General features: G+C 45.3%; 5 protein-coding genes, 1 non-coding gene and 4 pseudogenes across 10 annotated transcripts; 4 read left to right on the top strand and 6 right to left on the bottom strand.

Annotated features, from left to right (window-relative positions):
• The window catches only part of LOC141583852 (ras-related protein Rap-1A-like), a 3793-nt pseudogene extending 1714 nt beyond the window's left edge, over positions 1-2079 (bottom strand).
• A 232-nt stretch (positions 2080-2311) lies between these two features.
• LOC141583851 (C2 domain-containing protein 2 pseudogene) lies at positions 2312-4987 on the top strand (annotated as a pseudogene).
• A 2729-nt stretch (positions 4988-7716) lies between these two features.
• Positions 7717-19286, bottom strand: LOC141583927 (tripartite motif-containing protein 60-like). Of its 2 annotated transcripts, none has more exons than XM_074395720.1 (3): positions 19199-19286; positions 18007-18125; positions 7717-9736 (listed from the first exon to the last, which is right to left on the bottom strand). In XM_074395720.1, exon 3 carries the CDS (start codon positions 9728-9730, stop codon positions 8336-8338), a length of 1395 nt encoding a protein of 464 aa, XP_074251821.1. In that variant the 5' UTR covers positions 9731-9736; positions 18007-18125; positions 19199-19286; the 3' UTR covers positions 7717-8335. The 2 variants fall into 2 exon arrangements, with proteins under 2 accessions (XP_074251821.1, XP_074251822.1); XM_074395721.1 differs by lacking the exon at positions 19199-19286 and adding an exon at positions 19057-19186.
• A 39655-nt stretch (positions 19287-58941) lies between these two features.
• On the bottom strand, positions 58942-62076 carry LOC101031354 (NADH dehydrogenase [ubiquinone] 1 beta subcomplex subunit 9-like). Its single transcript, XM_039479018.2, has 2 exons — positions 61545-62076; positions 58942-59087 (listed from the first exon to the last, which is right to left on the bottom strand). The coding sequence occupies exons 1-2, from the start codon at positions 62074-62076 to the stop codon at positions 58942-58944; spliced, it is 678 nt and encodes a 225-aa protein (XP_039334952.2).
• Positions 62077-65084: 3008 nt separating this feature from the next.
• LOC101053729 (tripartite motif-containing protein 60) lies at positions 65085-66500 on the top strand. The gene has a single exon (XM_003944198.4). It carries the CDS (start codon positions 65085-65087, stop codon positions 66498-66500), a length of 1416 nt encoding a protein of 471 aa, XP_003944247.2.
• Positions 66501-79754: 13254 nt separating this feature from the next.
• Positions 79755-79895, bottom strand: LOC120367819 (U4 spliceosomal RNA). The gene has a single exon (XR_005582097.1). It is a non-coding gene; the product is annotated as a U4 spliceosomal RNA (small nuclear RNA).
• A 6012-nt stretch (positions 79896-85907) lies between these two features.
• Positions 85908-92267, top strand: LOC101031047 (tripartite motif-containing protein 75). Its single transcript, XM_003944204.3, has 2 exons — positions 85908-85990; positions 90532-92267. Exon 2 carries the CDS (start codon positions 90861-90863, stop codon positions 92265-92267), a length of 1407 nt encoding a protein of 468 aa, XP_003944253.2. The 5' UTR covers positions 85908-85990; positions 90532-90860.
• Positions 86917-87034, top strand: LOC120367834 (5S ribosomal RNA; annotated as a pseudogene).
• On the bottom strand, positions 87601-87822 carry LOC120367727 (guanine nucleotide-binding protein G(I)/G(S)/G(O) subunit gamma-5 pseudogene; annotated as a pseudogene).
• Positions 92268-103059: 10792 nt separating the features above from the next.
• TMEM192 (transmembrane protein 192) lies at positions 103060-141230 on the bottom strand. 4 transcript variants are annotated; one of them, XM_039479221.2, is made up of 6 exons: positions 141099-141230; positions 135381-135527; positions 131956-132220; positions 121286-121420; positions 112576-112678; positions 103060-106285 (listed from the first exon to the last, which is right to left on the bottom strand). In XM_039479221.2, exons 1-6 carry the CDS (start codon positions 141123-141125, stop codon positions 106147-106149), a joined length of 816 nt encoding a protein of 271 aa, XP_039335155.2. In that variant the 5' UTR covers positions 141126-141230; the 3' UTR covers positions 103060-106146. The 4 variants fall into 4 exon arrangements, 3 of the variants coding, with proteins under 3 accessions (XP_039335155.2, XP_039335154.2, XP_039335156.2); XM_039479220.2 differs by lacking the exon at positions 141099-141230 and adding an exon at positions 138477-139995; XR_012516958.1 differs by lacking the exons at positions 112576-112678; positions 141099-141230 and adding exons at positions 127981-128038; positions 138477-139995 and having other exon boundaries at positions 106113-106285.
• Positions 141231-142135: the final 905 nt, after the last annotated feature.

Below are 142135 nucleotides of genomic sequence, written 5' to 3'. Positions count from 1 at the left end.
TCCTGTGTTGGGGACGTATGTATTTAGGGTACTTAACTCTTCCTGTTGGATTGATTCTTTGACCATAATGTAGTGTCCTTCTTTGTCTCTTTTGATCTTTGTTGAAGTCCATTTTATCAGAGACTAGGATTACAACCCCTGCTTTTTTTTTGTTCTCCATTTGCTTCGTAAATCTTCTTCTATCCCTTTATTTTGAGTCTATGTGTGTCTTTGTATGTGAGATGGGTTTCCTGAATACAGCGCACCCATGGGTTCTGACTTTTTATCCAGTTTGCCAGTCTGTGTCTTTTGATTGGAGCATTTAGGCCATTTACTTTCAATGTTAATATTGCTATATGTGATTTGATGCTGCCATTTTGTTACTGACTGGTTTTCTTTCCCATTAGTTGCCTCATTTTCTTCATTGCATTTTTGGTCTTTGCCAACTGGTTTGCTTTTGCAGTGACTGGCACTTGTTCCTTTCCATGCTTAGTGTTTCTCTCAGGAGCTCTCGTAGGGCAGGTCTGGTGGTGACAAAATCTCTCAATAATTCCTTGTCCATAAAGGATTTTATTTCTCCTTCACTTACAAAGCTTAGTTTGGCTGGATATGAGATTCTGGGTTGAAAGTTCTTTTCTTTTAGGATGTTGAATATTGGCCTCCACTCTCTTCTGGCTTGTAGGGTTTCTGCAGAGAGATCTGCTGTGAGTCTGATGGGCTTCCCTCTGTGGGTGACCTGGCCTTTCTCTCTGGCTGCCCTTAGCATTTTTTCCTTCATTTCAACCCCGGTGAATCTGACGATTATGTGCCTTGGGGTTGCTCTTCTTGAGGAATATCTTTGGGGAGTTCTCTGTATTTCTTGAATTTGAAATTTGGACTGCCTTGCTAGACTTGGGAAGTTCTCCTGGATAATATCCTGGAACATGTTTTCCAGCTTGGATTCATTCTCCCCGTCATATTCAGGTATACCGATCGAGCGTAGATTAGGTCTTTTCACATAATCCCATATTACTTGGAGGCTTTGTTCATTTCTTTTCACTCTTTTTTCTCTTGTCTTGCCTTCTCTTTTTATTTCATTGAGTTGATCTTCAATCTCTGATATCCTTTCTTCCCCTTGATCGATCTGGCTATTAGAACTTGTGTTTACTTCACGTAGTTCTTGTGCTGTGTTTTTCAACTCCATCAAGTCGTCTCTGTTCTTCTCTATGCTGGTTATTCCAATTAGTATTTTGTCTAACTTTTTTTCAAGGTTTTTGATTGCTTTGCTTTGAGTTAGAACATGTTCCTTTAGCTCAGAAATGTTTCTCACTAGCCACCTTCTGAAGCCTTTTTCTGTCAATTTGTCGCACTCCTCGGTCAAGTTGTGGTTCTGCGCTGTTGAGGAGTTGTGATGCCTTGAAGGAGAAGAGGTGTTCTGGTCTTTGATGACGGTTTCATCTTTTTTGTGCTGGTTTTTTCCCCGTCTTTGTGGATTTACCTGGCTGTGGTGTCAGGGAGCTGCTTGATGAGGTTGCTTGTCTGCCCAGGAAGGCCAGGTTTCTGTAGTTCTCTAACATCACATTCCTAGATAAATTCCACTGTGCAGGGTCCAGGCATTGCCACTCCCCCAGAGAGAATTCTATGGCCACATCCCTAAATGTCAATGGTTCCATTTCTAGGCTTCTAGGGGATCCTGGCGTCGTAGCTGTAGATCTCCAATACCTGCAGGTCACAGGGCCACACAAGCCAGGCGTCTAGGCGAACAGGACACAGAGCAGTGGAAACGAGATCCGGAGCTGCGGCTACAGGGCCAACTTACATTCTTTAGGAAATTTCTATCATTGGGTCATATTTTTTTAAAAATGCCCTGAACAAACTGAACTGTCAGAGCAGACTTCCCAATGCCTCCTGAACTAAGTACTCACACAGGATGTGTTCTGTTTAAATACTGATGATCCCTTCTCTTTTCTCTGAGCTGCTGCTCCCCTTTCAATGCATCTCAGGGCTCTCAGATTCTGTCTCTTTTTTCTCTTCTCCCTTACAACTGTCCCTAATCTTAATGGACTTTCCTTCCTCTACCAATACTCTCTCCTTTCCTGTCACCACTCTTTTTAATCTCATAAATCTTCCAGATTAATTTAAATAGGGATTGAGGAAAGAGGAAGGCCAGGCATTGTGGTTCCGTCTGGGTGTATGACCTGTGTGTGGATCCCAGGCCTGCTCTCTGGGGCTGGTTCCTTGATTCCCCCCGCCCCCCACTCTTTCATGGTCACATGAAAACAAGAAAAATCAACCTCAATTTCTCTTTAAGTTCTGTGTAAAGATAAACACCAAAGGCCCGTCCCCCCGGCCCATGCCTCCTCAGGCCACCGCTGGGCCACAGGCCAGACTCCCAGGGCAGCGCGCACGGGAGGTAGGGCGCCCGGCCCCAGCCCCGGAACTTCCCAGACTCCGAGTCGGGAGCGCCGGCGGTTCGCGCCCCAATTCCGCAGGTGTGCGGGGGATTGTGCCCAGCCCTTGCCGCCGCGCGTTTCCGCCCAGCCCGGAGTCCCGTGGCGCGCTCCTCCCGGGGCTCTGGCCCAGCCGCTCCCCTTCCAAGTGCCCCGCGCGCGGCGGCCGCAGCCAGCGCGTATCCTAAGCTAGCTGCCCGCGTCCGGGGCTGCCGGGGAAGTTGGGGCGAGGCGGGCCGGGGATGCGCCAAAGCCTCGGCCTGGCTGGCCTCGTGGTTCGAGGAGGTGCAGTGGCTCGCGCTGGTGTCCCTCTTCGTCGCGGCCCTGGCCAAGGTGGGCCTGTGTCTGGCGCAGTGGGCGCTGGCCAGGGCGCGACCCCAGCCCCGGCGGGGGGCGCTGGAGCCTGGCGAGGGGCCGCGCGCTGCTCTCCTGGATCCTGACGCTGGGCAGCTGCAGGAGCCAGTGGTAGGCGGCCTGGGTGACTGCCCTGAACGACGAAGCCAGAGGAAATGGGGCCCACCTTTCCTGTCCTTCGAGGAGGACCCACGGCAGTAGCCCCTGGAGCTGGCGGTGGAGGCGGTCTCCAGTGTGCTCAGCTGGAGTTCCACCTGAAAGAGAAGAGAAAGATCCTCCAGATCAGCTGGTCCTTCATACGTGTGCCGGAAATGGCCATTACTGTCCAGCCCAAAGCACTGGGGGAGGACCAGGTGGCCGAGACGCGCACAGTGTCGGACACTCCCAAGGAGCTCTTGAAGCATTTGGTTGGTTCTGCCTCTCCATCCGTGCTTCTGATCACCAAGCCCACGAATGTACAGGAAGCTCAGAACTTAGAGTGTGCTCCGTCTACTGCTCAGGAATCCTGTCCTCCCAAACCTCCGAGGGCTCACGAGCTAAAGCTGCGGGTGAGGAGTATCCGCGCCTTCCTGCTCAGCGAGCCCGATGCTTCAGGCCACATTAACACAGTGTGCGCCGTGCAGCTGAACGATCCTCTTCAGAGGTTCTCCATCACCCTAACCAAAAACACTGCGAACCTCACGTGGAAGAGGAACTCACATTCAAGTTGAATGCCAAGTCAAAGGAGTCACACCTGCAGATTTCAGAGGCTGGGCGATTCTCAGAAGGTCTGCTGGCAACTGCGACAGTCCTTTTGGATTTATTAATCCTGCCCTTCAGGCAGGGCGCGGTGGCTCACGCCTGTAATCCCAGCACTTTGGGAGGCCGAGTCAGGTGGATCATGAGGTCAAGAGATCGAGACCATCCTGGTCGACATAGCGAAAACCCATCTCTACTAAAAATACAAAAAATTAGCTGGGCATGGTGGCGCGTGCCTGTAATCCCAGCTACTCAGGAGGCTGAGGCAGGAGAATTGCCTGAACCCAGGAGGCGGAGGTTGCGGCAAGCCAAGACCACGCCATTGCACTCCATCCTGGGTAACAAGAGCAAAACTCCGTCTCAAAACAAACAAACAAACAAACAACAACAACAGCAACAACAAAAAGAAGCAGCCTTCTGGACCACAGAGTTTCATGCTGACCAGCGGGTCCGCCTGCTGCTGCTCGGTGCTGAGTTCCGCCACGGCAGAGTTTACTTATGTGGAACCTGGTGAATTGAAGTCTTCGCCCATCCCTCCCTCTGTTCCTGCTGCAAAAATAGAAAAGGATCGCACGGTGATGCCCTGTGGGACTGTGGTCACTACTGTCACCGCTGTGAAGACCAAGCCTCGAGTCGACATGGGGAGGGCGTCCCCTCTGAGCTCTGAGCCTCTGATGAAGACTTCCGTCAAGGTGAAGGTGATCAAGAAGGATATCTCTGTCGAGGCCATCTCCTGCAGCAGTGCGCCCATCAACAAAACACTCTCTTCTTCAGACACAGAATTGTTGGTGTTGCATGGTTTAGATCCAGTGGCTGAAGTTGCCATTCGACAACTCAGGGAATCTTCAAAGCTGAAACTCAAGTCGCCACGGAAGAAAAGCACTATTATCATGTCAGGGATCTCCAAGACCTCACTAGCCCAGGACCACGATGCTGCCCTGATGCAAGACTATGCAGCCTCCATGAACAGTGCCCACCAGGAGGACGCCCCGTCTCATCCAGAGGTGGCCGCAGCCTCTGCCCCACCGGAGGAAGCCGAGTCAGCCCAGGCATTCTCTGCCCCTAATCCCCTGGAGGCCGAGCTAGACTCCTGGGACTTGGAAAAGGAGCCCCAGGCCATGGCCTGGAGCGGCCAGGCCCTGCTGGACCCCGATGAGCTGTCAGAGAGCTCCATAAGTGTCTCGGAGCCGGGTGCCGCCAAAAAGCATAAAGGAGGAATTCTAAGGAAAGGTGCAAAGCTGTTCTTCCGCCAGCGGCATCAACAGAAAGACCCGGGCATGAGTCAGTCACACAATGACCTCGTGTTCCTGGAGCAGCCAGAGGGTTCCCGGAGGAAAGGGGTCACCATCACCAAGATCCTGAACAAGAAGCTGCTCTCCAGGCACAGAAACAAGAACACCATGAATGGTGCCCCCGTGGAGCCTTGCAGGTAGGGGCTGAGGTCACCACCGCCAAGCCAGGAGACCTGCACCCGTGTTACCACCCTCACCAGGACACAGCGAGAGTCTCCGCCAGATGTCCAGATGCCCCGCTTCTCTTGCTGGGTTTCTTCCAACCATCTAGTCTTTTAAAGGGAAAACAAAATCTGAGTCTCCAGCCAGGAGGCTTTCCCCAAAGAGGGCGAAAAAGCCTAACTTGCCACCAGATGCCAAATGAGACTTGACAGCTCCAGAGCTTGGGCCGTGCTCAAAGCTAAGAGTCAGGGCTAAATATTAGAAGGAGATTAACATTATAAGAGAAATAATATACTCTAGTGGATTGTGGAGGGCAGTTTGAGGGACTCAGTTTACCTATTCTACACACTAACAAGTGTTGTTTTGGGCCCATGCCTGCATCATGTCACAAAAAGGAGGTGCCCTGCTGTGCCGTCACTGTGAATGGAATGCGTGGGTCACCTCTCCTCGTCTGCTGCTTGGACTAAAACACGCAGCTGGCCCTGAGTACAGGGAAGTGGAACATAGGCAGGATTTTTATAAATAGAGAAATTACGATGGGAATGGGAATGCAGTTGCAAATGTAGAAAGACATCTGCCTGCGGTATTAGCCATAGAACTTGAACTCTATATCCTATGCATAGTATGCTGGACACTTTTCTAAGTTTCCTTTAAGCCTACTTGCAAGTGGAAGATATATATATTCTCACATGGTTTTTACATTTTTCTCTATCGTGTTAAAAGCTCTAATAATACTAGTGGAGCAGTTGACAGCCAGGTTTTTGTTTTTGTTTTTTTTCCTCCCTGTTATACTTGCTAAATGAGTACAGCAGGTCTGTTGAATGAAGTCGGGAGCCGTACGTGACCGCTGGTAGAACATGGTAACCAAACAGAGACATGGATTTTGCCAAATGCTGCCAGTAGCCAAAACAAAGTCCTTTTAGGGCAGTAGAGAAAATCGTCTTGTGTCTCAGGTGTCAGTCTTAGGAATGGAAGTTGAAATAGGCCAAACTTGCAGGAATTTCCTTTTATGACCACTACAGAATTTCACTGTCAACAGCATTCTTGGACACAGTTTGGGGTGCCCTTGTTTGGGTTTGTTTTAGTGGAAAACGTGATGAACCTGGCACACCGTTTTAATATCCCTAAGTATCATTCCAGTCGCTTTCCTCATCAGCTGCCTTTCTACTTTAATTGATTCACAATTTTCACTTTGGTCTGCTCCTTCCGAATGTGCCAGTTCCAGTAGACATGCTGGTGAACGAGCAGTCATCACTGGCATGAAGTGTTTTTGACAGTTTAATGTGATTCACTTTTCTCCAAAGAGATGTAAAAGGCTGTTATGAACACTTGGCTTCAGTCCTGGAGATGGAGATGGGCGAGCTTCCTACCACAGGCATTCTTTAATCCTTAAATATTTCAGAGGTCATAGAGCCGCTGGTGAGTAGAAACCTATATAAAGGCCAAAATTACAGGATTTTTTCCTTGTTTTTTAGGGGGAGAGATTAAAACACTACCTTAGGAATTTCACTTTAAGATGCACATTACATACTTCTTAACTGTTCCAGGAATTATGGAATGACTTTATTTTTATTTTATTATTTTTTTTTTTGAAATGGAGTTTCGCTCTTGTTACCCAGGCTGGAGTGCAATGGTGCGATCTCGGCTCACCGCAACCTCCGCCTCCTGGGTTCAGGCAATTCTCCTGCCTCAGCCTCCTGAGTAGCTGGGATTACAGGCACACGCCACCATGCCCAGCTGATTTTTTGTATTTTTAGTAGAGACGGGGTTTCACCATGTTGACCAGGATGGTCTCGAACTCTCGACCTCGTGATCCACCCGCCTCAGCCTCCCAAAGTGCTGGGATTACAGGCTTGAGCCACTGCGCCCGGCATTGGAATGACTTTAAACTGACTTTTACAACCTGCTATGTTTTTAAAAATTATATTCCAAATTTAATCATTGCTTTTATTTTTTATTTTATTTTATTTTTGAGACAGAGTTTCCCTCTTGTTACCCAGGCTGGAGTGCAATGGCGCGATCTCGGCTCATGGCAACCCCCGCCTCCTGGGTTCAGGCAATTCTCCTGCCTCAGCCTCCTGAGTAGCTGGGATTACAGGCACGTGCCACCATGCCCAGCTAATTTTTTGTATTTTTAGTAGAGACGGGGTTTCACCATGTCGACCAGGATGGTCTCGATCTCTTGAGCTTGTGATCCACCCGCCTCAGCCCCCCAAAGTGCTGGAATTACAGGCGTGAGCCACCTTTCCTGGCTAATCATTGTTTTTAAAAGAAAGCACTTGGAGTTGCAAAATATATGAATACTACCCAGTTTCTGTCCCCAGAGTCAGGCACTGCAGCTAGTCTTTTGGGGCAGATGTTCACTTGAATGTTTTACTTGAGGTTTTACTGCTCTTGGCCATGTGGTAAAAAGAGCCTGAGACACAGAAGAATTCCAAGAGGATATTATGATTATGTGTCAGAATTTCAGACACTGATGAGAAGTTTTTAATTGTTCTTTTGTTTTATTTTGGAATTCAGGTACACTCTACTCAATTGTGAGGATATCAGAAGCTTTTAAAAAAAAAAAAAAAAAAAATTGGCCGTGCGTGGTGGCTCAAGCCTGTAATCCCAGCACTTTGGGAGGCCGAGGCGGGTGGATCACGATGTCAAGAGATCGAGACCATCCCGGTCAACATGGTGAAACCCCGTCTCTACTAAAACTACAAAAAAAAATCAGCTGGGCGTGGTGGCGCGTGCCTGTAATCCCAGCTACTCGGGAGGCTGAGGCAGGAGAATTGCCTGAACCCAAGAGGCGGAGGTTGCGGTGAGCCGAGATCGCGCCATTGCACTCCAGCCTGGGTAACAAGAGCGAAACTCCGTCTCAAAAAAAAAAAAAAAAATACAAAAATTAGCCAGGTGTGGTGGTGCGTGCCTGTAATCCCAGCTACTCAGGAGGCTCAGGCAGGAGACTCGTTGGAACCCAGGAGGCAGAGGTTGCAGTGAGCTGATATTGCGCCATTGCACTACAGCCTGGACGACACAATCATTAATAAAGACTTAATCATTCTTAAAGGAAAAAAAATAAGCAATACTGAAGAAACATTATAGGGCTTCTATTGGCAATAACTGGAGTAATAAATTTTTTTACATAATACATTACTTTAGTATATATTTTTAGTAATTTATTTTAGGATTTCTAAAGTAGTTTGTCCTTGACCCATAATTTGTTATAAAGTAGGTCCTATCATCACATTTGTTAGTGCTGAAACTGACATATAAACAATTCTGCGGTTTCTTTGGTGGGAAAAATAGGAGAAAATATAGAATTAGCAAAACTAGATTCACTGGCTCTATCATGTTTGCTAGGTGTAAAAAAAATGACAGTTTTCAAATAGTTATTTATTCACAATCTGTTATTCTAGAAATTTTAAGAGGTTTTGAGTCCATTCCAGTATAAAAATAAGGCCAAAGTGGCCCTGTAAAATCATCATTAAAAGTATACAGTACAGAGCTATCATTCACATTATAAAAGGAAACCTCACTCATTTCATAGTCTAAAAAAATGCCAATCTTACTAGGTGCTACTTTTGGCAGCAGATTAATTTCCTCATGACCCAATACAATATAATTATCCCGACCAGATCGCCGAATTCCCCACAATCCATTCTGTACTAATGTTGGTGAGCGCTTCCTCCTTCTGGGAAGAGAGTCATCACAGACACCAAGGATCCATTCAGGCTTGTCTTTCACTTCTACTTCCCAGTACTGCCGGCCACTACTATAGCCCTTAGAACCCACAACAGCTGGGAGGCGATAAAATCTTCTTGGGTTTGAAGGTAAGTTTTGCACTGTATTTCCATAGCGCACAGTTTTCTTATCTGCTGAGACTATAAGTTTATGATGTGCTGTTTCAGGATCTAGAATTACATCTACTTGAAATCGCTTGATAATTTTGTATAGGCCAGAATATTGTGGAGGCAGACGGTAACCGTATTCTTTTAATCTGAATGAAAAAGGTTCAGGGAATTTGAAATTTTTGTACCTGTGATAGATATCCTTAACATTTGCCAGTAATTCCAGTCCTGGCTTTACATATGTGCTCTCTATCTCCTTTAGTAGATATTTTAATGAGGAGGTATGATCTGAGAATTTTCTTAGGCTTTCATTTAGTTGTGCTAAAATATCCGTCTCTTCAGCTTGTAATTGCCCAAGAACAGTCTCTTGCTCCTTTTGGAGAAATAACCTAAGTTGCTCAAATTCAGACCTGACTTCTTCTTCCTTATGTTTTACCTTTTTCTTCAGTTCTAACGATTTTCTGGTTTGTACAGTTATGATTTTTTCAGTTAGTTCCACTCTCTCCTTCCATGCAGCATTGTATTCCTCCAATTTTTTCCTGTGATGGGAGGCAGCCTTCTTTATGGGCCGAACACAGTGAAGCTGGTGATCAGTGGAGAAACGGCACCTTGGACATAAAAGCTCTAGGTCTTCCCGACAGAAAAAGGTCAAAACCTGATTATGCTTCTTACATACATGCTTCTCTTCCTGCCGCTTTCTCTTGCTTCTTATCTGGAGTTGCTTAGCAATTTCAGTCAAACGACCCAGTTGAGGATTGCTTGTCAATTTCCTTTCGGGACAGCAAAAGTGGCAAAAAGGGCAAGGGAAACTATCATCTAGATCCTTCCAGGATATAATGATGCAGGAGAGACAGAAGTTATGCCCACAACTGATGGTCACTGGGTCTTTCAAGTAATCCAGACAGATGGGACAGCTAGCCACTGCTTGAAGGTCAGCCATTGAGCCCTGAACAAAGATGGTAGGTAAAGTAATTATTTTAATAAGGCCTAGCTCTCTAGACCTCAAGTCCCAGTAAGCAGTACATATCTTCCCCCAGACCTTGAAATTTGAATTGGCTTTCAGTTTTACTGCTTTGGCATATTGATGGCAGCTTATAGAGACTTCTCAGCTCCTTAGCTTCAGAGTCTACGGCCATGAATACTTCACAGCCTGCAGCCTATTGCACATTTCAACGTATTAGCTGGGTTACTGCTCTTCCCTCTTAATGAAATAAAGTCAAGTTTTCCTCAAGAAAGTAGACTCAAGTCTAAGATAAGGAATCCTTCCTATGAGTGAGAAAAGACACCACATTACAAATCTGATTACATAATCACAAATGTATTAAACATTCACACAGGAATCGTCAAAGAATGCTGAAATCACTGGGTGGATGTTCTTGGAAAAACAAGATATTAAGATTGCAGAGATTCGCACCATACATTACTTACACGCGCACACACACACACACACACACAATGTTAAAAATGTGGAACAAGGGCCGGGCGCGGTGGCTCAAGCCTGTAATCCCAGCACTTTGGGAGGCCGAGGCGGGTGGATCACGAGGTCGAGAGATCGAGACCAACCATGGTCAACATGGTGAAACCCCGTCTCTACTAAAAATACAAAAAATTAGCTGGGCATGGTGGTGCGTGCCTATAATCCCAGCTACTCAGGAGGCTGAGGCAGGAGAATTGCCTGAACCCAGGAGGCGGAGGTTGCGGTGAGCCGAGATCGCGCCATTGCACTCCAGCCTGGGTAACAAGAGCGAAACTCCGTCTCAAAAAAAAAAAAAAAAAAAAAAAAAAAAAAAAAAAATGTGGAACAAACTTACGTGCTTCCTGATAGAATGCAATGGCAACTTTACAGCATTGCTCATATCATATTCTTTCCAAAAATATTGACTTTCAAGCTAACCATGAGAAAATTAATTCAGATTGTGGAACATTCCTACTAGACACCTGGTATGTATTCTTCAAAATTGTCAATTATAGGAAAAACAATCATAAAAAAAGATTTCCAGATTTAGGGAGAGGAAAGAAACATGAAAAATACAACGTGATACCTGATTGGATCTGAAATCTTGAAATTTAACAGCAACAACAACAAAGAACTAAAAAAATGCTGGAAACAGGCCAGGTATGGTGGCCAACACCTGGAATCACAACACTGAGGGGCCAAGATGTATGACTCCCTTGCAGCCAGGGGTTCAAGACGAGCCTCATCAACATGGTGAAACCCCATCTCTACTAAAAATACAAAACATTAGCTGGGCAAGGTGGCATGTGCATGTAATCCCAGCTGCCTGAGAGGCTGAGGCAGGAGAATTTGCTGGACCATGGGAGATACAGGTTGCAGTGAGCAGAGATTGTAGGACAACACTAAACCGTGGGCACTAGAGTGAAACCATATATTAAAAAAAAGAAAGAGGCCGGGTGCGGTGGCTCAAGCCTATAATCCCAGCACTTTGGGAGGCCGAGGTGGGTGGATCACGAGGTCAAGAGATCGAGACCATCCTGGTCAACATGGTGAAACCCCGTCTCTACTAAAAATACAAAAAATTAGCTGGGCATGGTGGCACGTGCCTGTAATCCCAGCTACTCAGGAGGCTGAGGCAGGAGAATTGCTTGAATCCAGGAGGCGGAGGTTGCAGTGAGCCGAGATCGTGCCATTGCACTCCAGCCTGGGTAACAAGAGCGAAACTCTGTCTCCAAAAAAAAAAAAAAAAAAAAAAAAAAAAGAAAGAAAGAAAGAAGAGAAAGAAAAGAAAGAAAGAAGGAAAGAAGGAAAGAAAGATAAAGAGAGAATTGGGAAGAAATAAATGTGAGAATCTTAGTATGGACTCTAACTCACATAATGTTCTACCAGTGTTAAATTAGGTACAATAAAATTATAGTAAAAAATAAATGGCTTCGCCGGGCGCAGTGGCTCAAGCCTTTAATCCTGGCACTTTGGGAGGCTGAGGCGGGTGGATCATTAGGTCAAAAGATCGAGACCATCCTGGTCAACATGGTGAAACCCCGTCTCTACCAAAAATACAAAAAATTAGCTGGCCATGGTGGTGCATGCCTGTAATCCCAGCTACTCAGGAGGCTGAGGCAGGAGAATTGCCTGAACCCAGGAGGCGGAGGTTGCGGTGAGCCGAGATCGCGCTGTTGCACTCCAGCCTGGGTAACAAGAGCGACGCTCCATCTCAAAAAAAATAAAATAAAATAAATGGCTTCATTATTAGGAGATACATATTACTACACAGCAGGTAGCCATCTGGAAATCTGAAACGCTCAGAAATTTCCACAATTTAACAAAATATATAGCCAAGCATGGTAGCTCACACCTTTAATCCCAGCACTTTTTAAGGCTAAGGTGGACAGATCACCTGAGGTCGGGTGTTTGAGATCAGCCTGACAAACAGAGATGCCCCGTCTCCACTAAAAATAAAAAGTGAGCCAGGTGTGGTGGTGCATGCCTGTAATTCTAGCTACCCAAGAGGCTGAGGCAGGAGAATTGCTTGAACCTGGGAGGTGGAGGTTGCAGTGAGCTGAGATGACACCATTGCACTCCAGCCTGGGTGACACAGAGAGACTGTGTCTCAAACAAACAAAAACATATATAAACGAGAAAACATGAATGTAACAAAAAGTTAACAATGGGGTGAATCCAGGGAAAAAGTATAAGGATACCCACCCTTTCAAAGTTTCTGTAGGTCTGACGCTTTCAAAATAAAAGTGAGGGATCAAAACTTCCTGGTTTGCTTTCAAGACACCTACAGGTACCTGATTTTAAGCAAGTCAGATTCCTCCATCAAACCTTGCAAGCTACCTAACCCAGCCTGACTAACATGGAGAAACTCCATCTCCACTAAAAATACAAAATTAGCCCAGTGTGGTGGTGCATGCCTGTAATCCCAGCTACCCGAGACACTGAGGCAGAAGAATCACTTGAACCTAGGAGTCAGAGGTTTAGTGAGCTAAGATCATGCCATTGCACTCTAGCCTGGGCAACAAGGGTGAAACCCTGTCTCTCTCTCTGTCTCTCTGTCGCTTTGTCTCTCTCTCTCTCTCTCTCTCTCTATATATATATATATATATTTTATATATATATATATTATATATATAATATATATATAATATATATATATATATATGGCCAGGCTGGTCTTGAACTCCTGACCTCAGGTGATCCACCCACCTCGGTCTCCCAAAGTGCTAGGATTACAGGCATGAGCCACCGTGCCCGGCCGGCCAAAGGAACTTTCTGCTAGATCTCTTGTCATCTGAAACCAAACAAGAGCCATGAATTGCATTTGCTTATTAGTTCTTTTAAATCTTTTTCAATCTAGAAAAATGTTCCCTGCCTCCACCTATGTCCTAGACTACCCCACATTCAAGATTTGCCAATGGCTTTACTGGTTCTTCTTTTTTTTTTTTTTTTTTCACGAGGTAGAGCTTTGCTCTGTTGCCCAGTTGCAGGATCTTGGTTCACTGCAGTCTCTACCTCCTGGGTTCAAGTGATTCTCCTGCTTCAGCCTCCTGAGTAGCTGGGACAACAGGTATACACCACCACACCCAGTTAATTTTTGTATATTATGTGGAGATGGGTTTTCACCATGTTGTCCAGGCTGGTCTTGAACTCTGGACTGCAGGTGATCTGCATGCCTCGGCCTCCTAAAGTGCTGGGATTACAGACATGAGCCACTGCTCCCAACATGCCTATTGCTTGTTGTCATCAATTAATTTGTACCTCAGGCCTTCACTCTTTAAACAAATTACATGTTTCCCCTCTTTACAACCTGTTAATAACTCCCCATAAGTCACAACAAAGTTTTTCACCCTGAGCTCGCCATTCAGAACCCTCTGTATTTCATTATCTTCATCTGGCTACAGTGCCCTAAAGTACTTAACAAAAACAAATAAACATGGGTATCTTGCTTTCCCTCTTCTGCACAAACCACTTTCTGCTTAGATTACCCTACTCTCACTTCTTTCCTAGGACTGTTTTGCAACTAGAGACTCAGCACAAGTGACATGTCCTCAAGGATAATTTATTACACGTCAGGCACTATGCTAAGGATCTTCCATATAGACACAGGTTCAACCAAACCATCGGAATAACTCCATCAGTTAGGAGCTATCATCCTCACTTAGAGATGTAAAAGCCGAGTCCACACGAATTTGAACACGCTTACCCATCATTACGCTGATTGGCATAGCCACTGGCATGATAATCACTAAGTTGTAGCGCTCCTTCCTTACACTCCCAGAGCAGCCTATGCTTCTCTCTATATGAAACCACCTTACATCTTTCATATTTGATATGTTCAGTTGTTCACACTTAATAATGTCTCCCAAATATTTTAACAGGGAATAATGCACTTACTGGTCCAACATTACAATGGTGAAAACAGGGAACATAGAAATTGAAAGCTAACAATTCCTAACAGAATTGGGTTTTCATCCAACTCTAACACTTTGCTATCTACAGGTACTTGGTCAACTTGGTCAAGTTAAATTCTGAGTTTCACTTTTCAGAAAGTAGGAAATAATACTGTCTCAGGTTTTAAGCATAAATGAATAAATTACGTAAGTTTTAGAAGTGTGTTAATACAGCCAGGCGCGGTGGCTCAAGCCTGTAATCCCAGCACTTTGGGAGGCCGAGACGGGTGGGTCACGAGGGCAAGAGATCGAGACCATCCTGGCCAACATGGTGAAAGCCCTTCTCTAAAAAAGAAAAAGAAAAAAATTAGCTGGCAATGGCAGCACATGCCTGTATTTCCAGCTACTTGGAAGGCTGTGGCAGAAAAATCACTTGAACTTGGAAGACAGAGCTTGCAGTGAGTGGAGATCTTGCCACTGTACTCCAGCCTGGGCGACAGAGCAAGGCTCCGTCTCAGTAAAAAGCCACATTGACATTTCAACCTAAAAGCTGTTGTGTCTTAATAAGGTTGTTAATCCTAAATGATTAGTAAAGGTAGTAACTTCCAAAGGCTCACTGCAGTAACGGTGTGCTTCAGAAAATTGTCCTATACTAATTGTGGAATAAAACAGAAGTTTCCAAATTTTAAAATACATCATTTATTTTAAATAGCCCTCTGTATCTACAAGTTCAGCATCCACTAACACAATCAACTTTGGAAAGAATTGAAAATACATATTCCTGGGATGCAGAATCTCCATCCACTGGTCATGAGCATTCATATGGACTCATGGCCAGGAATGGTGGCTCAGGCCTGTAATCAAGAACTTGGGAGGCCAAGGTGGGCAGATCGCTTGAGCCCAGAAGTTCAAGACCAGCATGAGCAACATGGAAAAATCCCATCTCTACAAAATCCCATTTCTTTTTTTTTTTTTTTTTTTTTGAGGCAGAGTTTCGCTCTTGTTACCCAGGCTGGAGTGCAATGGTGAGATCTCGGCTCATAGCAACCTCCGCTTCCTGGGTTCAGGCAATTCTCCTGACTCAGCCTCCTGAGTGGCTGGGATTACAGGCGCGCACCACCATGCCCAGCTAATTTTTTGTATTTTTAGTAAAGACAGCTTTTCACCATGTTGGCCTGGATGGTCTTGATCTCTTGACCTCGTGATCCACCCGCCTCAGACTCCCAAAGTGCTGGGATTACAGGATTGAGCCACTGCGCCCGGCCCAAAATCCAATTTCTACAGAAGAAAAGAAAACAAATATAAAGAATGCTGTCTCTTACAAATCATTCTTCCCATCTGCCCACACAGTGTGGCTATGGTGACTCCCAATACTTGCTTAATACTTTCAAATGGGTACTTTCGAGCAGAATAAGGAAGTTCAAAAGTGCACGGTAATGGGATGAGGTTGCATAGGGCGCAAAGAGATTGGAAAATTTGAGGCTTTAGAAGTTTTAAGAATCCTGGCTGGGCGTGGTGGTTCAAGCCTGTAATCCCAGCACTTTGGGAGGCGGAGGCGGGTGTATCATGAGGTCGAGACCTTCCTGATCAACATGATGAAACCCCGTCTCTACTAAAAATACAAAAAATTAGCTGGGCATGGTGGCACGTGCCTGTAATCCCAGCTACTCAGGAGGCTGAGGCAGGAGAATTGCTTGAACCCAGGAGGCGGAGGTTGCGGTGAGCCGAGATCGTGCCATTGCACTCCAACCTGGGTAACAAGTGAAACTCCATCTCAAAAAAAAAAAAAAAAGAAGTTTTAAGAATCCCTCGGCCGGGCGCGGTGGCTCAAGCCTGTAATCCCAGCACTTTGGGAGGCCGAGGTGGGTGGATCACGAGGTCAAGAGATCGAGACCATCCTGGTCAACATGGTGAAACCCCGTCTCTACTAAAAATACAAAAAATTAGCTGGGCATGGTGGCGCGTGCCTGTAATCCCAGCTACTCAGGAGGCTGAGGCAGGAGAATTGCCTGAACCCAGGAGGTGGAGGTTGCGGTGAGCCAAGATCGCGCCATTGCACTCCTGCCTGGGTAACAAGAGCGACTCAAAAAAAAAAAAAAAAAGAGAAAAAAAAAAAAAAAAAAAAAAGAATCCCTCATTTCCAGGTGTGGTGGCTTATACTTGTAATCCCAGCACTTTCCGAGGACATGGCAGAGGGATTACCTGAGGTCATGTGTTCAAGACGAGCCTAGACAATATGGTGAAATCCTGTCTCTACTAAAAATACTAAAATTATTCAGGCATGGTGGCATGCCTGTAGTCCCTGGTACTTGGGAGGCTGAGTCAGGAGAATCACTGAAACCTGGGAGGTGGAGGTCTTAGTGTGCTGAAATCACACCATTGTACTCCAGCCTCGGTGACAAGAGCAAACTTTACAATCTTGCATGTTCTTCACATGTACCCCAAAACCTAAAATGCAATTTAAAAAAATTTAAAAATCACAAAAAAACTCAATATATATATATATATACACACACACACACACACACACACACATGCATGCACACATATATATGTGTATATATAATACCTATAATCCCAGAACTTTGGGAGGCAAAGGCAGGTGGATCATGAGGTCAGTAGGATCAGCCTGGCCAAGATGGTGAATCCCCATCTGTACCGAAAATACAAAAATTAGCTAGGTGCAGTGGCAGGCGTCAATATTCCCAGCTACCTGGGAGACTAAGGCAGGAGAATCGCTTGAGCCTGGGCTGCAGAGATTGCAGTGAGCCGAGATCTCACCACTGCACTCTAGCCTGGGCAACAGAGCAAGACTCTATCTTAAAAAAAAAAAAAAACTTGCCCAATGTCACATAGTAAACTGCAAGCATCACTGGAAACAATTATAAAATCAAAAGAAAATATACAGTTTTGAAAAAACGGCGGGGGAGCAGTAGCTCACTCCTGTAATCCCAGCACTTAGGGAGGCTGACGAGGTGGGCAGATCACCTGAGGTTAGGAGCTCGAGACCCGCCTGGATAACATAGTGAGACCCTTTTTTTTTTGAGACACAGTCGTGCTCTGTCGCCAGTCTGGGGTGCAGTGGCACAATCTCAGCGCACTGCAACCTCTAACTCCCGGATTCAAGCAATTATCCTTGCACAGCCTACAGAGTAGCTGGGACTATAGGCGCGCCACCACACCCTGCTAATTTTTGTATTTTTAGTAGAGACGCGGTTTCACCATGTTGGCCAAGATGGTTTCCATCCTCGTAATCCACTCACCTTGACCTCCCTAAGTACTGGCATTAGAGACGTGAGCAATCACGCCCGTCTGGTGAAACCCCATTTCTGTTAAAAATAGAAAAAAATTAGCCGGGCATGGTGACTGTAATCCCAGCTACTCCCGAGGCTGAGGCAGGAGAATCTCTTGAACCGGGGAGGCGGAGGTTGCAGTGAGCAGAGATGGCACCATTGCACTCCAGCTTGGGCAACAAGAGCGAAACTCTGTCTCAAAAAAAAAAAAAAAAAAAAGGAAAAAGGAAGAAAAGAAAACATACACAAAAAAAGGACACTCGCACAGTGTAAAGGACAGAAGAGGTACTCGCTCCAGGCTTCAGGTATCATTGTGCCCCCCTTCCCCCAAGCACACACACAAAGCAGTCTTCTCTACTATTTAAAATCAGGACATTAAACAGCTCTGTAGGCAGGATCATCATCCTAGTTTAAGCCACCTAGGTCTCTTTCCTACATACACAATGGTGCCTCCAATTTCCTAATTCTGTAGCTAAATTGATCTTTTCAAATACAAATATAATTCTTTCATCTTGCAACTGAAAACATTCCACTGATCTTTTACTACTTTACGGAAGCAGTTGGCAAACCTTACCTTGTATTGTAATCACCTGGAGGTGCTGGTAAAAGATTGCCTGGGCCACTTCCCCAGTTTCTGTTTCAGTAGATCTGTTTTTTTCCTTAAGTTTCCAGATGATGCTGCTGGCCGGTAGACTGTACGTTGTGAAGGAAAACAAAGCAAAAAGATCCTTTATGATCTAGTCCAAGTTTTTTGCCTAGCTCACCATCTCGTCACATATCACAATTATAATGTGATTTTACAGCTACTCTGCAATTCTTTACCTAACGTGCAAAATCCCTCACTAGGCAGCAAGCTTCTTGGTGGAAGTATGTATCTAGCTTGTCTGAGGAATAAATAAAACCTATAGCTGATTCCAATATGTCAGTTTCAACCACGGTCATACTGGATGCAGCTAACATGTTTAGGTGCATACTTAACGTGTCTTCAGCTAAAGCATGTTAGATGAAATGATAATTCATCATCTACAATGGTGAAATGATCATTCATACCCGTGTGACCCTTGTGAGGATTAAAGGATGCTTCCATAGGTCAGGGGTGCAGCTGATGTAGGCTGGTGGGTTCTCAACTGGCAGCTACCATTTCGCTCCCTTAACTACCCACCCCCACACACAAACACCGACATTAATTCTTTTTTTTTTTTTTTTTTTGAGACGGAGTTTCGCTCTTGTTACGGAGGCTGGAGTGCAATGGCGCGATCTCGGCTCACCGCAACCTCTGCCTCCTGGGTTCAAGCAATTCTCCTGCCTCAGCCTCCTGAGTAGCTGGGATTACAGGCACGTGCCACCATGCCTAGTTAATTTTTTGTATTTTTAGTAGAGATGGAGTTTCACTATGTTGACCAGGATGGTCTCGATCTCTTGACCTTGTGATCCACTCGCCTCGGCCTCCCAGAGTGCTGGGATTACAGGCGTGAGCCACCGCGCCCGGCGACATCAATTCTTTGAAAATAACATGGCCATTTCATAAACCCTAGTTCAGATCATAACATTTAAGGCTTAATTGACGCAGCCTCCCCACCACCCCCCGCCCTCTAACTCTACAATCTTGAATTTTTCACAAGACCTTTGCCGGAGACCGAGGCGATCCAGTTGTTGGCAGGCTGCCACTCGGAGGTTTAGGCACAGAGAATGATCCGGAAGCCCCGACCCTGTTGAGCCTCCTAGCGAGGCCCTCCTGGACCTTTCCCGCGGCCTTCCCAGCTCACCTGGAGCAGACGGATCGGGACCCTGCCCAGGGGGTTCGCAGGACTCACGAGCACCGGCGAGGAGGGACTCAGACCCCACCCCACCAAGTGCTCGGTTTCCTGCCTGGAGCTCAGCCTGTGCGGGGATTGGCGAGTCCTCCGGAAGTGGGCGGGGCGGGCCTGCGCATGCTCCGTGACCCTGGGTGCAGGGAGAGTGAAGCTTTGAGAGCTGCGGCGGCCTCCTCAATGATCAGGGCCCAGTTGGCCCCAAGTGGCGTTTAATTCCCCGGGGTACCTCTTTGGATTCTCACCATTTTTTATTTATATGAGCAAACTTGAGGGTCCAAGTGAGGCTGCAAGCTGGTTAAAAGCTTCACCAGCACAGCGTCCCCTCCCAGATGGTGAGGGAGGGGAGTGCTTTGCTGGGTCAAGTGCTTCCCATAGCCTGCGGCCGCAGCGTGGAGTCGTTGAGCTTCCTCCACCCGTGAAAGAGGAACAGACGTGCCTGTGGCTCAGTTTGCATCACAGTGGCTGACTGGGTGGATCTCTCACACCCTGTGGGATTGTGCTCCACCCTACCAACTCAGGTTCACCTCAGGAAGTGGCATTGGCGTTGGAATTTGAGGTATGAAGAGGCATTCGTTGGACAAATTCCATGGTCAAAGTCTTCAAGGCTGAAAGAAGAGCTAATGTGGAGACACTCCACATTAGAGAATTTAGTACAGAGCCGGGCGAGGTGGCTCACGCCTGTACTCCCAGCACTTTGGGAGGCTGAGGCAGCGGATCACCTGAGGTCAGGAGCTCCAGACCAGCCTGATTGATGTGGTGAAACCCTGCCTTTTTAGAAAAGTTTAGTACAGGCCGGGCATGGTAGTTCAGTAATCCAAGCCCCTTGAGAGGCAGAGGTGGGAGGATCGCTTGAGGCCAGGAATTCAGGATAAGCCTGGGTAACATAGCCAGACACTGCCTATACAAAAACATGCTTTTTTTTTTTTTTTTTTGAGACAGAGTGTGGCTCTGTTGCCCAGGCTGGTTGTAGTGGTGTGATCTCAGCTCACTGCAATCTCTGCTTCCCAGCTTCAAGCAATTTTCCTGCCTCAGCCTCCCAAGTAGCTGGGACTACAGGCGCATGCTGCCATGCCCAGCTATTTTTATTGATTGATTGATTGATTTTGTATTTAAGTAGAGATGGGGTTTTACCATGTTGCCCAGGTGGGTCTCAAACTCCTGAGCTCGGGCAATCCACCTGCCTCAGCCTCCCAAAGTGCTAGGATTACAGCTGTGAGCCATCCCGTCCAGCCAGAAATGGTAATTTTTTAAAAACTTGGTCGAAGAGGAACTGAACGAGGTCATTTGGCTGACACTAAAACGTGGCTGTTGCAAGAAGTAGAAAAGATGGAAAATGGCTTTTGTGAGGCTTATGAGATAGGCAAGTATCAATGTTACAAGGAACTTTAGGCAAAGTTGAGGATTTTGGTTTTTGTCAAATGCAAAGAAAAGCCAGTAAAGGATTTTAAACATGACGTAATAAGAATGGAATGGTGAAATAACGACTGTTTCCAATTCAGGAAGAAGACCTGTTGATGCTTTTAATAGATCCTAGAAAGGATGTGTGGTGGACAGTTGATTAGAGGTGTGACCCAGACAATCAACAGATAAAGAAAAGTCCTGGTTGGTCAACTTTTTGAAATTCCAGTGGCGGCTGACAAAGAAAAAGAGATACTAGGGGCAGCAGCTTCCCCCATATTACTTTGCGGTTAGTGAGTGCATCGTTTATTTATTTATTTGTAAATTTCCCCCAGGCTGGTGTGCAATGGCACCCTCCTGGATCACTGCAAAATCCACTTCCCAGGTTCAGCCTCCTGTGTTACAGTGATTCTCCCCCATTAGCCTACCGAGTGCCTGGGATTACAGATCTGCACCACTATGCCCAGATGTTTTTGTGGGGTTTTTTTTGTTTTGTTTTTTGTTTTTTTTTTAAATATGGGGTTTCACCATGTTGGTCAGGTTGGTCTTGAACTCCTGACCTCAGGTGATCTGCCCGCCTTGACCTCCAAAGTGTTTGGATTACAGGCGTGAGCCACCATGCCCGGCCTGTTTTTCTGTTTTTACTACAGACAGGAATTTCACTGTGTTGGCCAGACTGATCTCAAACTCCTGGGCTCAAGTGATCCACCTGCCTCAGGCTCCCAAAGTACTGGGATGACTTACAGACATGAGCCAGCATGCCCATCCTTTATATGATGTATTTTAAATTGAAACGATGCAGCCAGTCACAGTGGTTTCTTTACCTCTCACAGTATGTGACAGAAAAATTACTTAAGATACCCAAAGAATTATAAATATTTCTATTATAATGACACATACGTATGTATATCTAATGCAGCACTATTGACAATAACAAAGACTTGGAACCAACCCAAGTGCCCATCAGAGATAGACTGAAAAAAGAAAATGTGGAACATTTACACCATGGAATACTATGCAGTCATAAAAAAGAATGAGATCATGTCATTTTCAGGGACATGGAAGAAGATGGGAGCCATCATTCTCAGCAAACTAACACAGGAACAGAAAACCAAACACTGCATGTTCTCACTCATATTAGTGGGAGTTGAACAATGAGAATACAAGGACGCAGGGAGGAACAACACAGACGAGGGCCTGTTGGGGTTTGGGGGTGAGGGGATGGAGAGCATTAGGACAAATACTGAATACACGAGGGGCTTATAACCTAGATGATGGGTTGATAGGTGCCGGAAACCACCGTGGCACATATTTACCTATGTAACAAATTTGCACATTCTGTATATGTATCTCAGAACTTAAAAGAAAAAAAAAAAATTACTTAGGAGACCAGGCATGATGGCTACTGCCTGAAGTCCCAGCACTTTGGGAGGCCGAGGTGGGTGATCTCTGGAGGTCCCAAGTAAATAAATAAATAAATAAATACATAAATACTTAATATAGGAACCCCCTCAATATGACACTGAATCCTGCAGGGCTGACTATACCTCACTGGGTCCAGCATAATTTAACAGGATACGGTCCACTTGCTAGATGCTAATTAACCTGAAGAGATGTAATTTAATTATTTTTCTGGAGCAGTTGCTCTTAAGAATTTTCTTCTTCCCTGTAAGAAGAGTTCAGAAGCAATCTGGCTTTCAGCCATACTCATCCACTGAGACTGTGCCAAGTGTATCAATCATCAGCCAAGGAATATTTTTCATGCCTGTCACATTCTAAGATGCTTTGTAGCTGTGCTCTGTGTCTGTTCCATCTGGATTTAGCAGATCACTCTCCTTCCTGTCAATAAATGTATATACATAAAGGTCTGCAAGGACACGTGACAGACTTTTTGCAGGTAGTTTGAAATATGTGTGTATGTGAGGGCCGGGCGCGGTGGCTCACGCCTGTAATCCCAGCACTTTGGGAGGCCGAGGCGGGTGGATCACGAAGTCAAGAGATCGAGACCATCCTGGCCAACATGGTGAAACCCCGTCTCTACTAAAAATACAAAACAATTAGCTGGGCATGATGGCGCATTCCTGTCATCCCAGCTACTCAGGAGGCTTACGCAGGAGAATTGCCTGAACCCAGGAGGCGGAGGTTGCAGTGAGCCGAGGTCATGCCATTGCACTCCAGCCTGGGTAACAAGAGCGAAACTCTGTCTCAAAAAAAAAAAAAAAAAAGAAAAGAAAAGAAATATGTGTATATCTGTATATGTGTGTGTGTACCTGTGTGTGCCTGTGTACTTCTGCAGGTTAGAGAAAGAAAGTAAAGCGTGGTAGTGAACGCTTCACTTTAGAACCGGGCTTCCAGGAGTTCAAACCCATGCTCTGTCCTCTTCCATCTGTGTGACCTCAGCAGTTATCTTTTCTGCCTTTCTCATCTAGGTAAATAAAAGGAGGGATGAGGCAATAACAGTTTAACTTACGTTTTAGATGTATGAGGACTAAATGAGTTAAAGCACTTTGAATAGGGTCACACATGGTAAATGTAGTGTACAAAATAGATATATTTTGTTAATATATACCTGCTGATTATGTATAAATTCATTTGAAAAAGGTTTTTTTTTTGCAACAGCTGGGGTTGCAAAAAAAAAAAGTTTGTTTTTCTGTTTCTCTCTGAAGACAGGGTAGTGGTCAGGTGAGATGGCTCATGCGTATAATCCTAGCAATTTGGGAGGCGAAGGCAGACAGATCACTGGAGGTCAGGAGTTTGAGACCAGCCTGGCCAACATGGTGAAACCCCATCTCTTCTAAAAATACAAACATCAGTTAGGCATGGTGGCAGGTGCCTGTAATCACAGGTACTTTGGAGGCTGAGGCTGGAGAATCACTTCAGCCCAGAACGTGGAGGTTGCATTGAATGAAGATTAGGCCACTACACTCTAGCCTGGGCAACAAGAACGAAATTCTATCTCAATATTTATTATTAATAATGTTTTCAACTGTTATTTGTATATTTATCTCTTCTATTTTGTCAGTGTTCATCAATTTTGATGTTTTTTGTGTTTGAGACAGTTTCATTCTTGTTGCCAAGGCTGGAGTGAAATGGTATCAGCTCGTCTCACTGCAACCTCTACCTCCCGGGTTCAAGAGATTGTCCCACCTTGCCTTAGCCTCCCAAGTAGCTGGAGTTACAGGCGCCCACCACCACACCCAGTCAATTTTTGTATTTTTAGTGGAGATGGGATTTCTCCATGTTGGCCAAGCTGGTCTCAAACTCCTGACCTTGTGATCCACCCATCTCATCCTCCCAAGGGCTGAGATCAGAGGTGTGAGCCAATGCACCCAGCCCAGTCATTTGTTTCTTGGTATGTAAATGCCTTTTTGATGTAATGTGTATTTTGTCTGATGACAACTGCTCTCTTTTGGCTTCTGTTTCCATGGAATACCTTTTTCATTCATTCACTTTCTTTTTTTTTTTTTTTTGAGACAGAGTTTCCCTCTTGTTACCCAGGCTGGAGTGCAATGGCGCGATCTCGGCTCACCGCAACCTCCGCCTCCTGGGTTCAGGCAATTCTCCTGCCTCAGCCTCCTGAGTAGCTGGGATTACAGGCATGCGCCACCATGCCCAGCTAATTTTTTGTATTTTTAGTAGAGACGGGGTTTCACTATGTTGACCAGGACGGTCTCGATCTCTCGACCTCGTGATCCACCCGCCTCGGCCTCCCAAAGTGCTGGGATTACAGGCTTGAGCCACCGCGCCGGCAATTCATTCACTTTCAACCTGTTTGTGTCTTTGGATTTAAAGTGAATTTTTCTTTAGACCATATACATGAGAATCACTTTAGACTTAATTCTGCCAATCTGCCTTTGAAGAAAGAATTTAAGCCATTTACATTTAAAATAATAACTGATAAGAGGGAATTGACTTTTGTCATTTTACTGTTTGTTTTCTAAAGGCTGTGTAGCATTTTTGTTTCTCATTATTTCCATGCATAGCTGATGCTAAGATAAAAGCTAAAATTGACTGACCTTAGTGGCAATTTATCCTCTAAGACTTGCCCTGGAATTTGCAAGCCTTAAAAAGCCTGCAAAGGCAAGGCGTGGAGTCTCATGCCTGTAATGCCAGCACTTCGGGAGGCTGAAGCTGGAGGATCACAAGGTCAGGTGTTCAAGACAGTCCGAGTCAACATGGTGAAATCGTGTTTCTACTGAAAATACAAACAAAAATTAGCTGGGTGTGGTGGTGCATGCCTGTAAAACCAGCTACTCTGCAGGCTGAGGCAGGAGAATTGCTTGAATCTGGTAAGTGGAGGTAGCAATGAGCGGAGATAGGGCCACTGCACTCAATCTGGGTGACAGAGGGAGCCCCCATCTCACACACACAAAAAATACTCCGGAGTTCCAAAACAGTTTTATCAGTGAGATTTTGTTAGTGCAACTGATGTCTAAGTAGGGAAAAATGATTCTTGGTTTTCCTATTTCTCTATCTTCCAAGAATTCTTCCCTGTTGCTTATTTCAATGTGTTCTTTTCTTCTATTAAACTGTATTCATGAGTTGTTATGGTGAAATCCCATCTCTACTAAAAATACAAAAATTAGCCAGGCATGGTGACAGGCACCGAATATGTGTGTCACTCCAAAATTAATGTATTTTTGAAAATTCATATGGTTAAGGCCTAATTCTTAGGGCTTACATTCTTACATTCAAAAAAAATTTTTTTCATTCTATATTTTCTTAAATTCAAATTTTCTTTACATTCTTAAATACAAAATTCATGTGTTTAAGCCCTAATCTGAACTTAATGACTTCTAAACGGTGCCACCTTTATATTTTGCACAGTGAAAAAAATATGAAGGTGGTGCCTTTGTGGAGGTTGTTAGGTTTAGATGAGTTCATGAGGGTGGGGTCCCCATGATGGGATTAGTGGCCTTATCAGAAGAGGAAGAGAGACCTGAGCTCTTTCTGTGCACACAAGTAAGAGAGAAAAGGCATCAGAGTGAAACCTATCTTGCTGGCACTTTGATCTTGGACTTCCTAGTGTTCATAATATGGAGAAACAAATGTCTATTTTTTAGTCCACCCAATGATGGTGTCTTGTTATGGTAGCCAAAACAACTTAAATCATGATAAATTAAGTTTGCAGAATTTTGTAAGCTTTTATCGTGAATTATTAAACTGAAGGTGGTCTTGAGGACCTCCTGAACTTGTAGTGGTGATTAGAAAGATTTTGCTTCAGTTGGGTGTGGTGGCTCAGGCCTATAATCCCAGCACTTCGGGAAGTCAAGGCAGATGGATCACCTGAGGACAAGAGTTTGAGAGCAGCCTGACCAACATGGTGAGACCCTGTCTCTAATAAAAATACAAAAATTAGCCAGTCATTGTGGCAAGCACCTGTAATTTCAGCTACTCAGGAGGCTGAGGTGGGAGAATTACTTGAACCTGAGAGGCAGAGGTTGCAGTGAGCCGAGATCACACCACTTCACTCCAGCCAGGGCAACAGAGGGAGATTCTGTCTCAAAAAAAAAAAAAAAAAAAACAAAGATTTTGTTCTCTACAAAGCTAGTCTGAGAGTGTGCAGAAGAGATTATACAGTTTGTGTAATATTCTAAGTGTGGATGTACAGTGAATTACTTCAATTGTTGGACTTTTAAAAAATTTACAGGTTTTTTACTATTGTATGTAGTATTATGGTGAAATGTGACACATATGCATTTTTAAATTACATTTTTCATAACAACACTTATCATGAGACCTACCCACTCAACTAGGCTTCAAGTGTATAATATCCTATACTTGTTCATAGGTACAATGTTCTACAGCAGGTCTGTAGAGATTACTTATCTTGTTTATCTAAAATGGAATGCTTGTTGATTCCTAACTTTCTATTTCTACTACACCCAACCCTTGGCAAACACTGTTCCCCTCAGATTTTATGAATTTAACTCTTTTAGACATCCCATACAAGTGGAAACGTACAGTATTTCTTTTTTCTGTGACTGTCTTTATTGCTCTTATTGTAATGACCTTAAGGTTCCTCCATGTTCTCACATATTTCACAGTTTTCTTCTATTTTAAGGCTGAATCAGTAACATTTTCTTTATCCATTCATGTTCAATGGAGAATTAGATTGTTCGTACATCTTAGGTACTGTGCCGTGTTGCAATAAACATGAGAGTCCTAATATCTCTTCAAGATCATAAATTTAGTTCCTTTGAATAAATATTCAGAAGTGAGATTGCTAGATTATATGGTAATTGATAGCAGCTGGACCATTTTTCTTTCCTATTAGAAGTGTGCAAGGATTAAAATATTTTCATATTATTACCAACACTTGTTGTTTTATGTTTTTTATTTGATAGTAGCCATCCTGACAAGTGTGAGGTAGTATCTGACATTGTTTTGATACGCATGTTCCTGATGATTAGTGATTTTTAGCTTCTTTCATATGCCTGTTGGCCATGTGTATACTTTCGTTTGGTCAAAATGTCTATTAAAGTATTTTGCCCATTTGTAATTGTGATTTTAGGTTGTTGTTTTACTTAAACTACTGAGTTTTAGAAGTGTGTTAATACAGCCGGGCGCGGTGGCTCAAGCCTGTAATCCCAGCACTTTGGGAGGCCGAGGCGGGTGGGTCACGAGGTCGAGAGATGGAGACCATCCTGGTCAACATGGTGAAACCCCGTCTGTACTAAAAATACAAAAAATTAGCTGGGCATGGTGGCACGTGCCTGTAATCCCAGCTACTCAGGAGGCTGAGGCAGGAGAATTGCTTGAACCCAGGAGGCGGAGGTTGCGGTGAGCCGAGATCGCGCCATTGCCCTCCAGCCTGGGTAACAAGAGCGAAACTCCGTCTCAAAAAAAAAAAAAGAAGTGTGTTAATACATATTTTGGATATTACACGCTTTTTAAGACATATTCGTTTTCAAGTATTTTCTTTGAATTCATAGATTGAATTTTCGCTCTGCTCTTTTTTCCTTTGTTGTGTAGAAATGATTTAGTTTGAGGTAGTCCCAGTTGTTTATTTGTGTTTTCATTGCCTGTGTTTCCGCCCCCACCCCCACCCCCAGGCTCCGGAGACCGAATATGGCTATTGCTACCCAGGCAGGAGTGCAATGGACCGATCTTGGCTCACCGCAACCTCCGCCTCCTGGGTTCAGGCAATTCTGCTGCCTTGGCCTCCTGGGTAGCTGGGATTACAGGCATGTTCCACCATGCCCAGCTAATTTTTTGTATTTTTAGTAGAGACGGGGTTTCACCATGTTGACCAGGATGGTCTCAATCTCTTGACCTCGTGATCCACCCGCCTCGGCCTCCCAAAGTGCTGGGATTACAGGCGTGAGCCACCGCGCTCGGCTCATTGCCTTTGTTTTTATCATTAAAATTATTGTCAAAACCAATATCATGAAGCCTTTTACCTATTTTTTCTCTGGGAGGAGTTTTACAGTCTTGGGTCTTATATTTAAAGTGTTTAACCCATTTTGAATAAATGCGTATGTGGTATAAGACAAGGGCTCAATTTCAAGCTTTTGCATGTGGATATCCTGTTTTCTCAGCACCATTTATTGAAGACACAAACCTTTCCCAATTATGTAGTCACCACACCCTTGTCAAAAATCAGTTGAATATATGTGCATGAACTTATTTCTTCTAGGTTTACTATAATGTTTTATTGATCAACATGTCTGCCTGTATTCCAGTCCCATAATGTTTTGATTATTGTGGTTTTGTTTTATATTGTCATGTCTGGGATTGTGATACCTCCAGCTTTGTTTTTCTGTTTCAAGACTGACTTGGTTATTTACAGTTTTTGTGGTTAGTTCCATGTAAATTTTGAGGGTTTTTTCTATTTTTGTAAAACTGCTATTAGGATTTTGATAGAAATTACACTGAATCTGTAGATTACGTTGGGTAGTATGGACATTTTAGCAAGAGTATTTCTTCCAATCCATCAAGATGGAATGTCTTCGCACTTTTCTGTGTTCCTTGTGTAATTTTTTTTTTTTTTTTTTTTAGATGGAGTTTCGCTCTTGTTACCCAGGCTGGAGTGCAATGGCGGGATCTCGGCTCACTGCAACCTCCGCCTCCTGGGTCCAGGCAATTCTCCTGCCTCTGAGTAGCTGGGATTACAGGCATGCGCCACCATGCCCAGCTAATTTTTTGTATTTTTAGTAGAGACGGGTTTCACCATGTTGACCAGGATGGTCTCGATCTCCTGACCTTGTGATCCACCTGCCTCGGCCTCCCAAAGTGCTGGGATTACAGGCGTGAACCTCCGCACCCAGCCCTTGTGTAAGTTTTTTTAATCAGTATTTTGTGGTTTTCATTTTACAAATGTTTCACCTCCTTAAGTTTATTTCTAAATATTTTATTTGTTTTGATACTAATATAAATGGATTTGTTTTTCTAATTGTCTTTTCATATAGTTGTTGGTATATAGAAATGTAACTGGTTTTGTATGTTGATATTGTGTCCTCAACATGATTGAATTTATTTATTAGTTCTTTTTTTTTTTTTTTTTTTTTGAGACGGAGTTTCAAAACTTCTTGTTACCCAGGCTGGAGTGCAATGGCGGGATCTCAGCTCACCGCAACCTCCGCCTCCTCCTCCTGGGTTCAAGTAATTCTCCTTCCTCAGCCTCCTGAGTAGCTGGGATTACAGGCACGTGCCACCATGCCCAGCTAATTTTTTGTATCTTTAGTAGAGACGGTTTCACCATATTGACCAGGATGGTCTCGATCTCTTGACCTCGTGATTCACCCGCCTCAGCCTCCCAAAGTGCTGGAATTACAGGCTTGAGCCACCGCGCCCGGCCCTAATAGACTTCTTAAAGTATCTTTAGAGTTCTTTAATATATAATATAATCTTCAAACAAGGACAATTTTTCTGCTTTCTTTCTGATTTGCATGCCATTTGCTACTTTTGTCTTGCTTAATTGCACTGATTAGACCTTCCAGTGCTACACTGAACAGCAGTGGTGAATGGGCATTCTTGTCTTCTTTGGAGTCTTAGAGAAAAGTTTTCAATTTCCTATGAAAAGTGTGTTGAATTTTGTCAGATGATGATTCTTCATTAATTGAGATGATCTTTTTTTTTTTCAGTTTTTTACTCTATGAAAACAATGTATCACATGAGTTGTCATATGTTGAATTACCTTGGGAATAAATCCCACTTAATCACAGCAGATCGTCCTTTTTTTTTTTTTTTTTTGAGACGGAGTTTCGCTCTTGTTACCCAGGCTGGAGTGCAATGGTGCGATCTCCACTCACCGCAACCTCTGCCTCCTGGCTTCAGGCAATTCTCCTGCCTCAGCCTCCTGAGTAGCTGGCATTACAGGCACACGCCACCATGCCCAGCTAATTTTTTGTATTTTTAGTAGAGACAGGGTTTCACCATGTTTACCAGGATGGTCTTGATCTCTTAACCTGGTGATCCACCCGCCTCGGCCTCCCAAAGTGCTGGGATTACAGGCTTGAGCCACCACGCCCGGCAGCAGATGGTCCTTTTAATATGGTGTTAGATTTGATTCCATAGTAATTTGTTGAGGATTTTTGCATCTGTATGTTTCAGGAATATTGGCCTGTTTTTGATGCCTTTGTCTTGATTTGTTATAAGGGCAGCACTGACTTCATAAAAAGGAGTTTGAATGTGTTGCCGTCTCTTCAATTTTATTTTTTATTTTTTATTTTTTGTTATGGAGTCTGGCTCTGTCTCACAGGCTGGAGTGCAAAGGCACAATCTTTGCTCACTGCAACCTCCGCCTCCCGGGTTCAACCAATTCTCCTGCCTCAGCCTCCCGTGTAGCTGGGACTACAGACACCTGCCACTGCACCCAGCTAATTTTTTAAATTTTTAGTAGGGAAGCATGTTAACATACTGGCCAGACTGGTCTCAAACTCCTGACCTCATGAACCACCCGCCTCGGCCTCCCAAAGTGCTGGGAGTACAGGTGTCAGCCACTGTGCCTGACTTCTCTTAAATTTTTTTTTTTTTAGACGTAGTTTCTTTCTTGTGACCCAGGTTGGAGTGCAATGGCGCGATCTCGGCTCACCGCAACCTCCGCCTCCTGGGTTCAGGCAATTCTCCTGCCTCAGCCTCCTGATGAGCTGGGATTACAGGCACGCACCACCATGCCCAGCTATTTTTTTTTTTTTTTTTTTTTTTTTTTTGTATTTTCTTTAGTAGAGACGGGGTTTCACCATGTTGACCAGGATGGTCTCGATCTCTTGATCTCGTGATCTACCCACCTCGGCCTCCCAAAGTGCTGGGATTACAGGCTTGAGCCACCGCGCCCGGCCCTCTTAAATTTTTTTTTTTTTTTTTTTTTTTTTTGAGACGGAGTTTCCCCCTTGTTACCCAGGTTGGAGTGCAATGGCACAATCTCGGTTTACTGCAACCTCCGCCTCCTGGGTTCAGGCAATTCTCCTGCCTCAACCTCCTGAGTAGTTGGGATTACAGGCATGCGCCAAGATGTCCTGCTAATTTTTTTTTTTTTTTTTTTTTTTTTTTGTATTTTTAGTAGAGACGAGGTTTCATCATGTTGACCAGGTTGGTCTCGATCTCTCGACCTCGTGATGCACCCGCCTCGGCCTCCCAAAGTGCTGGGATTACAGGCTTGAGCCACCGCGCCCGGCCCTCTTAAATTTTTTTTTTTTTTTTTTTTTTTTTTTTTGAGACGGAGTTTTGCTCTTGTTACCCAGGCTGGAGTGCAATGGCGCGATCTCGGCTCACCGCAACCTCCGCCTCCTGGGTTCAAGCAATTCTCCTGCCTCAGCCTCCTGAGTAGCTAGGATTACAGGCACGTGCCACCATGCCCAGCTAATTTTTTTTTTTGTATCTTTAGTAGAGACGGGGTTTCACCGTGTTGACCAGGTTGGTCTCGATCTCTCGACCTCGTGATCCACCCGCCTCGGCCTCCCAAAGTGCTAGGATTACAGGCTTGAGCCACCGCGCCCGGCATCTCTTAAATTTTTTGAAAGATTGGCCGGGCGCGGTGGCTCAAGCCTGTAATCCCAGCACTTTGGGAGGCCGAGGCGGGTGGATCACGAGGTCGAGAGATCGAGACCAACCTGGTCAACATGGTGAAACCCCGTCTCTACTAAAAATACAAAAAATTAGCTGGGCATGGTGGCGCGTGCCTGTAATCCCAGCTACTCAGGAGGCTGAGGCAGGAGAATTGCCTGAACCCAGGAGGCGGAGGTTGCGGTGAGCCGAGATCACGCCATTGCACTCCAGCCTGGGTGACAAGAACAAAACTCAGTCTCAAAAAAAAAAAAAAAAAAAAAAAAAAATTTTTGAAAGATTGAGAAGGTTCCTGCTGACAAGTGGAGGTTAAAAACAAAAAAGTTAAGAAATAAAAACATTTTTCAGGGGACTCCTTCATAACAATAAAAAAAGAAAAAATAATAAAAATTGTAAAAGGTTGAGAAAGATTGCAATTGATGGTTCTTTAAATGTTAGGCAAAATTCATCAGTGAAGACTTCTTTCTGTCTTTGTGGGGTGTAATTTTGAGTACAGATTTCATTTCCGTCCTAGTTTTATAACTGTTCAGACCTATTTCTTTATGATTTTGTCTCAGTAAGGTGTATGTTTATAGGACCTTACCTATTTTGCTTGTCCAGTTTCCTTGGAGTATAATTTTATACGAGTTTCTTATAATCCATTTTATTTATAGTTTATAAGAAACGTATAAAATTATGAGTATTAAACGACATCAGCTGTAATATCGTCTATTATTTATTTGCATGCTTTCTTTTTTCTTCGTTAGTCAAACTGTTTTTATCAATTTTGTCTTTTCAAAAATCCAAATCTTAGTTTCTTTTTTTCTCTATTCCTTTTCTGTTTCCTACTTTATTTGTTTCTCTTGTAGTGTGTTATTTTCCCCCTTCTGTTAACTTTGAGCTTAGTTGCTTTTTTCTAGTTCCTTACCATATATAGTTGCTTACTTAAAACCTTTGTGGTTTTTCTTTTTCTTTTTTTTTTTCTTTTCTTTTTTTTGAGACGGAGTTTCGCTCTTGTTACCCAGGCTGGAGTGCAATGGCGTGATCTCGGCTCACCGCAACCTCCGCCTCCTGGGTTCAGGCAATTCTCCTGCCTCAGCCTCCTGAGTAGCTGGGATTACAGGCACGTGCCACCATGCCCAGCTAATTTCTTGTATTTTTAGTAGAGACGGGGTTTCACCATGTTGACCGGGATGGTCTCGATCTCTCGACCTCGTGATCCACCCGCCTCGGCCTCCCAAAGTGCTGGGATTACAGGCTTGAGCCACCGTGCCCGGCCTGTTTTTCTTTTTTTTGACACCGGGTTTCGCCCTGTTGGCCAGGATGGTCTCAGTCTCTTGACCTCTTGATTCACCCGCCTCCGTTTCCCAAAGTGTTGGGATTACAGGCGTGAGCCACCGCGCCAGGCCTGTCGTTGTTTTTTTTTCTTGAGACAGAGTTTCGCTCTTGCTGCCCAGGCTGGAGTGCAATGGCGTGATCTCGGCTCACCGCAGCCTCCGCCTCCTGGGTTCAGGCAATTCTCCTGCCTCAGCCTCCTGAGTAGCTGGGATTACAGGCACACGCCACCATGCCCAGCTAATTTTTAGTATCTTTAGTAGAGACCCGTCTTTCACCATGTTGACCAGGATGGTCTCGATCTCTCGACCTCGTGATCCACCCGCCTCGGCCTCCCAAAGTGTTGGGATTACAGGCGTGAGCCACCGCGCCCGGCCTGTTGTTGTTTTTAATGTAGATGTTATCGCTGTCAACATCCCTCTTATAATGCAGGTCACCTGTGCGGAGCAATCCCAGCTCCCCGTGGAGAACTCAAAGGCAGCTTCTTGGCCACCGCGACTCTGACTGCATTCCCATTTTCCGGGGTACTCGGAGGACTCCATCCTGAGCCCGTGGGGCGGCGCCGTCGCCAGGTTCCCCCAATCCCAGCCGGGGCTGGAGCTGTCGCCTTTTGGAGTCCACCTGCGCTCCCCTTCTCCCGGGTGCTCAGGAGCCTCGCTGGGCCCCAGGAAGGTCTGCTCCCGGCGGGGAGCCGCGCTCCTGTCTGCGTGGCGGGGGCGCTCCTGTCCGCGAGGCGGCTCCTGGGGCGGACGGCCCCTCCCTCCCCTGGGAACAGAGGCGTTTTCTCAGCCATCTCAGAAGACTGGACACAGTTCACTGTTTGGGTCCCTACGTGGCCAGAGTCACCGTGAAACCCTGTAGGGAGTTTCCCTTTCAGCTGTCACCCAGGTGGTAACAGCTGCTGAATGTTGACCTTCAGCCCTAATCTTCTGGGATGTTCTCATTTATCAATCCAATCACGGCTGGGCGCGATGGCTCCCGCCTGTAATCCCAGCACTTTGGGAGGCCGAGGCGGGGCAGGGGAAGCCGGGGAGGGAGAGGGGGAGGGGGTGGGACGACGGATCACCTGAGATCAGGAGTGTGAGACCAGCTTAACCAACATGGAGAAACCTCATCTCTACCAAAAATATAAGAACTAACTGAGCTTGGTGACCCACGCCTGTAGTCCCAGGTACTCTCGAGGCTGAGGCAGGAGAATCCCCTGAACCCGGGAGGCGGACATCGCGGTAACCGGAGATGTGCCATTGCAGTCAAACCTGGGCGACAGAGACACTCTGTCTAAAAATTAATTAATTAATTAAATTAATTCAATCACCTTTTAAAAACTCTTTCCTCTAGTCATACACTCAAGCAATTTGAAGTGTTCACTTAATCAATCATTAGAATCCTACAGCACAGAGAAAATAGACACAATATCTAAAACTGGGCATCTGGCAGGCCAGGGCAAAGAGACAGAAATAAAGAATGCTTCCGTGTGGAAGCGGTCTGTTCACTTGAGATGAGGCTTTTCTGTTCATCAAGAACGCAAATGCCTCTCTCCAGAACTGAGCCACCGAATAGTGCCTAGCACCATCTGCTGGAACCTTTGGAAAAATCAAAATGAGAGAGTTAGAAAACCTCATGTTCATGAAAAATAATCTAGTGGCATCCAGTCTAGTCACCTCCAGTCCCCACGTGTCAAAGGTCAAAAACTGTGACGTTCCCAGCTGATGATATGGTGTGGAGGTGGCCTGTGTCTATTCCCTCTTTAAGCTGCAAATGAGAGCACAGTTGTTCTACAGCTGTCCCTCCTCCTTGTGTTCATTTATCATGCGGTTTTTAAAATCTTCCTTTATCAGCAGAAATATTTCACTTTTTGTGGTCAACATTCAGACTAAATAGAAAATGTCATATTTGTAATAATAATATTTTTGAAGAACCAGGAGCTTATCCTTGCTTCCAGTGAACTTAATTTCCAACATTTTTTAATCCTGTCATTTTGCATTAAAAAAACTACCACTTCCTGAGTACTTTATTAACAACTCTGTATTTTTCTTTCTTTTTTTTTTTTTTTGAGATGGAGTTTTGCTCTTATTACCCAGGCTGGAGTGCAATGGTGTGATCTCGGCTCACCGCAACCTCCGCCTCCTGGGTTCAGGCAATTCTCCTGCCTCAGCCTCCTCAGTAGCTGGGATTATAGGCATGCGCCACCATGCCCAGCTAATTTTTTGTATCTTTAGTAGAGACGGAGTTTCACCATGTTGACCAGGATGGTCTCGATCTGTCGACCTCGTGATCCACCCGCCTCAGCCTTCCAAAGTGCTGGGATTACAGGCTTGAACCACCGCACCTGGCTCGATTTCATCTCTTATACGAATTACTTTTCCTTGCCTTTTCCTTCTTGTGCCTTATTGTTGACTTTCTTTTCATCCTGTATGTTCAGCTTTTGTTATCATGCATGTTCTGCTTAAATAGCTTACGTCCAGCTGGGTCCAATTCAGAACCAAGTTCCTCTGCTACTCTCCTTCCTCAAGGTGGGCAGATTATGAGAACTGAATGAGTAACATGTGTTGAGTTTGACAACTTTGTAAATGTCTCCAACGTTTTATGGGGTTTTCATGAACCCTCTGCTTTGAACTCTCATTGTAGGTGGAAAATGGTTTGCAAATTATATGGAAGGTAAATTTTATTTAAAAAAATAAACTGCCTCACTGGAGTCTATAAACGGGCCCCTTTTAGGGCCCTAGAAAACTCTTTTGAAGATATTTTTGTTTGTTTGTTTGTTTGTTTTGTTTGAGATGGAGTTTCACTCTTGTTGTCCAGGCTGGAGTAAAGTGGCATGATCTCAGCTCACTGCAACCTCCATCTCCCAGGTTCAAGCAATTCTCCTGCCTCAGCCTCTCAAGTAGTTGGGACTGCAAGCATGTACCACCAAACCTGGCTAATTTTTGTACTTTAGTAGAGACAGATTTTTGCCATGTTGACAAGGCTGGTCTTGAATTCCTGACATCAATAGAACCTCCTGCCTCAGCCTCCCCAAGTGTTGGGAATACAGGCATGAGCCACCACACCAGGCTGATTTTAAAGGTATTTTGGGCTGTTTATGAAGCATTCTGAAGACAGAAGGTTGCAGGTCTGCAGCTTCCTGAGACACTCACATGGCTGAGCCTGTCAGGTGGAAGCCCATATTGCTGAACTTGGTTTCTTTCTAAGTGCTGCCACAGTCAGAGAGCCAGGCCCTTCAGTTATGTCTGTAAATCCCTACATGAGCAGAATCAAGAGTCAGAGACTTAATAAACCACGTCCTTACCTTGCCTGGTGCTGCCTTCTGAGGTCCAGCTCTTCTACTTGGCACTCCCTAGCCAAGAAGAAATATGTCTGTGTCACCGATTCCTGGGGAGGAGAAGTTCCTCAGGTTACAGATCTTGACAAGTGGTGGATGGAAGCAGCCAAACCTAAAATACATGGAATCTTAGGAGTTTCGCCACACAGTGACTGTTCTTCCTCATAGTGGACAGTGAGTGAGAGGCCGGGGAAGAGACTTTTCTGGGAGTCGATGGTGGTGGGGGAGGCTCATTCAGTGCATGGAATTAATGAGATCTGTGCCCTGCACAGAATTACACGTGCTGCTTCATCTGATGCACCCTCATAGCGGTTATGGTTCCAATTCAGAGATGAGAACATTGAAGGCCAGAGGTTCTTTGTTTTTTGATTTTTTCTGAGACAGAGTTTCACTCTTGTTGCCCAGGCTGGAGTGCAATGGCGTGATCTCGGCTCACCACAACCTCTGCCTATTGGGTTCAAGCGATTCTCCTGTCTCAGCTTCCCGAGTAGCTGGGATTACAGGCATGCGCAACCATGACCGGCAAATTTTGTATTTCTAGTAGGGACAAGGTTTCTCCATGTTGGTCAGGCTGGTCGTGAACTCCCGATCTCAGGTGATCCACCTGCCTCACCCTCCCAAAGTGCTGAGATTACAGGCGTGAGCCACCACACCGGGCCAGAGGGCCACAGATACTGAGAGTTGGAGAGTGAGATTGCAACCCTCCCAAATCTTAGTCCCCAAAATTGCAGCCACAGTGTATCCTGACTCCCATTAAGGCAATAAAGAGCTCTGTGGTGGGGTCCTCTGGGAGCACCTCTTTCCTGTGAGCAGAAGCCTGAGGTGACATCCTCTACCCTCTTGCCTTTGTTTCTAAAAATTTGTCTATTTCGCCTAAGTGTTCCTTCCTTGACATATAATTGTTCTTTTAAAAAACTTTCCTGGCCAACATGGTGAAACCCCGACTCTACTAAAAATACAAAAATTAGCTGGATGTGGTAGCAGGCGCTTCAGCCTCCTAAGTAGCTGGGATTACAGGCACACGCCACCATGCCCAGCTAATTTTTGTATTTTTAGTAGAGACAGGGTTTCACCAGGTTGACCAGGATGGTCTCTATCTCTTGACCTCGTGATCCACCCGCCTCAGCCTCCCAAAGTGCTGGGATTACAGGCGTGAGCTACCGCGCCCGGCTAGTCTGTATTTTGTAATTTTTCTAGGAATTTCTTAACTGTTTATTGGTTGTTTATGTGGTTTTTATTTTCCATAGATTAGTGATTTTATCAGTTTTCTTTCTTTTATTAATTATAACTTTATTCCAGAGTGTTCACAGAAAAATGTGCACATTTGCATGTATACTTTGTGTGATATGCATCTTTTGAAATCTACTGAACCTCAATCATTCCCATGTATGTCTGTTCCAGAAAATGTTCAAAGTGCACTTGAAAAGAATGTGAATTGTGTGACTGCATAGGATGCTCTTTATATGTCCGCTACGTCTAGTTGGTTTATTGTGTTGTCCAAGTTTTCTGTTTTCTCACTCACCTATTTTATTCTATCTGTTATTTTTAATGAGGTATTAAAGCCTCCCTTAATGTAGAACTATTTCTCCCTTGTGTCAAGTTTTGGTTCCTATATTTTGATGGTCTACTATTAGGTGGGTGAATATTTATAACTGTTATTTCTTCTTCCTGTTTTGAATCTTGTATTAGAGTATAATGTTCTTCTTTGTCTCCATCTGCTCTCCACTGCATGGCGGGGGTGGGAGGGGGCAGACTCACTAGCCTGGAAGGCTCAGGGGAGGATCTGCTCCAGGTGGGGAGCAGCCCTCCTGTCCACGTGCCAGGGTATCTGCTCAGGGACTGAGGGCTCCTGAGGCTGATCGCCCCTCCCTTCCCTGTGAACGGACGCATTTTCTCACCCATTTCTGAAGATGCTACACCTCCAGCATCCCAGTCCCCACCTAGCCTGTCACTTCCAAACCTTGTTGGGAGTTTCCTTTTCAGCTGGCATCCAGGTAATAAGAGCTGCTGAATCTTGACCTTCAGCTCTGATCTTTGCCGAGATCTGGTTATTAAATCTAATCACCTCGCCGGGCCCAGTGGCTCAAGCCTGTAATCCCAGCACTTTGGGAGGCCGAGGCGGGTGGATCATGAGGTCAAGAGATCGAGACCATCCTGGTCAACATGGTGAAACCCTGTCTCTACCAAAAATACAAAAAATTAGCTGGGCATGGTGGCACATGCCTGTAATCCCAGCTACTCAGGAGGCTGAGGCAGGAGAATTGCCTGAACCCAGGAGGCGGAGCTTGCGGTGAGCCGAGATCTCGCCACTGCACTCCAGCCTGGGTAACAAGAGCAAAACTCCGTCCCCCCCGCCAAAAAAAAAAAAAAAAAAAAGAATGGTAGGGTTTTTTTTTTTTTTTTTAGGTTTTCGGGTACATGTGAAGAACATGCAAGATTGTTGCATAGGTACACCACGAGGCGTGGTGGCTCAAGCCTGTAATCCTAGCACTTTGGGAGGCCGAGGCGGGTGGATCACGAGGTCAAGAGATCGAGACCATCCTGGTCAACATGGTGAAACCCCGTCTCTACTAAAAATACAAAAATTAGCTGGGCATGGTGGCGCGTGCCTGTAATCCCAGCTACTCAGGAGGCTGAGGCAGGAGAATTGCCTGAACCCAGGAGGCGGAGATTGCAGTGAGCTGAGATCGCGCCATTGCACTCCAGCCTGGGTAGTAAGAGCGAAACTCTGTCTCAAAAAAAAGAATACAGGCCAATTATTTATGTATTAATAGAATGCTCTTTAATTGGGCCAGATAGGGATGAGACTGCAATTGATGACAAGCTTCCTAGTCTGAGACTTGATGGTAGCATGGAACTTGCCATGGGTAGAACCATACTGGAACATGTACTCCATGTCACTGAGATCAAGGATGGGGTCATTGATAATGTCAATACCCACTCTTCCAGAGTTAAGGCATCCCTGGTGACCAGCTACCTAACACGGTCAAATCCTTTTTGTTTGGGCTTCACTTTCTAAATAGTGACTCTGAAATGAGGCTGCTGGTGTGCAAGAAGGTTTGGCTCTCTGTCAAACGGAAGGGACAGAGAGCCAATATTTGTGTGCTTTTCTTGTTCAATATCAATAGTATTGTTTTTAATTTTGCATAGAACAATCATTGAACATATGAAGGAGCTAGCATAAAGTCTGTAGGTTGGCTCACACCTGTAATCCCGGCACTTTGGGAGGCTGAGGCGGGCACATCACTTGAGGTCAGGAGTTTGAGACCGACCTGGCCAACATAGTGAAACCCCGTCTCTACTTAAAATACAAAAAATTAGGCCGGGCACGGTGGCTCAAGCCTGTAATCCCAGCACTTTGGGAGGCCGAGGCGGGTGGATCACGAGGTCAAGAGATCGAGACCATCCTGGTCAACATGGTGAAACCCTGTCTCTGCTAAAAATACAAAAAATTAGCTCGACATGGTGGTGTGTGCCTGTAATCCCAGCTACTCAGGAGGCTGAGGCAGGAGAATTGCTTGAACCCAGGAGGCGGAGGTTGTGGTGAGCCAAGATCGTGCCATTGCACTCCAGCCTGGGTAACAAGAGTGAAACTCCGTCTCAAAAAAAAAAAAAAAAAAAAAAATACAAAAAATTAGTTACGCATGGTGGCACATGCCTATAATGCCAGCTACTTGGGAGGCTGAGGCAGGAAAATGAAGGCAGGAGAATCACTTGATCCTGGGAGGCAGAGGTTGCAGTGAGCTAACATTTCCCTCTACACTCTGCACTCTAGCCTAGGTAAACTGGGTAACAGAGAAAGACTTGGTCTCAAAACAAAACAAAACAAAACAAAAAAACCACCAACAACAACAAAAACCAAAGGAATCCCTATTTTTTTTTTTTTTTTTTTTTTTGAGACCGAGTCTTGCTCTCTCACCCAGGCTGGAGTGCAGTGTCTCAATCTCAGCTCACTGCAACCTCCGCCTCCTGGGTTCAAGCGATTCTCCTACTTCTGCCTTCTGAGTAGCTGGGATTACAGGGACACACCACCATGCCCAGCTAATTTGTTTGTATTTTTTTAGTAGAGACAGGGTTTCACCATGTTGGCCAGGCTGGTCTTGAACGCCTGACCTTGTGATGCGCCCATCTCGAACTCCCAAAGTTCTGGGATTACAGGCGTGAGCCCCTGTACCTGGCCAGGAATCATTATTAGAAGAACCCTCCAAGAACTCCAAGAACACTGGAGGAAAATATAAGAAACAGTCTTTCAGGAGATACCATTCATCTTTTACTATTTTAATTGTAAGAGATTTTGAGCAGGTCCAATACAGAAATAACACACAAGTTTTTCTGTAAATGTATCAGTGAATGTCAACATATTCAGATTATAAAATGAAACCTCGGCCGGGCGCAGTGGCTCAAGCCTGTAATCCCAGCACTTTGGGAGGCCAAGGCAGGTGGATCACGAGGTCAAGAGATCGAGACCATCCTGGTCAACATGGTGAAACCCCATCTCTACCAAAAATACAAAAAATTAGCTGGGCATGGTGGCGCGTGCCTGTAATCCCAGCTACTCAGGAGGCTGAGGCAGGAGAATTGCCTGAACCCAGGAGGCGGAGGTTGCGGTGAGCTGAGATCGCGCCATTGCACTCCAGCCTGGGTAACAAGAGCGAAACTCCGTCTCATTAAAAAAAAAAAAAAAAAAGAAGATATGATCTGGAACTTGGCTTTTGTTTGCAGTTGGTTGGGGTTTTTCATTGTTTTATTTTGATTTTCCCAACATCCTTCTCTTCAGTAAGAAGCCTGGCACAAATTACAATGTGCTCTTTTCTCAAGAAATACTTTAATTGTTCAAATTCAGAGAATTTTTGAACTTTTCAACCTTCCCTATCACTTCAAAAGGGTCTGAAATGTGCATTTCACACCCCATTTCAGCAACTTCAGCTTGCTGTTTCAGAGGCTCCAGATGGCTTTTGAGCTTCCTCCTGTGCATAGCTACAGCTTGCTCGATGGGCATCAGAAGCTGATCCTGGTGGTTAGAGACCCTGCATGGAGGACACAAAGGCTCCAGGTCCTTCTCACGAAACAGGGCCAGGCTCTGATTGTGCCTCTCACACCGGGGCTCTTCTTCCTGCTCTTCCCTCTTGTGCCACGTGGTGGGAAGCTGCTGGACAATGTCAGTCATGTGGTGCAATTGGGCGTTGTTCTTGAGGTTCCTGTCAAGGCAGTGGTGGAGGCAGACGTGACAAAGGAAGATGTTCTGTAGGTCTTCCCAGCACTGGTGGATGCAGCAGCCATAGAAGCTATGCCCAAAGTGAGTGGTGACTGGGTCTGTCAGGTAATCCAGGCAGATGGGACAGTTGGCCTCGACTTGTAGCTCAGTCAGGGAGGCTGCAAAGGCCGTTGTGCCATGAGAGTTTTGGTCTGAGGAATCTCCCTTTAGAAAGCCTTGTTCTCCTGTGGCCAAATGAAATTAGAAGCTGATGACTCCTCAATTCTCCTTCTCTTTCCTCAAAGTCAGCAGCCCTGTCTTAGCCACAGAGGATATGTCTCAAGACACCCAAACTGAGTATACTACCAAATCCTATATACGCACACTATGATTTTCCCTATTCGTACTTACCTGTGGAAAAGTTCGGCTGGAAATGGTGTCTCATGCCTGTAATCCCAGCACATTGGGAGGCAGAGGCAGGTGGATCACCTAAGGTCAGGAGTTTGAGACCAGCCTGGCCAACATGGCGAAACCCCATCTCAACTAAAAATTCAAAAATTAGCCAGGTGTGGTGGTACATGCCTGTAATCCTAGCTACTAGAGGGGCTGAGGCAGGAGGATCACTTGAACCTAGGAGGCAGAGGTTACAGTGAGCTGAGATCATGCCACTGTAGTCCAGCCTGGGCAACATAGCAAGACTCCATCTCAAAAAAAATAATAATTCAAAAATTAGCTGGGTGTGATTTTACATGCCTGTAATCCCAGCTGCTGGGGAGGCTGAGGCAGGAGAATCTTTGAACACAAGAGATGGAGTTTGCAGTAAGCTGAAATCACACCACTGCACTCCAGCTGGGCAACAAACAGAGTGAGACTCCATCTTAAAAAAGAAAAAGCTCAATTTATAAATTAAGCACAGTAAGAGCTTAGCAATAACAATAATAAAATAGAACAATATAACAATACATTCAATAAAAGTGATGTGTATGTGGTCTCTCTCTTTCTCCCCAAATCTCTTATTGCACTACAGATCTTAGCAACTTTAGCATATGAGTTTTTTCTTTCTTTATTAAAGAACTTTCATCTTTTTTTTTTTTTTTTTTTTTTTTTTTTTTTTTTTTTTTTTTTGAGATGGAGTTTCGATCTTGTTACCCAGGCTGGCACGATCTCAGATCTCGGCTCACCGCAACCTCCGCCTCCTGGGTTCAGGCAATTCTCCTGCCTCAGCCTCCCGAGCTCGGATAACAGGCAGGCGCCACCACACCCAGCTAATTTTTGTATTTTTAGTAGAGACAGGGTTTCACCATGTTGACCAGGATGGTCTCGATCTCTTGACCTCGTGACCCACCCACCTCGGCCTCTCAAAGTGCTGGGATTACATGCTTGAGCCACCGTGCCCGGCCGAACTTTCATCTTTTAAAAGAAGCACTCTAAGGCTTTTCTTTGGAATATACCAATTGCCAGCAATACTACTTTTGCACACTGGGGCCATTATTAAGTAAGATAAGGGTTACCTGAATCCAAGCGCTGTGATATTGTGACACTTAGGTTGAGATGGGTAGGAAGTGACTAGCGGGTGGGGATCGTCTACAACATGGATATGCTAGACAAAGGGATGATTTTCTCTTAGGCAGCATGGAGCAGGATGGCAGGAAATTTCATCATGCTGCGCAAAAGTGACAAGCCGGCTGGGCGTGGTGGCTCATGTGTATAATCCCAGCACTTTTAGAGGCCGAGGTAGGCAAATCACCTGAGATCAGGAGTTCAAGACTGGTGTGGCCAACATGGTGAAACTCTGTCTCTACTAATAAGACAAAAAAAAAAAAAAAAAAAAAAAAGTGACGAGCTACTTAAAACTGATGTTATTTATTTAGCAATTTTCTATTTAGTATTTTCAGACTATGGTTGGCCTCAGGTAACCGAAATTATGGAACGTGAAACTGATGAAATGGCAGATGGGGACTATCATACATCTGAAGACAATGCCCTGCAAAATCACTTTTGCCTCCTTCCCTGCAGGCTCTGAAGAAGTTTTAAGAGCCACTGATCCCAACCAGTTATTGATCATCCTGTCACCTTCTCTTGTATTCAGCAGTCCACCTGAATTGAAGGTTGACTATGGAGTCCTTTTGGTAAGAAAAGAGCTCCAAGAGCAAGGTACTCTATTGTTTCTGTGGACAAAAAGATAGCCCCAGTTTAAAAGGATGTTCAATCAAGCTGATTTTTTTCCTTTTTGACATGAACAGTGTTCAGGTTTTTCAAAAGATAAGAAAAGTTACTACTAAAGCTATATTTCACTAATAATTAAAATGATTTAGAAGACAAAACCATCACAACTTTACAACCCCAATTTTTTTTTTTTTTTTTTTTTTTTTTTTTTTTTTTTTTTTTGTTTGAGACGGAGTTTCACTCTTGTTACCCAGGCTGGAGTGCAATGTCGCGATCTCGGCTCACCACAATCTCAGCCTCCTGGGTTAAGGCAATTCTCCTGCCTCAGCCTCCTGAGTAGCTGGGATTACAGGCACGCGCCACCATGCCCAGCTAATTTTTTGTATTTTTAGTAGAGACGGGGTTTCACCATGTTGACCAGGATGGTCTCGATCTCTTGGCCTCGTGATCCACCCGCCTTGGCCTCCCAAAGTGCTGGGATTACAGGTGTGCCCGGCTACAACCCAAAATTTATTTATTTATTTATTTATTTATTTATTTTTTTTTTTTTTTTATTTTTTTTTTTTTTGAGACGGAGTTTCGCTCTTGTTACCCAGGCTGGAGTGCAATGGCGCGATCTCGGCTCACCGCAACCTCCGCCTCCTGGGTTCAGGCAATTCTCCTGCCTCAGCCTCCTGAGTAGCTGGGATTACAGGCACGCACTACCATGCCCAGCTAATTTTTTGTATTTTTAGTAGAGACGGGGTTTCACCATGTTGACCAGGATGGTCTCGATCTCTTGACCTTGTGATCCACCCGCCTCGGCCTCCCAAAGTGCTGGGATTACAGGCTTGAGCCACCGCGCCCGGCCCAACCCAAAATTTATTAATAGCTTTAGGCAAATCACCGTGTCAACTAACATGATAAAAAGTGAGTAAAACTGACATGGTGCTGGGTGCAATGGCTCAAGCCTGTAATCCCAGCACTTTGGGAGGCCAAGGCGGACGGATCACAAGGTCAGGAGATTGAGACCATCCTGGCCAACATGGTGAAACCCCAAATCTACTACAATAAAAAAGAAAAGTCGGGTGTCGTGGCATTCGCCTGTAATCCCAGCTACTCAGGAGGCTGAGGCAGGAGAATCGCTTGAACCCAGGAAGCAGAGGTTGCAGTGAGCCAAGATTGTGCCACTACACTCCAGCCTGGGTGACAGAGTGTGACTTCGTCTAAAAAAAAAAAAAACAAAAAAACAGACATTATAGTTCTCCTGAAGAAAGCACACAACACTGAGAAACAGTTTCACTAAAAAAATTGAACTCATATGTAATGAAGCCTCTATATCCAAGAATCTGTCTGAAGATAAACAGGGACAGAGAAAACTGCTAAGGACCATCTTAGCAGTCAATTAGTAAAATCAAAACTCTTAGCAACTACAGGAATATCCGCCATGTTTCTTCAACCAAGAAAAGCAAGAAAATAAAATCATGCAGGAGGAACTTGGGGATCTACATAGATTTAAAAGTCAAACCAATCAATTACAAAAGATGCATCTAACTTGGTTCTAATTTCAAGCACATGCTTTTATCAAATATTATAATTCAATTTCGAAAGGTAGATGTCTTTGATTATATAAAAATTATTGTTAATAGTGCTATCAATGTATTTTAATTTAATGTAAGGATAAATGTGAATATAGATTTTTCTTTTTGGGGGGGATTTTCTTAGATTTTTCTTTTTTTTTTTTTTTTTTTTTTTTGAGACGGAGTTTCGCTCTTGTTACCCAGGCTGGAGTGCAATGGCGCGATCTCGGCTCACCGCAACCTCCGCCTCCTGGGTTCAAGCAATTCTCCTGCCTCAGCCTCCTGAGTAGCTGGGATTACAGGCACGCGCCAACATGCCCAGCTAATTTTTTGTATTTTTAGTAGAGACGGGGTTTCACCATGTTGACCGGGATGGTCTCGATCTCTTGACCTCGTGATCCACCCGCCTCGGCCTCCCAAAGTGCTGGGATTACAGGCTTGAGCCACCGCGCCCGGCCTAGATTTTTCTTAATAATAGTTTGGTGTGGCACAGAATTCCAGATATTCCAAAGATGATTTTTTGTTTCTCCTGTTTCTGCTGGCTGTAATGATAGATATTCTGTTTATAGAGAACATCTTTGACAAAATTAGAGGGATCACAAATAAATTGGCATAAAGCTCCTTCCAAGAAGTTTAAATCTTCAATTCCCATGTGATGTACAAAAGATCTTCCTCATAGAAGACTTAAGAGTAAAAAGTGAACTGTACAAGTTTATGTGTACATATATATGTTAACAATACCGTAAGAAAAATTTTAATCTTTATTAAGTAAAATATGTAAATATATATTGATAGGTAATATATACATATCATATAATGTCACTCAGGCTGGTCTTGAATTCCGGGCCTCAAGCGATCTTCTCCATTCGTTCTTCCAGAGTGCTGGGCTTACTGGCGCCATTCACCCTTAAACCTTCAGAGTTTATTTTCCTTTGTCCCATTGGTCAGACTCCAGATGCAATCAGCATCTTCAGGACCACAGCATTTATCACCCTCTCTGATTGCATCTTGTGCACCAAGATGTGAAGATTTCACTTATTGTCCCCTGTTCCTACGTCCCACTCTTCCATCAGATCTCAGACTTCATCATAGGAAGGTATTTTTCTGGGAAGGTAGCCGTAAGTTGTTTAAATTAATTATTTTTATTTTTTTATTTTTTAATTTATTTTGAGATGAAGTCTTGCTCTGTCACCCAGATTGGAGTACAGTGGCTTGATCTCAACTCACTGCAACCTCTGCCTCCTGGCCTCAAGAGATTCTTCTGCCTCAGCCTCCCGAGTAGCTGGGATTACAGACATGCACCACCATGCCAGGATAATTTTTTGTATTTTTAGTAGACACAGGGTTTCGCCACGTTGTCCAGGCTGGTCTCGAACTCGTGACCTCAGGTGATCCGCCCTCAGCCTCTCAAAGTGCTGGAATTACAGGCATGAGCCACCGCCCCGGCCACATAGCCCTAAGTTTTAAACAGAAAAGTGCTATGTCAGTTCTATGATTTCTTCTACAGATATTAGCCTCTTACAAGTGCCTCATTTACCAAATTGTAAGACTTAAGAGGCTCCTCAATTACTAATCCTTCAGTCCTGAAGATTTTACTGGTGGTGGCCGGGTGCCATTGCTCAAGCCTGTAATCCCAGCACTTTGGGAGGCCGAGGTGGGTGGTTCACGAGGTCAAGAGATCGAGACCATCCTGGCCAACATGTTGAAACCCCGTCTCTACTAAAAACACAGAAAAAAATTAGCTGGGCATGGTGGTGCGCACCTGTAATTCCAGCCAGTCGGGAGGCTGAGGCAGGAGAATCTCTTGAACCCAGGATACGGAGTTTGCAGTGAGCCGAGATCGCGCCACTGCACTCCAGCCTAGTGAAAGAGTAAGACTCTGTCTAAAAATATAAAGATTTTACTGGCTCTCTGGTTGAGAGGTTACGCAGCGGAGGAGGAAGACGACGTGGTGGTAAAGCTTTCAAAACCAGCTCGCAGTTAGTATAGCCTCGTTTTAAGCTGCTCATAGAAGCCGAGCAGAGCGTCTCGCGCCTGTAATCATAGCACTTTGGAAGGCCAAGGCAGGCGGATCGATTGAGCCCTTGAGTTCGAGACCAGCCAGGGCAACATGGCGAAACACGGTCTCTACCAAAAAGTACAAAATCAGCAGGCGGGGTGGCGCGCGCCCGTAACCCCAGCCACTCAGGAGGCTAAGGTGGCAGGATCGCTTACGCCCGGATGGTCAAAGTTACAGTGAGGCGAGACCGCGCCAGACCCTCTCAAAAAAAAAGAAAACAGAAAAGGTAGCTCATAGGAATGAAAAATCTGAAAAAGTTGCCATTGGGATTTAAACGACCCGCTGAAGCCCTCAGGGACCCCACCACTGAGGGAGCCGCCCCAGGCTCTGCTCCGAATCTTCCCACGCCCCCTACACCCAGCGGCATTGAGCATGCGCAGACCCTTCCCGCCCACTTCCGGTGGAGCAGCTAACCACCGCGTGGGTTGAGTGTGCGCCTAAAACTCAAAAACCAGAGCGTTCTGGGTTGAGTGGGGGTTTCGGTTCTGCGCCCCGCGGGGTTCCGTGGGTCCTGCACAGCATCAGGCCTGAGCCGCCGGTCCAGCTGCTCCAGGTAAGCCGGGAGGGCCGCAGGAAAGGCCCAGTAGGGCCTGGCGGGAGGGTTACTCAACCTGGCAGGGGCTTCCTGAGAATCCGCTGTGCCCAAACCTCGGGGTCGGGACCCGTCCACGGCTGGTCTTCTCAGACTGTGGATCCTTTTGGTGGTGGTGGTGGTTTTTTGAAATGGAGTCGCACTCTTGTTGCCCAGGCTGAAGTGCAGGGGCGCAATCTCGGCTCACGGTAACCTCCGCCTCCCGGGTTCCAGCGATTCTGCTGCCTCAGCCTCCCGAGTAGCTGGAATTACAGGCGCCCGCCACCACACCTGGCTAATTTTTGTATTTTTAGTAGAGACAGGGTTTCACCACGTTGGCTCCGCTGGTGTCGAACTCCCGACCACAGGTGATCCGCCCGCGTGTGTCTCCCAAAGTGCTGAGATTACAGACGTGAGCCACCGCGCCCCGCCGAATCCTGTTTTAAGAAGCGCAAGAGGCCGGGTGCGGTGGCTCACGCCTGTAATCCCATCACTTTGGGAGGCCGACGCGGGTGGATCACGAGGTCAAGAGATCGAGACCATGCTGGTCAACGTGGTGAAACCCCGTCTCTATTAAAAATACAAAAAATTAGCTGGGCGTGGTGGCACGTGCCTGTAATCCCAGCTACTCAGGAGGCTGAGGCAGGAGAATTGCCTGAACCCAGGAGGCGGAGGTTGCGGTGAGCTGAGATCGCGCCGTTGCACTCCAGCCTGGGTAACAAGAGCGAAACTCCCTCTCAAAAAAAAAAAAGCGGGGTGGGGGTGGCAAGAAGCGGCGCAGGCAGTAGGACCCAGATGATTGAATTTTGGAGAAGATTGTGGTGGAAGTATTAAGCTCCCACCCTACAGTACCAGCCCTTTCCTGGAGGATTTAGTGTTCTTCTGTCCTGCTACGGATGAGAAAGTTTAAGCTCAGTTACGCTTCGTATCATCTAAAATACAGAGGTCGAATCTTGAGATCAGGGGATCTCCCACAGGTTTGATTTATTAGCCAAATATTCATTGAGCCCACACTATGGGCCATCACAAGAATCAGAGTAGGAGCCGGGCATGGTGGGTCATATCTGTCACTCCCCAACACGTAGAGGCCGATGTGGGAGGATGCTTGAACCCAGTAATAGCTCTGGCTGGTGCCTGGTCAACATGGTGAGACCCCTGTCTCTACTAAAAAAAATCCGGGCATGCGGGCGCAGTGGCTCAAGCCTGTAATCCCAGCACTTTGGGAGGCCGAGGTGGGCGGATCATGAGGTCAAGAGATCGAGACCATCCTGGTCAACATGGTGAAACCCCGTCTCTACTAAAAATACAAAAAATTAGCTGGGCATGGTGGCGTGTGCCTGTAATCCCAGCTACTCAGGAGGCTGAGGCAGGAGAATTGCCTGAACCCAGGAGGCGGAGGTTGCCGTGAGCCGAGATTGGGCCATTGCACTCCAGCCTGGGTAACAAGAGTGAAACTCCGTCTCAAAAAAAAAAAAAAAAAAAATCCTGATATGTACCTATGGTCCCAACTACTCCAGAGGCTGAGGTTGCAGGATTGCTTGAGCCAAGGAGGCACAGATTGCAGTGACCCGAGATCAAGCCACCGAACTCCACCCTGGGCAACAGAGTGAGATCCTGTCTCAAATAAATAGATAAATAGATAGATAGATAGATAGATAGATAGATAGATAGATGATAGGTAGATAGGCCAGGCAAGGTGCCTCACACCTGTAATCCCAGCACTTAGGAAGGCCAAGGTGGATGGATCATGAGATCAGGAGTTCCAGACCAGCCTGACAGATATGGTGAAACTCAATCTCTACTAAAAGTACAAAAATTATTCCGACGTGGGGGTGTGTACCTGTAAGCCCAGCTACCCCGGAAGCTGGGGCAGGAGAATTGCTTGAACCCTGAAGGCAGAGGTTGCAGTGAGCCGAGATCACGTCATAGTACTACAGCCTGGGCAACAGATGGAAACTGTGTCACACAAAAGTAAATAAAGTAATAGAGGTTGAATTATTTTCTAATTGACAAGATCTAACGCAGTGGTGATTTAATCTTGAGAGTAGGGAATCTACCACAGGTTTGATTTATTAGCCTAATAATTATTGAGCACACACTGTACACCAGCGTAAGAATCACTGTTGGTAATTCAGTTTTGAGGAAAATAAGGAAGAATTCAGACCGTGAACAGTACTCTCCAGTGTGCTTAACCAAAGGTTGACAAAAATAAATATAAAAATCTCAACTGTAATCTGCAGTATGATGGGTATGTGGAACCAGGAAAGAGTAGAGTCCAGATGTTGGTGAGTGTTGTCATACTTACTAGTAAGAAAAGCCATTTCATTGGAAATAGGACAGTTATAGGATTAGATTTGTTTTTGGAAACTATAGAATTATGGAATTGACAGGATAGAGCGTGTCAAAAATCAACAAAGCCAGACACTGGGTAGTCATAAGGACAGATTTTAATCAGTAATATACTATTGCAATAGGGAGAATTCAGCATGAACAGAATTCAACTGTGATTTGTACAGAGGTGACCATGTCCTTTAAATGGGAACTGAGGAAATGAAGGTAGAGAGTAGGGGCTCAGTAGAGTCAGGGAGGAGAAAAATTACAAAAAAGTGAGAAAGGGGTGGTTGGGTCATGTGAAACACACCTGGGTTTGCTCACTGGCACTTAAGGAAGTCAGGCCCCAAATCTGCCATAGATGCTGGGAGACAGGGGCCCTGTCTTCAGGCATGAGATGGTAACTATAGTGCGCTAATGTTTATAGCTCGGACTGGAGAATGGCTTATGGTGCTGTTCTTTTCATTTCATGGCCTAAGTCTGGAAGATGGGTTAGGGGAAGCTGCAGTGTGTGGGGAAGAACTCTTGAGTTCCAGATCTACGCAGGAATGTTCCCTGCACCTTTTTATTTTAAATGAAATGCTCCCCGCCTCCCTTTTTTTTTTTTTTTTTTTTTTTTTTTTTTTTTTTGATTTCTACAGCAATGTGGTTCTTTCTTCTGATTTCAAAAATTCCCATTAATTTTGCAACATATTGGCTATATAGCTTTGTTCAGGCGTCTTAAAACTTCCTCTTCAAATTTACCCAGCCCCAAAGCACCCATTAAACATAGTGTTTTGAAGCAACGACTAGGAGCCTATGCAATGACATTGTTATTTATGAAAAAATTAAATTGGAAGGTGGGAAGAGTTAAAGGATACAGTATTATTTTAATTCCTTATCAAAATTGGAATGTACGTGAAATTTTCTGCCCAGCTACTGCTAGGAGCAGTTAACACCTTCTCTAATTAGGACCAGTAAGTGATATACTAGCTTTTAGACCAAAAAAATACTGTAATATATATATATATTACAGTACAGTAATTCATGACATAGAAGTAGGTAGTTGGGCTAGATTTCTAAATGCTCTTTTCACTTGGAAATTTTATAAGATTTTGTAATAGTATCTATGTCGGTATCCTTACCAAAATTACCATGTTTGGTAATTTGCTAAATGATCACAGGAATCAGCTTAGTATTATTTGAGGTTATAACTTTATTTTTTTGAGATGACATTTCTGTCATCCAGACTGGAGTACAATGGCACAATCATGGCTCACTGAAGCCTTGAACTCCTGGGCTCAAGGAATCCTCTCACCTCAGCTTTCCGAGTGCTGGGACTGTAGGTACATGCTACCATGTCTGGCTGATTTTTAAAACAATTTATAGTGATGAAGTTTTTCCCTGTTGCCCAGATGGTCTTGAATGTCTGGCCTCAATTGATCCTTCTGCCCTCAGCCTCCCAAAGTGCTGGGATTACAGATGTGAGCCGCCACACATGGCCAACAATTATGGTTTATTATAGTGAAAGGATACAAAGCAAAATCAGCAAAGCGAAACGGCATGTGGGATGAAGTCTGGATGAAACCAAGCATAAGTTTCCAAAAGTCCCCTCTACATGAAGTCACACAGGACCTGTTTGATTTGTATGGAGACAAAGTGATACAGGAGTGAACTGTTGTCTACCAAGGATGCTCTGTAAGATTTGTCTTTCCAGGGTTTTTATTGAGAAGAGGTCATGCAGGCACCTCTACCTAGCTTATATCAAAATTCTAGTTTCTCAGAAGGAAAGCAGCTATTCGCCGTAAACGTCATTGTTTGTATAAACACTGTAGGTGTAGTGAGCCATTCTTACGAGAGAATGACAGGACCTATTTCCTCATAAGTTCCTGATAAATTCTGGAAATCAACGTTGCCAAGTAGCAGCCTTGCAAGCAGCCTTATAAGGGTGGCAGTCTTCGGCCTGCTGTGCTCATTGTTTTGCACAAAACCACTTGGTGAGCATCTGTTCTGGGTCAGGCACTGTAACATCCTTACATGTCTATTTTCATTTAATGCTTTCAGCTTGCTGAAGTAGAAAGAAACTCAGAGACATTAAGTTAGTTGGTCAATGATCTAGGTAAGTGAATGTTGAAGTGAAACACCCATCCCTTTAGAGACCACTATCTAATAATTTCTGTGGTATCTGTTTACACATCTTACGTGGTTTTTTAAAAGTTTAAAAATCTTAATTTTCCCCTCGTTAGGTTTTTTGATATAGTTTCAATTTATGGATGTCCATCTGGGTGAATTAAACAGAACTATATGAAGCTCTTTAATAAAGGTTTTGAACACTATGCACTAATGTGAATACGAAGAAAAGATAGTGTGCTTAGGCTGGGTGTGGTGGCTCACACCTGTAATCCCAGCACTTTGAGAGGCCAAGGCCAGCTGATCACTTGAGATCAGGAGTTCAAGACCAGCCTGGCCAACGTGGTGAAACCCCATCTCTACTAGAAATACAATAATTAGCCAGGCGTGGTGGTGGGTACCTGTAATCCCAGCTACTAGGGAGGCTGAGGGAGGAGAATCGCTTGAACCCAGGAGGCGGAGGTTGCAGTAAGCCGATACTATGCCATTGCACTCCAGCGTGGGATACAAGAGTGAGACTCTATCTCAAGAAAAGAAAGGAAAAAACACCAGGAGTGGTGGCATGTGGGCATGTGCCTGTAGTCCCAGCTATTTGGGAGGCTCAAGCAGGAGAATCACTTGAACCCAGGAGGCAGAGGTCGCAGTGAGCCAAGACTGTAGGATTGCACTCCAGCCGGGGCAACAAGAATGAAACACTGTCTAAAAAAGAAAAAAAAAAGATAGTGTGCTTAATGATTTAGTATCACACCAGTAGTTACACCAGTTAGTATTAGGGGTTTGGATAAGCATATCAAATCTTTTTGCTTGTGTGTTTATTTGTTTGAGACGAGTTTTACTCTTGTTGCCCAGGCTGCAGTGCAATGGCATGATCTTGGCTCACTGCAACCTCCACCTCCTGGGTTCAAGTGATTCTCCTGCGTCAGCCTCCTAGGTAGCTGGGATTACAGGTGCCCAGCTAATTTTTTAATTTTTAGTAGAGACAGGGTTTTTTCATGTTAGCCAGGTTGGTCTTGAACTCGTGACCTCAGGTGATCCACACACCTTGGCCTCCCAAAGTGCTGGGATTATAGGCATCAGCTATCATGCCCAGTCAAATCATACATATAAATTCCATGCCTGTTGGGTACTGAACAATGGGTACACATGGATACAGGGAGGGGAGCATCACACACTATGGGGTGGGGGAAATAGGGGAGGGACGGCAGGGGTTGGGGAGTTGGGGAGGGATAACATGGGGAGAAATGCCAGATATAGGTGATGGGGAGCAAGGCAGCAAACCACACTGCCACATGTGTACCTATGCAACAATCTTACATGTTGTTCACTTGTACCCCAAAACCTAAAATGCAATAAAAGTAAATAAATAAATATATAAATAAATAATGCCATGCCTGTAATTGAGGATAATAACCAAACCATCAGGGTTTGGGATTTTGCCTTACTTGCAAGGTATTAAGTTATCTTGTTAATATATATATATATATATTTTTTTGAGACGGAGTTTCGCTCTTGTTACCCAGGCTGGAGTGCAATGGCGCGATCTCAGCTCACCGCAACCTCCGCCTCCTGGGTTCAGGCAATTCTCCAGCCTCAGCCTCCTGAGTAGCTGGGATTACAGGCACGTGCCACCATGCCCAGCTAATTTTTTTTGTATTTTTCAGTAGAGACGGGGTTTCACCATGTTGACCAGGATGGTCTTGATCTCTCGACCTCGTGATCCACCCGCCTCGGCCTCCCAAAGTGCTGGGATTACAGACTTGAGCCACCGCGCCCGGCTATCTTGTTAATATTTTAATGGATATTCCCTGAAGACATAACAGTCTTGGATTGGAGACAAAGAACTTTATTACTTCTGACACAGTCAGCAGCATGAGCATCATGTTGGTATTGGTTCCCCAGGCCTCCCAAGTCCCACAGAGGTGGTGCAAAGGGACCATGGTAGATGTCACACACAACATGGGTTTGCATTATAGCCAGTGAACCCTGAGCTTGGGAATCCATTTTAGCAAACCTGTTCTTTGTCCCAAATTGACACTTACATCTTTTTTCAAATATGCCTCCTGCAAACACAACCATGAGAAATATCCTGGATAGAGTGGTCCTAGTGGAATTTTGGCCTATCCAGAAGATCAGAGAGGGACACTCAGGACCTATGACAGATCTCCCGAATTGTGGTGAGGTTTTAGTTAAGGAGATCGGTTATTGTGTGGAAAGCACTGTTCCTGACACGTAGTAAACCTTACCAGAGAAGGTGACTTTTGAGCTGTTTCCAAACATTCTGAGAGATCAATCTTTGGGAAAAGGTGAGGAAAGGATCCTCTCGGTAAAGGAAATAGTGTTTGCAAAAATGAGAGATTTACATAGGATGGTTCAACAAATTCTGAACCCTCCTAGATCAGAGGAAGATTAGAGTTGTGAGTCAGTGTATGTTAGAGAATGCACCTTCACCAGTCCATTTCTTCCAGCCACTGTCATCCATGTGAGTGCTCTTAAATCGCTGTGCTGTGTCATTGCACACTGCCATAGCACATCATGTGGAGCTCAGTGTGCAATAACATAGCAAAGCGATTTAAGAGCACTCACGTGGATGACAGTAGCTGGAAGATCTGGTAAGTAGTTTAGAGTCAAGGGGAAAAGGAATGAATTTACCTATAGACTGGGATTACTTGCAGGTATATCTAGGAAGGCAGGCCAAGTTCAACCCAACTTACTTTTCGAAGTTCCTTCAGGACTGAAAGCCTGATGTAGCTATGTGTTCTGCTGAAGTGTGCTGGATTGAAATAGGTGAGGAGTGGAATGGAATGGATGTTAAAATATGTGATAACTACATATAAGCTGTTTCATTAATTCTTTAATTAATTTTTTTTTTTTTTTTTTTTTGAGACATGCTCTGTCACCCAGGCTGGAGTACAGTGCTGCAATCTCGGTTCACTGCAACCTGGCTTCCTGGATTCAAGATTCTCCCACCTCAGGCTCCCAAGTAGCTGAGAGTACAGGCGAGCACCACCATGCCCAGATAATTTTTGTATTTTTAGTAGAGATGGGGTTTCACCGTGTTGACCAGGCTGGTCTCGAGCTCTTGACCTCCAGTGATCCGCCTGCCTTGGCCTCCCAAAGTGCTGGGATTACAGGCGCGAGCCACCATGCCCAGCTCCTGTTTAATTACTTCGAGGATGAATGATTTTATTCATATTAGAATAATTCCAAAATGGATGGAGTGTGGTAGGGCTCTCTTTTAATTTTGAACAGTCTCCCAACCTAAATTTTATCTTTTATAGCATTGACATTATTCTCTATTTGTATTAGTTTTGGGATTTTATTAATTCATGTAACCGTTTGTTCATGATTCACTTTTTCGAAGGTCTTTATTGATTTTCTACTACCTCCCTATGAATAAAATAGACTAAGTACCTACTTCCAGTCTATCTCATTCACCAGCTAAGGCCAAAAGAAAAACAAATGCATGAAAAAACGATCTCAGATTCTGACTGAGTTATATGAAAGTAAAGAAATGGGATAGTGAGAGACTAGAGGGTGGGCGGGAGGCAGTCAGATTGAGGAGCAGCACATAGGACGTGTGAGGTGACCCGAAGGAAAAGAGAAGTGTTTGTAAGGATCGCCAGTAAGTATTTAAAGTATGTATTTTCTAAGTATCAGGACGTTTTCTTTTGTAGCTATGGTACAGTTAGGAAATTCAGGAAGCTTAACTTTGATGTATTACTAATATCTAACAAATAGTACATACTCCATTTTTTCACTTTGTACTGTACTATCTACTTCATTGCAACTTATTTTTCCCAATCTCGAATCCAACCTAAGAGAATGATTTACTTTTTTTTTTCCTCATACATAAGGACACAGGCTGGGTGTAGTGGCTCACACCCATACTCACATCAGGCCAAGGTGGGAGGACTGTTCAAAACCACCCTGGCCAACACAGAGAGACCCCATCTCTGCAAAATAGTTTAAAAATTAGACACGCCTGGTGGCACAAGCTTGTGTTCCCAGTTACTCTGGAGGCCGAGGCTGCGGAGAGCCGTGGCCGTACGGCTGCACTCTAGCCTGGGTGACACAGCAAGACTCTGTCTCAAAGAAGAAAAAAAAGAACAATTGCTGCTTTTTCTCCCAGCACTGTTGTCATTTGTGCTGTTAAGTACCATTTTCATGTTGAATCTTGTATGAGTTGGATTTCTTCAGTTTCCAGTTTCCTTGTGATTAGAATCAGATGTATTTTATATATGATATATGTATGTTATATATAAATATGTTAACATATACTTGTATATTTATGTTATATATTTTATCTGATTCTAATCAAAGGGAAACAATGAATCATTGTTTTATATGTGTGTATATATATATTTATTTATATACACAGACACACATACATATATATATATATATATATATTTTTTTTTTTTTTACTATTTCACTGATTTTTTTTATTAGGGCAAGCGTATGTTTTGTAACATATTTCACTTGCAAGTATGTATGATGAGGTCTCCCTGTCTCTCTACACTGGCGCTCCTGGGGTCTGGTCACAATATGCCACCACAGTGGGGGCAAATCACCTTCCTTTCGGGCAGGAGGCAAAGCTTCAGTCAGAGGACCACCAGGTGGCGTTTCCTCCTCCAGTTTAATCTCTTTCCCAGCTTTCTCCCCGCAGTTTCTTCCCCTTTCTCTCTTGGCAAAGTAATCAAGATACATTGCCTTTTCAGAAGGATGCCAGGCATCCATGCAGTTTTCTGGAACCCTGTAACACTCGTGTCTCTCATACGAGGAACCCCCAGGAGAGTCAGGGAAGATGTATGCCTGTGGATACTCACAGGACCAGAAATCTTCCTCAGCCTCCCTCAGCATCTGGGTGGCCTTCTTCATATCCTTTTCATTCTTATGTTCTTCAAACCGGGCTCCCATCAAACAAGCCAAGTATTGGTATTTGTCCCTGTGGACACACCACGACTTGAGGTGGCTCAGCGCCCCGTTACAAAACCACAGCACCTTCTGTTTTAGTAATGATTCTTGCCTGAGCCAATTATATTGTGATTCCAAATTGAGATTTTGAAATTGAAAATCTTTTCTTGGCCAGACGCAGTGGCTCAGGCTTATAATCTCAGCACTTTGGTAGGCCAAGACAGGCAGATTACCTGAGGTCAGGAGTTTGAAACCAGGCTGACCAACATGGAGAAACCCCATCTCTATTAAAAATACAAAATAATTTCACTGCATGAAGTCATTTTTAAAAAATACAAAATTAGCCGGGCGCGGTGGCTCAAGCCTGTAATCCCAGCACTTTGGGAGGCCAAGGCAGGTGGATCACGAGGTCAAGAGATCGAGACCATCCTGGTCAACATGGTGAAACACCGTCTCTACTAAAAATACAAAAAACTAGCTGGGCGTGGTGGTGTGTGCCTGTAATTCCAGCTACTTAGGAGGCTGAGGCAGGGGAATTGCCTGAGCCCAGGAGGCGGAGGTTGTGGTGAGCGGAGATCGTGCAATTGCACTCCAGCCTGGGTAACAAGAGCAAAACTCCGTCTCAAAAAAAAGAAAAAAAAAAATACAAAATTAGTTGGTCATGGTGGCGCATGCCTGTAATCCAAGCTACTTGGAGGCTAAGGCAGGAGAATCGCTTGAACCTGGGAAGTGAAGGTTGCGGTGAGCTGAGATTGCGCCTTTGCACTCCAGCCTGGGCAACAAGAGCAAAACTCCATCTCAAAAAATAAAAATAATCAACGGGCGTGGTGGCTCATGCCTGTAAGCCCAGCACTTTTGGAGGCCGAGGTGGGTGGTTCACGAGGTCAAGAGATCGAGACCATCTTGACCAAGATGTTGAAACCCCGTCTCTACTAGAAACACACAAAACAATTAGCTGGGCATGGTGGTGCGCATCTGTCATCTCAGCCAGTTGGGAGGCTGAGGCAGGAGAATCTCTTGAACCCAGGATATGGAGATTGCAGTGAGCCGGGATCGCGCCACTGCACTCTAACCTGGGGAAAGATCAAGACTCTGTCTAAAAATAAATTTTTTAAAAAAATAAAAATATAAAGATTTTACTGGCTCTCTGGTTGAGAGGTTACGCAGCGGTGGAGGAAGACGACATGGTGGTAAAGCTTTCAAAACCAGCTCGCAGTTAGTTTAGCCTCGTTTTACGCTCACCTTCAAGCTGCTCATAGCAGCCGGGCACAGCGGCTGGCGCCTGTAATCATAGCACTTTGGAAGGCCGAGGCAGGCGGATCGATTGAGCTCTTGAGTTCGAGACCAGCCAGGGCAACATGGCGAAACACGGTCTCTACCAAAAAGTACAAAATCAGCAGGCGGGGTGGCGCGCGCCCGTAACCCCAGCCACTCAGGAGGCTAAGGTGGCAGGATCGCTTACGCCCGGATGGTCAAAGTTACAGTGAGGCGAGACCGCGCCAGACCCTCTCAAAAAAAAAGAAAACAGAAAAGGTAGCTCATAGGAATGAAAAATCTGAAAAAGTTGCCATTGGGATTTAAACGACCCGCTGAAGCCCTCAGGGACCCCACCACTGAGGGAGCCGCCCCAGGCTCTGCTCCGAATCTTCCCACGCCCCCTGCACCCAGCGGCATTGAGCATGCGCAGACCCTTCCCGCCCACTTCCGGTGGAGCAGCTAACCACCGCGTGGGTTGAGTGTGCGCCTAAAACTCAAAAACCAGAGCGTTCTGGGTTGAGCGGGGCTTTCGGTTCTGCGCCCCGCGGGGTTCCGTGGGTCCTGCACAGCATCAGGCCTGAGCCGCCGGTCCAGCTGCTCCAGGTAAGCCGGGAGGGCCGCAAGAAAGGCCCAGTAGGGCCTGGCGGGAGGGTTACTCAACCCGGCAGGGGCTTCCTGAGAATCCACTGTGCCCAAACCTCGGGGTCAGGACCCGTCCACGGCTGGTCTTCTCAGACTGTGGATCCTTTTGGTGGTGGTGGTTGTTTTTTGAAATGGAGTCGCGCTCTTGTTGCCCAGGCTGAAGTGCAGGGGCGCAATCTCGGCTCACGGTAACCTCCGCCTCCCGGGTTCCAGCGATTCTGCTGCCTCAGCCTCCCGAGTAGCTGGGATTACAGGCGCCCGCCACCACACCTGGCTAATTTTTGTATTTTTAGTAGAGACAGGGTTTCACCACGTTGGCTCCGCTGGTGTCGAACTCCCGACCACCAGTGATACGCCCGCTTGGGTCTCCCAAAGTGCTGAGATTACAGGGGTGAGCCACCGCGCCCCGCCGAATTGTGTTTTAAGAAGCGCAAGAGGCCAGGCGTGGTGGCTCAAGCCTCTAATCCAGCACTTTGGGAGGCCGAGGCGGGTGCATCACGGGGTCGAGAGTTCGAGACCATCCTGGTCGACGTGGTGAAACCCCGTCTCTACTAAAAATACAAAAATTTAGCTGGGCGTGGTGGCGCATGCCTGTAATCCCAGCTACTCAGGAGGCTGAGGCAGGAGAATTACCTGAACCCAGGATGCGGAGGTTGCGGTGAGCCGAGATCGCGCCTTTGCACTCCAGCCTGGGTAACAAGAGCGAAAACCGTCTCCAAAAAAAAAAGCACAAGGCCCCGCACAGGCAGTGGGACTCTGATGATTGAATTTTGGAGAAGATTGTGGTGGGAGTGTTAAGCTCCCACCCTACAGCACCAGCCCTTCCCTGGAGGATTTAGTGTTCTTCCGTCCTGCTACGGATGAGAAAGTTTAGGCTCAGTTACGCTTCGTATCATCTAAAATACAGAGGTTGAGTCTTGAGGTCAGGGATCTCCCACAGGTTTGATTTATTAGCCGAATATTCATTGAGCCCACACTGTGGGCCATCACAAGAATCAGAGTAGGAGCCGGGCATGGTGGGTCATATCTGTCACTCCCCAACACGTAGAGGCCGATATGGGAGGATGCTTGAACCCAGTTCTGGGTCAGGTTGGTGCCTGGGCAACATGGTGAGACCCCTGTCTCTACTAAAAAAATCCGGGCATAGGCACATGCCTATGGTCCCAGCTACTTGGGAGGCTGAGGTTGGAGGATTGCTTGAGCCCAGGAGGCAGAGATTGCAGTGACCGGAGATCAAGCCATACATTACTAAAAATTAGCTGGGCATGGTGGCTCGTGCCTGTAATCCCAGCTACTCAGGAGGCTGAGGCAGGAGAATTGCCTGAACCCAGGAGGCGGAGGTTGCGGTGAGCTGAGATCGCGCCATTGCACTCCAGCCTGGGTAACAAGAGCGAAACTCCGTCTCAAAAAAAAAAAAAAGAAAAACAAATGCATGAAAAAAACAACCTCAGATTCTGACTGAGTTCTATGAAAGTAAAGAAATGGGATAGTGAGAGACTAGAGGGTGGGCGGGAGGCAGTCAGATTGAGGAGCAGCACATAGGACGTGTGAGGTGACCCGAAGGAAAAGAGAAGTGTTTGTAAGGATCGCCAGTGAGTATTTAAAGTATGTATTTTCTAAGTATCAGGACGTTTTCTTTTGTAGCTATGGTACAGTTAGGAAATTCAGGAAGCTTAACTTTGATGTATTACTAATATCTAACAAATAGTACATACTCCATTTTTTCACTTTGTACTGTACTATCTACTTCATTGCAACTTATTTTTCCCAATCTCGAATCCAACCTAAGAGAATGATTTACTTTTTTTTTTCCTCATACATAAGGACACAGGCTGGGTGTAGTGGCTCACACCCATACTCACATCAGGCCAAGGTGGGAGGACTGTTCAGAACCACCCCGGCCAACACAGAGAGACCCCATCTCTGCAAAATAGTTTAAAAATTAGACACGCCTGGTGGCACAAGCTTGTGTTCCCAGTTACTCTGGAGGCCGAGGCTGCGGAGAGCCGTGGCCGTACGGCTGCACTCTAGCCTGGGTGACACAGCAAGACTCTGTCTCAAAGAAGAAAAAAAAGAACAATTGCTGCTTTTTCTCCCAGCACTGTTGTCATTTGTGCTGTTAAGTACCATTTTCATGTTGAATCTTGTATGAGTTGGATTTCTTCATAGTTTCCAGTTTCCTTGTGATTAGAATCAGATGTATTTTATATATGATATATGTATGTTATATATAAATATATTTACATACACTTGTATATTTATGTAATATGTTTCATCTGATTCTAATCAAAAGGAAACAATGAATCATTGTTGTATATATATATATATATACACACACATATATATATATATATTTTTTTATACTATTTCACTGATTTTTTTATTAGGGCAAGCGTATGTTTTGTAACATATTTCACTTGCAAGTATGTATGATGAGGTCTCCCTGTCTCTCTACACTGGCGCTCCTGGGGTCTGGTCACAATATGCCACCACAGTGGGGGCAAATCACCTTCCTTTCGGGCAGGAGGCAAAGCTTCAGTCAGAGGACCACCAGGTGGCGTTTCCTCCTCCAGTTGTTTAATCTCTTTCCCAGCTTTCTCCCCGCAGTTTCTTCCCCTTTCTCTCTTGGCAAAGTAATCAGGATACATTGCCCTTTGGGAAGGATGCCAGGCATCCAAGCAGTTTTCTGGAACCTTGTAACACTCGTGTCTCTTATACGAGGAACCCCCAGGAGAGTCAGGGAAGATGTATGGCTGTGAATGCTCACGGTACCAGAGATCTTCCTCAGCCTCCCTCAGCATCTGGGTGGCCTTTATCATATCCTTTTCATTCTTATGTTCTTCCAACCGGGCTCCCATCAAACAAGCCAAGCATCGGTATTTGTCCCTGTGGACACACCACGACTTGAGGTGGCTCTGTAGCTCCTTAAAAAACCGCACCACCTTCTGCTGATGAGTAACGTAGGCTGCCGGTTCAGAGAACGCCATGGCGGCACTATACATATACTTTTATATCTAATTCTCTATTATAGGGCAGGCTCAGTGGCCCACACCTGTAATCCCAGCACTTTGGGAGGCTGAGGCAGATGGATCACATGAGGTCAGGAGTTCGAGACCAGCCTGGCCAACATGGTGAAACCCCATCTCTACTAAAATTACAAAAATCAGCTGGGCATGGTGGCGGGGACCTCAGTCCCAGATACTTGGGAGGCTGAGGCAGAAGAATCGCTTGAATTGGGAGGCAAAGGTTGCAGTGAGCCAGAATCATGCCATTGGACTCCAGCTTGGGAGATAGTGAAACTCCATCTCAAAAAATAATATAATTTTATGTTATATATAATTACATATAATAGAATTTTATGTATTATACATATATTCTGCAAAATTCTCCATAGATGTGATGCTTTGCTCTCCATTTCAGGTCATCCGGTTGTGCCATCGTTGGTTCAGGTGGTGGTCTCTAGATCTCTACATTATAAAGGTACTCATATTTGTAATTAAAATATAATCCTAGAGTAAAATTTTTGAGAATGTGAATATCATTCTCTCCTAAAATGTTACCCAATAGTTTTTTTTTTTTTTTTTTTTTTTTTTTTTGAGACGGAGTTTCACTCTTGTTACCCAGGCTGGAGTGCAATGACACGATCTCGGCTCACTGCAACCTCCGCCTCCTGGGTTCAGGCAATTCTCCTGCCTCAGCCTCCTGAGTAGCTGGGATTACAGGCACGTGCCACCACACCCAGCTAATTTTTTGTATTTTTATTAGAGACGGGGTTTCACCATGTTGACCAGGATGGTCTTGATCTCTCGACCTCGTGATCCACCCGCCTCGGCCTCCCAAAGTGCTGGGATTACAGGCTTGAGCCACCGCGCCCGGCCTCCAATAGTTTTTATAGTTAGTAATGATTCTTACCTGAGCCAATTATATTGTGATTCCAAATTCAGGACTTTTTTTTTTTTTTGAGACGGAGTTTCGCTCTTGTTACCCAGGCTGGAGTGCAATGGCGCGATCTCGGCTCACCGCAACCTCTGCCTCCTGGGTTCAGGTAATTCTCCTGCCTCAGCCTCCTGAGTAGCTGGGATTACAGGCACGCGCCACCATGCCCAGCTAATTTTTTGTATTTTTAGTAGAGACGGGGTTTCACCATGTTGACCAGGATGGTCTCTATTTCTTGACCTCGTGATCCACCCGCCTTGGCCTCCCAAAGTGCTGGGATTACAGACTTGAGCCACCGTGCCCGGCCATTCAGGAGATTTTGAAATTAAAAATCTTTTCTTGGGCCGGGCGCGATGGCTCAAGCCTGTAATCCCAGCACTTTGGGAGGCCAAGACGGGTGGATCACGAGGTCGAGAGATCGAGACCATCCTGGTCAACATAGTGAAACCCCGTCTCTACTAAAAATACAAAAAATTAGCTGGGCATGGTAGTGCGTGCCTGTAATCCCAGCTACTCAGGAGGCTGAGGCAGGAGAATTGCCTGAACCCAGGAGGCGGAGGTTGCGGTGAGCCGCCGAGATTGCGCCATTGCACTCCAGCCTGGGTAACAAGAGTGAAACTCCATCTCAAAAAATCTTTTCTTGGCCAGGCACAGTGGCTCAGGCCTATAATCTCAGCACTTTGGTAAGCCAAGACAGGCAGGTTACCTGATGTCAGGAGTTTGAAACCAGGCTGACCAACGTAGAGAAACCCCATCTCTATTAAAAATACAAAATAATTTCACTGCATGAAGTTATTAAAAAAAATACAAAATTAGTTGGGCATAGTGGTGCCTGCCTATAATCCAAGCTACTTTGGAGGCTGAGGCAGGAGAATCACTTGAACCTGAGAGGTGAAGGTTGTGGTGAGCTGAGATTTCGCCTTTGCACTCCAGCCCTTGCAACAAGAGCAAAACTCCGTCTCAAGCAATAAAAATAATCACTGGGCGTGGTGGCTCACGCCTGTAATCCTAGCACTTTGGGAGGCCAAGGTTAGTGGATCACCTGAGGTCAGAAGTTCAAGACCAGCCTGGCCATCATGGTGAAACCCCATCTTTTTATTAAAAAAAAAAAAAAAAAGGCCGGGCGCGGTGGCTCAAGCCTGTAATCCCAGCACTTTGGGAGGCCGAGGCAGGTGGATCACGAGGTCAAGAGATCAAGACCATCCTGGTCAACATGGTGAAACCCCGTCTCTACTAAAAATACAAAAAATTAGCTGGGCATGGTGGTGTGTGCCTGTAATCCCAGCCACTCAGGAGGCTGAGGCAGGAGAATTGCCTGAACCCAGGAGGCCGAGGTTGCGGTGAGCCGAGATCGCGCCATTGCACTCCAACCTGGGTAACAAGAGTGAAACTCCGTCTCAAAAAAAAAAAAAAAAAAAAAAATTAGGTTGGGTGCGGTGGCTCACGCCTGTAATCCCAGCACTTTGGGAGGCCGAGGTGGGTGGATCATGAGGTCAAGAGATCGAGACCATCCTGGTCAACATGGTGAAACCCCATCTCTACTAAAAATACAAAAAATTAGCTGGGCATGGTGGGACATGCCTGTAATCCCAGCTACTCAGGAGGCTGAGGGCAGGAGAATTTCGTGAACCCAGGAGGTGGAGGTTGCGGTGAGCCGAGCTCGCGCCATTGCACTCCAGCCTGGGTAACAAGAGCGAAACTCCATCTCAAAAAAAATAAAAAATAAAAAATAATAGTAATAATAATATTTTCTCACCCACAGGAATGATTGCTCTATTATAACCTGTGGCTAATTTACTGAAGTAGAAAATCATGAAACTTAGATTCAGATGGGCTCATCTGTAATAGAGCTGTAAGCTTTAAATTATTATTATCCTCCAAGCTAAGGAACAGGGGACTAAAGAGGACTTCAGAGGTGTCACGCCAGGCCAGTGAAACCTAAACCTGATCAATCTACAAGGTGTGGAAGGGGTATCCACTTGTCACTGGGTTTGAGCTCTACAGAGGCAGGACTGACCAAAGGGAGCTTACCTTATGTACTACCTTTGTTCACAGCTTGATGGATTTTGTGACAGCCCTGACTAAACTCCAAGAGGCGTCTAGCTGTCCCATCTGTCTGGAGTACTTGAAAGACCCAGTGACCATCAACTGTGGGGACAACTTCTGTCGCTCCTGCCTCAGTATATCCTGGAAGGATCTAGATGATACCTTTCCCTGTCCTGTTTGCCGTTTTTGCTTTCCATACAAGAGCTTCAGGAAGAACCCCCAGCTCCGTAATTTCACTGAAATTGCTGAACAACTCCAGATTAGGAGGAGCAAGAGAAAGAGACAGAAAGAGATTGCCATGTGTGAAAAGCACAATCATTTTCTGTCCCTCTTTTGTGTGAAGGATCTGGAGATCTTATGTATACAGTGCAGTTTCTCCGCTAAACACCGGAAGCACTACATTTGCCCTGTTAAGAAAGCTGCCCCTTATCACAGAGAAATTCTAGAAGGTAGCCTTGAGCCCTTGAAGAAAAATATAAAACGAGTTGAAAAAACGATAATTCTGCAAAGCAGCAAGTCAGTGGAGCTGAAAAAGAAGGTAGAATATAAGAGGGAAGAAATAAATTCTGAGTTTGAGCAAATTAGATTGTTTTTACAGAATGAGCAAGAGGCTATTCTTAGGCAGATACAAGATGAAGAGATGGACATTTTAGCAAAACTAAATGAAAACCTTGTAAAATTTTCAGATTATGTTTCTACTTTAAAACATCTACTGAGGGAAGTAGAGGGCAAGTCTGTGCAGTCAAACCTGGAATTACTGACACAGGTTAAGAGTATACACAACAGGTATCAAAACCTAAAACGCCCTGACCTCTTTTCATTTAGATTAACAAAATATGGTGTCAGTCTTCCTCCTCAATACTCTGGCTTGGACAGAATTATCAAGCCATTTCAAGTAGATGTGATTCTAGATCTTGACACAGCACATCCTCAACTTATTGTCTCTGAGGATAGAAAAGCTGTGCGATATGGAAGAACAAAACCAAACATTTCTTACAACCCAAGGAGATTTTATGCCTGCCCTGCTGTCCTGGGGTCTCAGAGATTTTGTTCTGGCCGACATTACTGGGAGGTAGAAGTGGGAAACAAGCCTAAATGGATACTGGGTGTGTGTCAAGACTGTCTTCTTAGGAACTGGCAGGATCAGCCATCAGTTGTGGCTGGATTCTGGGCAATTGGGCGATATATGAAGAGTGGTTATGTTGTGTCAGGTCCTAAGACAACCCGGCTTCTGCCAGTAGTAAATCCCAGTAAGATTGGTATTTTTCTGGACTATGAATTGGGTGATCTTTCCTTTTATAATATGAATGACAGGTCTGTTCTCTATACTTTTAATGATTCTTTCACAGAAGCTGTTTGGCCTTATTTCTATACTGGAACAGATTCCAAACCTCTTAAAATCTGTTCAGTATCAGATACTGAAGGATAAAGAACTGGTTAATGAGTCTGTTTCAGTTTTTGTGGGTAACTTAGCCAGTAAATTTAGTCTCATTTCTGGAATCTTTAAGTTTTACCACTGAAAACCAGAGTAGATTTTTCTCCTAAATTTTTGGTAACTATAAAAACATGTTCATTGGGGGAGAGTTTAAATTTAAAAAAAAAGAAATTTAAAAAGAAAAAAGGCTAGGTGCAGTGGATCACAAAGTTAAGAGTTCGAGACCAGCCTGACCAACATGGTGAAAGCCCATCTCTAAAAATTTTTTTTTAAAAGTTCATAATGCCACGTTCATATATGTTATGAATATCAATTGTCAAGTGCTTTGATTTCTAAGATAAAATATTTGAGAATTATATTATCTTAACATGTCCAATAAAATGTTTTCAAATTGCCTATTTTTTTTAGTTAAGCCAATTTAAATATCATGTTTGCCACATACCTTTCTTTTTAGTTGATTCTTCTGTTTACCCCCATATTTCTCATCCATTCTTTTCTGTTCTTTCATGTGTGTCAGTTGAAACAATTGACTTATTTTTGTGGATAACGAGGATTTCACTTTGTTTAAATCATTTCCCCACATATACTTAACCTATCCACAATCCATAGTTAATCTCTAACAGCTCTTTTCTTCTTTCTGTATATCGCCTCCACTAGCCCAGTACAGCTGCCAATCTTCCAGTCACTACCATGCTAGGAACTGACCTCTGTTCTTTTTTTTTTTTTTTTTTTTTTTGAGATGGAGTTTCGCTCTTGTTACCCAGGCAGGAGTGCAATGGCGCAATCTCAGCTCACGGCAACCTCTGCCTCCTGGGTTCAGGCAATTCTCCTGCCTCAGCCTCCTGAGTAGCTGGGATTACAGGCATGCGCCACCATGCCCAGCTAATTTTTTGTATTTTTAGTAGAGACGGGGTTTCACCATGTTGACCAGGATGGTCTCGATCTCGTGACCTCGTGATCCATCCGCCTCGGCCTCCCAAAGTGCTGGGATTACAGGCTTGAGCCACCGTGCCCGGCCTGACCTCTGTTCTTGGATTCTTTCTTGGCTTAAGTCTCTGCTTTCCTCTTTATCTTTTCATTTAGGGGTGTCATCAACCCAAATGTTGCAGCGTTGTAGAGTTTGGCAGACTACAAGTTTGCAAATGACTTCACCCATATTTAGGTGACAGTTAAAGAGAATGTTTGGAATCATTTCCATTTTTAAGCCATGATGGTTTTGATAAGTCTGATATCAGTCTGATTCTTGATGCTCGGATACCACTGTTTTTCATAATTTAGATCTTGACACAGCACATCCTCAACTTATTGTCTCTGAGGATAGAAAAACTGTGTGATACAGAAGAACAAAACCAAACATTTGTTATGACCCAAGGAGATATTATGCCTGCCCTGCTGTCCTGACCTCTCAGAGATTTTGTTCTGGCCGACATTACTCGGAGGTAAAAATGGGAAACAAGCCTAAATGGATATTGGGTGTGTGTCAAGACTGTCTTCTTAGGAACTGGAAGGATCAGCCATGAGTACTTGGATTCTGGGCAGTTGGGTGATAATATGAAGAGTAGTCCTAGTGTTTGAACTTTGTTTTACTGAGTAATTAAGCTTAGTTGTGCCGGGCGCAGTGGCTCACGCCTGTAATCCTAACACTTTGGGAGGCCGAGGTGGGTGGATCACCTGAGGTCAGGAGTTCAAGACCAGCCTGACCATCATGGTGAAACCCCATCTCTCTCTCTCTTTTTTTTTTTTTAAACTTAGTTTAGTTTCCCTTATCCAAAATGCTTGGAATCATAAGTGTTCAGCTTTCCGGTTTTTGGGGGGAGTTTTGGAATATTTGCTTATGCACTATGAGATATCTTAGGATGGGACGTAGTTGAAACAAAAAATTCATTTTATTTTTTATTTTTTTTATTTTTGAGACGGAGTTTCGCTCTCGTTACCCAGGCTGGAGTGCAATGGCGCGATCTCGGCTCACCGCAACCTCCGCCTCCTGGGTTCAGGCAATTCTCCTGCCTCAGCCTCCTGAGTAGCTGGGATTACAGGCACGCACCACCATGCCCAGCTAATTTTTTGTATTTTTAGTAGAGACGGGGTTTCACCATGTTGACCAGGATGGTCTCGATCTCTTGACCTCGTGATCCACCCGCCTCGGCCTCCCAAAGTGCTGGGATTACAGGCTTGAGCCACCGTGCCCGGCCTTTAAAAAATTCATTTTATATATGCCTTATACACATAGCCTGCAGGTAATTGTATAAACAATTAGAAAGAGAGGCCGGGCGCGGTGGCTCAAGCCTGTAATCCCAGCACTTTGGGAGGCCGAGGCGTGTGGATGACGAGGTCGACAGATCGAGACCATCCTGGTCAACATGGTGAAACCCCGTCTCTACTCAAAATACAAAAAATTAGCTGGGCATGGTGGCACATGCCTGTAATCCCAGCTACTCAGGAGGCTGAGGCAGGAGAATTGCCTGAACCCAGGAGGCGGAGGTTGCGGTGAGCCGAGATTGTGCCATTGCACTCCAGCCTGGGTAACAAGAGCGAAACTCCGTCTCAAAAAAAAAAAAAAAAAAAAAACAATTAGAAAGAGAGAGAAATGTAAATTAAAGATAATTTTAGCTATGTGGTTATTTTTCTTAATTATCCTGATGCTTTCATATATGATACATGTCAACACTCCTAAAATTGTACACATTGATTTGCACTTTATTTTATGTCTATTACAGTAAAGCTGTTTAGAAATGTCCGGAAAGAGGGCAGGAAGAATAAAAATAAAAATGTCTGGGAAACTGCTAGATTAAAGAAGGCTAAATCAAAATGACAATGAATAAACAATTGACGTCTGAATTTTGAAAACAAATTATAGATCGATGATTTTAAATTACTATAATTTTAATAACGATATGTGAGTATAATAAAAGACCTTATTTTGGGCGATTAATGTATCAGGAGGAAAGTTCTGGAAATGTACTTTCAAATGCTTTAACAAAACAAATGAACAGGAAAACAATGGATATACAGAGAGAAATATTTTATCTTGTGAGCACAATTTTTTCTTTGGCTATGACAACCAAAACTACAGGCAACAAAAGCAAAAAGAAGACCATATCAGACTAAAAATCTGCACAGAAAAGTAAGCAGTCAGCAAAATGAAAAAGCATAGTGTGGACTGGAAGAGACATTTGCAAACCAAACACATGATAACAAGTTAATATCCAAATGTATGACAGTATTTATTCAGCCTTTATAAAGAAGGAAATCCTCTTTCTAACCCCGGCCCCCGACCCTACAGCTACTGAGATGTTGATACCTGAGAAGAACCGGATTGCCATTTATGAATTCCCTTTTTTTCCCCCCGAGAGACAGAGTCTTGCTCTGTTGCCCCGGTTCAGTGCTGAGACACAATCTCTGCTTACTGCAGCCTCCGTCTTCGGGTTCAAGCAATTCTCCTGCCTCAGCCTCCAGAGTAGCTGGGATTACAGGTACACACCACCACACCCAGCTAATTTTTGTATTTTTAGTACAGATGGAGTTTCACCATGTTGGCCAGTCTGGTCTCGAACTCCTGACCTCATGATCCACCTACTTTGGCCTCTCAAAGTGCTAGAATTACAGGTATGAGCCACCGCACCCGGCCATGAAGTCCTTTTTAAGGAAGGAGTCATGGTGGCCAAGAAGGATGTCCACATGCCTAAGCACTGGGAGCTGTAGGACAAGAATGTGCCCAATCTTCACGTCATGAAGGCCATTCAGTCTTTCAAGTTCCATGCTGCATGAAGGAACAGTTTGCCTGGAGATATTTCTACTAATACCTTCCCAAAGAGGGAAGGTACCTCCATGATTACATCCAGTATCTCCATGATTACCTGCAGATTGGGCCTGCCACTCTACACCGCAGCCATGCAGAGACTGACAGGCCTCGGCCTAAAGATCTGGAGCATGAGCCACTTGCGAGACTCACAAGAGGGGAAGCCGACAGAGATACCTACCGATGGTGTGCTGTGCTCCCTGATGGTGACAAGAAATATAAGGCTGGGGCTGGGTCAGCAACCCAATTCCAGTTTAGAGGTAGATTTGGTGGTGGTGGTCAGCCACCTCAGTAAAATTGGAGAGGATTATTTTTTGTTGTATAAACTTAATGGCCAAAGAAAATGAGATCCTGTCATTTGTGACAACATAGATGGACCTGGAGGATATTATGCCGAATGAATAAGCCAGACACAGAAATAAAACTACTGCATGATCTCACACATATGTGAAATCTAACAAGATTGAATACATAGAAACGGGGGTAGAATGGTCGTTACCAGGGGCTGGGAGGGAGGGGAGCGGGGAGATGTTGGTCAGACGGCACAAAGTTACCATTATGCATGCTGTACAAGTCTAGCTAGTCTCCTTCACCCAGATGATCACTACTTAGACCAAGCTTGTCCAACCTGCAGCCAGCCCACAGGCTGCATGTAGCCCAAACAGCTTTGAGTGCAGCCCAACATAAATTCGTAAACTTTCTTAAAACATTCCTTTTTTTTTTTTTTGCCTTTTTTTTTTTTTTTTTGAAATGAAGTCTTGCACTGTCTCTCAGGCTGGAGTGCAGTGGCACGATCTTGGCTCACTGCAACCGCCGCCTCCCAGGTTCAAGCATTTCTCCTGCCTCAGCCTCATGAGTAGCTGCGATTATAGGTGCATGCCACCATGCCCAGTTAATTTTCTTTTTTTTATTATTTTTAGTAGAGACGGGGTTTCACCATGTTAGTCAGGCTGGTCTCAAACTCCTGACATCATGATCCACCTGCCTTGGCCTCCCAAAGAGCTGGGATTACAGGCATGAACCACCACGCCCAGCACGCATTCTCTTTTTAAAGGTCATCAGCTATTTGTTAGTGTTAATGTAGTTTATGTGTGGCCCAAGACAATTCTTCCAGTGTGGCACAGGGAAGCCAAAAGATTGGATATCCCTGACTTAGACTGAGGCCTTAGCTTGATCTTGGCCACTTCCCCAGGAAGCCTTCACTGGTGGGGTCACACTAGGGGAGGTGAACCTGTCACCTGCTCCTGTAGTCCACTGTTCTCAGCATCAGAACACCAAGGACTGCAGGGCACAATGGTTCACGCCTATAATCCCAACCTTTGGGAGGTCACAGGATGATCACTTGAGCCCAGGAGTTAGAGATCAGCCTCCACAAAAACATCGAAAACATTAGCCGGGCATGGTGGCTCATGCCTGTAGTCTTAGCTACTCTCGAGGTTGAGGTGGGAAGATAGCTTCAGACTGGGAATTGGAAGAGACTGCAGTGAGCCCTCATTGTGGTACCGCACGGCAGTGCCCAGGCGAGGTCATAGAGTGAGACCCTGTCTCAAAAACAAACACACACCACCCTCAAGACACCTAGTAAAATGGCTCAGTCCTGTGACTAGATTTATAAACGCCCCCCTCAGTGAAAGCGGAGATTGAAGCTATCCAACTGTTTGAGCAAAGCTTTAGTTAGCATAGTATCTTGTACTGTTACGGTTTATAGAGTAAACTAACGAAATTAATGCTGCAGGAAACAGCCCAGGACACTGAAGAAAGTGCTTGTGTTTTACATAAAAGCTCTTTGACCCTGGAGGGGAAAAGATACAAATTAAGTAAACTCAGAGGGAGTGGGAAGACTGGCTGCCTAGCTGGCCCTGTTTCATTTCTGTAGGTGAGAAGCGGCATGTCCGGCCCCCTGCCGGCTCTCCTCCCCTGAGGCCCCTCTTCCTAACAAGTTACCTGCACTTTTTTCCCTCCCACTCTTAATGACCACCAGTCCCTCCAGGCCCCATTTTCTCTTTTCCTCTCTTCCACATGCTGGGCATCCCAAATCACCCTACTCAGGGAGACTGGAGCTGTAAAAAAAGCAAACTGCATTCAAGTAGCTGTTACATGGGTTGGAATCCAGACTTCCTGCTTACTTCCTACCGGCGTAACCTGGTTGGGATAGATCATTTAACCCTCTGACTGACAAGGATTCAAGGACAAAAGGAAAACACATCACCTCCCTGCCGTTTTGGGAAGACAGAGGAATAATGTAGAAAGCGAATGGGACATTTTGGTATTAAATGACACGGATTTCTTTGGACACAAAAATTCAAGATCTTCCAAACATTGATTGGCACTTTTTATCCTTGGGTCTGTTTGCTTATTATACTCAATGTTGTGCAAATAAATGGACAAGAGGTGAACAAGACTGTTTTGATATGTAAATTCTATTTATATATAAGACTTAGAGGCTCACACCTGTAACCCCAGCATTTTGGGAGGCTGAAGCAGGTGGATCACCTGAAGTTGGGAGTTCGAGACCAGCCTGATCAATGTACTAAAAATACAAAATTAGCCAGGCGTGGTGGCGCATGCCTGTAATCCCAGCTACTTGGGCAGCTGAGGCTGGAGAATCGTTTGAACCTGGGAGGTGGAGGTTGCGGTGAGCCGAGATGGTGCCACTCCACTCCAGCTTGGGCAACAAGAGCAAAACTTCTCCAAATAAATAAATAAATAAATAAATAAATAAATAAATAAACCTTTGAGACAAGTCTCTGTTGCACAGGCTAGAGCGCAGTGTCAAAATTGTAACTCACACCAGGCGCAGTAACTCACGCCGTGGGAGGCTGAGGTGGGCAGATTGCCTGCGCTCAGGAGTTCAAGACCAACCTGGACAACATGGTGAAACCCCATCTCAACTAAAATACAAAAAATTAGCTGGGCATGGTGGCACACGCCTGTAATCCCAGCTACTAGAGAGGCTGAGGTGGGAGAATTGCTGGCACCCAGAGGCGGAGGTTACAGTGAGCGAAGATCATGCCATTGCACTTCAGCCTGGGTGACAGACAGAGATTACATCTCAGAAAAAAGAAAAAAAATTTGGAGCCGAGTTCAGTGGTTCACTACTATATCCCAGCCCTCTGGGGAGCTGAGGCAGATGGATCACCTGAGGTCAGGAGTTAAAGACCAGCCTGGGCAACATGGCAAAACCCCCCTCTACTAAAAATACAAAAAGTAGCCAGGTGTGGTGGTAGGTGCCTGTAATCCCAGCTACTGGGGAGGCTGAATCGCTTGAAACCAGGAGGCAGAGGTTGCAGTGAGTGGAGATCGTGCCATTGCATTCCGGCCTGGGCAAAAGAGTGAGACTCTGTCTAAAAACGAACAAACAAACAAACAAGAGTGGGCCTCCCTGTGTCCTAGAACTCCTGGGCTCAAGCAGTCCTCCTACCTCAGCCTTCCAAACAGCTGTGTGTGGTGAGCAAGTGCACACCACAACACCCAAGTAATTTTTTTTTTTAAGAGACAGAGTCTCAGCCGGGCGCGGTGGCTCAAGCCTGTAATCCCAGCACTTTGGGAGGCCGAGGCGGGTGGATCACGAGGTCAAGAGATCGAGACCATCCTGGTCAACATGGTGAAACCCCGTCTCTACTAAAAATACAAAACATTAGCTGGGCATGGTGGCACACGCCTGTTGTCCCAGCTACTCGGGAGGCTGAGGCAGGAGAATTGCCTGAACCCAGGAGGTGGAGGTTGCGGTGAGCCGAGATCGTGCCATTGCACTCCAGCCTGGGTAACAAGAGCAAAACTCTGTCTCAAAAAAAAAAGAGAGACAGAGTCTCATTATGTTGCCCCAGGCTGGTCTCAAACTCACAGCCATAAGGGATTCTTCCTCCTCAGCTTTCCAAAGCACTGAGATTATAGACCTGAAGAAAGTCTTTTCTAACCTTTAAAAATTCTCTAATTCACATAAGACACACAAATTAAGTTCCGCATTAAAGCTTTACATTTGAAAAGCGACTGTTGAAGCAGGGCGAGGTGGCTCAAGTCTGTCATCTCAGCGCCTTGGGAGGCCAAGGTGGGCAGATCACCTGAGGTCAGGAGTTTAAGACCAGCCTGGCTAACATAGTGAAACCTGGCTACAAAATGCAAAAATTAGCTGAGCTTGGTGGCAAAAGCCTGTAATTTCAGCTACTCCGGAGGCTGAGGCAAGAGAATTACTTGAAACTGGGAAATGGAGATTATCAGTGAGCCTAGATCTCGAAAGTGCACTCCAGCCTGGGCAATATAGAGCAACATTTCATCTCAAAAAAAAAAAAAAAATTAAATTAAATTAAATTAAATTGGTGGCTGGGTGCGGTGGCTCAAGCCTGTAATCCCAGCACTTTGGGAGGCCGAGGCGGGTGAATCACGAAGTCAAGAGATCGAGACCATCCTGGTCAACATGGTGAAACCCCGTCTCTACTAAAAATACAAAAAATTAGCTGGGCATGGGTGGCACGTGCCTGTAATCCCAGCTACTCAGGAGGCTGAGGCAGGAGAATTGCCTGAACCCAGGAGGCGGAGGTTGCGGTGAGCCGAGATCGCGCCATTGCACTCCAGCCTGGGTAACAAGAGTGAAACTCCGTCTCAAAAAAAAAAAAAAATTAAATTAAATTGGTGGCCGGGTGCGGTGGCTCAAGCCTGTAATCCCAGCACTTTGGGAGGCTGAGGCGGGTGGATCACGAGGTCAAGAGATCGAGACCATCCTGGTCAACATGGTGAAACCCCGTCTCTACTAAAAATACAAAAAAATTAGCTGGGCATGGTGGCACGTCCCTGTAATCCCAGCTACTTAGGAGGCTGAGGCAGGAGAATTGCCTGAACCCAGGAGGCAGAGGTTGCGGTGAGCCAAGATTGTGCCTTTGCACTCCAGCCTGGATAACAAGAACGAAACTCCACCTAAAAAAAAAAAAATTAGGCCGGCGGGGTGGCTCAAGCCTGTAATCCCAGCACTTTGGGAGGCCGAGGCGGGTGGATCACGAGGTCAAGAGATCGAGACCAACCTGGTCAACATGGTGAAACCCCGTCACTACTAAAAATACAAAAAAAATTAGCTGGGCATGGTGGCGCGTGCCTGTAATCCCAGCTACTCAGGAGGATGAGGTTGCGGTGAGCCAAGATCGCGCCATTGCACTCCAGCTTGGGTAACAAGAGCGAAACTCCGCCTCAAAAAAAAAAAAATTAAATTAAAAAGCAACTATTGGCCACTTATGATGGCTCACACCTGCAATCCCAGTATTTTGGGAGGCCACGGTGGGAGAATTACTTGAGCCCAGGAGTTCGAGACCAGCCTGGGCAATATAATGACACCTCAGTTATTTTTTTTTAAATATACAAGACAGGGTTTCGCCATGTTGGTCAGGCTGGTCTTGAACTCCCGACCTCAGGTGATCCGCCCTCCTTGGCCTCCAAAGTGCTTGGATTACAGGCGTGAGCCAACACACCCGGCGGAGACTTCAGTTCTATAAAAAATCATAATAATTTGACCAGGCGAGGTAGCTCATGCTTGTAATCTCAGCACTTTGGGAGGCCGAGGCGGGTGGATCACCTGAGGTCAGGAGTTCAAGACCAGCTTGACTAACATGGTGAAACCCTGTCTCTACTAAAAATACAAAAATTAGCCAGGCATAGTTGCAGGTGTCTGTAATCTCAGCTACTCGGGAGGCTGAGGCAGGAGAATTGCTTAAACCCAGGAGCTTGCAGTGAGTTGGGATCATGCCATTGCACTTCAGTGTGGGCAACAAAATGAGACTCCATCTCAGGAACAAAACAAAAAAACGGAAATCCTTGCAGAAGTTGCAAGGAATTTTCCCACAGCCTTAAATTTAATGTCAAAATTTTAAAACGGTCTAAATGTTGAGAGTCATTTAATAAATTATGCTGTACTTACATGATGCTGTATGACCCTTCTGAGCAAGAGGTACTAAATATCTAGAATACTAAATATATTACTTAGAAAAAGGTTTACAATATATCTTTTGAAAATATATACTGCTGCTGAGGCTGGAGGATCCCTTGAGCTCAGGAGTTCAAGACCAGCCTGGACAAATTAGTGAGACTGTCGCTATAATAAAAAAAAAAATTAGGCAGAATAGTGGTGCATGCCTGTAGTACCAGCTACTTGGGAGGCTGAAGAGGGAGGATTGCTTGAGCCCAAGAATTTGAGGCTGCAGTGAGCCATGACAGCACCACTGCATCGTAGCCTGGGTGACTGAGTGACATTTCCTCACTAAAAAAAGTAAAAATAAAGGGACAGAGGAAGGATTTACAACTGTAAACTTTCTTTTTTAAAATTTTTATTATTTTTTTTAAAGACAGGGTTTCATCATGTTGGTCAGGCTGGTCTTGAACTCCCCACCTCAGGTGATCAGCCCGCCTTGGCCTCCAAAGTGCTTGGATTACAGGAATAAGCCACCACGCCCAGCCAACTGTAAACTTTCTTAAGCAAATGGTCTTAAGAAGAAGAGGGGCCAGAACCTGTAGTCAGGTTTTGGCTAGACAGTACAAATTCATTTAACCTCTTTGAGCTTTTTCAGACAGAAATTTAAACCCACCCAGCCAGGGCTGGTTGGTCCCAGGGACAAGGCCTGAGGCCGCTAGAAGCCATGTTAAACTTTGATCTAGTCTTTTTTTTTTTTTTTTTGAGACAGAATTTAGCTCTGTTGCCCAGCCTAGAGTGCAGTGGTGCAGTCTTGGCTCACTGCAACTTCCGCCTCCCGGGTTCAAGCGATTTGCCTGCCTTAGCCTCCCGTGTAGCTGGGATTACAGGCACCTGCCACCACAGCTGGATAATTTTTTGTAGTTTTAGTAGAGACAGGGTTTTACCATGTTGGCCAGGCTGGTCTGAAACTCCCGACCTCGTGATCCACCCACCTCAGCCTCCCCAAAGTGTTGGTATTACAGGCGTGAGCCACTGCACCCAGCCTGATCTAGTCTCTTATAGCAGCAGTTTGAATGGAGTGTTCCTGCAGAGAGTTTTTGCAATTCTCACCATGTAAAGAAGAATGTCTCGACTGGGTGCGATGGCTCACACCTATAATCCTAGCACTTTGGGAGGCCAAGGCAGGTGGATCACCTGAAGTCAGGAGCACAAAATCAGCCTGGCCAACGTGAAGAAACCCCATCTCTACTAAAAATACAAAAATTAGTCGGGCATGGTGGCTCATGCCTGCAGTCCAAGCCACATGGGAGGCTGAGGCAGGAGAATCACTTGAAACCAGGAGGCAAAGGTTGCAGTGAGTCAAGATTGCACCACTACACTCCAGCCTGGATGATAGAGCAAGATTGGATCTCAAAAAAAAAAAAAAAAAAAAAAAAAGAAGACAAAGAGGAATGTCTCGATATGCACACTTTAGAATATGGTTACAATCATCCTTCAGTATCTGCAGAGGATTGATTCCAGGACTCCCTTGGATAACAAAATCCAGACAGATTCTCAAATCCCTTACAGTTTGCCTCAATATGGGTGGCTTCTGCCTCAGCTGTTGGAAAATATTCCATCGGTGATTGGTTGAATCTTGGGATGCAGACTTTAATTTCCAGATTGTGTAAAAAAAGAAAAGAAAAGAAACCCGGGATGCAGAAGTTGGCAGATACTGAGGGCTCACTGTATTTTGAGGTGATAGTATTATGATTTTCTATTTTGTATTGCGACATGGTAAAAGCCCCATAAAACTGCATACCTCAACCGTATCTCGGCTTTCTGTTGAAACTGCTCTCTGTAACCCCTAATGTGACAGGCAGGCAGTCCAAACCCACGCCATCTTGGCCCCTGCAACTTGTAATAAATAATTAAGATCTGAGCCGGGCGCGGTGGCTCAAGCCTGTAATCCCAGCACTTTGGGAGGCCGAGGCGGGTGGATCACGAGGTCAAGAGATCGAGACCATCCTGGTCAAAATGGTGAAACCCCGTCTCTACTAAAAATACAAAAAATTAGCTGGGCATGGTGGTGCGTGCCTGTAATCCCAGCTACTCAGGAGGCTGAGGCAGGAGAATTGCCTGAACCCAGGAGGCGGAGGTTGCGGCGAGCCGAGATCGCGCCATTGCACTCCAGTCTGGGTAACAAGAGCGAAACAGTGAAACTCTGTCTCAAAAACAAACGAACAAACAAACAAAACAATAATTAAGATCTGTAATTTCCACCCTACCCAGACAATGTGTAAACTAACGCTTATCTTGACTTCTGTGAACCACTTAAGTAACAATCGGAATGTCCAAAGTTCCCTGGCCCTCGGAATGTCCGGAGCCCCTCAACCTCACCCCTGAGGTGGTTTTATGGGTATAAAAGGTCTGGACACCCTCCTTTCAGGGCCATGGGTTGGAGAGATTCGAGTCCTCCGTGGCTGCTGGCAATAAAGACCCTGCAATTTGGCATACTTTTGTCTTGGTGTTGACTTTCTATGCTCGCTCCAGTACAGCAATATGTTTAGGTATTTTTATACTATGATGTTTGTGTAACAATATAGATATTAATTCCATGTAGTCCATATATTTACATATATTCTTTCTTCCTGTACTTTTTTTTAAATTATAAGAAATGTCAAAGCCAGGCATTGTGGCTCAAGCCTGTAATCCCAGAGTATTGGGAGGCTGAGGCAGGAGGTTCACTTGAGACCAGAAGTTTGAGACCAGCCTGGGCAGTATAGTGAGAGCCCTGTCTCTACAAAGAATGAAAAAATTAGCCTGGTGTGGTGGTGCGCACCTGTATTCCCAGCTACTCAGGTGGCTGAGGCAGGAGGGCCACTTGAGCCCAGGAGGTAGAGACTGCAGTGAGTCATGATCATACCACTGCACTCCAGCCTGGGCAACAGAGCGAGGTCCTGTCTATAAAACCAAGTACATAAATACATTTTTAAAAAAAGAAATTTCAAACATATACACAAATAAAAAGAAAAGCAGGCCGGACACGGTGGCTCAAGCCTGTAATCCCAACACTTTGGGAGGCCGAGGTGGGTGGATCATGAGGTCAAGAGATCGAGACCATCCTGGTCAACTTGGTGAAACCCCGTCTCTACTAAAAATACAAAAAATTAGCTGGGCATGGTGGTGTGTGCCTGTAATCCCAGCTACTCAGGAGGCTGAGGCAGGAGAATTGCCTGAACCCAGGAGGCGGAGGTTGCGGTGAGCTGAGATCGCGCCATTGCACTCCAGCCTGGGTAACAAGAGCAAAACTCCATCTCAAAAAAAAAAAAAAAGAAAAGAAAAGAAAAGAAAAGTCCTCTTGAATCACTTATTTTCAACAGTCATGAACATGTGGCCAGTCTTGTTTTATCTGCTCATGCTGGTCCTAACCTCCTATATTTAGACTCTTTTAAAGCTAATCATATCATTTGAAGACATAATATCATTTGGTCCAAATATACTTCAGCACATATCTCTAAAGAGTCTTATTTATTTATTTATTTATTTATTTATTTTATTCATTTATTTTTTTCAGTCTCCCTAGAGACTGTCAAAAATTGCCAATGCCGACTATATTTCAAGTAGTCATGGCGGGGTATTGGGAAAAGTTTTCAATTAGCAATAATCGCGCCTCAGATAAACCTCATTGGCTGCTATACTGCCACTGCGCAAAGCTAGGGATAGTCTTTCTAAAAAAAAAACATAGGCTGATACGGTGGCTCACGCCTATAATCCCAGCACTTCGGAAGGCTGAGGTGGGCAGATCACCTGAGGTTGAGAGCTTGAGACCAGCCTGACAAACCTGGAGAAACCCCGTCTCTACTAAAAATGCAAAAAAATTAGCCGAGCATAGTGGCACATGTCTGTAATCCCGGCTACTCTGGAGGCGGAGACAGGAGAATCACTTGAACCCGGGAGGCAGAGGTAGCGATGAGCCAAGATCGCTTCACGGCACTCCACCCTGGGCAACAAGAGAGAAACTCCGTCTAAAAATAATAATGATAATAATAATAATATTATAGCCTGTAGTCTCTGCTGCTTTGAGGGCGCGGGTGGGAGGATCACTTGAGCACGAGAAGTCAAGGCTGTAGAGAATGATGTTTGCACCACCACATCCAGCCTAGTTTGCAAAAGTGAGACCCTGTGAAATAAAATAAAATGTCAGTAATGGGCCAGGTGTGTAATCCTAGCACTTTGGGAGGTCAAGGTAGGAGTGTCAGAATCATTTGAACCAGAGCAACTCCGTCTTGAGTAGGGGCTGAGTAAAATAGGGCTGAAACTTACTGGGCTGCATTCCCAGATGCTTACTCATTCTAAGTCTTAGGATGAGATAGGAGGTCAGCACAAGATACAGGTCATAAAGACTTTCCTGATGGTTTCAGTAGAGAAGCCAGCCAAAACCCACCAAAACTAAGATGGCAATGAGAGTGACCTCTGATCATCCTCACTGCTACACTCCCATTAGTGCCATGACAGTTTACAAATTCCATGGCAACATCAGGAAGTTGCCCTATATGGTCTAAAAAGGGGAGGCATGAATAATTCACCCCTTGTTTACCATATAACCCAGAAATAAACATAAAAATGGGGAACCAGCAGACCTCAGGGCTACTCCGCATATGGCATAGCCATTCTTTTATTTCTTTACTTTCTTTTCTTTTTATTTATTTATTTATTTATTTATTGAGACTAAGTTTTGCTCTTGTTGTCCAGGCTGGGGTGCAGTGACAGGATCTGCAACCTCCGCCTCCCAAGTTCAAGCAATTCCCCTCCTCAGCCTCCAGAGTAACTGGAATTACAGGCAAGAGCCCCCATGCCCAGCTAATTTTTGTATTTTTAGTAGAGACAGGGTTTCTCCATGTTGGTCAGGCTAGTCTGGAACTCCCGACCTCAGGTGATCCACCCATCTGGGCCTCCCAAAGTGCTGACATTACAGGTGTGAGCCATGGCGCCCAGCCCCCTCTACTTTCTTAATGAACTTGCTTTTACTTTACTCTATGGACTCACCCTGAACTCTTTCTTGCACGAGATCCAAGAACCCTCTCTTGGGATCTGGATCAGGACCCCAGTCCAGTAACAGGATGATCACTTGAGACAGGAGTTCGAGACCAGCCTAAAAAACATATTGAGACCCCCCCCATTTCAAATTAAAAACAAAAACAACCAAAAAAAACAGTAATATGGTAAGTACCCTTTAAAAATTAAATGTAATTTCAGTATCATCAAATACCTTTTCTTCTTTCAGATTCTTCAGGCAGTCTCAAAATTTGTGTGTTTTGAGTTTGTTTAATTCAGGCTCCAAAGAAGATCTACAGATTAAGGTATTTTTTCTCTTAATGCTAATAAGCAATGCCAGAGGTAAATGTAATCAAGTTTATATGCACCCATGTTCTCACATTTCAGATGGGAAAAATAACATTCAAGGAGACTACTTGCTCAGGGTTGATGAGCTAATAAATGGCAGAACTTAACCGAGGTCATTTAGAATCTGGGGAAGATAATAGTAATCTATTGATGAGATATAGGCTTGGGACTCCTCTGCAGATAACTGGTAGTGTAAGTCTGAGTGCACACAGGGAGTATGTGCGTTGTGAAGAGACAACCAGAACTCCGAATTCTGCAATCCTCTCATGGTCTTCATTTATTTATGTGTTCTTTTCTCAGTAATTATTAAACATTTAAAACATATATATTAAAACTCTGTTACAGTTTAGAGGATTGAAAACACTCAGTTTCACTTTTTTTTTTTTTTTTTGAGACGGAGTTTCGCTCTTGTTACCCAGGCTGGAGTGCAATGGCGCGATCTCGGCTCACCGCAACCTCCGCCTCCTGGGTTCAGGCAATTCTCCTGCCTCAGCCTCCTGAGTAGCTGGGATTATAGGCACGCACCACCATGCCCAGCTAATTTTTTGTATTTTTAGTAGAGACGGGGTTTCACCATGTTTACCATGGTTGGTCTCGATCTCTCGACCTCGTGATCCACCCGCCTCGGCCTCCCAAAGTGCTGGGATTACAGGCTTGAGCCACCGCGCCCGGCCACTTTTTTTTTTTTTTAAGACAGAGTTTTGCTCTGTCGCCCAGGCTGGAGTGCAACCTCTGCCTCCCTGGATTCTTGTGCCTGAGCTTACTGAGTAGCTGGGAGTATGGGCGTGCACCTCCATAGCTGGCTAATTTTTTTGTATTTTTAGTAGACAGACAGGGTTTCGCCATGTTGCCCAGGCTGGTTTTGAACTCCTGAGCTCAGGTGATCCACCCACCTCAGCCTCCAGAAGTGCTAGGATTACAGGCGTGAGTCACCGAGCCTGGGCACTCAGTTTCATTTTAAAGACAGAACTCTCACTCATTTTGGCATTAAAACCCCTTTGGTTGGAAAATGGCTATATTTGCTTATTCCCTTTATCCTTAGAACGAAGGCAAAACCAAATGGAATCAGCTAATAGGTGGGAGGGACAGAATTGAGAAAGGATTACTTACCTTCAGTGATGTAAATTAACCCAAATAATCTATTCTTCCTCTTTGACTACATGCTCTGGGCTGATTACCTTTAGGAATTAAAATGAGTGTTTATCTCTTGCCTCCCACTAGAGCCACGGTGGCCTTTGCCCCTGCCACTCCACTGAAATGTTCCCACGAATTTATCTGTCTTTTGCAGTTCTGATCCACTAGGAGTGGGGTCCTGCTGCCAGGCCCCTGACAGCTGCCCCTCAGTCTCTTTGGCTCATGGGCAGATGACTCCTCCTCTGCCGGCCCCTTCCGACTCATGGCTTCCTGAGGATTTGTCCGTGGCCAGTATTGTCAGCCTCTCTTCTGCCTTCACAGGACACACATGAAGCCAAACACAGCCCCCAAAGTAGCATCCCAGGGGGCAACACTGGATTCTGAGGGGTGGGGGATGAGGGAGGACAGCCAGCGTCACCCAACCAGGGGAGGGTTCCCAGGTGTCCCCGAGGGGGATGTGTCAGAGCTCAGGGACACAGTGTGGGGCAGGACACCAGGACTTGATCGTGGCTTGGTAGGGAGCAAAAGAATGAGGAAAACAGAGATTTTTTTTTTTTTTTTTTTTTTTTTCTGCTTCAAATACTAGGTGAACAGAGGTTCCATTGATTGAGGTGGAGACGGCTGGGAGAGGGGCAGTCTCCTGGCTTCAGAGTTGAGGAGAAATCAAGATTCCTGTTTTGTCTTGTTTTTGGGACAGTCTCACTCTTGTCCAGGCTGGCATGGAGTAGCGTCATCTCCGCTCACAGCAACCTCAGCCTTCTGGGTTCAAGCAGTTCTCCCTGCCTCGGCCTCCAGAATAGCTGGGATTACAGGAGCCCACCACCATGCCCAGCTAATCTTTTGTATTTTTCATAGAGATGGGGTTTCACCATGTTGCCCAGGCTTGTCTCGAACTCCTGACCTCAAGTGATCTGCCTGTGTAGGCTGCCCAAATTACTGGGATTACAGGTGTGAGCCAGCGGACCCAGCCATAAATTGGTATGTTTAATATATATATTGAACACATGCAATGCTTTTACCTACAAAATCTTTTTGTTTCTCAGTTAAATATATGAGAATATTATTATGAACATTTTTAAACTTCTACAAAGTAGAGAGTATAAATAATGAATCTCCATGCAGCCATTACCTGGTATTATTGTCTATATTTCAATCTAAAAATCACTTTAGTTTGTTTTAGAGCTGGAGCCTTGCTCTGTCACCCAGGCTGGAGTGCAGTGGTATGATCACAGTTTGCTGCAGCCTCCAACTCCTGAGCTCAAGTGATCCTCCCACCTCGGTTTCCCAAAGCACTGGGATAAAAGGCCTGAACCACCATGCCCAGCTAAAAATCACTTAAGAATTATTTTTTTTATCCTATATATGCCTGTAGTCCCAGCTACTCCGAAGGCTGAGGTGGGAGGATCACTTGAGCCTTGGAGGTCAAGGATGCAGGGAACTGTGATCATTCCATTGCATTCCAGCCTGAGTGACAAGCAAGAATCTGTCCCACCCCCACAAAATAGAATTACTTTTTTTTTTCAGGCGAGGCCTTCCTAATAAAATTAAAAAATATATATTATTATAATTTTAGACGGAGTCTCGCTCCGGCAGGCTGGAGAGCAGTGGCACAATCTGGGCTCCCTGCAACCTCCGCCTCCTGGGTTCAAGTGATTCTCCTGCTTCAGCCTCCCGAGTAGCTGGGACTACAAGAGCATGCCACCACACCCAGCTAATTTTTGTATTTTTAGTAGAGATGGGGTTTCACCATGTTGACCAGGATGGTCTCAATCTCTTGACCTCGTGATCTGCCCGCCTTGGCCTCCCAAAGTGCTGGAATTACAGGCGTGAGCCACCGTGCCCGGCCTAGAATTATTATTATTATTATTTTTTGAGACAGAGTTTCGCTCTTGTTACCCAGGCTGGAGTGCAATGGCACGATCTCAGCTCACCGCAACCTCTGCCTCCCGGGTTCAAGCAATTCTCCTGCCTCAGCCTCCCTAGTAGCTGGGACTACAGGTGTACGCCACCACGCCCAGCTAATTTTTGTATTTTTAGTAGAGACGGGGTTTCACCATGTTGACCAGGATGTCTCGATCTCTTGACCTCGTGATCCACCCGCCTTAGCCTCCCAAAGTGCTGGGATTACAGGCTTGAGCCACCGCGCCCAGCCAGAATTATTTTTTATTTATAGTATACAAAAATTACTTCGGGCAGGGCTTGGTGGCTCACACCCGTAATCCTAGCAGTTTGGGAGGCTGAGACAGGTGGATCACTTGAGATCAGGAGATCGAGACCAACGTGGACAACATGGTGAAACCCTATCTCTATTAAAAATACAAAAATTAGCCAGGTGTGGTGATGCATACCTGTAATCCCAGGCACTTCGGAGGCTGAGGCAGGAGAATGGCTTGAACCTAGGAGGCAGAGGTTTCAGTGAGCCAAGATCCCGCCACTGCACTCCAGCGTGGGCAACAGAGCCAGACTCCGTCTGAAAAAAGAAAAAAAAAAAATGACTTCGATTATTTTGCAAACATTTCTTTATAAAATCAGGGTGCATCTGTGAGCCAGGCAATGTTTTATACAGGCACTCTCACTGTTTTTCAAGACAAGGTCTCAACTCTGTCGCTTAGGCTGAAGTGCAGTGGGACGATCTCAGCTCACTGCAGTCTCAACCTCCCGGGCTCAAGTGATTTTTCCACCTTAGGCCCCAAAAGTAGCTGGGACTACAGGCACCTGCCCAACCACCCATGGCTAATTTTTGTATTTTTTGTAGAGACAAGATTTCACCTTGTTGCCCAGGCTGGTCTCGAACTCCTAAACTCAAGTGATCCACCCACCTCTGCCTTCCAGAGTGCTGGGATTACAGACATGAGCCATCGAGCCCGGCCGACACCCTCACTGTCAATCTTCTATAAAGAATATCTTTCAGCAGGTAGCCCAATTGCAGGCTCTGGGTTGAACTCTCTAGTCTTTCTCAACTTCTCTGTTCCTTTTTACTCATCTAAATAAGGCGGGCTCTGGCTATTTGCATGAGCAAATGCAAACCTGTCCTTTTCACTTATTACAAAAAAGACTCTGAAGTTCTTGGATCAAGGCCAAGGACACTTAACTGCTTACAGGCCGGAAGCCTCCCCCACCTTTTCTTGCCCCTACCCCTCCCACTTCCAGGTAGAAGCCGGCCTTAGCTGGGTGGAGTCCTCACTGCTGCACGTTCCGGGTATGTTTAGTTAGTGTGTAGTGTGTGGCCGCTTGCGTGGGTAAAGGACCGCCGCAGAGTTCCCCCTGCTCCAGGCAAGCTGGGAGGTAAGATTGTGGGTGCCAGAGACTGGAGTGAAACCTGTGGCCTCTTGAGCATCTGCTCTGTGCCTGGAGGCAGCTTGCCCCTCACAAGGGAACCTGAACTCATCATCAGGTTATTTTATGTTTATATTTATTTATTTTTTTGAGACTCAGTCTCACTCTGTGATTCAGGCTGGAGTGTGGTGGGGCGATCTCAGCTCACTGCAACCTCTGGTTATTTTGTTTTTATTTTGGTTTTTTTTTTTTTTTTTTTTTTTTTGAGACGGAGTTTCGCTCTTGTTACCCAGGCTGGAGTGCAATGGCGCGATCTCGGCTCACCGCAACCTCCCCCTCCTGGGTTCAGGCAACTCTCCTGCCTCAGCCTCGCAAGTAGCTGGAATTACAGGCACGCGCCACCATGCCCAGCTAAATTTTTTGTATTTTTAGTAGAGACGGGGTTTCACCATGTTGACCAGGATGGTCTCGATCTCTCGACCTCGTGATCCACCCGCCTCGGCCTCCCAAAGTGCTGGGATTACAGGCGTGAGACACCGCGCCCGGCCAGAAAACCCGTCTTTTAAAAAAAAAAAAAGAAGAAGAAGAAGAAGAAGTGGTTTGGGAAACCTTTGAAAGATTCATTTTTGCCGGGCGCAGTGGCTCACGCCTGTAATCCCAGCACTTTGCGAGGCCAAGGCGGGTGGATCACAAGGTCGAGAAATCGAGACCAACCTGGTCAACATAGTGAAACCCCGTCTCTACTAAAAATACAAAAAAAAAAATTAGCTGGGCATGGTGGCGCGTGCCTGTAATCCCAGCTACTCGGGAGGCGGAGGTTGCGGTGAGCCGAGATCGCGCCATTGCACTCCAGCCTGGGTAACAAGAGCGAAACTCCGTCTCAAAAAAAAAAAAAAAGAAAAAGAAAAGAAAGATTCATTTTTGTCTAGGCCATACCAACCTCAACGCGCCTGATCTTGTCTGATCTTGGAAGCTAAGCAGGATTGGGTCTGGTTAGTACTTGGATGGGAGACCGCTTGGAAACACCGGGTGCTGTAGGCTTAAAAACAAAAAAAGAGGCCGGGCATGGTGGCTCACGCCTGTAATCCCAGCACTTTGGGAGGCCGAGGCGGGTGGATCACGAGGTCAAGAGATCGAAATCCACTTTGGGAGGCTGAGGCGGGTGGATCACGAGGTCGAGAGATCGAGACCATCCTGGTCAACAAGGTGAAACCCTGTCTCTACTAAAAATGCAAAAATTAGCTGGGCCTGGTGGCGCGTGCCTGTAATCCCAGCTACTCAGGAGGCTGAGGCAGGAGAATTGCTTGAACCCAGGAGGCGGAGGTTGCGGTGAGCCGAGATCGCGCCATTGCACTCCAACCTGGGTAACAAGAGCAAAACTCCGTCCCAAAAAAAAAAAAAAGAGAGAGATCGAAATCATCGTGGCCAACATGGTGAAATCCCGTCTCTACTAAAAATACAAAAATCAGGGGGCTTTTGAGACGCGCCTATAGTTCCAGTTACTCGGGAGGCTGAGGTGGAAGAATCGCTTGAACCCGGGAGGCGGAGGTTGCAGTGAGCTGAGACTGCTACTGCACTCCAGCCTGGCGACAGAGCAAGACTCCGTCTCAAAAAAAAAAAAAAGGGGGGGGGGAGCAGACTTTCTGGGGTCTGAAGGGATTTGTACTTGAAGATACCCGAGTCAGTGGAGGGTCATGTTGAGCATTCTGCAGACAGAATTGTTTCAAGTCTGCAGCTGCCTGGGAAACTTTTACGCGGTTGAGCCCCGCCTCCAGCCAGAGCTGTTGAACCACTTTCTTCATAGGGGCGACGCTGGAGGAGCCAGACATCGTGCACGAGGGCTGGGCCGATTCGTGGGTCGGTGGGTCGTGGGTCGGTGGGCCGTGGTGCGTCGTGGGCCGTGGGTCGGCTGGGCGAGACAACTGAGCAGTGGCGCCGTGGGAGCGGGGCTCCGAACTTTTTTCTTTTCTTTTTTTTTTTTTTTTTTTTTTTTGAGACGTCTCACTCTGTCGCCCAGGCTGGAGTGCGGTGGCGCAATCTCCGCTCACTGCAACCTCCGCATCCCGGGTTCAAGCGATTCTCGTGCCCCAGCCTCCCAAGTAGCTACGCCCAGCTCCCAAGACACTACACCAGCTCATTGTTTGTATTTTTAGTAGACAAGGGGTTTCACCATTTTGGCCAGGCTGGTCTTAAACTCCTGACCTCGTGATTCGTCTGCCTCAGCCTCTTTCAAAGTGCTGGGATTGTATGAGAGAGTGAGCCAGTGAGCCACCGCGCTCAGCCCTTTTTTTTTTCTTTTTTTTTTTTCTTTTTTTGAGACGGAGTTTTGCCCTTGTTACCCAGGCTGGAGTGCAATGGCGCGATCTCGGCTCACCGCAACCTCCGCCTCCTGGGCTCAGGCAATTCTCCTGCCTCAGCCTCCTGAGTAGCTGGGATTACAGGCACGTGCCACCATGCCCAGCTAATTTTTTGCACTTTTTAGTAGAGACGGGGTTTCACCATGTTGACCAGGATGGTCTCGATCTCTCGACCTCGTGATCCACCCGCCTCGGCCTCCCAAAGTGCTGGGATTACAGGCTTGAGCCACCGCGCCCGGCTTTTTTTTTTTTTTTTTTTTTTTTTTTAGTTTCACTGTGTTGCTCAGGCTGGAGTGCAGTGGCGCGATTTCAGCTCCCTGCAACCTCCGCCTCCCAGTTCAAGTGACTTTCCCATCTCAGCCTCTAGAGTAGCTGAGACTAAGGCGTGCGCCATCAACACCCAGCTAATTTTTGTATTTTGCAGTGGCTCACACCTGTAATCCCAGCATGTGGGGAGGCTGAGGCAAGAGGATTGCTTGAATCCAGGGGTTTGAGATCAGACTGAGTGACATAGCAAGACCTCTAGGGCTGGGCGCGGTGGCTCAAGCCTGTAATCCCAGCACTTTGGGATGCCGAGGCCGGTGGATCACAAGGTCAAGAGATTGAGGCCATCCTGGTCAACATGGTGAAACCCCGTCTCTACTAAAAATACAAAACATTAGCTGGGCATGGTGGTGTGTGCCTGTAATCCCAGGTACTTGGGAGGCTGAGGCAGGAGAATTGCCTGAACCCAGGAGGTGGAGGTTGCGGTGAGCCGAGATCACGCCATTGCACTCCAGCCTGGGTAACAAGAGCGAAACTCCGTCTCAAAAAAAAAAAAAAAAAAAAAAGTTTTTTGTTTGTTTGCTTTTGAGTTAGCGTCTGCCTCTGTCACCCAGGCTGGAATGCAGTGGCACCATCTCAGCTCACTGCAACTGCCACCTCCTGGGTTCAAGCAGTTCTTGTGTCTCAGCCTCCCAAGTAGCTGCAATTACAGGCATGTGTCACCATGCTAGGCTAATTTGTTTGTATTTTAAGTAGCAACCGGGTTTTGCCATGTTGTCCAGGCTGGTCTTGAACTCCTGACCTCAAGGGATCCTCCTGCCTCAGCCCCACAAAGTGCTGGGATTACAGGTGTGAGCCACCACCAAGCTCAGCCTTTGGAATTTTAGCATTGCTTTAAAAAAAAAAAGATTTCTACTTCACATGTCTACAGTGTTGGAATATCTACGTTTCAATTCTTAGATAATAAAGTCCTGCGTCTTTCCATAACTGTTACTTCTATGCTCCTTTGGGGAGCATGTTCCTATACATTTGGGAATATGTTCAGTTTTTGTCTATTTTCTTATCTTATAGGTATTTTGCATTTGGACATAATGACATTTTAGTAAATACTAAAAGTTTTTTTCCAAATTTTGTTTATATTCAATTTGTTATCTCGTTTGATTTCACTTCACAAATAGATAGGTCTTCTGTGGCCTATTCAACTGTAGAGAAGCCAGGATAAAAGAGCAAGGTAAATTTGGTAGATGTGATTTTGAGCCATCAGAAAGACATTTTTTTTTTTTTTCAATTAGAGACAAGGTCTCACTTTGTCACCCAGGCTAGAGTGCAGTAGCATAATGACAGCTCACTGGAGCCTTGACCTCCATGGGCTCAAGCAATCCTCCTGCCTCAGAATCCCAAGTAGCTGGGACTATAGGTGCGCATCATCACACTCAGCTAATTTTTAAAATTTTGTTGTTGTTGTTTTTCTTCCTTTTTTTTTTTTTTTTTTTGGAGAGACAGGCTCACTCTGCGTTGCCCAGGCTAGAAATACCTTATCAAGACAAAAGTTTAAAGGGAGATTGTCGTTATTTACCCGACTCCCAGAATTTGGGATGTAAAGCAAATTTCTCCAAGTTATAGACATAGGTAACCAAAGATGTTTCTAATTTGGGTGGTCTCCATGCCTCAGGGCCTAGGCTGTTCCCACAACCCCAGTTAGGATGACTGGTAAGTAGATCGGATGTGGGGATTGTAGTACCAAGTATGTGGAGTAGCTAAGGCACAATAATAAAGGCACGGAAATAAACGACTGGGGCTAGGGGAGGATAATTTGTGTTTGGCTAGAATGTGGTGGAAGTTAGGACCACCTGAAATAAATTCAGGTTTGTTTCACCTTGTTTTGTTTTTAAGAAAAAAATATCTTCTCACCCACAGCAACTATGATTTGAGGCATCAGATGTTTTCCTAACAGAGCTGTGTAGCTTGGCTTCATTTTCTCCGTGCAGCCAAAGGCTGGAAGAGCTGAGCTGTGACTGCCAGCAGGCTGTGCGTGGGACCCCTTTTGGCAGCTGGAATTAAAGGGTCTGATGATTCAAAGGACTTCAAGGGCTACCACCAATGTGAGAAAACAGTGGGACTGTAGTGAGGTCTGTCTCCACTGACTGTCTCCAGGAAGGACGGTGAGATCTAAGAGCATATCTGCTTCTCACTGGAGAAACCCACAGAGCTCAACCACCTTGGTCAAGACCTTCACTGACAGACCAATGGCAAGGGCAGCACGTGTGACCAAACTCAAAGCAGAATCCAAGTGCTCCATCTGTCTGGATTACCTCAGAGACCCCGTCACCATCGATTGTGGGCACAACTTCTGTCGGCCCTGCATCCAACAGTCCTGGGCGGATCTACAGGAACTGTTCCCTTGCCCTGTCTGTCGGCACCAATGTCAAGACAGGCGCTTCAGGAGCAACACCCAGATGGGAAGGATGATTGAAATTGCTGAGATACTCGAGAGCACTAAGAGCAAGAAAAAGAGGCAGGAAAAAAGGACCTTGTGCGAGAAGCACAACCAGCCCCTGAGCGTTTTCTGCGAGGAGGACCTGGTGGTGCTGTGTCCCCTGTGCACTCAGCCCCCTAACCACCAGGGCCACCACGTGAGGCCCATAGAGGAGGCTGCCTCTCATCACAGGGAAAGGCTCCGCAGTTACATCCAGCCCCTGAAAAAGCAACTGGCAGACCTTCAAAAATTAATAAGCACTCAAAGCAAAAAACTCTTAGAACTGAGAGAGAAGGTGGAAAGCCAAAGGCAGGAACTGTCCTCTGAATTTGAGCACCTCACCCACTTTTTAGACCGTGAGCAGCAGGGAGCTCTCTCCAGACTAGCTGAAGAAGAGAAGGACAATCAACAGAAACTCAGTGCAAACATAACAGCATTTTCAAACTACCTTGCCGCACTCAAAAGCCAATTAAATAAGGTAGCAGAGCTATGTGAGCTGTCTGAACCGGAACTGCTGTCACAAATTAAACTTTTCTACGAGTCTGAAAATGAGAGTAGCCCGTCAATCTTTTCAATTCATCTGAAGAGAGATGGCTGCAGTTTTCCTCCCCAGTATTCTGCTCTGCAGAGAATTGTAAAGAAATTTAAAGTAGACGTAACTCTAGACTCTGAAACGGCACACCCTAACCTGATCCTATCTGAAGATAAAAAATGTGTGAGATTTACAAAGAGAAAACAAAAGGTTCCTGGTTTCCCAAAAAGATTTACAGTCAAGCCAGTTGTTCTGGGCTTTCCCTGTTTTCATTCTGGCAGGCATTTCTGGGAGATTGAAGTGGGAGATAAGTCAGAATGGGCTATTGGCATTTGCAAAGATTCTCTTCCCACAAAGGCGAAGAGACCCTCATCGACCCAGCAGGGATGTTGGAGAATTGAGCTGCAGGATGATGGCTATCATGCACCAGGGGCTTTACCAACCCCTCTCTTGTTAGAAGTGAAAGCTAGGACCATTGGCATTTTCGTGGACTATGAGCTGGGTGAGATCACATTCTACAACATGGCTGAGAAATCTCACATCTGTACTTTCTCTGACACTTTTACTGGACCTCTTCGGCCTTACTTCTATGTAGGACCAGATTCACAACCTCTCAGAATCTATACAGGAACAGCTGGTGAATGAGAACCCACCTGTGAGGCTGAACTATTTTACTAGTTGTTTTTTTGGTGGAAGATGTGGACACTATTGTATTAATGTATCTACAGATATAATCCCTCTAGTTTTTTCTCTCTCACAGTTTCCAAAAAGAAAGTTTTGCCGGGCGCGGTGGCTCAAGCCTGTAATCCCAGCACTTTGGGAGGCCAAGGCGGGTGGATCACGAGGTCAAGAGATCGAGACCATCCTGGTCAACATGGTGAAACCCCGTCTCTACTAAAAATACAAAAAAAAAAATTAGCTGGGCATGGTGGCACGTGCCTGTAATCCTAGCTACTCAGGAGGCTGAGGCAGGAGAATTGCTTGAGCCCAGGGGGCGGAGGTTGCGGTGAGCCGAGATCACGCCATTGCACTCCAGCCTGGGTAACAAGAGCGAAACTCCATCTCAAAAAAAAAAAAAAAAAAAAAAAGAAAGAAAGTTTTATGTTGCTCCAACAATTATCTATGAACAGTGCTAGGAATGGCTACCTTTCAGGAATGTTGTGGGGGTTACCGATCGTGTTCATGGACTTGGTGCATCGCTGAGTAGAAGGGTGATTATTTCTGTTTTTCAGAAAGTGCAGATGGAGCTTCCAGGGGATGAACTAGAACAAACTTTTCAACTTTGCCTTCTCAGTGTAAAGGTTGGATTGTGCTATTCCTGACACATACTAGGCAGGGAGCAGCCTGTAATCCTTAGCTAACAGGGCACAATTTAAAGGGGTGGAGTGGGGACCACAGGGAGAGGGTGAGCATTTTTAGCTTTTTTTTTTTTTTTTTTTTTTGAGACGGAGTTTCGCCCTTGTTGCCCAAGCTGGAGTGCAATGGCGCAATCTCGGCTCACCGCAACCTCCGCCTCCTGGGTTCAGGCAATTCTCCTGCCTCAGCCTCCTGAGTAGCTGGGATTACAGGCACGCACCACCATGCCCAGCTAATTTTTTGTATTTTTAGTAGAGACGGGGTTTCACCATGTTGACCAGGATGGTCTCGATCTCTTGACCTCGTGATCCACCCGCCTCGGCCTCCCAAAGTGCTGGGATTACAGGCTTGAGCCACCGAGCCCAGCTACCATTTTTAGCTTTTAACATGGGATGCTTTAACAGTTTTTTTTTTCTGTTATCTCCAGAAGCCACCTACTGGTGGCACTCACTACGTTAGATTTCTTAGAAACCTTCTGCGTCACATAATTTTCATTTCTTCCTGTATTATTTGCTATTTCATTTCTTCCTGTATTCTGTGCATAGTATTTTGAAGAGAGTGACTTGTTATGACACTGGAGAGAACTGGAAAATCTTGTTACTAATGGACATTATTGTTAGACACCATGTCAGAGACTAAAAGATGAATCACTGGGCAGGATGGTGTACCTATGTTGACTCAGAATGTTTTCTTTCAAAGATGGCTAACATTTATGGAGCCCTAACTATGTCCCAGAAGTTGCAGTATTTTCACAACAATTCTGACATGTAGGCAGTAGGTTGTTAACCAAAAAAAAGGATTTAAAATTAAGAAAACAGTTTTTGATGGCTGTGTAATATTCCATGGCGTATATGTACCACATTTTCCCTATCCAGTCTATCATCGTTGGGCATTTGGGTTGGTTCCACGTCTTTGCTATTGTAAACAGTGCTGCAGTGAACATTCGTGTGCATGTGTCCTTATGGTAGAATGATTTATAATCCTTTGGATATCACTCATAGGCGGGTGTTGAACAATGAGAACACATGGACACAGGGAGGGGAGCACTACATACTAGGGTCCGTTGGGGGGAAATGGGGGAGGGATGGGGGTGGGGAGGTGGAAAGAGATAGCATGGGGAGAAATGACAGATACAGGCGAGGGGACGGAAGGCAGAAAACCACACTGCCATGTGTTTACCTATGCAACAATCTTGCATGTTCTTCACATGTACCCCCAAAAATAAAATGCAATAAAAAAAAAAAAAGAGCCGGGTGCAGTGGCTCAAGCCTGTAATCCCAGCACTTTGGGAGGCCGAGGCGGGTGGATCACGAGGTCAAGAGATCGAGACCATCCTGGTCAACATGGTGAAACCCCGTCTCTACTAAAATACAAAAAATTCAGCTGGGCATGGTGGCGTGTGCCTGTAATCCCAGCTACTCAGGAGGCTGAGGCAGGAGAATTGCCTGAACCCAGGAGGCGGAGGTTGCGGTGAGCCGAGATCGTGCCATTGCACTCCAGCCTGGGTAACAAGAGCGAAACTCCGTCTCAAAAAAAAAAAGAAAAGAAAAGAAAACAGTTTTGAGAAAAAAAGTATCCTAGTTAAGGTGAATCAGCCAGTGGTAAAAAGATGTCTAGGGGTACCTTCAATCACTGACAAAACCAGCCCCATAAATGGTTTGTCAATGGAATGCTTTATACATACACAGGAAGTAATAAGGTATTATTTTTCCCTCTGACTATGAAAAAAGAGATGTCCACAGTTACATGCTTAAACTCTCAGGATGCTACACTAACTTAACCGGAAGGATCTGGGTTTATATCTAGATTCCACTAACGTCTGGTAGTGGGCTTGAAGCTATGAAGATGAAGTTATATGTGTTTGTATGCACCAAAGTTAACTTAATTTTTTAAATTTTTTGAGAGATGAGGTCTCACCCTGTTGCCCAGGCTAGAGTGCAGTGGCACAATCATAGCTTACCATAACCTTGAACTTAACTCCTGGGCTCAAGGGATTGTCTCACGTCAGCCTCTGAATAATGGGCTCACACCATCACAGTTAGCTTTTTTTTTTTTTTTTTTTAGATAGGGTCTGCCTCTGTTACCCAGGCTGGAGTGCAGTGACAGGATCATGTTCACGGCAGCCTCGACCTCCCAGTCTCAAGCAATCCTACCACCTCAGCCTCCTGAGTAGCTGGAACCCCAGGCATGCATGCCACCATGCCCAGTTAACTTTTTATTCTTTTTGAGATGGAGTTTCGCTTTTGTTGCCCAGGCTAGAGTGCAATGACACGATCTTGACTCACTGCAACCTCTGCCTCCTGGGTTCAAGCGATTCTCCTGCTTCAGCCTCCTGAGTAGCTGGAATTACAGGCACCTGCTACCCAGTTAACTTGATTTTTTGAGGAGATGAGGTCTCACTTTGTTGCCCAGCTTGGGCTCAAACTTCTAGGTTCAAGTGATCCTCCTGCCTCCACTTTCCCAAAGTGCTAGAATTACAGGCATGAGCCACTGTGCCCAACCTGCCCCAGGCAATTTTAATTAATTTATTTATTTTTTTAGTAGAGACTGAGTCTTACTATGTTGACCAAGCTAATTTTGAACTCTTGGCCTCAGGTGATCCTCCATCCTTGACCTCCCAAAGTGCTAGAAATATAGACATGAGCCACCAGGCCCAACCCAAAAAAGACATTTCTGACTCAGGAAAATGAATATGGCAGGGCATTAGGTGATAACAGGGCTGTTAATTCTGTTAGGTGTGATAGCATTATGATTTAGGAAATGCTTTTATCCAGAGTGAAATATTTAGGGGTGAAATTGTATTTCTGTGATTTTTATTAAAGAGCTTTAGCCAAAAAAAAAAAAATAATACAATCAATTAAGCAAATGTGGCAAAATATCAATAATTATTGTGTCTACGTGATGGACATTTCAGTTTATGTACTATTCTTTGTACCTTAAATAAAAAGAACAAGTAAAAATGTTTCCTTTTATCCGTATGTTCTGAGTTACGGTTTCTGTATGACTCTGCCGTTTCTACCTGACATTTGATTGGGCACACTTACAGTTGAATGAACATATTCATCCCTACTCTCCTGTCTAAAATTCAGTTAAATTGTGTATTTTGGCTAGTTTCAAATTTCTTAAGACTTGAGAAACTAGCTATTGACCTATAAATATTATTAACTGTCCATTTCCTTAAAATTGGAGCCATCTTGGTCAGGCTGGTTTCAAATTTCTGACCTCAGGTGATCTGCCGCCTCGGCCTCTCCAAGTGCTGAGATTACAGGTGTGAGCCACCTCACCTGGCCTTTTTCTTTCTTTCTTTCTTTCTTTTTTTTTTTTTTTTTTTTTTTTTGAGACAAAGTTTTGCTCTTGTCATCCAGGCTGGAGTGCAATGGCATGATGCCAGCTCACTGCAACCTCCACCTCCCAGCTTCAAGCAATTCCTCCTGCCTCAGCCTCCTGAGTAGCTGGGATTACAGGCACATGCCACCATGCCCAGCTAATTTTTTGTATTTTTAGTAGAGACGGGGTTTCACTATGTTGACCAGGTTGGTCTCGATCTCTTGACCTCGTGATCCACCCGCTTCGGCCTCCCAAAGTGCTGGGATTACAGGCTTGAGCCACCGCGCCCGGCGAATACTACAATTTTAAAGTTCCACTAGCAAAGAGGATGGTATACACCCTCATTCTCTCTCCCTCTTCCTCTTTCTCTTTCTTCCTCTTCTTTATTCTTTCTTTTATTATTATTTTATTTCTCTTTTTTTTTTTTTTTTTTTTTGAGATAGAGTTTTGCTCTTGTTACCCAGGCTGGGGTGCAATGGCGCGATCTCGGCTCACCGCAACCTCTGCCTCCTGGGTTCAAGCAATTCTCCTGCGTCAGTCTCCTGAGTAGCTGGGATTACAGGCACGTGCCACCATGCCCAGCTAATTCTTTGTATTTTGAGTAGAGACGGGGTTTCACCATGTTGACCAGGATGGTCTCAATCTCTCGACCTCATGATCCACCCGCCTCGGCCTCCCAAAGTGCTGGGATTACAGGCTTGAGCCATCGTGCCTGGCCTCTCTTTCTTTCTTAAAAAAAAAAAAGAAAGAAAGAAATTAGCCAGGTGTGGTGGCATGTACCTGTAGTCCTAGCTACTTGGGAGGCCAAGGTGGGAGGATCGCTTGAGCCTGGGAGGCTGAGGCTACAGTGAATGAAGCATGGTTGTGTCACTGCGTTCCAGTCTGGGTGACAGAGCAAGACTCTATCAAAAAAAAAAAAAAAAAAAAAAAAACTCCTGTTAGGTGGGGACTGAAAAAAGAAACAGAAACTTAACTGAACAAGGAAGTAGAAGTATTTGCCATCCAAACTGGCATGAGACAGGGAAGACTGCCAAAAGGGAAGGGAGGGCTGGTCCGAAGGTAGTGAGTTATCTCAGTTGATTGTTCACAGTCAGTTACAGATCGAACTGCTTGTTCTACTCTTTCCTCACTTCTCACTACTGCACTTGACTAGTCTGAAAAAAAAAAAGGAAGGGAAGATTTTCTTGTTTTCTACATTCTTTTTTTTTTTTTTTTTTTTGAGACGGAGTTTCGCTCTTGTTACCCAGGCTGGAGTTCAATGGCTCGATCTCGGCTCACCGCAACCTCCGCCTCCTGGGTTCAGGCAATTCTCCTGCCTCAGCCTCCTGAGTAGCTGGGATTACAGGCACGCGCCACCATGCCCAGCTAATGTTTTGTATTTTTAGTAGAGATGGGGTTTCACCATGTTGACTAGGATGGTCTTGATCTCTCGACCTCATGATCCACCCGCCTCGGCCTCCCAAAGTGCTGGGATTACAGGCTTGGGCCACCACGCCCGGCCTATTTTCTACATTCTTAAAAAAAAAAAAAAAAAAAGGCCGGGCGTGGTGGCTTAAGCCTGTAATCCCAGCACTTTGGGAGGCCGAGGCGGGTGGATCACTAGGTCAAGAGATCCAGACCATCCCGGTCAACATAGTGAAACCCCGTCTCTACTGAAAATACAAAAAAAAAAATTAGCTGGGCATGGTGCCGCGTGCCTGTAATCCCAGCTACTCAGGAGGCTGAGGCAGGAGAATTGCCTGAACCCAGGAGGCGGAGGTTGCGGTGAGCCGAGATCGCGCCATTGCACTCCAGCCTGGGTAACAAGAGCGAAACTCCGCCTCAAAAAAAAAAAAAAAAAAAAAAAAAATGTTGGGCGCGGTGGCTCAAACCTGTAATCCCAGCACTTTGGGAGGCCGAGGCGGGTGGATCACGAGGTCAAGAAATCGAGACCATTCTGGTCAACATGGTGAAACCCTGTCTCTACTAAAAATACAAAAAATTAGCTGAGCATGGTGGCGCGTGCCTGTAATCCCAGCTACTCAGGAGACTGAGGCAGGAGAATTGCCTGAACCCAGGAGGCGGAGGTTGCGGTCAGCTGAGATCGCGCCCATTGCACTCCAGCCTGGGTAACAAGTGCGAAAACTCCGTCTAAAAAAAAAAAAAAAAAAAAGAGGATGGTATACAAATCACAAGAGGAATGTTCAACCTTTGACATGTGGACAGGTAATTCCTTGATTTAAAAAAAAAATTTCCTGGTTGAGGGCCGTGGCTCATGCCTGTAATCCCAGCACTTTGGGAGGCCAAGGCAGGCGGATCACCTTTGATCAGGAGTTCGAGACCAGCCTGGCCAACACAATGAAATCCTGTCTCTACTAAAAGTACAAAAATTAGCCAGGCATGGTGGCTTGGGTATGTAGTCCCAGCTACTCAGGAGGCTGGGGCAGGAGAATCGCTTGAACCCAGGAGGTGGATGTTACCCCACTGCACTTCAGCCTGGGTGACAGAGCAAGACTCCATCTCAAAAAATGAAATAAAAAATAAAAAAAGGTTCCAGTGGAATTGTAAAAACATAAATAACAAAAATTTGGCAGGGCGCGGTGGCTCAAGCCTGTAATCCCAGCACTTTGGGAGGCCGAGGCGGGCGGATCACGAGGTCAAGAGATCGAGACCATCCTGGTCAACATGGTGAAACCCCGTCTCTACTAAAAATACAAAAAATTAGCTGGGCATGGTGGCGTGTGCCTGTAATCCCAGCTACTCAGGAGGCTGAGGCAGGAGAATTGCCTGAACCCAGGAGGCGGAGGTTGCGGTGAGCCGAGATCGCGCCATTGCACTCCAGCCTGGGTAACAAGAGCGAAACTCCGTCTCCAAAAAAAAAAAAAAAAAAAAAAAAACAAAAATTTTTAAAAGGTAAGGAAGAAGGCCGGGCGCAGTGGCTCAAGCCTGTAATCCCAGCACTTTGGGAGGCCGAGGTGGGTAGATCACAAGGTCAAGAGTTCGAGACCATCCCAGTCGACATGGTGAAACCCCGTCTCAACTGAAAATACAAAACGTTAGCTGGACATGGTGGTGCATGCCTGTAATCCCAGCTACTCAGGAGGTTGAGGCAGGAGAATTGCCTGAACACAGGAGGCGGAGGTTGCGGTGAGCCAAGATCGTGCCATTGCACTCCAGCCTGGGTAACAAGAGCGAAACTCTGTCTCAAAAAAAAAGGTAAGGAGGAGTGCATGAGATCACATATAGGTCTTGTAAATTCCTTATGAGAAATTGAGGGATTTCCCATCTCCTGACCTCTGTTTTTAATCCTGATACACGTAATTTTTTTCAATTAAAAATTTTTTTCTTAATGTAAATTACTACAAAACATTAAACATGTTGTAGATTCTGGTTTTAAATCATTTGGAAAGTCATTTCCTATACCACAATTGTAAAACTGGTCCACAATATTTTCTTGTATCTTCATGCTTTTTAGAAGCCTCCTTTTGGATGGGCATAGCGGCTCATACTTGTAATCCCAGCATTTTGGGAGGCTGAGGCTGGAGGATCACTTGAGGCCAGAAGTTCCAGACTAACCTGTATAATATAGTGAGTCCTCTTCTCTACAAAAAAAAAAAAAAAAATTAAATTTAAAAGGTAAACAGAAGCTGGGCACGGTGGCTCATGCCTGTAATCTCAGCTAATTGGGAGGATGAGGCAGGTAGATTACCTGAGGTCAGGAGTTCCAGGCCAGCCTGACCTACATGGTGAAACCCCATCTCTACTAAAAATACAAAATTAGCCAGGCATGGTGGTGCATGCCTGTAATCCCAGCTCCTTGGGAGGGTAAGGCAGGAGAATCGCTTGAACCTGAGAGTTAGAGGTTACAGTGAGCCAAGATCATGCCATTACATTCTAGCCTGGGCAACAACAGCAAAACTTTCTCAAAAACAAACAAACAAAAACAGAAAAGGAATCTTTTAAATTACTGTAGGCCCACACAGCTGATTAAAGAAAATCTCACTGTCTTTCTCAGTCCCTAATTTAATTACACTGCAAATTCTCTTGTTATGTAAATTAAAAGATTCCCAGTTTCTTGGGATTAGGATATAAACATCTTTGGGGCTGGGACATAATTTTGTCTACTACAGTCCATCTTCTGGACCCAAACATGCACATCTGTCCCACACGCAAAATACTTTCTCCTCATCTCAACATCCCCAAAGTCTCACCCTATTACTATTGTACTACTGGTTATACAACTTTATGACCATTTTTCAAAAGTCATAGAACTATATGCCAACAGTGAATTTTACTGAATATAAACATTAAAATGAGTATAGAAAAAGAAGAAACAGCAAAGGAGACTGAGAAGAAGTCACCAACAGGGTGGAAAGAAACCAAAAGACCGTGCTGACCTGGAAATCACATAAAGAAAATATATATAGGAGGGTGTAATATGGCCGGGCATGGTGGCTCATGCCTGCAATCCCAGCACTTTGGGAGGCGGAGGCAGGGGGGTCATCTGAGGTCAGGAGTTTGAGACCAGCCTGGCCAACATGGTAAAACCCCATCTCTAGCTGGGCGCGGTGGCTCAAGCCTGTAATCCCAGCACTTTGGGAGGCCGAGGCGGGTGGATCACGAGGTCGAGAGATCGAGACCATCCTGGTCAACGTGGTGAAACCCCGTCTCTACTAAAAATACAAAAAAATTAGCTGGGCATGGTGACGCGTGCCTGTAATCCCAGCTACTCAGGAGGCTGAGGCAGGAGAATTGCCTGAACCCAGGAGGCGGAGGTTGCGGTGAGCTGAGATCGCGCCATTGCACTCCAGCCTGGGTAACAAGAGCGAAAACTCCGTCTCAAAAAAAAAAAAAAAAAAAAAAAAACCATCTCTACTAAAAGCACAAAAATTAGCCAGGTGCGGGCACCTATAATCTCAGCTACACAGGAGGATAAGGCAGGAGAATCGCTTGAACCTAGGGGGCAGAGATTTTAGTAAGCCAAGATTGTACCGCTTCACTCCAGCCTGGGAAAAGAGTAAAACTCTGTCTCCAAAAAAAAAAAAAAAAAGGGAAAGGAAAGAAAAAAAAACAGTCCAGATGCAGTGGCTCACGCCTGTAATCCCTGCTACTCCAGAGGCTGAGGCAAAAAAACAGTCCAGATGCAGTGGCTCACGCCTGTAATCCCTGCTACTCCAGAGGCTGAGGCAGGAGAATCGCTTGAACTTGGTAGGCAGAGGTTGCAGTGAGCTGTGAGCACGTCAGGGCACAGCCTGAGAGATAAAAAGAGCCTGTCTCCGGGGCCGGGCGCGGTGGCTCAAGCCTGTAATCCCAGCACTTTGGGAGGCCGAGGCGGGTGGATCACGAGGTCGAGAAATCGAGACCAGCCTGGTCAACATGGTGAAACCCCGTCTCTACTAAAAATACAAAAAATTAGCTGGGCATGGTGGCGCATGCCTGTAATCCCAGCTACTCAGGAGGCTGAGGCAGGAGAATTGCCTGAACCCAGGAGGCGGAGGTTGCGGTGAGCCGCGATCGCGCCATTGCACTCCAGCCTGGGTAACAAGAGCGAAACTCCGTCTCAAAAAAAAAAAAAAAAAGAAAAAAGAAAGAGCCTGTCTCCAAAAAGAAAAAGAAGATATCCAACGTGGCTCTGGTGATTCATTATTGTAAACTTTTTCACCAGTGCTGGGGGAGGAAGAATCCAGGCTGCAGTGTTTAAACTAAAAAGTAAATGACAAAAGAACCCAAAATAACAAACTAGGATTTTTTTTTTTTTCCTAACTAGAATAACCAGTGTAAGTAAGATGTATTTCTAACAAACATGAGGACTATCTTTAATATATAAAGGAAGATTTTATGTGTGTGTGTGTGTGTGTGTGTGTGTGTATAAAAGTCTCAAATAAAACTTTTGTTTGGGCCGGGCGTGGTGGCTCAAGCCTGTAATCCCAGCACTTTGGGAGGCCGAGGCGGGTGGATCACGAGGTCGAGAGATCGAGACCATCCTGGTCAACAAGGTGAAATCCCGTCTCTACTAAAAATACAAAAAGTTAGCTGGGCATGGTGGTGCGTGCCTGTAATCCCAGCTATTTAGGAGGCTGAGGCAGGAGAATTGCCTGAGCCCAGGAGGCGGAGGTTGCGGTGAGCCGAGGTCGCGCCATTGCACTCCAGCCTGGGTAACAAGATCGAAACTCCGTCTCAAAAAAAAAAAAAAAAAAAAAAAAAAACTTTTGTTTGAATCCTTGAAAGAAGAAAGAGGGCCTATGGCAGAAGCCTGGATATACTAAAATTCACGTCAGCACTTTGGGAGGCCAAGGTGGGCAGATATATACATATTATACATATATGTGTGTGTATAAAAAAAAAAAACAACCATGTGTGTTTTTTTTTGTTTGTTTTTTTTTTTTTTTTTTTTTTTTCTGAGACCAAGTTTCCCTCTGTCACCCAGGCTGGAGTGTAGTGGCATGATCTTCACTCACGGCAACCTCTACCTCTAGAGTTCAAGCGATTCTCCTGCTTCAGCCTCTTGAGTAGCTGTGACTACAGGCACCTGCCACCATGCCCGGCTAATTTTTGTATTTTTAGTAGAGACAGGGTTTTACCATGTTGGCCAAGCTGGTCTCGAACTCCTGACCGATCTGCCTGCCTCAGCCTCCCAAAGTGCTGGCGATTACCGGTATGAGCCACCATGCCTGCTCAGAAGATTATATTTGTTAAGAAAAAGAATATCACAGGACAATACTAAGCAAAGGACTTGAATATACATATCATAAAAGTTATATAAATGACCAAATAATTTGGAAAAAACACGTTTAACACTTTGTTAGTATCCAAAGAAATGCAATCTGAAACAATGACATACTCATCAGATGGGTCAAGATTTAAATAAGATAACACCCACTATTAGTAAGGATATGGAGACTGGGTGTGCTGGCTCACACTAAAAATACAAAATTTTTAGTAGTTTATACTAAAAAATAGTGGCACACATCTGTAGTCCTAGCTACTTGGGAGGCTGAGGCAGGAGAATTGTTTGAACCCAGGAGGAGGAGGTTACAGTGAGCCCAGATCACGCCACTGCACTCCAGCCTGGGCAACAGAGTGAGACTAAAAAAAAAAAAAAAAGTGTACATTGGTATAATTCCTTGGTAGTGAGATTTCAAATAATTTTTTTGCTTTATCTTTTTCCACATTGCCATTAAAAAAAAATAAGCTTTTAACTTTCTAAGTCATGATGCCGTGATTATATATACATATACATATACATATACATATATATATATATATATATACCTGTATCTATCTATATACATATACACATATATACTTATAACAAAAGATTTACTATACCTACCCTAGTTCAGGGCCATATCTTTCTGCCATTTATATTTTGTCCATATTGAACTAGGATCTGATACTCCTGAAACTAAAACTGATGTCACTTCCTGCTTGAAATCCTTCAGAGGATCCCATTATCAACAAGATAAAGTGCGGGTCTCCGGCACAGTATCAAGGCCCTCCAAGCTCTGACCCTGTCCCTCTCCACCCAGGTCCTGCCTCACACTTTTGGTTCCAGCTACACACAGTGCTGTGATATTTTGTGGCTGTTTGCCTTGCTGCTTTACTCATTGTTTCGCCTGGCATTCCTACACCTCTACCATCCCGTCCCCAGGGTGTCCCCTCGTGGATCTGGCACAGCACGTTGGGCCTACTGTCCTTACTGCACTTAGCACAAAGTCTGGAAATCTAGTCCTCAGTCTCTTCAGAATGTAAGCTACCAATCAGAGTCTTTTATTTTTGTATCCACAGTACTGGCACAATTACCAGCCTGGTGAATAGAATGTTTAACATTTAAATTATTTTTCTCTAATCACAAGTGATGATGAGCATTTTTTCATATGTTTGCTGGCTGCATAAATGTCTTCTTTTGAAAAGTGTCTGTTCATATCCTTCGCCCATTTTTTGATGAGGTTTTCTTCTTGTGAATTTAAGTTCTCTGTAGTCTGGATATTAGCCCTTTGTCAGATGGATAGACTGCAAAAATTTTTTCCCATTCTGTTGATTGCCAGTTCACTCTATTGATAGTTTCTTTTGCTGTGCAGAAGCTCTTAAATTTAATTAGATCCCATTTGTCTATTTTGGCTTTTGTTGCCATTGCTTTTAGTGTTTTAGTCACGAAGTCCTTGCCCATGCTTATTTCCTGAATGGTATTGCCTAGGTTTTCTTCTAGAGTTTTTATAGTGTTAGCCCTCATGTTTAAATCTTTAATCCATCTATAGTTAATTTTTGCATAAGGTGTAAGGAAGGGATCCACAAGAACAGAAAACCAAATGCCACATGTTCTCACTCATAAGTGGATGTTGAACAATGAGAACACATGGACACAGGTAGGGGAACATCAGACACTGAGGTCTGAGGGATGGGAAGCTAGAGGAGGGATAGCAGGGGGTGGGGAGATTGGGGAGGGATGGGATTAGGAGAATTATCTAATGTAGATGACGGGGCAACAGATGCAGCAAACCACCACCAGGGCACGTGTATACTTATGTAACAAGCCTGCATGATCTGCACACGTACTCCAGAACTTAAAGTATGAGAAATAAACTTTTAAGAATTGTTTTTTCATTTTTCTATTTTGTTACTTCTTTTCTTTTTTTTTTTTTTTTTTTTTTGAGATGGAGTTTTGCTCTTGTTACCCAGGCTGGAGTGCAATGGCGCGATCTTGGCTCACCGCAACCTCCGCCTCCTGGGTTCAGGCAATTCTCCTGCCTCAGCCTCCGGAGTAGCTGAGATTACAGGCATGCGCCACCATGCCCAGCTAATTTTTTGTATTTTTAGTAGAGACGGGGTTTCACTATGTTGACCAGGATGGTCTCGATCTCTTGACCTTGTGATCCACCCGCCTCGGCCTCCCAAAGTGCTGGGATTACAGGCTTGAGCCACCGCGCCTGGCCTCTTATTTCTTGAGAATAGAAAGCTGTAGGAGTTTGCATAGTATGCTACCTAGTAAGATCTCAGTCCAATGGTGAGAAAATTCTCTATGAAAGCTACATGGCCCATGATGTCATTCAACACCACATAGGCATATAAAATACATGGTAACGCTCTGCAGGAAAAACATTAAGCAATAATGACTTCTTTCAACAGCTTAAAAGTGAGAAGAACTTATTTGATTAAAACGCTGTTTAAAATAGATTGTCTTGTTAGGCTTCCCCTATTCATAACCAAATCATTACAGGGTTCAGTGTCAGGTAGAAAAATGTTGACTATGGAGTTGTTTAGCCTCTGATTCTAGGATAAACCAAGCAGTTAAATCAGTTCAAGAAGTTCAATAAAACAGACATTCTCCTCAAGTTATCAGGGCTTCTACAGGCACTTTTCAAGTGACCCACAGCCCTATATTTTACTTTATTTGATTCATTTACTTATTTTGAGATGGAGTTTCACTCTTGTTGCCCAGCTGGAATGCAGTGGCACAATCTTGGCTCACCGCAACCTCCGCCTCCCAGGTTCAAGCAATTCTCTTGCCTCAGCCTCCCGAGTAGCTGGGACTACAGGCATGTGCCACCATGTCCAGCTAATTTTGTATTTTTAGCAGACATAAGGTTTTCCATGCTGCTCAGGTTGTCTCGAACTCTTGACCTCAGGTGATCCACCTGCCTTGGTCTCCCACACTGCTGGGATTATAGGCATGAGCCACCATGCCCAGTCAAATCCTATATTTTAAACGGCCACAGAAGTCAGAACTAAATTCAGGTTTCCAACGAACAGTGTAAAATGCTATTCAGCAAATGCTGCAGTTCCCTGTGGCAGCTTGTCCCGTAGTCAGTTAGTTTGAATTACTCTGGGTTTCTCTGCAATTGCTGTCATGAGGGTGAGCCTTTTATGTTCTACTTGGCTGACAGCCCAGGTCCGAGGAAGAGAGAGCCAACAATCGCTTACTCAGCAGCGCATTGTGGCGCTTCAGGTATTCAATGATGTCTCCTTGCTTTTCAACAATTTCTTCTAGGCTTGAAATAGTCCTGCAAATAATCAAGATATAAGTGGGTTATACATATTCACCAATACTCATTAGTGTCTCTGCAAACTTAGGTTTTTAGTAAAGCATGTTGTATTTGTTACCTTTTCCTAGCTGTCAGAAGCCAGGGCAATATTAGCAAACACTATTTTTTCCATAAATCATTTTCGTAACTTCTACTCTTGAAATAAATTTAAAATGTTATAAACTTTCATAACTCTAAGTTTTAAAAAAGGCCATCATTGCTTTATTTAAGAAGGATTTGGCCGGGCGCAGTGGCTCAAGCCTGTAATCCCAGCACTTTGGGAGGCCGAGGCGGGTGGATCACGAGGTCAAGAGATTGAGACCATCCTGGTCAACATGGTGAAACCCCCATCTCTACTAAAAATACAAAAAAATTAGCTGGGCATGGTGGCGTGTGCCTGTAATCCCAGCTACTTAGGAGGCTGAGGCAGGAGAATTGCCTGAACCCAGGAGGCGGAGGTTGCAGTGAGCTGAGATCGCACCATTGCACTCCAGCCTGGGTAACAAGAGCGAAACTCTGTCTGAAAAAAAAAAAAGGATTTGTAGGCTGGCCGCGGCTCATGCCTGTAATCCCAGCACTTTGGGAGGCCAAGGCAGGCGGATCATGACCAGTCTGACCAATATGATGAAACCCCGTCTCTACAAAAATTAGCCGGGCATGGTGGCGTGTACCTGTAATCCCAGCTACTCAGGAGGCTGAGGCAGGAGAATCGCTTGAACCTGGGAGGCAGAGGTTGCAGCCCGGGCAACAGAGCAAGACTCCATTTCAAAATAAATAAATAAATAAGAAAAATCCTAAATTGTTAGAGTAAGATAATTGAATATAAGTGATCAACTTAAATGGCATTTGAAGATAAGACAAAATCATTCAATAATCAAGTGATGATTAAAATAGACAACTCTGACCATAAGAAACATTTTTTTTCTTTTTTTTTTTTGAGATGGAGTTTCGCTCTTGTTACCCAGGCTGGAGTGCAATGGTGTGATCTCAGCTCACTGCAATCTCCACCTCTTGGGTTCAAGCAATTCTCCTGTCTCAGCCCCCCGAGTAGCTGGGACTACAGGCGTGAGCCACCATGCCCACCTAATTTTTTTTTTTTTTTTTTTTTTTTTTTTGAGACGGAGTTTCGCTCTTGTTACCTAGGCTGGAGTGCAATGGCGCGATCTCGGCTCACCGCAACCTCCGCCTCCTGGGTTCAAGCAATTCTCCTGCCTCAGCCTCCTGAGTAGCTGGGATTACAGGCACATGCCACCACGCCCAGCTAATTTTTTGTATTTTTAGTAGAGATGGGGTTTCACCATGTTGATCAGGATGGTCTCGATCTCTCGACCTCATCATCCACCCGCCTCGGCCTCCCAAAGTGCTGGGATTACAGGCTTGAGCCACTGCACCCGGCCACAATTTTTTGTATTTTTAGTAGAGATGGGGTTTCATCATGTTGACCAGGATGGTCTCGATCTCTTGACCTGTGATCCACCTGCCTCGGCCTTCCAAAGTGCTGGGATTATAGTGTGAGCCACTGCGCCCGGCCGAGAAACATTTTTTTTTAGTGTATGGCATTTGTTTCTTTTTGCATTTCTCCTTTTTTCCCCCATACCACAAAAATGTATTTTACACTTGACGCAAAGAAAAATAGTCCATAAGTATATAAAACAAAACAAAACAAAATCTAACTCCTTCCTATGCTACTGCCCCAACCCACTTTGGTCTCACTGCTCAGAAGTAATAGCTATAAAGTATTTTTAATTTCCTTCCACTAATATAAGAGATTAGTACTAGAAATAGTGATGATCATAATGATAATGACAAAATACGCCAGATGAATTTTAATGTTGTGACTAAAAATTGCCTATTCAAGAAATAAGCTGTTATTTGATATGTTTTACTCATATATTCTATGTGCTAAAAGGGAAATATTTCAAGGGATGGTGAGGAATTCAGCATAAGCAATATAGAATGGTCCCATGTGAACAAAGAAGATTTCTTCTTAGAAATAATTATAAATAGTTATGCTTATAAATAACATGGTTACAGGAATGGACTATGTAACCACATTATTATTATTATTGAGATGGAGACTATCTCTGTCGCCTAGGCTGGAGTGCAGTGGGATGATCTTGGCTTACTGCAACCTCCGCCTCCCAAGTTCAAGCGGTTCTTCTGCCTCAGCCTCCCGAGTAGCTGAGATTACCGGCACCTGGGAAGCCGAGGTTGCAGGAGCCGAGATCATGCCACTGTACTCCAGCCTGGGGGACAAAGTGGGACTCCATCTCAAAAAAAGAAAAAGAAAGTGCCAAAAAAGATTGTATTTTCTAGGGGAAATAATCCATTTCACTAAAGACACCTCCATTTTTGTAGTTCTGTACATACTGAGAATTCAAGAGGGTATAATCGGGCCTCAGGAAACTGAGGGTAAAGGATTCTAGAACTATCACGATATCATCAGCTTACACTGTAGGACAGAGATAACCATCCCAGGATGAAGAACCTTGGACTTGCAGCTCATTAAATATTTTGTTTTGCTTTTTTTTTTTTTTTTTTGAGACGGAGTTTCGCTCTTGTTACCCAGGCTGGAGTGCAATGGCGTGATCTCGGCTCACTGCAACCTCCGCCTCTTGGGTTCAGGCAATTCTCCTGCCTCAGCCTCCTGAGTAGCTGGGATTACAGGCACACACCACCATGCCCAGCTAATTTTTTGTATTTTTAGTACAGACGGGGTTTCACCATGTTGACCAGGATGGTCTTGATCTCTTGACCTCGTGATCCACCTGCCTCAGCCTCCCAAAGTGCTGGGATTACAGGCTTGAGCCACCGCACCCGGCTTTGTTTTGCTTTTGTTTTTTGCCCTTTTTTCTTTTTTTTTCTTTTTTTTGAGACAGAGTGTCGCTCTTGTTACCCAGGCTGGAGTGCAATGGCGCGATCTCGGCTCACCGCAACCTCCGCCTCCTGGGTTCAAGCAATTCTCCTGCCTCAGCCTCCTGAGTAGCTGGGACTACAGGCACGCGCCACCATGCCCAGCTAATTTTTTGTATTTTTAGTAGAGACGGGGTTTCACCACGTTGACCAGGATGGTCTAGATCTCTTGACCTCGTGATCCACCCGCCTCGGCCTCCCAAAGTGCTGGGATTACAGGCTTGAGCCACCGCGCCCGGCTTTTCTTTTTATTCATTAAGTATTTTTTTTTTTTTTTTTGGAGACGGAGTTTCGCTCTTGTTACCCAGGCTGGAGTGCAATGGCATGATCTCGGCTCACCGCAACCTCCGCCTCCTGGGTTCAAGCAATTCTCCTGTCTCAGCCTCCTGAGTAGCTGGGATTACAGGCACACACCACCATGCCCAGCTAATTTTTTGTATTTTTAGTAGAGACGGGGTTTCACCTTGTTGACCAGGATGGTCTCGATCTCTCGACCTCGTGATCCACCCGCCTCGGCCTCCCAAAGTGCTGGGATTACAGGCTTGAGCCACCGCGCCCGGCTATTCATTAAGTATTTATATACCACACTGTAAGAAAAAGCAGTGTCCATCCTCACTCAACACTGTCACACCTGTATTGCCACTTCACACCTATGCCTAACAACAGTTCAGTTTATAAGAGCTAATTTTAAAATGACACTAATTCAAAAACTGGCCTTACTAAAAGCCAACAAATTAAACTATATTTATTTCAATAAGTATTTTTAAAAGTATCTCTTTTATTCATCTATAAAGTTTCTTTTTGTTTGTTTGTTTGTTTTGAGACAGAGTTTCCCTCTTGTTACCCAGGCTGGAGTACAGTGGCAAAATCTCGGCTCACCGCAACTTCCACCTCCTGGGTTCAAGCAATTCTCCTGCCTCAGCCTCCCAAGTAGCTGGGATAACAGGCATGTGCCACCACGCTTGGCTAATTATATATTTTTAGTGGAGACAGGGTTTGTCCATGTTGGTCAGGCTGGTCTTAAACTCCCAACCTCAGGTGATCTGCCCACCTCAGCCTCCCAAAGTGCTGGGATTACAGGCGTGAGCTACCGCACCCAACCTTTTTTTTTTTTTTTTTTTTTTTTTGAGACGGAGTTTCGCCCTTGTTACCCAGGCTGGAGTGCAATGGCGCGATCTCGGCTCACCGCAACCTCCGCCTCCTGGGCTCAGGCAATTCTCCTGCCTCAGCCTCCTGAGTAGCTGGGATTACAGGCACGTGCCACCATGCCCAGCTAATTTTTTGCACTTTTAGTAGAGACGGGGTTTCACCATGTTGACCAGGATGGTCTCGATCTCTCGACCTCGTGATCCACCCGCCTCGGCCTCCCAAAGTGCTGGGATTACAGGCTTGAGCCACCGCGCCCGGCTTTTTTTTTTTTTTTGAGACGGAGTTTCGCTCTTGTTACCCAGGCTGGAGTGCAATGGCACGATCTCAGCTTACCGCAACTTCCGCCTTCTCGGTTCAAGCGATTCTCCTGCCTTAGTCTCTCGAGTAGCTGGGATTACAGGCATCTGCCACCGGGCCTGGCTAATTTTTTGTATTTTTAGTAAAAGCAGGGTTTCACCATGTTAGCCAGGGTGGTGTTGAACGCCTGACCTCGTGATCCACCTGCCTTGGCCTCCCAAAGTGCTGGGATTATGGGTGTGAGCCACCGCACCTGGCCATACATACTCATTTATGTCTTCTTTCTTGCAGCCTTTCAATCCAGTAAGCAGTATTACAATTTTGGATTAAATCAATATTCAGAATCTGCAATATCACTACCTAAATATTAGCCACAGTTAAGCCATGGAAATCAGCCTTCTGATTTACCTAGAATAATCACCTCATTTTTTGTTTATATAGTTTTTTTTGTTGTTGTTTTTTAAGAAAGGGTCTCACTCTGTCACCCAGGCTGGAATGCAGTGGCATGATCTCCGCTCTCTGCAGCCTCAACCTCCTGGGCTCAATCAATCCTCCCACCTCAGCCTCTTGAGTAGCTGGGACCATAGGTACCTGCCACCACGCTTGGCTACTTTTTTGTATTTTTTGCAGAGACACAGTTTTGCCATGTTGCTCAGGCTAGTCTTGAACTCCAGGGCTCCAGTGTTCCACCGACCTCAGCCTTCCAGAGTGCTGAGATTACAGGTGTGAGCTACCATACCCGGCCTATATAGTTTTTACAACTACCTTAGCCCCAAGATCTCCAACAGATATGAATGATATTTTAAGCCATGGAAGTCACTTAGGGAGAGACTGTGATAGAAACAAGGAAGGGCAGACCAGGCTGGCTGTTTGGGAGGCTAAAGTGGGAGGATTGCTTGAACACAGGAGTTTGAGGCCAGTCTGGGCAACACAGAGAGACTCCATCCATTAAAAAGAATAGAACAGGTTGGGCAGGGTGGCTCATGCCTGGCCACCCTGTAATCCCAACACCTTGGGAGGCCAAGGCAGGAGAATCACCTGAGGTTGGGAGTTCAAGACAAGCCTGGCCAATATGGTGAAACGCCATCTCAACTAGAAAATACAAAAATTAGCTGGGTATGGTGGTACATGCCTGTAGTCCCAGCTACTCAGGAGGCTGAGGTGGGAGAATCACTGGAACCTGGAAGGTGGAGGTTGCAGTGAGCCGAGATCGCACCACTGCACTTAAGCCTGGGCAACAGAGCGAGACTCCATCTCAAAAAAAAATAAGACATTTACAAAAAAGAATGCTTCAAGGAAGGAGTAACCAATTAATGATGTCAAAAGCTCTTGAGAGGTTAAATAGGTCAGCTAAGTGGGTTAATCTAACTTTTGAATCAAATATATGACCTATTTAATAAATTTACATGTCCTGATTTAGACTTGATTTTACCACAGCTGAAAAGAAATAAACAGATCAAACAATTGTGAAAGTACAAATACAGGGTCATAAATTCTAAGCATCAGAATGGTTTCTAGCTTTCTAAGGGAAAAAACTCAATTATTTTTATTTTTATTTTTATTTATTTTATTTTATTTTTTTTTTGAGACGGAGTTTCGCTCTTGTTACCCAGGCTGGAGTGCAATGGCACGATCTCGGCTTACCGCAACCTCCGCCTCCTGGGCTCAGGCAATTCTCCTGCCTCAGCCTCCTAAGTAGCTGGGATTACAGGCATGCACCACCACGCCCAGCTAGTTTTTTTTTTTGTATTTTTAGTAGAGACGGGGTTTCACCATGTTGACCAGGATGGTCTCAATCTTTCGACCTCGTGATCCACCCGCCTTGGCCTCCCAAAGTGCTGGGATTACAGGCTTGAGCCACCACGCCTGGCCTTAAAACTCAATTATTTTAATTCTCACCTAAATCTTACCTGAATCCAGTCTCTGAGGTAATATTGCTGGGGTAAGCATAGATTTTTTCTTCTTCAAGTATATCAGGCTCTGGTTTAGCTTTATTAAATTTCCGGATTTTCACTAAAATAATAAAAGTCATTATTAGATCTAATTCTGAAAAAAAAGTCTATTTCCAGTTTTTCAAATTATGCTAATTTGCTGTTCTTATTAACATCCTCGATTATTTCAGTCTATTATGTGCCAGGCCTGTACTAAGCCCTGAATACAGGGATTACATTAGCACTGAAAATAGCAATAATAGCTGACATTTAACTCACACTTGGAACACATGAGGCACAGTTTAAATGGTTTACATGGATGCCCTCATTCAGTTCTCATAATCACCTGCATGAAATGGATGCTCTTATTACCCGCTTAGTGAAGTCCAGAGAAGTTGAGCAACTAGCCAGCCATTTAATTCAGAAATCATGACTTCCTCTGGTCCAGGGGAAAATATACATAATAAGCCTATCTTTTTTTTTTTTTTTGAGGCGGAGTTTCGCTCTTGTTACCCAGGCTGGAGTGCAAGGGCGCAATCTTGGCTCACTGCAACCTCCGTCTCCTGGGTTCAGGCAATTCTCCTGCCTCAGCCTCCTGAGTAGCTGGGATTACAGGCACGCACCACCAAGCCCAGGTAATTTTTGTATTTTTAGTAGAGATGGGGTTTCACCATGTTGACCAGGATGGTCTCGATCTCTTGACCTCGTGATCCACCCGCCTCGGCCTCCCAAAGTGCTGGGATTACAGGCGTGAGCCACTGCGCCCAGTCCATAAGCCTATCTAAGACAGCCTAGAAAGTACCTTCAATAGAAGCTTGTGCAAGAAGCTTGCACGAGGAGTTGTCAAGCTGCTGTTTGCCCTGGAAAGCAGTGTGTAACTCAACAGGCGGTATTAGAGAGGGGAAAGAGGATAGAGCTTGAGCCCATCCTTGAGAATTAACACAGGAATTAATCACACAGACTAGGAGAATAAAGAAGGGTGCTTCAGGTGCAGGAGGAGTCTGAACGAGTGCTATGGTCTTGAGAAGGTACATGTATGTATGGGTGTGAGAATGTATAGACACGGGGTGAGGCTGGGAAGGTGGGCAGTGAAGGCATCAGGAGTGACTGTTGTGTCATGCAAGACATTTAGCATTTTTTTTTTTTTTAATGGAGTCTTGCTCTGTCGCCCAGGCTGGAGTACACTGGCACAATCTCAGCTCACTGCAATCAATGCCTCCACCTCCCAAGTTCAAGCAATTCTCTCACCTCAGCCTCCCAAGTATCTGGGATTACAGGTGCATGCCACTACACCCGGCTAATTTTTTTGTATTTTCAGTAGAGATGGGGTTTCACCATGTTGGCCAGCTGGTTTCAAACTCTTGGTCTCAAGTGATTTGCCTGCCTTCGCCTCCCAAAGTGCTGGGACTACAGGTGTGAGCCACCGAGCCTGGCCTAAGACATTTAGATTTTATCCTCAGAGCAACTGGCAGTCATTGAAAGGATCTCACCATCATCCCTGAAGAGCAGATGGTAGAGGCCATTCAAGGACAGCCTTTTAGGCTGGGCATGGTCACTCACGTCTGTAATCCCAGCACTTTGGGAGGCCAAGGCAGGTGGATCACCTGAGGTCATGAGTTCAAGACCAGCCTGGCCAACATGGTGAAATACCGTCTCTAGTAAAAACACAAAAAGTAGCTGGGCATGGTTGTGAGCACCTGTAATCCCAGCTACTCAGGAGGCTAAGGCAGGAGAATCACTTGAATCCAGGAGGTAGACAGAGGTTGCAGTGAGTTGAGATCACACCATTGCACTCCAGCCTGGGTAACAAGAGCAAAACTCTGTTTCAAAAAAAGAAAAAGAGAGCTTTTTATGCCACAATAAAACTTTAGATTTTTTTTTGCCCTCAGCCATTAGAAAACTCTGGGCAGGAAAACTGTTAATAGAGTTAACTATGAGCAAGGTCACATTGGCAGGAATAAGGAATATGAATGAGTGGACAGAGGGAAAGAGACCTGTAATGTGTCTATGGATGTAGTCATGCAAGAGATGATGAGTACCCAACCAAGGCAGTGGCAGGGACCAAAAAAAAGAGACAAAGTTCAAAGACAGGTAGACCAAATAAGACTGATGACTGATCACCAATCCTATCCAGTTGAAGAAGAAAGAAGAAGCTAGATGACACCTACATTTCTAGGGTTCTGACTTATCATGGATGCAGGCTGGTATTGTTAACTGAGCTAGAAGTGGAGGGTTAGGATAGAGGGAAATTTAGAAGAAAATAATGTTCAGTTCAATTCTGATCTTATTGGTGTCTGTGGGACATGTAGACGAAAACTTCACCAAGCAGATAAATATATAAAAGTTTGGGACCAGGTGCAGTGGCTCACACCTGTAATCCCAACACTTTGGGGGCCTGAGGTGTGTGTATCACTTGTCAGGAGTTCGAGACTACCTGGCCAACATGGGGAAACCCATTTCTACTAAAAATACGTACAAAAATTAGCTGGGCATGGTGGCACATGCCTGTAGCTCCAGCTACTTGAGAGGCTGAGGCAGAGATCGTGCCACTAGACTACAGCCTGGATGACAGAGTGAGATTTTGTCTCAAAAAAAAAGGCGGGGGGTGGGGGGGAAGAAACAGCATGGGATGAGACAAGTCCCAATAAAGGGAGTGACTGTCAACTCAGACTGCCACCCATCTATGTGGAGCTTCAAATGAATCAGAATATTTAGCACATGAGTTGGGGGAGGGAAGGCAGGTTAGGCTCAGACACCAAATTTTTTTTTTTTTTTTGGAGATGGAGTTTCGCTCTTGTTACCCAGGCTGGAGTGCAATGGCGCGATCTCGGCTCACCGCAACCTCCGCCTCCTGGGTTCAGGCAATTCTCCTGCCTCAGTCTCCTGAGTAGCTGGAATTACAGGCACGAGCCACGATGCCCAGCTAATTTTTTGTATTTTTAGTAGAGACAGGGTTTCACCCTGTTGACCAGGATGGTCTTGATCTCTTGACCTTGTGATCCACCTGCCTTGGCCTCCCAAAGTCCTGGGATTACAGGCGTGAGCCACCGCGCCCAGCTACCAAATTTTTTTAAAGTTCCACATATGATTCTATCCTTTTTTTTTTTTTTTTGAGGAGGAGTTTCGCTCTTGTTACCCAGGCTGGAGTGCAATGGCGCGATCTCGGCTCACCACAACCTCCGCCTCCTGGGTTCAGGCAATTCTCCTGCCTCAGCCTCCTGAGTAGCTGGGATTACAGGCACGCACCGCCATGCCCAGCTACTTTTTTGTATTTTTAGTAGAGACGGGGTTTCACCATGTTGACCAGGATGGTCTCGATCTCTTGACCTCGTGATCCACCCGCCTTGGCCTCCCAAAGTGCTGGGATTACAGGCGTGAGCCACTGTGCCCGGCTGATTCTTTCCTTTTTAAGAACTTTACTGTGATGCAGTTCACATATCATGCAGCTTACCTTTGTGTACAATTAAATGATTTCAGCATATTCAAAGAGTTGTGTAAACATCTCCACAATCAATTATGGAACATTTTCATATCTCCAAAAAAACCCTGTAGTCACTCCTCATTTGTCCCCTTCCTCTAGCTTTAGGCAACCACTAATCTATTTTTGTTTCTACAGAAGTGCCTGCTCAACCAGATGGCGGTGGCTCACGCCTGGAATCCCAGCACTTTGGGAGGCTGAGGCAGGTGGATCACAAGGTCAGGAGTTCAAGACCAACCTGTTCAACATGGTGAAACCCTGTCTCTACTAAAAATAGAAAAACTAGTCAGGTGTGGTGGCATGTGCCTGTAAACCCAGCTACTCAGGAGGCTGAGGGAGGAGAAGTGCTTGAACCCAGGAGGCAGAGGTTGCAATGAGCCGAGATCATGCCATTGTACTCCAGCCTGGGCGACACAGTGGTGAGACGCTCTGTCTAAAAAAAAAAAAAAAAAAAAAAATGCCTGCTCAGCCAGGCTTGGTGGCTCACGCCTGTAATCTCAGCACTTTGGGAGGCCAAGACAGGTAGATCACCTGAGGTCAGGAGTTCGAGACCACCCTGACCAACATGGAGAAACCCCATCTCCACTAAAAATACAAAATGAGCTGGGCATGATGGCACGTGTCTGTAATCCCAGCTGCTTGGGAGGCTGAGGCAGGAGAATCACTTGAACCCGAGAGGCAGAGATTGCAGTGAGCCAAGATCACACCATTGCACTCCAGCCTGGGCAACAAGAGTGAAACCCCATCTCAAAAAAAAGAAATGGGCCAGGCGCAGTGGCTCAAGCCTGTAATCCCAGCACTTTGGGAGGCCGAGGCGGGTAGATCACGAGGTCAAGAGATCGAGACCATCTTGGTCAACATGGTGAAACCCCATCTATACTAAAAATACAAAAAACATTAGCTAGGCATGGTGGCACGTGCCTGTAATACCAGCTACTCATGAGGTTGAGGCAGGAGAATTGCCTGAACCCAGGAGGCGGAGGTTGCAGTGAGCCGAGATCGCGCCATTGCACTCCAGCCTGGAAAACAAGAGTGAAACTCCGTCTCAAAAAAAAAAAAAAAAAAAGAAATGCCTGCTCCGGGCATTTCATGTACATAGAATCATTATCAATGTGGAGTTTATTGTGACTGGCTTCTTTCACTTAGCACAAATTTTCAAGGTACATCCACATTGTATGTATATCAGTACGTTCACCAAATCCATGTATTAATTCCTTTTCATGGTAGAATTAAATTCCACTGTACAGATATAACATATTTTATTTTATTTTTTTTATTTTTGTTTTATTTTTTTTTTGAGATGGAGTTTCGCTCGTTACCCAGGCTGGAGTGCAATGGCGGGATCTCGGCTCACCGCAACCTCCGCCTCCTGGGCTCAAGAAATTCTCTTTGGCCGGGCGCGGTGGCTCAAACCTGTAATCCCAGCACTTTGGGAGGCCGAGGCGGGTGGATCACGAGGTCAAGAGATTGAGACCATTCTGGTCAACATGGTGAAACCCCGTCTCTACTAAAAATACAAAAAACTAGCTGGGCGTGGTGGCGCGTGCCTGTAATCCCAGCTACTCAGGAGGCCGAGGCAGGAGAATTGCCTGAACCCAGGAGGCGGAGATTGCGGTGAGCCAAGATCGCGCCATTGCACTCCAGCCTGGGTAACAAGAGCGAAACTCCGTCTCAAAAAAAAAAAAAAAAAAAAAAAATTCTTCTGCCTCAGCCTCCTGAGTAGCTGGGATTACAGGCATGTGCCACCATGCCAAGCTAATTTTTTGTATTTTTAGTAGAGACGGGGTTTCACCATGTTGACCAGAATGGTCTCGATCTCTCGACCTCATGACCCACCCGCCTCGGCCTCCCAAAGTGCTGGGATTAAAGGCTTGAGCCACCGCGCCCGGCCCTAACATATTTTATTTATCTACTCATCAGTTTACTCCAACAATATTGGGCTGTGTCCCCTTTCTATTATGAATAATGCTGTTTTGAACATTGATGTGCCTGTTTTTGTGTCAATACATGTTTTCAGCTCTCTTGGATATATACCTAGGAGTGTAATTGCTGAGCCATAGGGTAAATCTATGTTTAACACTTTGAGGAATTGCACACTTTACATATGATTCTCTTTCTTTTCCCCCACATGTGATTCTGATGGGCATTCTCAGCTGAGAACTAGGTTGACGAAGCTAACCAGAGGTTAAACAAAAAAGTGAAAAGATTAGGAGATTTGCACAGAGTTCATCAGAAAGCACCAGGAAGGAAGCAGGCAGCCAAAGAATAAAGTGAGGAAATATAACTAGAAGCCCTTAACTTTTAGCAGTCAAGAAAGCTAGAAATAACAAGCATCTTAAGGCCCGAAATGGAACTGGGCACAGAAGATGAGGCTCTACACTGCCACTAGGAACGACCAAGACTAAGCTTTGAGGTTCCTCCACTGAAGGGTCTAGAGAACACTCAGCAAAGGAGAAGAAAGTGAGGCAGCTGGAGAGGCAGGCAGGAGACCAGGAAAGCAAGAGTCCCAGAACGAGGGAAGGACCATTGCAAGAAGGGAGTGATCCACTAAGTCAAATGTCACTGAAAGATCAGGTAAGTTGTTTATGTTCCTGTCTTATCTCCCTACAATAGCATCTCAAAATAATAATTCCTAAATAAAGAACACTTTCCTCTCTTAGATATAGAAGACAGAAGTTTCTCAGATTGGAGTATTGGGGATAACAGTGATACGGTATTAAAGTAAAAGTAAGAGGCAGAAATAAAAGATGTACCTATAGTCTGACAATACAAAAATGTCCACCTTTCAGGCCAGGCATGGTGGCTCCCACCTGTCAACCCAGCACATTGGGAGGCCAAGGTGGGTGGATCACCTGAGGTCAGAATTTGAGACCAGCCTGGCCAACATGATGAAACTCCATCTCTACTAAAAATACAATAAATTAGCTGGGCGTGGTGGCACACACCTGTAGTCCCAGCTACTCCGGAAGCTGAGTACTTGAAGCCAGGAGACGGAGGGTGCTGTGAACCAAGATCGCGACACTGCATACCAGCCTGGGTGACAGAGTGAAACATCATCTCAAAAAAAAAAAAAAAAAAAGTCCACCTTTCAGACTCATCTCTGCAGTTATTAAATAATTTGTTGTTGTTAGAGACAGGGTCTCACTCTGTCACCCAGGCTGGAGTACAGTGGTATGATCACGGCTCACTGTAACCTTGAATTCCTGGGCTCACGCAATCCTCCTGCCTCAGATTCCCAAGTAACTGAGACTACAAGTGTGCACCACCACACCTGGCTAATTAAAAAAACATGCTGGCCCGGCGCGATGGCTCAAGCCTGTAATCCCAGGAGGCCGAGGCGGGTGGATCACGAGGTCAAGAGATCGAGACCGTCCTGGTCAATATGGTGAAACCCCGTCTCTACTAAAAATAAAAAAAAAAAAGTAGCTGGGCATGGTGGCACATGCCTGTAATCCGAGCTACTCAGGAGGCTGAGGCAGGAGAATTGCCTGAACCCAGGAGGCAGAGGTTGCGGTGAGCCGAGATCGCGCCATTGCACTCCAGCCTGGGTAACAAGAGCGAAACTCCGTCTCAAAAAAAAAAAAAAAAAAAAAAAAAAAAACATGCTGTAGAGACAGGGCCTCACTAAGTTGCCCAGGCTGGTCTCGAACTCCTAACCCACCTTGGTCTCCCAAAGCACTGGGATTACATGTGTGAGCCACCACAACCAGCCCTTAAAGTAAGTTAAATTGAATGCATTTGGCATTTTTCAGATCACAGGTCAGGCAATAACACCAAAGCAATCACATGGAACAAGAATTTTCCCTTCATCCTTCCCATAATAAGCCAAGGAAAGCACACATGCTAGAATATCAAAATACTAAAAAGACAGGTGGGCTTGGTCACTATTTACAGATTTTTTCACCCTGTAAGTTTGGGCTAAATACAGTTTTGTTTTCGCTTCCTTTTAACTTTAAAAAATTTGGGGGACCAGGCACAGTGGTTCACATTTGTAATCCCAGCACTTTGGGAGGCTGATGGGGAGGACTGCTTGAGCTCAGGGGCTGGAGACCAGGTTGGGCAAGACCCTGTCTCAGTTATATATATATATATATATATATATATATGTGTGTGTGTGTGTGTGTGTATAAAATATGTGTATATATGTATATATATTATGTATATATACGATAAATAAGAAAAAAAATTTACCCAGCTGAATTTAAGATTCATAAATGCAGTTTTTGCATCTACAATTTAGCTATTAATTAACTTATTTTTATTATTTTTCATTTCTTTTTCTTTTCTGTTCTTCTTTTTTGGAGATGAGAGAGTCTTGCTGTCGCCCAGGCTGGAGTATAGTGGGTGATCATGGCTCACTGCAAGCAACCTCCCAGGCTCAAGCAATCCTCCCACCTCAGTCTCCCTAGTAGCTGGGACTCCAGCTGTGCACCACCATAGCTGGCTAATTTTTTAAAATTGAGATTAGGTTTCCCTTTGTTGCCCAAGCTGGTCTGAAACTCCTGGGCTCAAGAGATCCTCCCACATCAGCCTCCTAAAGTGCTGGGATTACAGACATGAACCACTGTGACTGGCCTATTTCTTCATTTTTAATTTTAAATGCCAAGCTGACATTTCAGTTGTCTTTAGTGAAGCAAAAGTTTGTGAATGTTTTTGCTGTTGTTGTTGTTTTAAGAGACAGAGTCTTACTCAGCCTGGAGTACAGGCACATGATCTCAGCTCACTGCAACCTCTGCCTCCCAGGCTCAAGTGATCCTCCTACTTCAGCCTCCCGAGAGGCTGGGACCACAGGCATGCACCACCATACCTCGCTAATTTTTTGTATTTTGGGTGGAGATGGGGTTTCGCCATGTTGACCAGGCTGGTCTTGAACTCCAGAGCTCAAGTGATCTACCTGCCTCAGCCTCCCAAAGTGCTGGTATTACAGGCTTTAGGTGCCATTCCCAGCTCAAAAAGTTTGTGTCTTGTTTTAATGGAAAAGTTTCACTGGCACTGACAAAAATTTATTAATGACACAATCTTAGAAGAACAGGGTCTCACTGGTGGTGGTTGTACCTTCCTGTTGGTTTGAAATTAAAGACGTCTGGATGTGGTTTCCACTCAGATACACAGAGAACTTCCTTGTCACTAAGAAAATGAGCTCTACTTTAAACTGGGAGGAAAGGAAGTAGTTCGAGGTTCCTTCAAGAACAGCCTGGTTATAATTCTCACCTGTGTAAATGAGGAGACACATAAGGGAACAGATGAGTTCCAGGGCCAGGAGGGCCAGAATGAGGTCAAGATACAATCTTCCGGGCTCCGGGAAGGAGTGCTGCATGCACAGTATGAGGAGAAGCACTGTGTTGCCTGAGGAGGAGAAACAGAAAACACAGCGTGTAATGAGAAAGACATGTATGGTCTTTGCTCAACAGATAGTTGGTCTTTGTCTGGTTCCTGACACAGAGCTCCTAAAACACTTGTAATTTCCTGAGTGATCACAGCCTTCAGAAATGAACACCCAGGCCAGGCGCAGTGGCTCACACCTGTAATTCCAGCATTTTGGGAAGCCAAGGCAAGAGGATTGCTTGAGCCTAGGTGGTTAAAACCAGTTTAGGCAACATAGCAAGACCCCAACTCTACAAAAAAATAAATAAATAAAATGTGAGCCAGGCATGGTTGCACACACCTGTAGTCCAAGCTACCTGGGATAGCATAATCTCAGCTCACTGCAACCTCTGCCTCCCGGGTTCAAGTGATTCTCCTGGGAGGATAAGGTGGGAGGACCGCTTGAGCCAGGAACGTTGAGGTGCAGTGAGCTGAGGTCACACCACTGCACTCCAGCCTAGGCAACACAGCGAGACCCTATCTAGGAAAAAAAAAAAAAAAAGAAGAAGAACAAACGAAAGGCCCAGAGAGAACTTTTTTTTTTTGAGATGGAGTCTCACTCTGTCGCCCAGGCTGGAGTGCAGTGGCATGATCTCAGCTCACTGCAATCTCCTCCTCCCAGGTTCAAGCAATTCTCCGGCCTCAGCCTCCTGAGTAGCTGGGATTACAGGCCTGTGCCACTACGCCCAGCTAATTTTTGTATTTTTAGTAGACAGAGTTTCACTATGTTGATCAGGCTGGTCTCAAACTCCTCACCTCATGATCCACCCACCTCAGCTTCCCAAAGTGCTGGGATTACAGGTGTGAACCTGTACATGACCAGCACACCTGGTGAGAAAACTATTCTTATGCTTACGTTTGATGAAGAATGGACAGCCTTGTAGAAATGTGATTGAACAAAATATGATCTAATGGGAATAGGCTGAAGGGGGAAACCCAGCAAGGCCTGTCTATTCAGATGCTTCTTGGCTTCTCTGTGTAGACTCCTCACTCCCAACCCTCCTGACGTATAGGGCAGGACCCCTCCAAAATTAAGAGTCTTCAAGGAAAAAAGGTAAATCGAGAAAGTAACGTTTCTAGGTTTCATGGGCTGCTTTGGAGAGAGGATTCTAGTTTCTAAGGCCTGCCTTTGGGAAGAGGAGTTCTGGTTTCTACGACTGGCCGGGGAGAAAGGACACGAAACAGGAGGGCAGGAAGGCAGACACTCCACTCCTGAGCCCCCTCCAAGCTGCTTTAGGCTGGAGTATGCAGCACGCCCCCGCACGCCCCCCCCCCCGCACTTTGGAGTATGGTGTCCTGAGTCATCAGGTCCATTTTGTCTTTGTATAGAGCTCCTAAAACCCTTGGAATTTCCTGAGAGAAGTGCCTTTTGTTATTCATGACAAATCCTTTCCATCACATCTCATCAGTTTATGCTGATGGCATGACTTAGGGTGGGGCCCCTACACAGTCTCATGGTGGGGTTGGTCACCAAGATGACCAGTGATTAGAGTTTTCAGCCCCACCCACGAACCTCAGGGAAGGGCAGAGAAGAAGGGGGGCTGGATTGAAAGTTCTATAAAAACTATTGAACATTATTTTGATGAACTTCTGGGTTGCCAGGAGGGTGGTCCACTCCACAACTCCATGTAGACAGAAGCTCCTGTACGTGGGACCCTGCTAGACCTCATGCCATGTACCTCTTCACCTGGCTGTTCATCGATCTCCATTAAACATAAGTAAAGTGTTTCCCTGAGTTTTGTGAGCCATTCTAGCAAATTACAGAACTCAAGAAGAGAGGGGCCAGGTGCGGTGGCTCACATCTATAATCCCAACACTTTGGGAGGCCAAGGCAGGTAGATCACTTGAGGTCAGTGTAAGGTCTGACCTCACCATGATAATCTCTGTGACCTGAACCTACACCCTAGATGAGTTCCTGGAAGAAACAATAAACCCCAGCGGTGCCTAACTAACCTGAGACATTCTTCTATTGTTTCTTATTCCAGCCTCAATTGACAAGGCCATTGGACTTTGCAACCCAGTTTGGCCAACCTAGTGACTCCACACCCTACAACTCCGTCCCAGCTTGGCCAACCTCCCAACTCAACACCCTACAACCCCCTCCCAGTTTGCAAAAAACTGCCAACTGTAACTGGGTAACTTTTGTAACTTTCCACTGCCTCCTCGACAACATACAAAACCAACTCCTATCCCACCGCCCTCTGCTGACGGCCTTTTTGGCCTCAGCCCACCTGCACCCAGGTGAATAAACAGCCATGTTGCTCAAAGCCTGTTTGGGGGGTCTCTTCATTCAGAACACGCATTTTAACAGTCAGGAGTTCAAGAGCAGCATGGCCAACATGGCGAAACCGCGTCTCTACTAAAAATACAAAAATTAGCCAGGGCTGGAGTGTAGTAGCGTGATCTCAGCTCACTGCAACCTCTGCCTCCCAGGTTCAAGCGATTCTCCTGCCTCAGGCTCCTGAGTAGCTGGGATTACAGGAACCTGCCATTACACCCAGCTAAATTTTTGTATTTTTAGTAGAGATGGGGTTTCACCATGTTGGCCAGGCTAGTCTTGAACTCCTGATTTTGTGATTCACTTGCCTCAGCCTCCCAAAAGTGCTGGGATTACAGGTGTGAGCCACCGCACCTGGCCAATATAGCTTTACAACATTTAGGAAAGAAATACTAGGGAAAAAAACTTGTGCAGAGAAATGAAAGCATTTTCAAAGGAGTTTTCAAAGTACTGGGCAAATCCTACATACCAGCAAGTTCTGTGGACATGAAGTTTACAGTCTGGTGGGAAAGGCGTACTGAAATAAAACATTCCCTATAATGGTATGTGCTGTGGACATTACACAAGTCCCCTCCTTGAAAAAGACGACCCTAAACAATATCTTAGTTCAGAGGAAAGTTACTTCAGCTCTGGGTTACCACACCAGCCTCCTTATCAGTTTTGTGCTAACCAAATACACTCTACAATTACATAGTAATAGTCTAATAATTGATGTCTTTTTTTTTTTTTTTTTTTTTGAGACAGAGTCTTACTCTGTGGCCCAGGCTGGCAAGATCTCAGCTCACTGAAACCTCTGCCTCCCTAGTTCAAGTGATTCTCTGCCTCCCTAGCAGCTGGAATTACAGGCACCTGACACCATGCCCAGTTAATTTTTCTATTTTTAGTAGAGACAGTTTTGTTTTGTTATTTTTTTAAACAAAGTTTCTCTCTTGTTGCCAAGGCTGGAGTACAATGGCTCCATCTCAGTTCACTGCAGCCTCTACCTCCTGGGTTCAAGTGATTCTCCTGCCTCAGCCTCCGGAGTAGCTGAGATTACCTGCATACACCCAGGTAATTTTGTATTTTTAGTAGAGACAGAGTTTCTCCATGTTGGTCAGGGTGATTTCAAACTCCTGATCTCAGGTGATCCACCCACCTCGGCCTCCCAAAGTGCTAGGATTACAGGTGTGAGCCACTGTGCCCAGCCAGTAGAGACAGGTTTTCTCCATGTTGGCCAGGTTGCTCTGGAACTCCTGGCCTCAAGTGATTTGCCTACCTTGGCCTCCCAAAGTACTGGGATTACAAGGTGTGAGCCACCATGCCTGGCCTACTTTGGTGTTTTGTAAATGGTTTTATAATCATAGACACAGCCTAAATGTTTTTTGTTTTACTTCAATCACCATTAAGATTCTAGGCCAGGCATGGTGGTTCACGCCTGTAATCCCAACACTTTGGGAGGCTGAAGCAGATGGATCACTTGACGTCAGGGGTTTGAAACCAGCCTGACCAACATGGTGAAACCCAGTCTCTACTAAAAATACAAAATTAGCCAGGTGTGGTAGTGCACACCTGTAATCCCAGCTACTCAGGAGGCTGAGGCAGGACTTGAACCTAGGAGGTGGAGTCTGCAGTGAGCCTAACTGCGCCAGCCTGGGCAACAAGCGTGAAACTTTGTCTTAAAAAAAAAAAAAAGGATTCTAAGGTTAATGGAATACTTGCTATTCATTAAAAATATTTGGAAGAAATAAGTTCCTGTGGGCTGGGGAGGTTCTTTAATGACCACAAACTGAGAGCTGCCACCCCTGGGATTCAGTGTAGGACCTGCTGCCTCCTAGAAACAAAACCCGCAATCTCACCCAGACCTGGACTCCTTCAGTATAAAACGGGGGAAATAATACTTATCACACAGGGTTTTGGTGGGAAGAAATGAACTAACAATGCCTAGGTAGACATGCAATAAATGGCATATATCGTTATCATTATTATAACAATAATTCTGATTTTCAGTTCCAGGCATATGGTATGCAGCCCCTCCTCCAGACAACTCTCAGGGGACTTGCAGTCTGATGCTATGCTACAGGAGAGACCCAGCCTCTCTGGCTCACCGCAGGGCACCAGGCCCAGATATCAGTGCGGACTCCAGTAGGCATTTTCACAAGTCAACTAAGACAGCCTCAGGCCGGGCACGGTGGCTCAAGCCTGTAATCCCAGCACTTTGGGAGGCCGAGGCAGGTGGATCACGAGGTCGAGAGATCGAGACCATCCTGGTCAACATGGTGAAACCCTGTCTCTACTAAAAATACAAAAAAAAATTAGCTGGGCATGGTGGTGAGTGCCTGTAATCCGAGCTACTAAGGAGGCTGAGGCAGGCGAATTGCCTGAACCCAGGAGGCGGAGGTTGCGGTGAGCCGAGATCGCGCCATTGCACTCCAGCCTGGGTAACAAGAGCGAAACTCGGTCTCAAAAAAAAAAAAAAAAAAAAAAAAAGACAGCCTCGGGCCCTCTCAAAGAATGTGGGCCCCAGAGAACTAAGGGTGTGCAGGAAGGACACAATCACTAGGCTCTCAGGCCCTACAATTCTTACTGGGACCTGCTTTATAACTTAGTATTCTTTCCAAATTACCTTCGAGAGCAGTTCCCTTGAACTGCACTTTTGCATGTCCCCAGCCTCTGGCTTCACACTTTGAGGCCCCAGAGAGGAACACTGCTTGACTGGACCCATCTGATGGGGTAAAATATTTTCAGTGAAGGACCAAGTTTTCATTTTAATGGGAAAATGCCCCAAATATGCAACTTGTCTATGTAACTAATAATAACTGATCTTTTTTTTTTTTTTTTTTTTTTTTGAGACGGAGTTCCACTCTTGTTACCCAGGCTGGAGTGCAATGGCATGATCTCGGCTCACCACAGCCTCTGCCTCCTGGGTTCAGGCAATTCTCCTGCCTCAGCCTCCTGAGTAGCTGGGACTACAGGCACGTGCCACCATGCCCACCTAATTTTTTGTATTTTTACTAGAGACAGTGTTTCACCATGTTGACCAGGATGGTCTCGATCTCTTGACCTCCTGATCCACCTGCCTCGGCCTCCCAAAGTGCTGGGATTACAGGCTTGAGCTACCGTGCCTGGCTCAACAGGTAATTTTCTTTTTTTTTTGAGGCGGAGTTTCGCTCTTGTTACCCAGGTTGGAGTGCAATGGCGCGATCTTGGCTCAATGCAACCTCTGCCTCCTGGGTTCAAGCAATTCTCCTGCCTCAGCCTCCCGAGTAGCTGGGACAACAGGCGTGCACCACCATGCCCAGCTAATTTTTTGTATTTTTAGTAGAGACGGCATTTCACCATGTTGACCAGGATGGTCTCGATCTCTTGACCTTGTGATCCACCTGCCTCGGCCTCCCAAAGTGCTGGGATTACAGGTGTGAGCCACCAGGCCGGCCAAATATTTTTGCTTGGTAGGAAAGCAAAGCCCTTTCTCCCACCCTCATCCAAAAATAAATAATTTTTTTCTTCTCTAGAAAATAATGAAATGTATCAGGCTGAAGTTAATATTATCAGTATTGTTATTTGTAAGTCCTGTACCTCCATAGACTTACCTTGTCTTTTTTTTTTTTTTTGCAAATAAGAAATATATATATATTTTTAGATGGAGTCTTGCTCTGTCAGCCAGGCTGGAGTGCAGTGGTGCGATTTTGGCTCACTGTAACCTCTGCCTCCCTGGTTCAATCCTACCTCAGCCTCCCAAATAGCTAGGACTACAGGCACCCACCACCACGCCCAGCTGATTTTTTTGTATTTTTAGTAAAGACAGCGTTTCACCATATTAGCCAGGATGGTCTCAATCTCCTGACCTCATGATCTGCCTTCCTTGGCCTCCCAAAGTGCTAGGATTGCAGGTGTGAACCACTGCACCTGGCCAATAAAAAATATTTTTAAAAACAGAAATAGTCGGGCACGGTGGCTCAAGCCTGTAATCGCAGCACTTTGGGAGGCCGAGGTGGGTGGATCACGAGGTCAAGAGATCGAGACCATCCTGGTCAATATGGTGAAACCCCGTCTCTACTAAAAATACAAAAAAAAAGTAGCTGGGCATGGTGGCACATGCCTGTAATCCGAGCTACTTAGGAGGCTGAGGCAGGAGAATTGCCTGAACCCAGGAGGCGGAGGTTGCGGTGAGCCGAGATCGCGCCATTGCACTCCAGCCTGGGTAACAAGAGCGAAACTCCGTCTCAAAAAAAAAAAAAAAAAAAACAAACAAAGAAAAAACAGAAATAAGAAATAAGGTAAATACCTGCTCCATTCCATTTGATTTTCTGGGTCTTCACATAAACATGATATCACCTGTGATTCTAAAGGTCCAAGTATTTAGAAATAGATCATGTTAAGGTTCACATGTTTAATAAGAATTTGAAAGGCAGACTTTGGAAAGGTTAAAGATCAGACAATCTCTTTGTGAGCTTCAAAAATGCTATTTCCAGACCATCACTTGAGAAACTGAATATAATTTTGGCTACAGATCATGTAAGATCTGTTGTAGTTTAAAAGCAAGTTTTTTCTTTTTTTTAATTTTTGTGTTATTCTGACATCTTCTGGCCAAAAGAGAGTGCTGCATATCAACAGTTAAACATTCTCAAGCTCATTCTCAAAAGACACAGAAAGCAATAAACGTTCCCCCTTCAAGAGCAGCAAGATCACCCATCTCTATAAACTACTTCTCTCTGCTACAGCATAGCCTTTCAGCCTCCACTGAGAATTTCACTGAGTAAATGAACTTGCAGCCTGCTCTTTACGAAAATGTACTAACAGAACAGAAGGAAAAAAAAAAATTAAATTCTGTCCTGCTGAGAAGAAAAAAAAATTAAATTCTGTAGAGCATTTTTTTGGAGGAAAAAAGTCTCTAATTTGGATTCAATTTTTTTTCTTTTTTTACAGAGGGGCATGTCACTCTTTCACCGAGGCTGGAGTGCGGGGCATAATCATAGCTCGGACACCCAGGCTCCAGTGGATCCTCCCACCTCAGCCTCCCAAGTAGTTAGGACTACAGGCATAGGCCACCACACATGGCTAATTTATTGGCTAATTTATTGATTTTGTTTTATTTTTATTCGTCTATTTATCTATTTATTTATTTTGAGATGGAATCTCATTCTGTCACCCAGATTGGAGTGACTGGAGTATAGTGGCACTTTCTCTGCTCACTGCAACCTCCACCGCCTGGGTTCAAGTGATTCTCAGCCTCCCGAGTAGCTGGGACTACAGACACCTACCCCCACCACGACTGGCTGATTTTTATATTTTTCTTTCTCTCTTTTTTTTTTTTGAGACGGAGTTTCGCTCTTGTTACCCAGGCTGGAGTGCAATGGCATGATCTTGGCTCACCGCAACCTCCACCTCCTGGGTTCAAGCAATTCTCCTGCTTCAGCCTCCCGAGTAGCTGGGACTACAGGCACTCACCACCATGCCCAGCTAATTTTTGTATTTTTAGTAGAGACGGTGTTTCACCATGTTGACCAGGATGGTCTTGATCTCTTGACCTCGTGATCTACCCGCCTCGGCCTCCCAAAGTGCTGGGATTATAGGCATGAGCTACCGCGCCCGGCCGATTTTTTAATTTTTCATACAGACAGGGTTTCACCATGTTGGCCAGGCTTGTCTCGAACTCCTGACCTCAAGTGATCCACCCACCTTAGCCAACGAGTGTTAGGATTATAGGCATGAGCCACCATGCCCAGCCTTATTTATTTATTTTTTTTAGACAGATTTTTGCTCTTGTCACCCAGGCTGGAGTGCAATGGTACGTTCTCGGCTCACTGCAACCTCCACCTCCACCTCCAGGGTTCAAGCAATTCTCCTGCCTCAGCCTCTCAAGTAGCTGGGATTATAGGCGCCTGCCACCACGCCCAACTAACTTTTTTATTTTTAGTAGAGACAGGGTTTCATCATGTTGGCCAGGCTGGTCTCGAACTCCTGACCTCAAGTGATCCACCCACCTTAGCCAACGAGTGTTAGGATTATAGGCATGAGCCACCATGCCCAGCCTTATTTATTTATTTTTTTTAGACAGATTTTTGCTCTTGTCACCCAGGCTGGAGTGCAATGGTACGTTCTCGGCTCACTGCAACCTCCACCTCCACCTCCAGGGTTCAAGCAATTCTCCTGCCTCAGCCTCTCAAGTAGCTGGGATTATAGGCGCCTGCCACCACGCCCAACTAACTTTTTTATTTTTAGTAGAGACAGGGTTTCATCATGTTGGCCAGGCTGGTCTCGAACTCCTGTCATCAGGTGATCCACCTGCCTTGGCTTCCCAAAGTGCTGGGATTAAAGGTGTGAGCCATGGCACCCAGCCAATTTTTTTTTTTTTTTTTTCAAACTTAAATTGGTGCTCATTTGTTACAGCACTAAATTTCTCATTTTTGGTAGAGATGGGATGGGGGCTCACTATGTTGCCCAGGCTAGTTTCGAACTCCTGGCCTTAAGTGATCCTCCTACCTTGGCCTCCCAAAGGTCTGGGAATATGTGCAAGAGCTATTGTGCCCAGCCTGGATTCAAAAAAAATTTTTTTCTTTTTCTCTTTTTCTTTTTCTTGCCCTCCCCCAAGCCCCATCCCTCACCAAGTAGGAAGACTACATATGGATTCAATTTTTTTTTTTTTTTTTTGAGACAGAGTTTCACTCTTGTTGCCCAGGCTGGAATGCAGTGGCACGACCTCAGCTCACTGCAACCTCTGCCTCCTAGGTTTAAGCAATTATCCTGCCTCAGCCTCCCGAGTAGCTGGGGACTACAGGCATGGACCACCACACTTGGCTAACGTTCGTTTTTATTTTTAGTAGAGATGGGATTTCACCATGTTGGCCAGGCTGGTCTCAAACTCCTGACCTCAGGGGATCCTGCTGTCTTGGCCTCCCAAAGTGCTGGGATTACAGGCGTGAGCCACCATGCTTGGCCTGGATTCTAAATTTTTAAAGATTGATTCTGGACTCAAATTGAAAAACAGGATCTTTCTAAAAGGTAGAAACTGATACTAAGTTATTTACTACAACTTTTTCTTTCTTTTTTGTTTTTTTGAGATGGGGTCTCACTCTGTCACCAAGGCTAAAGTCTGGAGCACAGTGGCATCATCTCTGCTCAAGCAATCGTCCCACTTAAGCCTCCAGAGTAGCTGGGACCACAGGGGCACGCCACCACACTTGGTTAATTTTTATATTTTTAGTAGAGAGGTGGTTTCACCATGTTGCCCAGGCTGATCTCAAACTCCTGACCTCATGGGATCTGCCCACCCCAGCCTCCCAAAGTGCTGGGATTACAGGTGTAAGACACTGTGCCTAGCCATTTACTATAGCCTAATGCCAAATTTACCTAAAGAAGTTCAGTTTAAGTCCACTAAATCTTTAAAATGTCTGCAACAATAAAGAAATGCAGGTACTTGTGCATTCTAGGTCCTATATGGATCTTCTGGTCTTGCCTTCATATATTAGGGCCTGTGTGTTTTTCAGGTTTTCTGTTTGATATAATGTATCTCATTGCATAACAGTCCCTCTTTCCTAGGAACTAACCATTATTGTCTCCTACGACAAGAAAAGCACTGAGCTTCATTTTTAAAAAGTTCTCACCAGGACTGGCTCACACCTGTAATCCTAGTGCTTTGCGAGCCTGAGGCAGGAGGACTGTTTGAGGCCAGGATTCAAGTGACCAGCCTGGGCAACACAGTGAGAACCTGTTTCTACATAAAAGTTTTTTTAAAAAAATTAGCTGGGTACAGTGGTATGCATCTGTAGTCTCAGCTACTTGGAAGGCTGAGGTGGAAGGATTGCTTAGCACAGGAGTTCCAGGCTTCAGTGAGCCATGATGGCGCCACTGCCTCCCAGCCTGGGTGACAGAGCAAGGCTCTGTCCCAGAAAAAATAATATAAAATAAAATAATTCCCTTTCCTTATCCTCAGAAACATCAAATAGCAATAGCATTTCTATCTTTGTGAGATGTGTAAATCACCTGATAACAAAAGAGGGTATAGTTCCACATTTCACATATGCATATGAGGATACCATGTTCATAACAAATAACAGATTTCACATGAAAATTAAGGCTGTATATTTCATAAGAAAAGCTTTACAACATTAAGGTGATCCAAATTTTAGTGGTCACAACACACATCACCCTCACAAAAATGAAAGAATACATTTGATTCTACAACCAAACTTCATATATTCTTTCTTCTGTCATTTTCGTCCCTCAAGCAACCATGTAGCTGAGAGAAAACTGGACGTACCCGAGGAGTGTATCATCAGCGCAAGTCTCTTGAGATGCCTTGTCGATCGGTAGATCAAGTTATAGCCTCGGTTTCTGACTTTGCTGTGGTGGTACTGGATGTAGCATTCAAGGAGTAAATGGAGAATCCACAAAATAACTTTCCCAAGGATTATGACCGTCTGAACTTTCAGTGGGTTTGTGTAATTTCCTGGGCATTTGTCCTCATGTGGATTAGGGTAAGAACAAAGCACACCTGTCAAAAATGCTAAAACAACAAACACAAGCTGGGAGAAAGGAGAGCAGCAGGATTAACGTTCAATATTTGGAAGTAGGAAGCAATAACCACTATCCTAGCATAGACTCTTATACCTATAGCTTCCACTATCCTATTTTAATAAATGAGTTTTTAAATGTATTTTTGATTTGTTTTGTTTAAATGTACTTTTGTTTTTTGTGTGAGATACGGTCTTGCCCTGTTGCCTAGGATGGAGTGCATGCAGTGGTGTGATCTCAGCTCACTGCAGCATCAACCTCCTGGGCTCAAGCGATCTTCCTACCTCAGTCTCTAGAGTAGCTGGGACTACAGATCCGTGGCTCCACACCTGGCCAATTTTTAAAAAGTTTTTATAGAGATGGGTTCTTGCCATGGTGCCCAGGCTGGGACAGAGTATGTCACACAAAAAGTCAAAGGAAAGAAGAAAAAAAGGCCACCATCTGGAAACCACAAGGCCACCCCTGCACATGGTGGTACCGGGAAGAAAGCGCTTCGGCTGAGATCTGGGGATTGGGAAGCCATGGTGGAGTCATGCCACAGCTATAGTTCCCTCAAGGAAAGGGGATACCGCCTCTCTCCCCAGTGATTCAGTTCCAAACTCATCACCTACAGTATACCTCACCGGAGAGGAATCCCAGCTGCAGGGGAACCCGGGAAATGTGCTAGGGCATATGGTCCCTGCAGATAGGCAAACCTATCGGTAGGAGGCTGAGCAAGTCAATCAACTCCATTCACCGTCCTCATGAATACTCAAGGAGTGGTGAGAATGAGCCCCCTTGGTTTTTCACACTGCAGCAGACAACAACAATAACCCCTAGTTCTTCCAAATATACAATAATCGAAATGGAGAAAGTGATTAAACTGGCTGGCAGCGGAGTCACCACCAATGAGGACTGCAATAAGACCTTTCATACATGTGTTTTTATAAATGCCAGATATTTGCAATCTTGTCATCATATAAAAATTGTACATAGTATTCCACTGCAACTTGATTTGTCTTCTTAACATTATTACCTGGGTGTAAGTAAATTGATAAACTCCTGTGTTACCATATACAGACTTTTCTGCATCTTTTTTGTAACCGAAAAAGTAATATATATATATATAAATGATTAAAAGATCAAGTAGTACTTGGGCCGGGCGCGGTGGCTCACGCCTGTAATCCCAGCACTTTGGGAGGCCGAGGCGAGTGGATCACGAGGTCAAGAGATCGAGACTATCCTGGTCAACATGGTGAAACCCTGTCTCTACTAAAAATACAAAAAATTAGCTGGGCATGGTGGTGCATGCCTGTAATCCCAGCTACTCAGGAGGCTGAGGCAGGAGAAGTGCCTGAACCCAGGAGGCAGAGGTTATGGTGAGCCGAGATCGCGCCATTGCACTCCAGCCTGGGTAACAAGAGCAAAACTCTGTCTCAAAAAGAAAAAAAAAAAAAATCAAGTAGTACTCAAAAGGAAACAGTAAAATATATTAGTGTCACTTCCACAAAGGCCCTCAGTCCTCATTTCAGAGGCAATAAGTGTTAACCAGGTCTGTGAATGCTTTTAGAAATATTTTATTATTATTATTATTATTGTGACAGTTTCACTCGTTGCCCAGGCTGGAATGCAATAGTGTGATCTCGGCTCACCACAACCTCCACCTCCCAGGTTCAAATGAAGATAATGGGATTACAGGCATGTGCCACCATGCCCTGCTAACGTTTTGTATTTTTAGTAGAGACGGGGTTTCTTCAAGTTGGTCAGGCTGATCTTGAACTCCAGACCTCAGGTGATCCTCCCGCCTCAGCCTCCCAAAGTGCTGGGATTACAGGTGTGAGCCACCAAGCCTGTCCTTAGAAATATTCTACTATATACAGGGCTACAGGTGCACACTAGCTCTCTCAACTCCCTTTTAAAAACTGCAAATAAGGAGCCGGGCGCAGTGGCTCAAGCCTGTAATCCCAGCACTTTGGGAGGCCGAGGCGTGTGGATGACGAGGTCGACAGATCGAGACCATCCTGGTCAACATGGTGAAACCCCGTCTCTACTAAAAATACAAAAAATTAGCTGGGCATGGTGGCGTGTGCCTGTGATCCCAGCTACTCAGGAGGCTGAGGCAGGAGAATTGCCTGAACCCAGGAGGCGGAGGTTGCGGTGAGCCGAGATCGAGCCATTGCACTCCAGCCTGGGTAACGAGAGCGAAACTCCGTCTCAAAAAAAAAAAACAAAAAAAACCAAAAAACTGCAAATAGGGGCTGAGTGTGAATGGGCACACAGTGTCCTCTGGATAGCAAGTAGTTTGTAGTCTCTTGATATGACAGACAACACTGCTATGATCAGCAATATTCTTACATGTGTGCAAGTATATCCACAATGAATTCTTTGAAGATGTAAGTAAAAATGTATGTACTTTTTTTTTGCCCATGACACAGCAATCAGGATATCCTAAGGACATCTGTCCTACATTTTACTGGTGGGCTTTTTTTTTTTTGAGACAGAGTCTTGCTCTGTCACCAGGGCTCGAGTGCAGTGGTGCGATCTTGGCTCACTGCCAACCTCTGCCTCCCAGGTTCAAGCAATTCTCCTGCCTCAGCCTCCCGAGTAGCTGGGTCTACAGGCGTGCACCACCAGGCCCAGTTAATTTTTTTAGTATTTTAGTAGAGACACAGTTTCACCATGCTGGCCAGGATGGTCTCAATCTCCTGACCTTGTGATCCAACTACCTCAGCCTCCCAAAGTGCTGGGATTACAGGCGTGAGCCACCGTGCCCAGCCGTGTGCCCTACATTTTAATTGTTGATAGAAACAGCACAACTGCCCTCTGAAACACATATTTTTTTTTTTTTGAGACGGAGTTTCACTCTTGTTATGCAGGCTGGGGTGCAATGGCGCAATCTCAGCTCACCGCAACCTCCGCCTCCTGGGCTCAGGCAATTCTCCTGCCTCAGCCTCCTAAGTAGCTGGGATTACAGGCACGCGCCACCACGTGCAGCTAGTTTTTTGTATTTTTAGTAGAGATGGGGTTTCACCATGTTGACCAGGATGGTCTCGATCTCTCGACCTCGTGATCCACCCACCTCGGCCTCCCAAAGTGCTGGGATTACAGGCTTGAGCCACCGCACCCGGCCACACTTACATATTTTTTATAAACATCACCTCTGGATAGGTCTCCTTCATCCAGCCAACTTACATGAATAAACCACAGAAGATTCACTATGATGACTGTAGGAAGAGGATGGAACTGGGGTCTAAAGTGAGCTTGTAGTGAGTGATGTGGGAGAAGCTGGGCATCCAGAAGTGGGTCATCTTCAATACTCTGGGTGATATCCAAGGAACCCTGGGGTGCAGAAAAATGAAAGCAAGCTATAATCACCACTTTCTGGATTATGTTTCTCAGACCAATCTACTCAACTATAAAGCTTTTTAATCATATACAAATTAAAGGCAAGAAAACACATTCCCTACCTAAAGCTAATTTTAAAAAATTAATTAATTTTTTAAAAATTGTAGAGACAGGGTCTCGCTATGTTGCCAAGGCTGGTCTTTTTTGTGGTTTTTTTTTTTTTTTTTTTTTTTTGAGATGGAGTTTCGCTCTTGTTACCCAGGCTGGAGTGCAATGGCGCGATCTCGGCTCACCGCAACCTCCGCCTCCTGGGTTCAAGCAATTCTCCTGCCTCAGCCTCCCTAGTAGCTGGGACTACAGGCACGCGCCACCATGCCCAGTTCATTCTTTGTATTTTTAGTAGAGACGGGGTTTCACCATGTTGACCAGGACGGTCTCGATCTCTTGACCTCGTGATCCACCCGCCTCGGCCTCCCAAAGTGCTGGGATTACAGGCTTGAGCCACTGCGCCCGGCTCCATATGCTATTTCTAGCATATGTCATGTCTGAATCAGTTTCAATGGACTCAGTACAGCTCATATTTTCCTGCCTCTTTACATGCCTTATAATTTGTTATTGAATGCCAGATATTTCCAATTTTACCTCTGTGGGCGCTGGACATTTTCTGTATTCCTATATTCTTAAACTTTGTTCTGGAGTACAGCGAAGTCACTTAGAAACAGTCTGATCTTTTTGGTCTTGCCGTTAAGAAATTAGGTGGGCTTCATCTAGGGCTAATTCTACTCCATTACTGAGACAAGACCTTTCTGAGTACTTTACCTGCATCTTCTGTGAATTACGGGGTTTTTGTCTGGCTGGTAGGTGAAATAGGCAGTATTCTTGGCCCTGTATAGAGAAACTGTTCCTTCTAGTCCTTTAAGGTGGTTCTTTTCGAGGCCTCCAAGAGCTTCCTCATGCCCTGATTAGCACTCTACTGGACGCCTGGGGGGATCCCCATGCAATCTTCAGAGTTCTCCCTCTTTGTAGCTCTCTCCTCTCTGGGTGCTCTGTCTTGGGAACTCTAGTTGCCTCTGTCTCCCAGATCCTCAACTCCATCTTGCCAACTCAGAAATCTGCTGGGCTCTGCCTGGTTTCCCCGTTCCTTGTCACAGCCTGCACTCTTTCAAGGCAATAAGCCGGGGCAGTGATGGGGTTCACAGCATTTGTTTCCCATTTCTGAGACTGCTACCCTTTGTTGTCTGATGTCCAATATCTCACAAAGTGTTGTATCTTATATCTAGTTTTTTGGTTGTTTCAGACACAATGGTACATCTATTCACGGTTACTCCACGTTGCCTGGGAATGGAAGTCCCTACTAAACTCTCTTACACCTGTATTATAACATACAATACTAAGCACATGGTATTGAAATTGTCAGAATAAAATGTGCTTTACAAGGGCAGAGACTGTTATATTATGTTCTTTGTATCTTTAACACTTAACACATAGCAGATGCTGTATTTAATACTATGAGTGTTTAGAGAATGAAAGGCTGCCCAACTTCTTGTATGCTTCAGACATGGGAAAATTTTTTCCCTTTTTTTTTTTTTTTTTTGAGATGGAGTCTCACTCGGTTGCCCAGTCTGGAGTGCAGTGGCACCATCTCGGTTCACTGCAACCTCTGCCTCCCAGGTTCAAGCAATCCTCCTGCTCCAGCCTCCCAAGTACCTGGGACTACAGGTGCACGTCACCATGCCCAGCTAATTTTTTGCATTTTAGTAGAGACAGGGTTTCACCATGTTGCCCAGGCTGGTCTTGAACTCCTGGGCTCAGGCAATCTACCCACCTTGGCCTCCCAAAGTGTTGGGGTGTTGGGATTACAGGCATGAGCCACTGCCTTTTTTTTTTTTTTTTTTTTTTGAGACAGAGGTTCCCTCTTGTTGCCCAGGCTGGAGTGCAATGGTGTGATTTGGGCTCACTGCAATCTCTGCCTCCCAGGTTCAAGCAATTCTCCTGCCTCAGCCTCCCGAATAGCTGGGCTTACAGGCACGTGCCACCAGGCCCAGCTAATTTTTGTATTTCTAGTAGATACGAGGTTTTGCCATGTTGGCCAGGCTGGTCTCAAACTCCTTACCTCAAGTGACCTACCTACCTCAGCCTCCCAAAGTGCTGGGATTACAGGCATGAGCCACTACATCTAGCCAAACCTGGGAAATTTCAACAAAGCTAGCATCGAAACCTTCACTATAAGACAATAATCTACTTTATTTATCTCCTACTGTGTCACTTTCATGCACCTTCTCTAGTCTAAATAAGCTTTCTATACGGCCGGGCGTGGTGGCTCAAGCCTGTAATCCCAGCACTTTGGGAGGCCGAGGCGGGTGGATCACAAGGTCGAGAGATCGAGACCATCCTGGTCAACATGTGAAACCCCGTCTCTACTAAAAATACAAAAAAAAACTAGCTGGGCGTGGTGGCGCATGCCTGTAATCCCAGCTAATTAGGAGGCTGAGGCAGGAGAATTGCCTGAGCCCAGGAGGCGGAGGTTGCGGTGAGCCGAGATCGCGCCATTGCACTCCAGCCTGGGTAACAAGAGCGAAACTCCGTCTCAAAAAAAAAAAAAAAAAAAGCTTTCTATAGATCCCTACAAAGATCCTCTCTTGCCTTTTTCAGAATTCTATGCATCTTTCAAGGTCCCAACCAAGTTTATGTTCTCTATAAAACTTGCCCTGCTAAGTGTTTTCCTTCTGCTTTAAACTCCTATTAAACATATTGCCCATAATAGTTACTTGGAGTATTTCTTACATTTTCCTTTTTATGTATGTATCTTGTTTTTTCTAACTATAGTGAAGGGGTTGGGGACTATAATATGGTTCTTCTCTATGTCACTTATTTACTTTCCGATGAATCCTATAGGAAATATGCAGCATAACCATACAAACAGCACCCATTCTATTAACTCACCATCTGCAAGTGAAGGTGAGGGAAAGAGGACTCTTGAATCCAAATAATTTTTTCATTTCCATTGTTAACTATATTACCACCTGTAGAATATGTTTTTGCCCACATGGCATCTCTTCCCTCTTCTTTTGTGACAATAACACTTTTTCCTTTGAGGACCCACTGTCTACTTCTGCGTTGTCTTAGTGGAAACATTCTTCAGTACCCTTCCTCCTCCTCTGGCCTAGAAGTGGTCATGGAACAAAAAAACAGTTGGGTAAATCCAACTCTCTCCGTGAGCAGTAAAAGAAAGATCGCCAGGCATGGTAGCTCACGCCTGTAATCCAGCACTTTAGGAGGCTGAGGAGGGCGGATCACAAGGTCAGGAATTTGAGACCAGTCTGACCAACATGGTTAAACCCCATCTCTACTAAAAATACAAAAATTAGCCGGGTTTGGTGGTGCATGCCTGTAATCCCAGCTACTCAGGAGGCTGAGCAGGAGAATTGCTTGAACCTGGGAGGCAGAGGTTGCAATGAGTCGAGACTGCACCACTACACTCCAGCCTGGGCAACAAAGCAAGGCTCTGTCTCAAAAGAAGAAAGGAAAGATCATGGTTTAGGCAGATTCATTCTGTGGTTGACCCTGAAAGAACTCCTGTTGCTTCCTTCAATCCCTTGAGATGCCTTTGCTTGGGTCCTTTCAGAGGTCTTGGCATTTACTCACCCTATAGCCCTTCAAATAAACACTTTTTTTAATAGCCAGAGTTGGTTTTACGGCTTGGAAACAATGAATCCTTACTAACACAAAGTCTTTCATTCAACTCATTTAAGTGTCTGCACCCAAAGCATGGTCCACAGTTTTTAGCTTTTTACTGAAGGCTAGAAATCATGTCTACAAAATACCAAAAGCAGGCAATTTCGTCAGATCTAAAGCGACTTCAATATGTGGTTGGTATTAAAACATTAATCTCTAATTATTTTTTATTTCTTTTTATTTTTTATTTTTATTTTTGAGATGGAGTCTCACTCTGTCGCCCAGGCTGGTGGGCAGTGGCACGATCTTGGCTCACTGCAACGTCAGCCTTCTGGGGTCAAGCGATTCTCCTGCCTCAGCCTCCCGAGTAGCTGGGATTAGAGGCCCCCACCACCACGCCTGGCTAATTTTTGTATTTTTAGTAGAGACAGGGTTTTACCATGTTGGCCAAGCTAGTCTCAAACTCCTGACCTTGGGTGATCTGCCTGCTTCTGCCTCCCAAAGTGCTGGGATTACCAACATGGGGCTCCCAGACTGCTCCCTTCTTCCGTGTTTGATGAAGCAGATTTCTAATACCGTATGCATCCTAAAGCTAAATGCTACAGATCCAAGAACCCTAGAGCAGCTCAGTATCAACCAAGAAGCACTTACTGCGTGGTTTTTCTAAGAGTCTCTCATTTTCCTTACCTATTCATTTTTTTTTCCGTATACTGTCAGCTCATGAAGTTCACCCTTAAAAACTCAGAAACAATGGATTTTGCTTTAAATATATATGAGTCTCAAGTCTACTTACAGGTCTTACAGTTAATTTTCCATTTTCTCAACTGGAAAAAATAGAAAATTTTAGTCTCATTAGAAATGTTTGGCTTTTCTTTCATCAAGATTATTTAACTATGGTCACTGCTACCATAGCGATGGAACTGTTTCATGTTTCTCTTTCTTTTCCTAATGCACTTCATACAGTAGGATCACAGTAATATTCCTACTAATTTATTAACCCAAATTAGTACTTTAATGTAACCGTCAACTTTGCATTTCTTAAAAAGCAAGTTTTATTACTTTCCAATAGAAAATCCAGTTAATTCTGGACATATATACATGTTTCTTCTAAAAAAGTCTTATGATACTTAAGCAAAGAAATAAGATTTTTGTAATTATGCTATCATTCTGTATCACACATGCTGTAAACTGGGCCACTGGTTGGTTTTTTGTTTGTTTGTTTGTTTGTTTTTTTGTTTTTGGTAACCTGGTTTGAATCTATCAAAGATTTAAAAACCTTTACATTCCTACTATGCTAGATTCAAAACAGCACATGACACTGTTTTTCTCTCGTGTGGGTTTCCTGGCGATGATAGCGACAGGTCTGTGCGCAGGACGCTGGCGCCAGGCCCGAGCATCGCTGTCACTCCAGGTCCACAGCCTCTACAGCCAAGGCAAGGGACCCCGCCAGGAAGGGAGATTGGCCCCGCTGCGCCCCTGGGGCGTCCGAACGGAACCCAGCGGCCCGGGGCCCCGAGACTCGCGGGGAGGAAGGGCTGTCAGGCCAGGCGCACATCACGTGAAGCTACCAGTTCCGGGACCAAAGACGCGCCATGCACGTGGGCTGGGCGCCAGACTGGGACCCTTGGAGCCGCGCGCCCACCGCCCGGGAGCCCGCCCCAGTTTCCACCGGGAAAATTAGCCCCGACCCGGCGTGTGGCAGATTCCACGGCCGCCCGGCGCCCTCCCACAGCCCCGCGCCCAGGCCTCCCGGCACAGGCGGCGCCCCCTACGGCCGTGGCCGCACTTGCCAAAGGAGGTTTCCATCCCTCAGCCTCCGCCCAGTGCGCCTCAACACAGGAAAAAGAGGATTCCGGGACCGGCAGCCGCGCGCAGCCTCCGCGCACTCACGTCTTCCATCCTGCCCCCCGCCGCCATTTCCTGACGCCAGAGGTCAAAGCCCCGGCCAGCCCGGCCTCTCCACCTGGGCTGGGACGCCGCTGGCAGCGAAAATAGCCACCTTCTGGGACCTGCCAGGCCCCGCCCTAGACACACCCCCTCCTGCGTCTGCCCCGCCTCCGGCTGCCCCGCTCCCCGCCCCCTCAAGCCCCGATTGGTTGAGGTGGTGGGAGGGGCGTGTCGGCCCAGAGGACCTGGGCTGTGAGCGGCGGCTACCGCCTGCACCACCTCGGGTCTTGGAGATTCTGGCCGCAGCCTCTCTGTTTGCTCTAACCCGGACACTTGGGCATTAAAGGATGCCTTCCTAGGCCAAGAATTTAACTATTTTCGGGCTCCACTTGCATCTTTTAAGAACATTAACTTTTTTTCGGTCTTGCCTAATTTTTGTTTGCAGACACAGCTCTACGCCTAGGTGGAACCAGCGGTAAAATCCTACTCCACCAGCAGAAGGACAGGAGCAGAATAAAGATTCCAGTTTCCATGACATGTTTACAGATTTCACCAATGGGAAAACAAAGCAGTTCGGAATGTTTACGGCGTTTGTTTATTTGTTTATTAAGACAGAGTCTCGCTCTGTTGCCCACGCTGGAGTGTCCTGGCACTCCCACTGCTCACAGCAGCCTCGAACTCCTGGCTTCCTGGCCAGTCCTCCCACCTCAGCGTCTCAAAGTACTGGGATTACAGGCGTGAGCCACTGCGCCGTTGTTTCCTTTTAAATGGAGTTTTAAAAAGAAAAAACTTCAATGAAATTTTCCGAAAAATACACGGTTGTAAAAATGTAAGCAAAGAAAGAAATTTTCTGTTGTTACCAGCTCTCAGAGAGAACCTTGGAATCAGTTAGAATATATGCACTTTCAGCCGAGCGTGGTGGCTCACTCCTGCAATCCCAGCACTTTGGGAGGCCGATGCGGGTGGATCATGAGGTCAGGACTTCAAGACCAGCTTGGCCAACATAGTGAAACCCCGTCTCTACTAAAAATACAAAAAAA

This window comes from Saimiri boliviensis, chromosome 3, assembly GCF_048565385.1.
Source record: "Saimiri boliviensis isolate mSaiBol1 chromosome 3, mSaiBol1.pri, whole genome shotgun sequence".
NCBI classification, from domain to species: domain Eukaryota; kingdom Metazoa; phylum Chordata; class Mammalia; order Primates; family Cebidae; genus Saimiri; species Saimiri boliviensis.
The sequence above is the reverse complement of the archived record's forward strand: the minus strand, read 5'-3'. Positions and strand labels throughout refer to the sequence as shown.

Excerpts from the sequence above, each read along its gene's own strand:
- LOC101031047 (XM_003944204.3), top strand. The coding sequence starts at position 90,861 with ATGGCAAGGGCAGCACGTGTGACCAAACTCAAAGCAGAATCCAAGTGC.
- LOC141583927 (XM_074395720.1), bottom strand. The coding sequence starts at position 9,730 with ATGGCTGACCTTCAAGCAGTGGCTAGCTGTCCCATCTGTCTGGATTAC.
- TMEM192 (XM_039479220.2), bottom strand. The coding sequence starts at position 138,668 with ATGTTTCCACTAAGACAACGCAGAAGTAGACAGTGGGTCCTCAAAGGA. Across the intron at positions 132,221-135,380 it reads ATCTTCTGTGGTTTATTCAT|CTTGTGTTTGTTGTTTTAGC; the intron begins GTAAGTTGGCTG and ends CCTTTCTCCCAG. Across the intron at positions 121,421-131,955 it reads GCTGATGATACACTCCTCGG|GCAACACAGTGCTTCTCCTC; the intron begins GTACGTCCAGTT and ends TCTCCTCCTCAG.
- LOC101053729 (XM_003944198.4), top strand. The coding sequence starts at position 65,085 with ATGGATTTTGTGACAGCCCTGACTAAACTCCAAGAGGCGTCTAGCTGT.
- LOC101031354 (XM_039479018.2), bottom strand. The coding sequence starts at position 62,076 with ATGGCGTTCTCTGAACCGGCAGCCTACGTTACTCATCAGCAGAAGGTG. Across the intron at positions 59,088-61,544 it reads CAGACCCCAGGAGCGCCAGT|GCCCTACTGGGCCTTTCTTG; the intron begins GTAGAGAGACAG and ends CCCTCCCGCCAG.